Genomic DNA, 130,107 nt, shown 5'->3' with positions numbered 1-130,107 from the left:
AGAAGTGGAAAAGAGGGGGTCTCAACCAGAAACATATACTGTCTATTTCTCTCCCTCGATACTGCCCGACTTGGAGCATTTCTCCAGCAGCTTGAAGAGAAAGCAATTCAGTTTCATATTATAGGAAAGACGCTGAAAAGATTTTAAAAAAAACTTCTCTGGCAGAATGAGGCCAGGGTGATCACAATTCTTTTACCATAGCATTGGAGAGGGATAGGTACAGACAAGTTAGGAAAACATTTAATTGGAGTAAGGGGAAATACGAGCCATCAGGCAGGAACTTGGAAGCATAAATTGGGAGTAGATGTTCTCAGGGAAATGTACAACAGAAATGTTGCAAATGTTCAGGGGATATTTGCATGGCACTCTGCATAGGTACATTCCAATGAGACAGTAGGGTACAGGGAACATGGTGTACAAAGGTTGTTGAAAATCTAGACAAGAAGAAAAGCTTACAAAAGGTTCAAAAAACTAGGTATTGATAGAGATCTAGAAAATTATAAGGCTAGCAGGAAGGAGCTTAGAAATGAAATTAGGAGAGCCAGAAGGGGCCATGAGAAGGGCTTGGTGGGCAGGATTACGGGAAACCCCAAGGCATTCTACAAGTATGTGAAGAGCAAGATAAAACGTGATAGAATAGGACCAATCAAGTGTGACAGGAAAAGTGTGTATGGTACCAGAGGAGATAGCGGAGGTACTTAATGAATACTTTGCCTCAGTATTCATTACGGAAAAGGATCTTGGCAATTGTGGGAATGACTTAAAGTGGATTGAAAAGCTTGAGCATATAGATATTAAAAAAGAGGGTGTGCTGGAGCTTTTGGAAAGCATCAAGTTGGAAAGTCACCAGTACCAGATGAGATATACCCCAGGCTACTGTGGAAGGCGAGGGAGGAGATTGCTGAGCCTCTGGCAATGATCTTTGCATCATCAATGGGGAAGGGAGAGATTCTGGAGGATTGGAGGGTTGCAGATGTTGTTCCCTTATTCAAGGAAGGGAGTAGAGATAGCCCAGGAAATTATAGACCAGTGAGTCTTACTTCAGTGGTTGGTAAATTCAAGTGAAGTCAAGCCAACTTTTATTGTCATTTCGACCACAACTGTTGGTACAGTGCATAGTAAAAATGAGACGACGTTTTTCAGGAACATGGTGTTACATAACACAGTACAAAAAACTAGACTGAACTACGTAATATATTAAAAAAAACACAGAGAAAGCTACACTAGACTACAGACCTACACTGGACTGCATAAAGTGCACAAAAACAGGGCAGGCATTACAATAAATAATAAACAGGACAATAGGGCAAGGTGTCAGTCCAGGCTTCGCGTATTGAGGATGAAGAATTGATGGAGAAGATCCTGAGAGGCAGGATTTATGAACATTTGGAGAGGCATAATATGATTAGGAATAGTCAGCATGGCTTTGTCAGAGGCAGGTCGTTCCTTACGAGCCTGAATTTTTTGAGGATGTGACTAAACACATTGATGAAGGTAGAGTAGTAGATGTAGTGTATATGGATTTCAGCAAGGCATTTGATAAGGTACCCCATGCAAAGCTTATTGAGAAATAAGGAGGCATGGGATCCAAGGGGACCTTGCTTTGTGGATCCAGAATTGGCTTGGCCACAGAAGGCCAAGAGTGATTGTAGACGGGTCATATTCTTCATGGAGGTTGGTGACCAGTGATGTGCCTCAGGGATCTGTTCTGTGACCCCTTCTCTTCATTATTTTTATAAATGATCTGGATGAGGAAGTGGAGGGATGGGTTAGTAAATTTGCTGATGACACAAATTGTGGAGGGCTGTCAGAGGTTACAGCAGGACATTGACAGGATGCTAAATTGGTCTGAGAAGTGGCAGATGGAGCATAACCCAGATAAGTGTGAGGTGGTTCATTTTGGTAGATCAAATATGATGGCGGAATATAGTATTAATGGCGGTGTGTAGGATCAGAGGGATCTTGGGGTCCGAGTCCATAGGACACTCAAAGCAGCTGTGCAGGTTGTCTGTGTAGTTAAGAAGGCATACGGTGCATTGGCCTTCATCAATCGTGGGATTGAGTTTAGGAGCCGAGAGGTAATGTTGTAGCTATATAGGACCCTGATCAGACCCCACTTGGAGTACTGTGCTCACTTCTGGTCACCTCACTACAGGTACGGTGTGAAAACTATAGAAAGGGTGCAGAGGAGATTTACAAGGATGTTGCCTGGATTGGGGAGCATGCCTTATGAGAACAGGTTGAGTGAACTTAGCCTTTTCTCCTTGAAGTGATGGAGAATGAGAAATGACCTGATAGAGGTGTATAAGATGATGAGAGGCATTGATCGTATGAATAGTGAGAGGCTTTTTTTCCCCAGCACTGAAATGGCTAATATGGGAGGGCACAATTTTAAGGTGCTTGGCAGTAGATACAGAGGAGATGTCAGGGGTAAGTTTTTTTTTACGCAGAGAGTGGTGAGTGCATGAAAGGGGCTGCTGGCAATGGTGGTGGAGGCAGATACAAAAGGTTCTTTTAAGAGACTGCTGGACAGGTACATGGAGCGTAGAATAGTAGAGGCTATGGCTTACCCAATGTAAGGACATGTTAGACACGACATTGTGGGCCAAAGGGCCTGTATTGTGCTATCGGTCTTCCATGTTTCTGCATTTTATGAGGGGTAAGTTGTGAAGGTCATCTGTTAATGGGTTAATGAGGGCTGCTGGAGAAAGAGCAAATGAACAAAGATAAGAAATAAGGACAGCCAGCATGATAAAGCAAACATAATGGAAACAGACATGTTGCAAAATGGCGTACTGTAGGAAATTCCCAGGAATTCCATCTATGATAATGGAATGTTAAAAATACAGCCACCAGATGGATAGTTTACAACAGAAATTACCAGTTTTGACATGAAGTTAATGAATTTGATTTTGCATTTGGAAGGCTGCCATCTGCCTATGCAGAAAATGTGGTGTTGTACCTTAAACTTATGCTGGGACTCATTGTAATAGTTCAGGAGGTCACAGGCTGGGACTTTTTGTAATAGTTCAGGAGGTCACAGACAGAGATAATTGTAATTGGATGGAGAAGGAAAGAGGCAAACAAGAATCTCTGATTTATACTGAGGACTGAACACAGGTGATCTGAAAGCAAACACTAATTTCCATTTTGTTGTTCCTCTACATTTGCAACAGAGACTGTAATTATGTGTATAATATGATGTCCTTCAAAACCTTAATGACACAGGAAAGTACAGGTGATTATGATCTCATGTTGCTGAATAATATGACAGACACATTTGAAGGAGTGTCAAAGATATAAATGTTCTGGCTATTACCTTTGATCATCCCTGCACCATGTAGCCAAAGCCACATGAATTAATTTCCTAATGGTTTCACCTATGCAGATATGAGTGAGAGATTTACTAGATCTTTTCCCAATTATGGAAACTTCGGTTAGAGGTCATAAAGCAGTAAGGCACAGAACTATATCCTTTAGCCTACACTAATCTCATTTACCTGCATCACATCCATGGCAATTATTGCCTTGGCAACTCAAGTTCTTAAATGTTGTGAGAGTAGCTATCTCCACCACTTCTTCAGGTAGAGCAATCCAAATTCCAACCACACAGCAGAAAAAATCCCCCTTAAACCTCCCATCTCTCACTTTAAACTGATGCGGTTTTACATATCCACACCATGTTCACACTTGTCAAGTTAATCCTCAGCCTCCAGCACTCCTGGGAAAACAACCCCACCTCTCCGATTTTCCCTTATAACTGATCCAATCTCTCCAACATCCACCTGTACTTGCTTCAGCATGATCACATTTGATCAGAAATGCACGTAATATACAAGTGATCCAATGATTCTCCAGCACTTACGTTCTATACCATAGTCAATGAAGGCAAGAATCCCAACTGACTACTTTGCTACACTCCATACCAAGGATTTGGACTTGTATTCAAGGTCCCTTTGTTTTCAGCACTCCCTAGGTCCCAACCATTTACTTGTCTGTGCGAAATGCATTAACTTACTTTTGTCAGGATTAAATTCCATCGGCCACAGATCCACCCTACTTTCCAACTGATCTACTGTATTATTACGCTGCAGACTCAGATGACTCAGCCCACTAGTCAAAATACCACAGATTTTTCTATCATGTGCAGATTTCCTGAAGATAACTGCTACATTCACATCCAGATAGTTGATGTATATCACAAATGTCAAAGACCTCAGTATTGACCATTGGGGTAAACTGTTACTGTGCAAGCTTCCAATGAGAAAAGTAACCTTTTAAAGCCACCCTCTGCCTCTTACTAGCAAGGAAGTTTTAGACCTTATTTCATTATATGGATTATGTTATTCAAATTTGTCAAGTTGAATTATAGAACGTAGAACATAGAATAGTACAGCGCATTACAGGCCCTTCAGCCCACGATGTTGTGCCGACCTTCAAACCCTGCCTCCCATATAACCCCCCACCTTAAATTCCTCCACGTACCTGTCTAGTAGTCTCTTAAATTTCACTACTGTATCTGCCTCCACCACTGACTCAGGCAGTGCATTCCACGCACCAACCACTCTCTGAGTGAAAAACCTTCCTTTAATATCCCCCTTGAACTTCCCTCCCCTTACCTTAAAGCCATGTCCTCTTGTACTGAGCAGTGGTGCGCTGGGGAAGAGGTGCTGGCTGTCCACTCTGTCTATTCCTCTTAATGTCTTGTACACCTCTATCATGTCTCCTCTCATCCTCCTTCTCTCCAAAGAGTAAAGCCCTAGCTCCCTTAATCTCTGATCTTAATGCATACTCTCTAAACCAGGCAGCATCCTGGTAAATCTCCTCTGTACCCTTTCCAATGCTTCCACATCCTTCCGATAGTGAGGCGACCAGAACTGAACACAGTACTCCAAGTGTGGCCTAACCAGAGTTTTATAGAGCTGCATCATTACATCGCATCTCTTAAACTCTATCCCTTGACTTATGAAAGCTAACACTCCATAAGCTTTCTTAACTACCCTATCTACCTGTGAGGGAACTTTCAGGGATCTGTGGACATGTACCCCCAGATCCCTCTGCTCCTCCACACTACCAAGTATCCTTCCATTTACTTTGTACTCTGCCTTGGAGTTTGTCCTTCCAAAGTGTACCACCTCACACTTTTCCCGGTTGAACTCCATCTGCCACTTCTCAGCCCACTTCTGCATCCTATCAATTTCTCTCTGCAATCTTCGATAATCCTCTACACTATCTACAACACCACCAACCTTTGTGTCATCTGCAAACTTGTCAACCCACCCTTCTACCCCCACATCCAGGTCATTAATAAAAATCACAAAAAGTAGAAGTCCCAGAACAAATCCTTGTGGGACACCTCTAGTCACAACCCTCCAATCTGAATGTACCCCCTCCACTATGATCCTCTGCCTTCTGCAGGCAAGCCAATTCCGAATCCACCTTGCCAAACTTCCCTGGATCCCATGCCTTCTGACTTTCCAAATAAGCCTACTGTGTGGAACCTTGTCAAATGCCTTACTAAAATCCATGTAGATCACATCCACGGCACTACCCTCATCTATATGCCTGGTCACCTCCTCAAAGAACTTTTATCAGGCTTGTTAGGCACGATCTGCCCTTTACAAAGTCATGCTGACTGTCCCTGATCAGACCATGATTCTCTAAATGCCCATAGATCCTATCTCTAAGAATCTTTTCCAACAGCTTTCCCACCACAGATGTAAGGCTCACTGGTCTATAATTACCTGAACTATCCCTACTACCTTTTTTGAACAAAGGGACAACATTTGCCTCCCTCCAATCCTCCGATACCATTCCCGTGGACAACGATTGACTTTGACATGGACATTGATTATCATTCAATCAAACAGGAATACCCAGAATACGGGCAAACAAAATGGCGTTCCTCCAGGCCAAGCTGCAAAACACAGTACCAACAGTCATACACAGCACAAGGCACATATTGCACATGTAAGATAGTAAGTAAACATACAGTCACACTATATGGTCCAAATCCCTGAATGACATGTCCTATAAATTGATGGTGCATGGATGTTATCGGCAAGAACAAGCTTTTCTCAGTAGTGCACAGATGAACGTGCATTCACCATTCCACTGATCGAACATTGGAGGGCAGCAATGATGGAAAGGGCCAGCCGCCAACTCAGCATGGATGCTGCAGTATGCCACCTCTGGTGTCTGCTTTTCTGGACTGCTTCAACAGGCAAGCCTATGGCTTGAGGCCTGGTCCCTGCTACAATCAAGGCCGCATAACTCCCTCGCCATCCATCTCACTAATAAACAAGGGGAATGGGCTTGCAGTCTTTCACATTGCATCGATAACCATCGCTGTCCTTCAGGGTCTTGCAATCACATGAGAAAGATCCAAGACAATCATTCGCTGTTAGACTGCACATAGCCTTTGCGCAACAACCCCAATACCTTCCTGTAGTAAGCCGTAACACAGTCCATGTTATCCACCTCCTCCACCGTCACCTTCAGAACCTGAAGTTCTTAATGTCCAGCATTGTCCTGCAATTGTAAAGAAGAAAGTTTAAAAAGTTTAAAAACCTTTGGTTGGCCCCCAAGAGGCCGCTGCATCTGAACACACCTCTTGGCCATTGTAGAGCCTCTTGGCCATTGTCAGAGTTGCTCCCTTCTCGAGAGGGGTTGTATTTTCCATAATAATTTTGATTTCTGGTGAAAAGGCTCTGTAGATAGAATATATTGGTTGTTCCTACTAGGCTGATCCAGATGTACTTCTTGTCAATGGTGAATCAAAGATGTTGATGGAAAGCAATTCAGTGATAGTAACGCCATTCAATATCCAGGATAGATAGTCAGAGTTTGTTGTTAATGATGTTTATTGTGCAGCATTTTCATGGTGCATGTCAATTTCTGCATGAAGATGTGGACTGCTTAATTTCTCAGTAGTTACAAATGGATTGAGCATTTTGATCATCGGTCAATATTCTCAAGTCTGAGCAAATGCTGGAAGGAAGATTATTGATGAAGTACCTGAAGACGGTTAAATCAAGAGCACGGCCTTGAAGAACTGTAATGACATCCCAGGATGATTGACATCCATTGACCATCACCATTTCCCTTTGTGCATGGTATAACTCCAGCCAAAGTTTTTGCCTTGTTTCATTTCTGTTTCAACTTTACCAGGACACACTTATGCTTCAATGTAGTTAATTGGTGCCAGTGTAGCAAGGGCAGTCATTTTCACCATGTTTGGAAATCAGTTGTTTAATAGCATTGTCACTTCTGTCACTTAGTTGATGATAGAGAATAGATAGATTGGGCTATAATTAGCTAGGCTGGGTTTTTGTTAACAGGGCATAGCCAGTACAATTTTCGATATTGTCAGATAAACATCTTTCATATATCTGGAACAGCTTGTACTGAACACAGTTACATCTGGTCTACATGTCTCCAGGATTGCGTCAGGTCCCATAGCCTTTGCAGCATCTAAACCTTAACTGTTTTGTGACATATTGTAGAATGAACTGAATTAGCTAAAGACCAGCCTGTGAGTTGGTATGATGTTCAATGGAGGCGGAGATGGATTGTGTGCTCGGCCCTTCGAGGTGAACATAACTGTGAATTTATTAAAAGTCATCTGTTGGGCCCACCATTGAAAAAGATGAGGATTTGTAGGAGTTTGGCCTGCTGTCACTGTGGGGGCTACTGAGATAGTGCAGTAGAAAGCTGTGGGCTGAGAGGAAAATGCAGCAGCCCTGATTGAATAGTGGAGAACGCATACTCGATGAGCCAAATGGCCTAATTTTGCTCCTATGTTTTAAGGTCTTACAATTTTCCAGACTAGTAATCCAGAGGATGGACCAAATATCCATCAATCTGAGTTCAAATCAATTAATAAGTTCAGTCAATGATCTGAAACATAAAATCATTTGAAACATAAAACCCTAAAGAATTATGTTGTAAAAACCCATCTGGTTCACTAATATATCTCAGGGGATAAAAACTTACTTGCTGCAGCCTGAACATGGCTCCTGACCTACCTCTGTGGTTGAATCTTAAGTGAACTAGGAGCCTTTCATTTATACCATGCCACTAAGTTCGGGCACCAGTGGTACACAAGAAGGAGAATTGTGTATAGACTATAATGGCCATCTTTGCTGACAATGCCTAGATCTCACTCAATCAATTGATCAATAAGTAACTTATTTAATCATTTAACACAATATTTCATGAGACATGGCAAGATGCTGAGCTATGATCTATTCCCTTTGAGATTGTTTAGCTTTGTCCACTGCAAGCTTTTGGATGTTTACAGTGCATGTAGTCCCGCACTGAAGCTGTATCGGTTTGGAACATGTTAAGTGTGCCTGTTGCTGCTCCGGGTATGCCTCTCTGACCTACTCTGTTAATCAAAGTTGATTCACTGGATTAAGAGTGAGGGATAGACCAGGTCATAAGGCTGCTGACTGTGATGGGGTTCTGATGCTACTAATGGTCCAGAATATCTGCTGAATGCCCAGTTCTGAGTTGCAAGATCTGTCCTGAATCCATCCAATTTAGCATGGGTGATTGTGCCATACAATACAATGGAAGGTAGTCTGGTGTAAAGTTAGAGCTTTGTCTCCACAGAAACTGCACAGTGGTCACTGTGACTAATGGAAAGGTACTGTACATCTGCAAGAAACAGTTTGGAAAGGTTGAGTTCAAGTTTATTGATTGTGTTCTTTCACTCACTACTTGCTGCAACCCCACTGCATTGGTGTGCCCTTCACAACACAGCCACTCAGTTGCCGGTGGTGTTTACAAGCCACTACTGAAAGAGTCTTGTTTCATTGTGTACAGATCACTCACAACAAATGCTGTTCTAGTCAGACTAATAATTGTACAGGTGATGGATTTCAAGTGTAATTATAGTTTGGGTTGCAACAATTCAGTTCTAAATTATAGTCTCTGTCTCAGAGTATTCAGTTCCTAAATGCTTTCATTTGAGTGCTCATAGGATTAGTTACTAAATTGGAAAATTGGTTTATTATAGTCACATGTATCAAGGAACAGTGAAAATTGTTGTTCTACATGTCATTGATCAGGATATCAAGCAACAATATGAGAATCATGTTGTTTGATTTCTCCAGTGCTTTTAACACCATACGATCTGCTTTACTGGGGAGTGAGCTCACTCAGATGCTCCACTGGTGTCCTAGATTGCAGACTACCTGCAGAAGGCCACTGTTGTAAGACTGCAGAGCTGTGTATGAGATACCATGGTTAGCAGCAAAGGGGCACCTCAGGGGAACTGTCCTGTCCCCCCTCTTGTTCACCATCTATATCTCGGACTTCAGATACTACTTGGAGTCCTGCCTCCTGCAGAAGTTTTCAGATGATTCGGCAATTGTGAGCTGTAGCAGCCGGGGTCAGGAGGCTGAGTACAGAAGGGTGGCGAACAAGCTTGTTGAGTGGTGTGGGGGCCGCAGCTCATCATCACTATGACAATGGAGCTGGTGGTGGAGGACTTCAGAAAACACCCTGCATTCCCATCTCCAACAAGGGAACGGATATAGAAGTCACCTGGGACTACAAATACCTGGCAACTCATCTGGACAGTAAGCTGGACTGAACTGAAAATGCAGAGGCTCTGTACAAGAAGGGACAGAGATGTCTGTACTTCCTGAGGAGCTTTGGCCATTCAACCAAAGCCAAGAAGACCGATAAGCTTGCCAGGATGGCTGTTTCTCTTCCAGGAGTGGAACTGGATTCTCTGGGAGTTGTGTCTGAGGGGAGGAGGATGCAGAAACTACAGAGCATTATAGACAATCCCTCTCTCCCCTTCCATGACATACCGGACAGAGGAGCACCTTTCGTAACAGATTGATTCCACCAAGGTGCACCACCGACTGCCAAAAGAGATCCTTTCTTCCTGTGGCTACAAGACTCTACAATTCCTCCTCCTTAAGTATATAAGCATATAGTTTCATTGCACATTGGTATTTTGCACTATTTCTTTTTAATGCACATTTTCCATTTTTTTGTACGTCAATGTTTACATTTTATATTTTAAAGTTTGCAGTTCTGACTGAGCACCCTTACAACAATAATTAAAAGTGTGACAGTTACAGAGAGAGTGCAGTGCAAGCGAAACCAAAATGAATAAGGTGGAGGTCAAGAGTGTATCTTATTGTACTAGGGGGCCACTCAATAGTCTTATAAAAACAAATTAAAAGCTGTCCTTGTTCCTGATAGTACAGTGTATTATTTCAGGCTTTTGTATCTTCTGCCTGGGGTGGGGGCAGAAAAGAGAATTTCCAGGGTGGGGAGAGTCTTTGCCAGGGCAGTGAGAAGTGTAGAATTGGAGATAGAGTGGTCTGAATTCCCTGGTGTGTGAGATGTGTCCAGAACTCCCCACAGTTTCTTGCAGTCTCAAGTCGAGCAGCCAGAGAGGTTTTCAATGGGGTGTTATTAAAGATTGGTGAGGGTTAAAGAGGTCACGCTGAATTTCAGCCTCTTGAGGAAGCATATATGCTGGTGCATTTTCTTGGCATCCAGTTATTGTCAGATAATAAACAGTGTTTTCTCTAAATAAGAATATGCTACTTCACTATATTTACTGAGTCAAAGAGAATTCCCTTGTATTAGAATATAATTGTTACATTGTCAACTTGAACAGCTTGTCAACAGTGTGACATCGTAGAGCAGTGGTTAGCATAATGCCTGACAGTACAGGTGACCCGGGCTCAATTCCCAGCACTGCCTGTCAAAGGTTTGTACATTCTCCCTGAGACTATGTGGGTCTCCTCTGGTTTCCTCCCACAGTCCACAGACGTACCATTCGGTACGGTCATTGTAAATTGTCCAGTGATTAGATGAGGATTAAATCAGGGATTGCAGGGAGGCATGCCTCCAAAGGGCCTATTCTGCACTGTATCTTAATAAATAAATAAACAAATAAATTGTTATGGATTCAGCAACAATAAATATATAAGTGAGGCAGGGTTTTTTATAACAAATAAAACATTTATTAAACACTGAAAAACAAACCCCCAAAAGTAAACAAACAACTAACATAACTGGAAATCAGCAGCTGTGCGGCAGAGTAAACAGTTCTTAAAGGAATAAAGCGAAAACAGTTCTTAAAGCGATGTTGCAAAAACAGTTCTTCAACGTAGTACTGCAAAAGTTCAAAATGCTTACAGTCCATTAAAGGAGAGACTTTTTAGACAATTTAAATTCTCTTTCACGTCATGTTGTTGCGGTTCACAGTTGAACTATACTTTTCCCGGAGAATTTACAAAGATGAAAATGAAACGGCTTAAAGGCACTGACCTTTCCTTTACAAAACTGTACCCAACCCTTTCTGCTATTATTTGCAGGGGTTAACGCGGGCACAGCCACTGAATTCCTTCCGAATGAGGATCAAACAAGGTCGAACCCGTTTCACTGTCGAAATCGATTTTCCTCGATCTTTTAGCTCCTGAACTCCGATCTTCACTCTCCACTGATTTTTAACTGGCAGTATTATAAAGAAACTGCCGGCAATGACCTTTTAAACTTTAGGCATTAAATAAAACTCCACCTTTCAACCAAACTGCGTCATAATATTGGCATGGCAGCCACGAACTGCCCCTCCTCACAGGGAGGGGTCCTCCTTTTATACCCTGTTTAAAAAACTGTCACACGACCTCTACTGGTGGGAAAATTATGTCACTCCATCATCACAAGACCACTCCAGCATATCTTCAACACCACTGTCACGTAACAAGTAAAAGATACCTACGGGTACGTAACAAAATAAGTAAATCTTACATAATGTAAGATCTATTTCTTTTGGTACAATGAGCACCCACTCCTTAGCACTATATATTCATCTGTTGTCTTCACAGGTGCTTTGTGTTCTCTCTCTCTCTCCTCTCTCTCTCTCTCTCTCTCTCTCCCTCTCCCTCTCCCTCTCCCTCTCCCTCTCCCTCTCTCTCTCCCTCTCTCCCTCTCTCTCTCTCTCTCTCTCTCTCTCTCTCTCTCTCTCTCTCTCTCTCTCACTCTCTCTCTCTCTCCCCCTCTCCCTCTCTCTCTCTCTCTCTCTCTCTCTCTCTCTCACTCTCTCTCTCTCTCTCTCCCTCTCTCCCTCTCTCTCTCTCTCTCTCTCCCTCTCTCCCCCTCTCCCTCTCCCTCTCCCTCCCTCTCTCTCTCTCTCTCTCTCTCTCTCTCTCTCTCTCTCTCTCTCTCTCATGTGAATACACCTGTAAAAGCCATCTCCTTTTATTTAATTAATATGTAGTTGTGCACAAGACACAACAAATTAACAATGAGTATGAAACTAAATGTCAGAAGATATCATAAACTACAACAATAGTTACAGCATGATTACGGGACTAAACATTGAATATTAAACATTACAGAAAAGGCTGCCACAGGCACTAAGAAACTCATGAACAACAGTGCAGAGTAACAGTGAAAAACACGCTGAATTTAAGGTGAAAATAACATGGCAATAGCTTCATTCGGGGAAGTTGATGAATTTGATACCACTAATGAAGACTGGGAGTCATATATTGAGAAGGTTGAACACATTTGTAAGGCAAACAATGTGGTGGAGCAAAAGAAAGCCCCTATGCTTCTTAGCTTAATGGGCCTGAGAACATACAGTCTCTTATGCAACTGAAAAAGCCCCACAAAGCCAGCAAGCAAGATGAAATTGTTAGAATTTTGCAAGATCACTTGAGCCCTAAACTGCTGGTAATAGCTGAGAGGTTTACATTTTACAAAAGGAACCAGTCAGAAGATAAAAGTCTTTCTGAATACATTACAAAACTGCACTAACTTTCCCAGTATTACAACTTTTGAAATGGACTTTCTGATGCATTAAGGGACAGACTTGATCCATAGTCACTTTCAATATTTTTATTAATTTCTACATAGAATACAGAGTACAAGATATATAAGTCAAAAAAGGATAAAATATTACCAAATATATTATATTTGAATCACACTTGCATTCTCATTACCCTATGTTCATTAAATTAGATTAAATCGTAATATTGAAATGTGATAATTTTATTATACAAAACAAAGAATCTAAGCCCACTACCAAGATCGAAGCTGTTTGGTACAGAAAGAAAAAAGGAAAAAAATCCTAATCATAAAGTGAAATATGTTATTAGCCACAATCTGTACTTTAAGAGTAAATCAAAGGTTTTGAAAATAGTTCAAAAATGGTCCCCACAATGTTTGAAAGTCTTGACAAGATTCAAAAGTTGAACAATGGATCTTCTCTAAATTTTAGCATAATATGACATAACATCACGTAACCATTGAGCGTGAGTATGTGGAAGGACATCCTTCCATGTAACCAAGAGCACCCTCCTAGCTCTCAGAGAAATAAAAGCCAACATGTGCAAATCAGATATCTCCAAAATAATATATTTTCCTCCAACAATACTGAATAAGGCAGTCAAAGGGTTAGGCTTAAAATTTACTTTGAAAAGTACAGAGAAAGTTTGGAATACTCCCTTCCAGTATTTTTCAAGACTCAGACATGTCCAAAACATATGAATTAGTGAAGCTTCTGCATTGCTACATCTATCACAACAGGGAGATATATCCAAATAAAAATGAGATAGCTTATCCATGGTCATGTGAGCCCTATGGACCACTTCAAATTGTAGGAAGGAGTGGTGGGCACATAACGATGAAGTGTTAACCAATTTAAAAATTCCATTCCAAGTTTCCTCAGAAATTGAAATCTGCAAATCTTGTTCCCAAAGATTTTTAATTTTGTCTAAAGGTGCATTTCTCATTCCCAGCAACATCCCATAAATATTGGATATTGAACCATTATGAAAAGGTTTCAAATTAGAAATTGCTTCTAATAAATTCTTATTGGGACTTTTAGGTAATATATATAATTGAGATCGCAGAAAGTCTCTAATTTGTAGATATCAAAAAAAGTGGGTTTTTGGTAAGCTATATTTAGCTGACAGTTGCTCAAACAAAAACAGACTTCCTCCAACAAACAGATCCTGGAAGCATTTCATACCCAATCTATCCCATTCTTTAAAAACTGGATCAGTCATAGAAGGTTTAAAAAATAATTAGGAAAAATGGGACTTGAAAGAGAATATCTCAATAAACCAAAGTATTTTCTAAATTGTACCCAGATCCTCAAAGTATGTTTAACTACCAAATTGTCAGTTAGTTTACTTAAAGATTAAGGAAGTGAGGATCCAAGAAGAGAAATGATAGAAAATTTACCAACAGAATTAGCTCCTAAAGAAACTCATACCAACCAGATCTCATGGTAATACAGTATGACCAAAACATAAGATTTCATTTATTGACTGCCCAGTAATAAAACCTAAAATTTGGTAAAGCTAAACCTCCATTCTTTTTAGCTTTTTGAAAATGAACTTTATTTAGTCGAGAATGTTTGTTTTTCCATATATAAGAAGATAGAATAAAATCAAGAGAATCAAAAAAGGATTTAGGAATAAAAACAGGTAAGTCCTGAAAAAGATATTCATTTTAATAAAATTAATTCGGCCAATCAACAATAACGCGAGGGGCGACCAGTTTGATAGTGCTCTTTTTACATAATTCAGTAGGGTAAGAAAGTTTTCTTTAAGTAGGTGTTTATAATTCTTAGCAATTGTTACACCCAAATAGGTAAATAGATTTCTTACAATTTTAAAAGGAAGGTTAGTATTAATTGACACCAAATTATTCAAAGGAAAAACTTCACTCTTATGTAAATTCAGTTTATATCCTGAAAACTGGCTGAAACAGGAAAGTGAAGAAAGCGCAGGAGATAACGGTCTCGACATTAGAAATAAAAAGCAATAGGTCATCGACATAGAGTGAAACTTTGTGGGTAGTACCTCTCCTTAAAATACCAGTGATATCACTAGATTCTTGGAAAGCAATAGCTAAGGGTTCTAAGGCCAGATCAAATAGCAAAGGGCTCAAAGGACAACCTTGTCTGGTTCCACACTGAAGTTTAAATGGCTTGGAATTCTGAAAATTAGGAAGAACCCAAGCAGAGGGAGATAAATAAAGTAATATAATCCATTGAATGAAATTGGAGCCAAAATTTAATTTCTCTAAGGTTTTAAATAAATAATTCCATTCAACCCAATTGAAAGCCTTCTCAACATCTAAGGATATCACACATTCCGATATCTCCTCAGAAGGAGAATAGATAACATTTAATAAACGACGAGTATTGAAGTGGGAATATCGATTTTTAATACATCCAGTCTGATCAACAGAAATGATAGATGGTGAAATATTTCCAATCCTACAAGCCAGAACTTTGGATAAGGTTTTAGTATCAACATTAAGTAAGGAGGTTGGTCTATATGAAGAGCATTCAGTTGGGTTCTTATTCTTTTTTAAGAATAAGCGAAATAGAAGCTTCATAAAAAGTTTGTGGCAACCTACCCAACTTAAAGGAATCCGAAAAGACTGAACATAAATGAGGTATAAGCAGTGAGGAAAAAGCCTTATAAAATTCTCTAGAAAATCCATCAGGACCCGGAGCCTTCCCCGAGTGCAATGAACGTACAGCTTTGGCAATTTCCTCATAAGAAATAGGTTGATCCAACTGTTTTCGGTTATCAACAGAAAGTGTAAGAATGTTTAATTAGTCTAAAATTATTCATTACAGTATTATCTTTAGGAGGGTCAGAACTATAAAGTTCAGAATAAAATTCTCTAAAAGTATCATTTATTTCTAAATGGTCAGTTGTCCTATCACCATTAGCTCTACAAATTTCTTTAATTTGCCATTTAGCTATAAAGGTTTTTAATTGGTTAGCCAATAATTTACATATTTTGTCTCCATGAATATAAAATTGACTTTTATCTTTTAGGAGTTGAGCTTCAATTGGATATGTTAAAGGAAGATCATGTTTAGTTTTAATTTCAACATGCCTTTTATATAAAACAGGATCTGGAGCCAAGGCATATTTTTGATCTAATTGTTTCAACTGATTAGCTAAATCAATTCTCTCTTTATTAGCTCTTTTCTTAACACTCGCAGAATACAAAATAATTTGTCCTCTAAAATAGGCCTTGAAGGCATCCCATACAGTAAGACCTAGAAGACTCTTCCAGCATTTTTATCTTGAAGAATAATTTATCACTCCAGAAATTTTAAAAAATCCTTATCAGATAGCAATGTTATATTAAAGCACCAAAATCTGTTTATTTGAGGGAGACCAGGGAGATTTAAAGACAAAAACACAGGAGCATAATCTGAGACAGCAACTCTTTATATTCACAGGATCAAACTAATGGAATCATTTGGCTATCAATTAAAAAAATCAATCCTGTAATATGTATGATGGATATGAGAGAAAAATGAATACTCCCTGTCTACTGGATGTAAGAAATGCCAGATATCAACAATACCACATTTCATTAGGAAAGATTTAATAAACACAGCTGATTTATTTGATTACATTGGTTTAGAAGATGACTGATCTAAAACTGGATCTAACCAGCAATTAAAATTTCCTCCCATCACCAATGAGTAAAGACTCAAATCTGGCAAAAACAAAAAACAAACACTCAAAGAATCCCAAATTATCTATATTCAGGGCATACAGATTAGCAAATGCCATTAATTTATTATCTAATTTTCCTGACACTATAACAAAATGCCGATTAGTATCAGACACTGCTTTATGTTGGACAAATGGAACTGTGTTATGTACAAACATCGAAACTCCCCTAGACCAAGGCTACATCCACACTAGACCGGATAATTTTGAGAACACCGGTTTCGTGTAAAAACGATAGGCGTCCACACTATGCGTTTTTGAAAATATCTCTATCCATATTGCAACGGAGATTTTGGCGAATCTCCTCCTACTGGGCATGCACAGGACACATGTACCGAAAACAAGCAACATGTTTGGTGTCGAATCTCGCCGTAAAAGTGCGCGTTTGTGTAGTTATGGAGTAGAAAAACTTAAAACGGTGGACAGCTGTTGGCTCTCGCGCAGGAGAACTTAAAAGTAAAAAAAAAACAAATACTGGAGCATACAGAGGCAACCAACAGGGAGTCCACAGACAGATTGACCCGGCTGATGATAAATGTTGAAAAACTGACTAACTCTGTTGCATTAATAAAGCACCTTGTTAAATGTGTAAAACATGTCTGCATCAGTGTTATCTTGTATTTCCATACAATGTTACATTAGGCTGTTACACATCTATTGACAGAGAAGTACTTGCATAAATAGGTAAACCACCTTCATAAGAGCAAGGACAGAAAATGGCAAAGTGAGTATACTTATTTATTCAGTAAGTTATGGGTCAAAGTATTTGGTGAGTATATTTCTAACTCTTCTGGCTTCAGTCTCGTTGCCGTCTGTTCTGAAATTGTTAGGTTGCATTCAAGAAAACAATGAAACAGCGCGCTGCCATCTGACAGCATTTTCAGAAGTGTCCGGTTACCCCGTCCACACTGATCTGCCTGACCAGCCATTTCAAAAATACCCACCCTGGAAAGCATTTCTGAAAAGCTCTGGTTTCGGGGGATGAAAATGTCATTTTAGTGTGGACGGAGGGTAAAAATGAAGAGAAAAAGCTTCAGTTATGGATTTATCTGGTGTAGTGTGGACGTAGCCTTAATCTGAAAAGTGGAATGAAAATGCAGTTTCCTCCATCGGCTAAATAGGCGTGAATTGTCACAGTTATGTACGTGAGTTTCTTGTAAAAAAATAATTGGGACTTTAAGTTTTTTTAATATAAGCAAAACTCTTATTCTGTTTCACAGGGTGGTTTAACCCTTGCACATTAAGACTAAGTTAATACAGTCAGCCCTCCTTATCCACGAATTCCGCATACGCGAATTCAACCAACCGCGAATCGTGAAAACCCGGAAGTGCTCTTCCAGCACTTGTTGTTTGAGCATATACAGACTTTTTTCTTGTCATCATTCCCTAAACAATGCAATATAACAACTATTTTACTTAGCATTTGCATTGTATTAGGTATTATAAGTAATCTAGCGATGATTTAAAGTATACTGGAGGATGTGCGTGGGTTATCGTGGATCGGGATCGAAAAAAATCAGGAGTTCTCTTACTCAGTAAGTCAGAACAGGTACATCCAGTATTATTTAGCAGCAGTTAGTCAAATGTTTGTCTTCGTATATAGTATATATTTTACCTTTCTATGCATATAAAACACTTAAGAACGTATATTTCAGCATCGGGCTCGGGAATGGAAGTTTCCGAGATCGATCTAGTGACAGATTGCTCCCGAGTGTCCTCTCCACCATGCTGGGTTGATGTGGAGGATCAAAAACCCAAAACCCCAAAACCCAATAATTAAATCATTGCGTTGCTTAGTAATAATTGTAGCTTTCATTGGGGCAGGGCCTTTCTCATTTTATCCTTTAAAATTGTTCTGATCGTTGACCAACGTAGCCTAACGCTTTTCCAATGACCGATGGTGTTTCACCACTTCCCCATCGCTTTATTATTTCCACTTTATTTTCAATCGTTACCGTGATTATTTTCATGAACAGAAACACTGCGGATTCAGATCTCTACTGCTGGGTCCTAATGTCCACCGCACTAAGACAGGTTAAATAAGGTTTGGGGTTTCGCTGGGTCCTAAGGTCCACCACATTGAGACAGGTTGAATAAGGGACTTGAGCATCCGTGAATTTTGGTATCTGTGAGGGATCCCGGAACCAATCCCTCGCAGATAAAGAGGGCCTACTGTAATTTGATCCATTTTAATACTATTTAAAAGAAAGGTTAAAGTAATAACTATTGGAATGTATATTTAACCAAACAATGGACCTTGATATAAGGTAACCAAGCAACAGATTTGGTTGAGAGTCCAAAACAGCCTCCAGAAAAAAAACTCATTCCTCCTCCCTCCTCCCAAAGTTAGAAGGTCAACCAATAGACAGCTGACAGGTACACCTAATGACAACATCCCACCAAAAATGACAAAATGAAAAATACCCATACTAAGCCTTATTGATAGAAAAACCTCAAGAATAATAATATAAAATAATGAAAAACCTATCAAAATTGAAAATGTACAAACATACAAGGTGTTAAATTGTTAAAATCTTATTCTCTAAGTAAAGCATTAAATGGTTCAAAAAGAGAGTTAGCTACAGAGGTTTACCTAAAGTAAAAGAAGCAATTATTCATGTAAAAAGATATTAAACAGCTAATCTCCTGATTCTAAGAATTCCTGGGCTTCTTTGGTCGAATGGAACCATTTCTTAGAGCCATCCCTCAGTATAATTCTGAACCGAGCAGGATAACGAAGAGAAGGCTTGAAATCTTTGTTAAAAAGTTCTGACATAACCTTTTTGAACTTAGCACACTCATTTGTGACCGTGAGTGAAAAATCTTCGACGATTCTAATCTTCTGGCCATTATAATCAATCATTCCTCTTTGATGGGATTCACAAATTAAAAGTTCCTTTGTTTGAAACTCATGAAATCAGATTATTACTGATTTGGGTCTTGCTCCTGAAGCTGGTCTGGGCACAGGTGATCTATGAGATGGCTTAAGGACAAATGTGAGTTAATAGAACAATCACAGAAGACAAACAACAGCAAAAGTATGCATGACGAGATCAAAGGGGGTCACAAATTGGAAGAAAAGCGGGGCAGCAACAGGATGTATAAAAGCAAAAGACGGATCTGCAATTATGGAAAAAGGAAAAATAATGCAAAGGTGGTTAGAATACATCAAAGGCTATACGATGACAAAGACCGAGAGGACAACTTTGATATTGGCAACCACAACGAGGGCCCAGCAATACTGAAAGAGGAAGCGGAACATGCTATGAAGAAAATGCAAAAGGGGAAATCATCAGGACCAAAATAACATTCCAGTTGAACTGTATGAAGCACTAGAAGGTTTTGGTGTAGAGAAATTAACAATCTTATTGAATAGAATATACAACAGTGGCAAAGTACTAGAAGATCTTTTAAAGGCAGTATTCACTGCACTGCCAAAGAAACCAGGTGCAAAAAGGTGTAGACAACACATAACAATTAGTTTAATGAGTCACCTCACAAAAATTCTACTTAGGATCATCATGCTCAGAATAAGAAACAAAATTAAACCGGAGATCAGAGAAGAACAGTGCGGCTTTGTTGAAGACAAGGGAACATCAAATGCAACTTATATTCTCGGGAATATTATCGAAAGGTCAATAGAAGCACAACAAGACCTATATTCTGTTTCATTGACAACACAAAGGCCTTTAACACAGCAAAACACCAAGTCATCATGAAAATGCTTAAAGATATTAATATTGATGGAAAAGATCTAAGAATAATCAGGAATCTCTACTGGCAACAAGGTGCAGCCATACGGATAGACAACGAGGTTGGTGAATATCAGCCAATAAAGTGAGGAGTCAGACAGGGTTGTGTTCCATCACCAGACCTGTTCTCTCTGTACAGTGAAAGCATCATGAGCCATACAAGACCTACCTGGAATAAGTATAGGAGGATATGATATCAACAACCTCTGCTATGCGGATGATACAGTACTGACAGCAAACAGTGAAGTAAATTTACAGAAACTAGAATCTACCATCAACACAGAGAACGAAAGACTTGGCCTAACCTTAAACAAAAAGAAAACTGAAGTAATGGTAATATCAAAGAAACCTGATATCCCAAACTGTAGGATTGTATTGGGAAATGAAATCCTGAAGCAAGTTCACAACTTCAAGTACCTTGGATCATGGGTAACATCTGATGGTAAATGTGAAACAGACATAAAAGCAAGAATAGCAATGGCAAGAACTGCATTTACAGAAATGAGAAACATCCTAACGAACAAGAAAATAGCAATTGATATCCGCCTTAGAACTCTCAGCTGTTACGTTCTTCCTATATTGATGTATGGCTGCGAATCATGGACCATCACAAATGCAGTGGAAAAAAGAATCAATGCAGCAGAGATGTGGTTCCTCAGAAGAGTGCTATGCATATCATATACTATACAAACAGGATAGCCAAAGAAGAAGTTATACAGAGAACAAAAACAAAACGTACATTACTTCAAAAAATCAGAAAACAGCAATCAAAATTCTTTGGACACATCATGCGAAGAGAGACATTAGAACATTTAGTTACAACTGGAAGGAAAAAGAAGCAGAGGCTGACCGAGAATGAAAGTGATAGATGGATTAACATCATGGTTAGAAACAGGGGAGGCAACAACTGCAATTCGGAGGGTCAGGGACCATGATGGATGGAGAGACATGATCGCCCACGCCAAACGCCAAGGCACCTGCATAGTTGTTACATTGTTAGTGGAGTTTTAGAGGCTTTTGTGGGGAATGGAGGGATATGGATGATACACAGGACAACATTTAGTCAATTAGTTACTTACTAATTTATCAATAGAACAGTATAGCATTGGACAGGTCATTTGGCCCACAGTGTTGCTCTGAACATGATGCCAGTTTACGCAATGATGAACACAATCTCCAAATCCTTCCTATAATGGGGTGAACAGAGCTGCAAGCACAGTTTGATTAAAGTTTTATATAGCTGCAGCATGACATCCTGACTTTTGTATTCAACATCCCCACAAATGAAGGCAAGCATGTCATACACCTCCTTGGCCACCATATCTACTTGCATAGCCGTTTTCAGTGAGTTTATCCTCTGTACCTCAGTGCTGTTGAGAGATCTACCATTAGCTGTATACTTCCTCTTTTCAAATGACTTATCTTAGTGGAGTATCTAACACTTGCCTGGATTAAACTTCATCTGCCACTTCTCTGCCCATGTCAGTAACTGATCTATAGTACATCCCAATATATACTTTGATAGTGTTTTGTACTGTCCGCAACCCTACCTATCTTGCTGCCATCCACATATTTGCTAATCTACAAACGATTGTATATTTTCATCAAAATCATTGATACTTTATCTCAAACAACAGAGACTCTGACATCAATCCTTGTGGAACACCACTGGTCATGGACCCCAGCCAGAATGATATCCTTCCACCCCAACTCCTGTCTTCTATAGGCAAGCCATTTCTGAATCCAAACTTGCAATTCACCCTGTTTCCCATGCATCAGATCTCATGAATGCTATGAGGGCCCTTATATACCTTAGTGATGTCCAAGTTTTCAGACATCCACTGCCTTATCAAACTCATCTGTCACCTTCTCAAAAAACACTATCAAGTTTGGAAGGCATGACCTGCCCAGCACAGATCCATGATGAGTGCCCCTAAAGAAGCCGCACCTTTCCAAATGTGCATAAATCCAATCCCTCAGCATCATCTTCAGTCGCTTTCCAACCACTGATGTCAGGCTCACTGGCATGAAATTACTAGAATTATCCATATATCCTTTCTTAAACAAAGTCACAACACTTGCCAGTCTCTCAGATCTTGCCTGTTGAGAACAGCACAACTATTGTTGGCAGAATTTCAGATGGTGATGAGAAGATGGATAGGAGTGAGTTAAACCAGCTAGTTCAGTGGTATTGCAACAACATTGCATTCAACATTCATAAGACTAAGGAATTGATTGTGGAGTTCAGGAAGTGGAAGCTGAGGGAACACACACCAGTTCTCATTGAGGGATCCGCAGTGGAGAAGGTGAACAGTTTCCAATTCCTGGCTGTCAGTATCTTTGAGGATCTATCCTGGGCCTAATATTTGATGGCATTACAAAGAAGGCACAACAGCAGCTATATTTTAATGGGAGATTGAAGAGACTTATTACATCACCGAAGACACTCGCAATTTACTATGGGTGTGCCATGGAGAGCATTCTATCTGGTTGCATCACTACCTGGTATGGAAGGATGTACCCAGAGGGCCTTGCCTGTTATGTGACTGCACTGCCCTCTACCTGGTCGGAAGGCACACCACATGCCAGTCAACATTTCACCCCTCCCAACTAATCAATGCACATTTAACCATTGGCCACCTTAATTAACCTGTCTAGCACTAAGCTGTTGCCCCCCCTGCCCCCAGTGAATCACCTGGGCTGGACCCTCCAGCCCCCTGACATGTGCTTGGCTCACTCTTTTCTTTTGCCATCCTCGAGGAACCACCCTGCTTCACTCCAGGCTGAAGACTGCAGAACAGCGCTGGAGTCACGTGGTGAGCTGTGCATTGAATAGGGTTTGGGAACGTTTATTGGTGTCCCTGTAGCAGAGAGCCGTGCCTGCCCATGGTCAAGGGGTGGCGGGTATCGTTGTTACTTTTCCCTTGCTTGTATGTGTACCTGTACTCTGTCCCCACACCATTTTCCCGTGTATTGTACTGCCAACCTGACTTTTCCCACGTTTGTCTATTCTAAGCGCCTTTGTGTGAATATTGCAGCCGCTTGTGTTGTTTCCAAGCTCTTCTCCCTTTGTAAATAAACTCATTATTAAAACTGTGTGTCCCGAGTCCATGCCTTTGATACCCGAAGAATCTGTCTCATTTCCATCACAACAAAGGGCCACTGCACAAGATCAGTAAAATCTGCAGGAAGTTCTAAGTTCATCCAGCTCTATCCTGGGCTTGAGCCTCCCCAGCATCCTGGACTCCTTCAAAGGGCAATGCGTCGAAAAGGCGGCATCCGTCATTAAGAACCCCTCATCACCCAGGACATGCCCTCTTTTCCTTGCTACCATCAAGGAGAAGGGACAGAAGCCTAAAGACACACATTCAATGTTTCAGGAACAGCATTTTCCCTTCTGCCATCAGATTTCTGAATGGACAATGAATTCATGAATACTACCTCACTATATTTCCACAGTTTCTGGAAGGATCACCAGGATCCTGACAAGATATTGGATTAATAGTCATCCACAAACCCCAAGGAAATTCAAATCTCAGCTTATGCAGGTCAAGATGACCTGGGTTTCAGGACAGCTGGCGTTTACAGGACTCCCATGATGTCAGCTGACATCAGATGGAATACAGTGTCGGGAAGTGTATGGTCATGCACTTTGGTCCCAGCAGTTGACATCATTCAGAGCAGAGCAGATACCTTTATCTGTCCCCCTGCTATTGGAATCTATAGGTTACTTTCCATTACTGTCCTACCATGCCTGCAATGTGTGCAGTCTTCAGAATTCATTTCACCAGCTCTGAAAACTTACTTCAGAATACCCCTGTAAACTCCTGTAATTTAGACAATATAGGGTCAGAGTTAAGCTATTAGGCCCACCATTTCTTTTGTAATTTATTATTTTATTGAAGTTCATCATCAAACAAACATTTCCATAAGATGTGTTTCAGACATTGTACATATATATCATATATATCACAAATCTCCACAAAGTATTTATCTGAGGTATACACTTATAGAAAAGAGTGGAAAGAAAAAAACAAGCAAAAGGAAAAAACTATGTACAAGTAGTTAGTGATTTTTTTTTACAACATATTCATTGATTTGTGAGAATAAAATCAGGCCTATGAGGCATTATGTAGTTAAACCATTTTTCCCAGTATGAATCAAATTGTTCCAGCTTATGGTTAACAGATGCTGTTATCTTCTCCATTTTGTAAATGTCCATTGTAATTTCCACGTATTTAAAGTTGGGCTTTCCTGTGATAACCATTTCCTAGTAAGAGTCTTTTTACCAGCCACCAACAGTATATTCATTAAATATTTATCACTTTTCAACCATTCTTGAGGTATATATCCAAAATGTATGGTCTTACTCTCTAAAGGTATTTCACATTTAAAATGTCTTGTAGGGCATTGTGTATCCCCCTCCAATAGTTTTTGATAACAGGGCAGTCCCAAAAATATGATAATGATTTGCATTTTGATTTCCACAATTTTTCCAGCAAATAGGGAGGATACTATCATAATGGGATTTCTGAGAGGGTGTAATAAAATATCTTATCAAGTTTTCCCTCCATCTTATCATATCTTATCAACCTCCCTCCATTTCTGTGAACTGGTATACTTCCATTGATGCCTCCATATTATTGTCCATTCTTCCTCAGGTATAATTATCCCTCCTTCCTTCTCTCATTTTGTTTTAATGTATGAAGTCGAATGTGTTGATCTTGTATCCTGATAATTGACCATATTGTTCAAAGGATTGCATCAATTTAGGTAAAGAGTATGCTGGTTGCCCTAGATAGATCAAAATGTCATCTGCATAACAAGCCTACTTATGCTCTGTCCCTTTAATAGTAATTCCCTGATGTCTTCATTTTGTCTGGTGTATTGAGCTAATGGTTCCAGATATAACAAAAAGAGTAGTGGTGACCATGCACAACCCTGTCTCGTGCCCCTTTCTAGGGTAAAACAATTTGATAAATATCCACTGATTTTAATCCTAGCAATAGGGTTGTCATATAGTGTCTGTATAGTTTTAATAATTGTGTCTTGGAAACCAAATCTATGTAAAGCTCTGTAAAAAAAATTCCAATTAACCGAATCAAATGCCTTTTCAGCGTCCACGCTTCAATTTTATTTTTTTGTATATGGTCCATAATGTGAAATGTCCTTTGTATATTGTCGTGTCTGGCATTGTCATACAAAACCTGTCTGATCGTTACGTATCAGTATGGGTAGGAACTCCTCTAATCATTTGGCCACGATGGAGGTAAGTAATCTATAATCTACATTAAGAACAGATATTGGTCTAAATGACCTGCATTCCATTTTATCCTTGCCTTCTTTGGGTACAGCTGAGATTCCATCCAACTGGGTGGCATTTGTGCCTTTTTTAGAGCCCAGTTCAGTGTGGGGAGTAAAACAGGAATTAACTCATTTTTAAATTCTTTGTACCACTCTGCCATGTACCCATCTGATCCTGGTGACTTGCTTAATTTAAGCCAACGAATTGTAGCTTTTAATTCAACTTCAGTTATGTCAGCAGTCATTGTTCTATTTTGTTCTTCGCTTAAAATGGGTAACTCTAGAGAACTCAAGAAGGTGTCAATTTGGGTTATGCTTCCCCCTGGAACTTTGAAATATAGAGTTTTATAAAACACTTCAAAATCTTCTTGAATTTCACTTAGCTTATTTTTTATCATTTTCGTTCTTGGGTCCCTAATTCTATGAATTATATTTTCTGCTATCTCTTTTTTTCAGTTTCCACACTAGTATTTTCAGAGATTTTGATGCACCTTCATAATGTCTCTGTTTCAGAAACATTAAATTTTTCCTGATTTCTTGTTTAGCCAAACAATTAATTTCATTCCTAATTCTTTTAATTTCCCCTAATGTATCCTGTACCAGATTCAATTTGTGTTTTTTCTCTAGTTCCTTCGGACTATTTTGTAATTCCTCTAATGTTTTATTCCTTATTTTTTTCTTATATGAAGATATCACTATAATTTTCCCTCTTAAGACAGCCTTCAGAGTATCCCATAAAATAGGAGGTGAAACCTCTCCATTATCATTAAATTCTAAGTAAAGACCAATTTCTTTTTTAATTTGTTTCTTAAAGCATGGATCATTGAATAGACTTGAATTTAGTTTCCAAATAGTATTCTTTGGTTGTAGGTCAAAATCAACAGATAAATATATAGGTGCATGGTCACTTACATCTATTGTCCCAATTCCATATAACCATATAACAATCACAGCACGGAAACAGGGCATCTCGGCCCTCCTAGTCTGTGCCGAACTCTTAATCTCACCTAGTCCCACCTACCCGCACTCAGCCCATAACCCTCCACTCCTTTCCTGTCCATATACCTATCCAATTTTACCTTAAATGACACAACTGAATTGGCCTCTACTACTTCTACAGGAAGCTCATTCCACACAGCTATCACTCTCTGAGTAAAGAAATACCCCCTTGTGTTTCCCTTAAACTTCTGCCCCCTAGCTCTCAAATCATGTCCTCTCATTTGAATCTCCCCTACTCTCAATGGAAACAGCCTATTCACGTCAACTCTATCTATCCCTCTCAAAATTTTAAATACCTCGATCAAATCCCCCCTCAACCTTCTACGCTCCAATGAATAGAGACCTAACTTGTTCAACCTTTCTCTGTAACTTAAGTGCTGAAACCCAGGTAACATCCTAGTGAATCATCTCTGCACTCTCTCTAATTTATTGATATCTTTCCTATAATTTGGTGACCAGAACTGTACACAATATTCTAAATTTGGCCTTACTAATGCCTTGTACAATTTTAACATTACATCCCAACTTCTGTACTCAATGCTTTGATTTATAAAGGCCAGCGTTCCAAAAGCCTTCTTCACCACCCTATCTACATGAGACTCCACCTTCAGGGAACTATGCACTGTTATTCCTAGATCTCTCGGTTCCACTGCATTCCTCAATGCCCTACCATTTACCCTGTATGTTCTATTTGGATTATTCCTGCCAAAATGTAGAACCTCACACTTCTCAGCATTAAACTCCATCTGCCAACGTTCAGCCCATTCTTCTAACCGGCATAAATCTCCCTGCAAGCTTTGAAAACCCACCTCATTATCCACAACACCTCCTACCTTAGTATCATCGGCATACTTACTAATCCAATTTACCACCCCATCATCCAGATCATTTATGTATCTGAATTCCACAGGTGTTTATTTTGTCTTTGTCTTTTCCAAATGTTTTGAAATAGTCTATTCTTGTATATACAGAATGGGGAGCAGAATAATGAGTGTAATCCCTTCTGTCAGGGAAAAGGTCCCTCCATATATCAATTAAACCAACATCCTCAAAAAGTGTATTAACTTTCTTATGTAAAGAGTTTGTTTCATAGGTTTTTCTATTGGAAGAGTCTAAGTTTGGTTGTAATTGTAAATTTAAGTCTCCCCCACATATCAGGAGACCTTCTGTTTCCATTACCATAATACCAGTAATTTTCTGAAAGAAACCAATATCACTTCCCGGGGGTGCGTATATATTCAGTAGAGTAACTGAATTTCTGTCTATATTCCCCCTTACCAGAATATATCCGCCCTCTTTATCTCCCATTTCGAATACTTTTTCAAAATTTAGCTTACTTGAGATAAGAATAGCGACTCCTCTGCTATGTCCTGATTTATATGAGGAGAAAAACAAATTAGTGAAGCCCATTCTCTTTAGTTTTCTATGCTCCTTATCACTTAAATGAGTTTCCTGTAAATATACTACATGGGCTTGTTCTTTTTTCATTTTGGTTAAAATTCTATTATGTTTGATTGGATTTAATAGCCCATTGACATTAAAAGAAATGAATTTTACTGTCCTTAGCCATCTGTATTTATCTGTCAATGTATCATTGCAATTAGCAGAATAAAACTTAATCGATCAACTCCCTGAACAAATAAGAACCAAGAAATGCAAATAATAACAAAAATGGCAACGAACATGTGATTCCAAGGCTGAGGTCTCTAGTAGATGACCCTGCGTTGAGCTAGAGGAAATGTCTAGTTGTGGGGGATAACCCCTCCTATTTGTGAGTTGAATACATTGCAGTATTTATAAAAGTCAGTGAATAAATCCATTACACAGAAAAGATTTCCCTGTGTACTCCTCCTCCTCCTCTCTCTCTCTCTCTCTATGTACATATATATATACACACACATACATACATGCACACACACACCCACACACATATATATACATATATGCACACACACACACACACACACACACACATATATATATATATATATATATATTCTCATTTTGGTGGGGAAAAAGGAGTAAGTAAGTGAATAAAGAATAACAACTAAGTAATAGAAAATCCACATTATAATAAGTATTTCTTGAGATAGGTATATCACCGTCTACTTTTGCTTCCATTTAGCTTCTCAACATTTTTAAAGTTAGCCAAACCTTAAGGCTCTTCTGCAGGGGGTGAGGACTGTCTTTGGGAAACTCCCGGTCTCTTTCTGATATATTTCTCTCGGCCTTCTCCTGTCTCCTGCCTTCTCGGTTCTCGCACTATTTCCCAAGCAGAGTGGGATAATTCCTCTGCCAGGCTTTCCGTCGGTTTGATCATGCTGATGGGCAACCCTCTGGCCTTCATGTCTGTAGTCGCCTTTTCCACTGTGTGGTACAACCATGCCCCGTTTTCATAAAACACTCGAAGTTTAGCAGGGTACAGAGTTTGAGATCTAATCCTTTTTTGCTTTAGTACTCGCTTTACTTCAGAGTATTCTTTACATTTCTGCAGGACCGCGGGGGGGGGGGGTAATCTTGGTTGAAATATATTAATTTATCACCTAAAAACACCCTCTTCTTACCCCAGGCTCTTCGTAGAATCTCCACCTTGGTACTGTACCGAAGGAATTCAATTATTATTGAGCATGGCTTATCTTGAGTAGACTTCGGGATTAGCGCATGACGCATTCTCTCGATTTCCACCTCCATGGTCGAGGGAAGCTCCAGCGCGTCCCGCAGCAACTTCCGGACAAACTCCGTCATAGACAAGCCTTCCACTCCTTCGGGAACATTGTATATTCTGATATTTTTCCGCTGTGATCTTCCCTCCAGGTCAAGCAGTTTACCTTCTTGGTGATACAATATTTTTATAGTCTTACTCAGTATTCGTTCCACGTTTTGAACGCGATCTTCCACCTTCTCAATTCGAATCTCTGCCGCCGCTATTTTTTGATTGACGTTGGTGAGCTCTGAGTTAATATCATGCAGCTGCTGCTTTATATCTTTCCGGAACTCCCTTATCTCTTTCAGAATTTCGATCATATTCGCTGCTTCGCCTGAACGAGGCCCAGCGGCCGCCTCGCTGGCATGCGGTCGGGTAGGAGAGCCGCTCGCTGCACTCCTCCCGACTGCAGGCTCCGCAGTGTCGCTTTTTTTATTTCCATTTTTTGCCCCATTCTTGCCCCTCTTTTCTGTTCAAATATTTTTCGAAAAATTATATATTTGATGGGTTAATGGGGCTTAATATGCGTTTTTCCAGAGGAGCTAGTGACTTAAGCTGCAATTCTCGACGATGACGTCACCAGAAACCCTGGCCCACCATTTCATCATGGCTGATCCATTTTTCCTCTCAGCCCAAATCCCCTGGCTCCTCCCCGCCCATATACCTTCTTGCCCAGACCAATCAAGAATCTATCAACCTCTGCCTTAAATCTGCATAAAGACTTGGCCTCCACAGCTGGCAGTGACAAAGAATTCCACAGATACACCACTTCCTGGCTACAGAAATTCCTCCTCAACTCCATTCTAAAAGGATTCCCCTCTATTCTGAGACTCTGTCCTCTCATCCTAGACTCTCCCACCATAGGAAATATTCTCTCCACATCTGCTCCATCAAGACCTTTCATTATTCCATAGGTTTCAATCAGGTCACTCCTCATTCTTCTGAATTCTAGTGAATACAGGCTCAGAGTCATCAAGTGCTCTTCATATGACATGCTGTTCAATCCTGGAGTCATTTTTGTGAACTTCCTTTGAACCCTCTCCAATTTCACGATGTCCTTCCCAAGACAAGGGGCCCAAACCTGCTCACAATACCTCAAATGAGGCCTCACCTGTGCTTTATAAAGCCTCAATACTACATCCTTGCTTTTATATTCTAGTGCTCTTGAAATGAATACTAACATTGCATTTGCCTTCTTTACCACAGACTCAACCTATAAATTAATCAATAGGGAATCCTACACAAGGATCCCCAAATCCCTCAGTCCCTTAGTTTTTTGAATTTTCTCTCCATTTAGAAAATAGTCTTCCCTTTCATTTCTTCTACCAATGTGCATGACCATACACTTTCCGACACTGTATTCCATCTGCCACTTATTAGCATATTCTCCTAATCTGTTTAGGTTTTTCTGTAGCCTCTCTACTTCTCAAAAATTACCTGCCCCTCCACCTATCTTCATATTGTCCACAAATAAAACCATCAATTCTATCATCCAAGTCATTCACATGTAACTTAAAAAGAAGAGGTTCCAACACAGACCCTTGTGGAACATCACTAGTCACCAACAACCAACCAGAAAATGCTCCATTTATTTCCACTCTTTGCTTCCTGCCAATCAGCCACAGCTATATCCATGCTGGTATCTTTCCTGTTATACCATGGGCTCTTAACTTGCTAAGCAGCCTCATGTGTAGCACTTTCTCAAAGGCCTTCTGAAAATCCAAGTACACCACATCAACCAATTCTCCTTTATCTATCCTACTTGTTATTTCCTCAAAGAATTGCAACAGATTTGTCAGGAAAGATTCTCCCTTAACAAAACTATGTTTACTACAGTCTTTTTTTCATCATGTGCTTCCAAGTACCCTGAAATCACATGCTTAACAATTGATTCCAACATCCTCCCAACCACTGAGGTCAGACTAACTGGCATATAACTTCCTTTCTTCTGTCTCTCTCCTTTCTTGAAGAGTGGAGCAACATTTTCAATTTTCCAGTCTTCCGGAAAGATCAATACTATTGCCACCACAATCTCTTCAGCCATCTCTTTAAAAACTCTGGGGTATACACAATCCGGTCCAGGTGACTTATCTACCTTCAGAACTTCCAGTTTCCCAAGAACCGTCTCTGAAGTAATGGAAACTTCACACACTTCTGCCCCCTGACACTCTGGAACTTCCATCATACTGCTAGTGTCTTCCACAGTGATGCAAAATACTTACTCAGTTCATCCACCATTACTACCTCTCCAGTATTGTTTCAAGACAGTTTTAAAAAGATCAGAAGATATGGGCTCAGAGTACAATGCAGCAAGTGTGAATTCTTTAAACCAAGTATCACTTACTGCAGTCACACCATTGATGCAGAAGAGTTATACAAATGTGCCGAGAAAATTCAAACAGTAGTGGATACACCAAAGAATTGTAACAGTTGCAGTCCTATTTAGGGTTTTTCAATTACTATAACAAGTTCCTGCCAAACCAGGTTACTGTGCTCCACCTCTTGAACACATTACTATAGATAATAATAAGAAACTGCAATGGACAAAGCAGTGTGAGGTGGCTTTTCAAAAGTTAAGTGAAATGGTGGCATCAGACAACGTACAGTATTCACACTTATGACCCATACCATGCAGTGAAGCCTCGTCTTTTGGTATACGTGCAGTCATGTCACATGTTATGAGTGATGGAAGTCAACTCCCCATATCCTTTGCAACACAATCCCTTACTGCTGCAAAGGAAAAAAAATGCACAGATTGATAGAGGGGCCTTGAGTCTGGATTGGGGTGCAAAAGATTTCAACCAGTACTTTTTATGGGAGAGATTTTACCCTCATTACTGATCATCAACCACTAATGTCCATTTTCAATCTACCAGCAGCAGCATGAATGCAAAGATGGCCTTTGTTTCTTGGGGGACACAGTTAAAAGATCAAATTCAAGAGGATGACTAATTATGGAAATGCTGATGGATTGTCCTGTTTACCCTTGGAAAAGGAAATACCTAACATATTTGCAAAATAGGACACTATTCTCCCTAAGGCAAATCGAAAGTCTTCCTGTTATGACAGAGATGATCCAAAGGGAAACCAGAAAAGACACACACTGACTCAGGTTTTCATAGAAACCCAGAAGAGTTGCAATGTGCAAAAGAAATTCCAGTTCTTCTATTTTCACCAGTGCCGTGATGAAATTGCCCTTGATGGGTGTTGCCTTATGTAGGGATTGAGAGTAATCTTACCATCAAAGCTGAGAATTAAAATGTTGGAGGAGTTACTTGTCAGTCATCGAGGTATAGTCAAAATGAAAGCATTGGCTCAAAGCTTGTTTGATGGCCTGGGACAGATCAGCACGTCAGGAAGCTTGCCTTGCTCTGTCCAGTATACCAACATGTCCAGAACATGTTACGCGATGTGCCTCTCCATCCCTGGGGATGGCTTGCATCACCCTAGCAGAGGATTCATGTGGATTTTGCCAGACCATTCATGCGCACAAATTTCTTCATAGTACTGGCTGCAGCTACAAAGTGGCCAGAAGTATTACAAATAGCCTCCACTACAGCCTCACACACTGTTGATGTGTTGAGAAGTCTTTTCCCCAAGGACTGGTCTTCCAGAACACTTAGTCAGTGACAATGGACCACAGATTGTTAAGAATGGTTTCAGTCATTCCTGAAAATGAATGGAATAAGACATATTACACTTGTACTGTGCACCCAGCTGCAGATGACTTGGCAGAAAATGTTTGTCCAGAGTCTAAAGAACACACTGAGAGCAACGTCAGCAGAACATACTACTCAGGCACCGAATCAGAAGCTTGACAATTTCCTCCTTGCACATCATAATGCAGCACTCTACTCAGTCAATGACTCACCAGCTATGCTCTTCCTGGGTCAACTCTTGCACTCATGCTTGGATCTCCTCAAACCCAATCTGAAAAGGAGTATGCAGGATAAAGAACTGAGACATATTGAGGGCTATTCAAACAAGGAGGTTCCATGTTTCACTCCTGGACAAGCAGTCTCAGCGAGGGACTACACAAGTAATGAAAAGTGTGTACTTAGAAAGATTAAGGACAGAACTAGACCTCTCTCCTACACGGTGGTGATTGCATCTGATGTCATCTTGAGAGGACACATTGATCAGTTGAGCAGAGCAGAGTTAAGAAAAAAAGTGTCCAGAGCTGTTAGAATGAACTCCTACAACCTCAGTGGAAGAGGCCCCAGACCTGAAATTGGTTCATAGTTACATCTCACCTGCTCAGCAGATTGACCATCCCTCCCCCCACCACTCCCCGTCAGGAAAGACACAAGAGTAAGAAACACTGTACATTACCCCAAGAGGGCAGAGATCATAATATGATTGAATTCACCCTGCAGTTTGAACAGGAGAAACTAAAGTAGGATGTATCAGTATTACAGTGAAGTGAACGAAATTACAGATGCATGACAGAGAACCTGGCCAGAGCTGATTGGAAGGGGACACCAGCAGGGATGGCTGCAGAGCAATAATGGCCAGAGTTTCTGGGACCAATTCACAAAATACAGGATAGATACATCCCAAAGAAGAAGAAATATTTTTCAGGATGATGCAACTGTGTCTGTTAAGGGAAGTCAAAGCCAGCATAAAAACAAAAGAGTGGGCATATAATAGAGCAAAAATAAGTGGAAGTTAGGGGTTTGGAAAACTTTTATAAACCAATAGAAGGCAATTCAAAAAGCATAAGGGGAGAAAGATAAATTATGAAGGTAAGCGCACCGACTATATCGAAGAGGATATAGGTGTTTGAGTGCAAGAAAGCCAAATACCAGGAGCTGGTAGCATGGTGTCAGAGGCAGGGTTGGTGGACACAATGCAAGCCTATAGAGGCAGGGTGTAGACGATTTGCTGGCTGCTCTCTGTATGGAGCTTACTCTCTCCTTGGCGTTACAGGGGCTGCAAAGAAAAGAACCTTCAGGACCCTCACAGAGGCTGCTGACTGCACTGTCAGTTTTACCATGACCACATGCTTAGAAGTTTCTGACAGAGTGACCATATTAAGCCTTGGGTGATAATGATGTGATGAAATCAGGGCACTATAATTGCTTGCCAAAGTTGACTTTCTGTTGCCAGTCTGATGTTGGGGTGAGCAAGCCCACTGGTGAGCTGGGCTGAAGCCATGGTTGGTCTCCAGCTTTGACAAAGGCTATGGTTCTCTGGGTTCCCCCAGCACTGGTGTGTATCAAAGTTCAAAGTACAACTTTGAGATATATTTTCTAACAGGCATACTCAACAAGTCTAATAACCATGATAGAATCAATGAAAGACCATACCAACAGAGTGGTCAGCGAGTTTGCAAAAGACAACAAACTGCAATGCAAAAAGAAAAACAAATAATAATAAATAAACAATAAATATGGAGAACATGAAAGGAAGAGTCCATTGGTTGAGGAAACAGTTCAATGATGGTGCAGGTTAAGTTGCGTTTTTTTGATTTTTAAAAGTTATTTTCACCTTCAAACAAAGTGCAGAACTCTTGCAGGTCATTAATGTTAAATAGAAAAAAATCTGTTTCTATTACCAGAGGGATTAAGGCCCAGAGGCCCAGATTTGGAGTGAGAAGAAAACTACACAGCAAGTAGTTAATTATTAAACATAGGAACAAAATTAGTCCATTTGGCCCATTGAGTCTGCTCTCCCAATCTATCATGGCTGATTTATTATCCCTCTCAACCCATTCTCCTGTCTTTTCTCTGTAACCTTTAACACCCTTACTGATCAAGAACCTATTAAACTCCGTTTTAGATATATCCAATCACTTGGACTCCACAGCCGCCTGTGGCAATGAATTCCACAGATTCTCCACCTTCTGGCTAAAGAAATTCCTCCTCATCTCTGTTCCACAAGGGATGTCCTTCTATTTGAGGCTGTGCCCTCTGGTCCTAGACTCTCCCACTCAAGGAAACTTCAAACCCAGAATGCATATAAAGAAAGGGGAAATAGAGAGTTGAGCCCGGGGGAAATGGGGAACAAAACAGCGGTGAGAAAGCAAACATTAAGGAAAAGCTGAGGTAAAGGAAGCTGAAGCTATTGGGCAAAAACAAAACAGGGCAAAGTTTTCTTCCCTGAGGGTCTTCTGTTAGTTTGGCAGATGTCTGCAGCACTAGTTTTTATTTCCTAATATACTTAATTGAATTTTGCAGCTGCTTGATAAGGATTTAAATTCTTTTGAACAAAATAAAAACAAGGCAAAACAAGTACCATTAGATGCAAGCTTGAGAAAACAGAACGAGAAGCAAATCAATTATGTTCCAATAATGAAGCAAAAGATGCGTACATAGCTCAGTTCAGAGATCCAAGATAAAACAACTTTTCTTGGCTTGTACTTCAAGTTCCTAATGATCTGAAGAAATGGGGAAAAAATGCTGTGGGCGAATCACGATGGGAAGCTGGCATATGAAGTCATTGGTTTCAGACATTTAGATTGCATACTTATCGATAATAATTGGGATATAGCAGCAAGGGAAAGTGGAATTTCTAAAATAATTGTCTTAATGACTTTTTTTATTCACTTGCACAGATACTGAATACACAGATCTTTGTAGAACTGTTTTAAATATGTATTAGGACTGCACAAACTATAAACCATTAGCATACAGAAATAACACACAAAATGCTGGAGAAACTCAGCAGGCCAGGCAGCAGCTATGGAAAAGAGTACAGTTGACATTTCAGGTGGAGACCCGTCATCAGGACTGGAGAAATCCTGATGAAATCCTCTGTAACAATTTCTTCCCCCAAGCTATCAGACTCCTCAATACCCAGAGCCTGGACTGATACCTCACTGCCCTATTGTCTTGCTTATTATTTATTGTAATGCCTGCACCGTTTTGTTCACTTTATGCAGTCCTGGGTAGTCTAGAGTCTAGTGTAGTTTTTTTCTGTGTTTTTTTTTAGTTCAGTCTAGTTTTTGTACTGTGTCATGTAACACCATGGTCCTGAAAAAACGTTGTCTCATTTTTACTATGTACTGTACCAGCAGTTATGGTCAAAATGACAATAAAAAGTGACTTGACTTGAAAAAAGACGAGAAGTCAGAGTAAGAAGGTGGGGGGAGGGGAGGAAGAAATACAAGGTGGCAGGTGAAACCGGGGTGTGGGGGGGAGAGACACGGTGAAGTAAAGAGCTGGGAAGTTGATTGGCGAAAGAGATAAATGGCTGGAGGAGGGGGAATCTGACAGGAGAGGACAGAAAGCCATGGAAGAAAGGAAAGAGGGTGGAGATGGGTAGGTGAGGGAGTAAGGAGACAGACGGAATGAGGAAGTGTGAAAGGTGCTGGGGGTCATTACCTGAAGTTTGAGAAGTCGATGTTTATGGGAAAGATCTGAGTATCCCCATTCTGAGAAGTTAATGGATGTACACCAGGTACAGGAGTGGAACTTGGTATGGTCTGCTGCTGCTGTAGCCTATCCACTTCAAGCTTCAACATGTTGTGTATTCAAAGATGCTTTTCTGCATACCACTGTTGTAACACATGGTTGTGTTACTGTCAGCTTAAAGCAGCCAGGCCATTCTTCTCTCACCTCTCTCGTTTTTGCCCACAGAACTGCTGTTCACTGGATGTTTTTTTGGTTTTTGCACCATTCTCTGTAAGTTATTGAGGCTGTTTTGTTGGAAATCGCAGAAGGCCAGCATCTTCTGAGATATGCCTAATTAGGCCACACTTGGAGTACTGTGTCCAGTTCTGGTCACCTCACTATAGGAAGGATGTGGAAGCATTGGAAAGGGTACAGAGGAGGTTTACCAGGATGCTGCCTGCTTTAGAGAGTATGTATTATGATCAGAGATTAAGGGAGCTAGGGCTTTACTCTTTGGAGAGAAGGAGGATGAGAGGAGACATGATAGAGCTGTACAAGATATTAAGAGGAATAGACAGAGTGGACAGCCAGCGCCTCTTCCCCAGGGCACCACTGCTCAGTACAAGAGGACATGGCTTTAAGGTAAGGGGAGGGAAGTTCAAGGGGTATATTAGAGGAAGGTTTTTCACTCAGAGAGTGGTTGGTGCGTGGAATGCACTGCCTGAGTCAGTGGTGGAAGCAGATACACTAGTAAAGTTTAAGAGACTACTAGACAGGTATATGGAGGAATTTAAGGTGCAGGGTTATATGGGAGGCAGGGTTTGAAGGTTGGCACAACATTGTGGGCCGAAGGACCTGTAATGTGCTGTACTATTCTATGTTCTATGTGGCACAGAAAATCATTCCATAGTCAAAGTCACTTACCTCACATTTCCTTCCTATTCTCTGATGTTTGGCCTGAACAACTGAACTGCTTGACCATGTCTGCATGCTTTTATGCATTAAATTACTGCCTCACAATTGGTTGATTATATTTTCATATTAATAAGGTGTACAGGTGTACCTAACAGAATAGCCATTCAGTGCATTTTAAAGTGGTTCACACCAGGTGCTCAGTTGACAGTATTAAAACCTAGGTCTTTAGTAATCTTTGATTATGAAAAGCAAGTTTAATGTTCACAAGAAATTAAATACTTCATACAATATGAAGCAACATCTGGCCTCCTTTTCCCTTTGTTCTATGAAAGACTGACTGTAATAATGAATTTCATAATTTGTCATCTCTTCTTATGTGGAGGAAAAGAACCTTAAAGGAAATTTACAAACACATCCATTTAAAAAAGACCCAGTAAAGGAGGAGGGACAGACAAGAAAAGGTTTTAAATAAACAGGCAAGCACGCAGTACAACAAGTTACTTAAACAAATGCATAAGACATTTGGGAAGGTGGTAAACTGAATTGGTGAAAAGTTGAGTAGATAATGGTTAAAGGTCTGGAAATGCATGCTACATTCTTGAGCAAAAAGAAAGAGCACATACAAAGAAACCACTATTCCTTAGCACTCATTTGAAAACAGCATTAGGCCTCTCTCCTTTTTTTTAAAAACAACATTAGCACATATCCTCTTAGCTTTGACCTTAGGAACTATCCTTTAAAAGAACACATCACGATAGAACCAGTACTCTTCCAGCTCATGAGCAAGTGTTGATAAGTTGAAGAGAGTTGTCACTTACACACATCTTGTATTTGGTGTGATATTTTTCAAAGTGAAAAAGAACTAATCAAGGACCACCAGCAGCCCAATTCTTATTATTTTAAAGCTTTGTTAGGACTGCACAAACGATAATAAAAACGTTTTGATGGCAATGATCAAGCTCATCAGAATTCTGAAAAATTCACAGATGGAGCTATTAGTGAAACATGGTTGCAGGAGGGGTATGATTGGCAAGTAAATGGTCCTGGATTTCGTTGTTTCAGGTGTGATAGAATCAGAGGGGCAAGAGGGGAAGGTGTTGCGTTGCTTGTCAGAGAAAATATTACAGCGGTGCTCTGGCAGGATAGATTAGTGGGCTCATCTAGGGAGACTATTCGGGTGGAATTAAGGAATGGGAAAGGTGTAGTAACACTTACTACATTGTGTATTATAGACCACCTAATGGGGAGCGAGAATTGGAGGAGCAAATTTGTAAGGAGATAGCAGGTATTTGTAGTAAGCACAAGGTTGTGATTGTGGGAGATTTAAATTTTCCACACATAGACTGGGAAAACCATTCTGTAAAAGGGCTGGATGGTTTGGAGTTTGTAAAATATGTGCAGGATAGTTTTTTGCAGCAATACAGAGGTATCATCTAGAGGAAGGGCAGTGTTGGATCTCCTGTTAGGGAATGAGATAGGACAGGTGACGGACATATGTGTTGGGGAGCACTTTGGGTCCAGTGATCACAATGCCATTAGTTTCAATATAATTATGGAGAAGGATAGGACTGGACCAAGGGTTGAGATTTTTGATTGGAGAAGGGCTAACTTTGAGGAGATGTGAAAGGACTTAAGAGTGGATTGGGACAATTTGTTTTATGGGAAGGATGTAATAGAGAAATGGAGGTCATTTAAAGGTGAAATTTTGAGAGTATGGAATCTTTATCTTCCTGTAGGTTGAAAGGAAAGGTTAAAAGTTTGAGAGAGCCATGGTTTTCAAGGGATATTGGAAATGCGGTATGGAAAAAGAGTGAAGTCTATAATAAATATAGGCAGCATGGAGTAAATGAGGTGCTCAAGGAGTATAAAGAATGTAAAAAGAATCTTAAGAAAGTAATTTAAAAAGCAAAAAGATACGAGGTTGCTTTGGCAAGTAAGGTGAAAATAAATCCGAAGGGTTTCTATAGTTATATTAATAGCAAAAGGATAGCGAGGGATAAAATTGGTCCCATCGAGAATCAGAGTGGACAGCTATGTGTGGAGCTGAAAGAGATGGGAGAGATTTTGAACAATTTCTTTTCTTTGGTATTCACTAAGGAGAAGGATATTGAATTGTGTAAGGTAAGGGAAACAAGTAGGGAAGTTATGGAAACTATGACAATTAAAGAGGAGGAAGTACTGGCACTTCTAAGGAATATAAAAGTGGATAAATCTCTGGGTCCTGACAGGATATTCCCTGGGACCTTGAGGGAAGTTGGTGTAGAAATAGCAGGGGCTCTGACAGAAATATTTCAAATGTCATTAGAAACAGGGATGGTGCCGGAGGATTGGCGTATTGCTCATGTGGTTCCATTGTTTAAAAAGGGTTCTAAGAGTAAACCTAGCAATTATAGGCCTGTCAGTTTGACGTCAGTGGTGGGTAAATTATTGGAAAGTTTTCTTAGAGATGGTATATATAATTATCTGGATAGACAGGGTCTGATTAGGAATAGTCAGCATGGATTTGCGCGTGGAAGGTCATGTTTGACAAATCTTATTGAATTTTTTGAAGAGGTTACGAGGAAAGTTGACGAAGGTAAAGCAGTGGATGTTGTCGATATGGACTTCAGTAAGGTCTTTGACAAGGTTCCACACGGAAGGTTAGGAAGGTTCAATCATTAGGTATTAATATTGAAGTGGTAAAATGGATTCAACAGTGGCTAGATGGGAGATGCCAGAGAGTAATGGTGGATAACTGTTTGTCAGGTTGGAGGCTGGTGACTAGTGGTGTGCCTCAGGGATCTGTATTGGGTCCAATGTTGTTTGGCATATACGTTAATGATCTGGATGATGGGGTGGTAAATTAGATTAGTAAGTATGCAGATGATACTAAGGTAGGTGGCGTTGTGGATAATGAAGGAGGTTTTCAAAGCTTGCAGAGAGATTTAGGCCAGTTAGAAGAGTGGGCTGAACGATGGCAGATGGGGTTTAATGCTGATAAGTGTGAGGTGCTACATTTTGGTAGGAATAATCCAAATAGGACATACATGGTAAATGGTAGGGCATTGAAGAATGCTGTAGAACAGAGTGACCTAGGAATAATGGTGCATAGTTCCCTGAAGGTGGAATCTCATGTGGATAGGGTAATGAAGAAAGCTTTTGGTATGCTGGCCTTTATAAATCAGAGTGTTTGGTAGAGGAGTTGGGATGTAATGTTAAAATTGTACAAGACATTGGTAAGGCTGAATTTGGAGTATTGTGTACAGTTCTGGTCGAATTATGGGAAAGATATCAACAAAATAGAGAGAGTACAGAGAAGATTTACTAGAATGTTACCTGGGTTTCAGCACCTAAGTTACAGGGAAAGGCTGAACAAGTTAGGTCTTTATTCTTTGGAGCATAGAAGGTTGAGGGGAGACTTGATAGAGGTATTTAGAATAATGAGGGGGATAGATAGAGTTGATGTGGATAGACTTTTTCCATTGAGAGTAGGGGAGATTCAAACAAGAGGACATGATTTGAGAGTTAGGGGGCAAAAGTTTAAGGGTAACACGAGGGGGAATTTCTTTACTCAGAGAGTAGTCGCTGTGTGGAATAAGCTTCCAGTAGAAGTGGTAGAGGCAGGTTTGGTATTGTCATTTAAAGTAAAATTGGATAGGTATATGGACAGGAAAGGAATGGAGGGTTATGGACTGAGTCCGGGCCAGTGGGACTAGGTGAGTGTAAGCGTCGGTATGACTAGAAGGGCTGAGATGGCCTGTTTCCGTGCTGTAATTGTTATATGGTTATATGATTATAAATAAACTCTTCTCAGGCTTCTATCCGGGTATAGGTATTGATTATAACTGACATTTCAATGACAAACTCAGCCATTTTCATCTGGGATGGTGCCTGGGCACAACTAGTCTGGTGGTATTTATAGCCCTGTAGTCCATCCCTCCTGATTAGTTGATCCTCATCAAATCTGGTTTCTGCTCTCCCACCTTGCTTACAATTGAATTCCCTATATTTCCATGGTTTCTGGAAAGGTCGTCAAGATTCTGAAGAAATACCAGATTAATACCATCCACAAACCCATAAGGAAGCTCAAGTGACAGCTTATGCAGGTCAAAGATGACTTGGGACTCAGGATGGTTGTTGTTTACAGAATGCAGAGCAGTGTATGTCAGCAAGACGGAACACACAGCGGAAACCTGCATCAAGGAACATAGGAGGTACATCTGCTGGGTTGCTTTGAGAAACTGATGGTAGCAGAACTCGCAATGGTCAGAGGATTGACTTCAATAGTACAAAACTAATATGCCTCACCAATGGCTTTTGAGATTGCCTGGTAAAGGAAGCCATTGAAATTAAACTAGAGGAAAAGAATTTAAACAAAGACTAAAGCCCTGCTCTAAGTAAGAATAGGAACTTGATTGTAAAAAAAAAGGTGGTTGAGCAGAATCCTTATTGGACGAGAACTATCCAATTGTGAGGGATGGGCGATGGGGGTATAAACACCACCAGAGTAGACATGCCTAGGCATTATCCTTGATGAAGATGGCAGAGTTTGTCATTGCAATGTTGGTTATAATCACTACCTGTACCCGGTGGGAAGTCTGAGAGTTTATTCATCCTATACACCAAGGAAGCACTAGATCCTTTTTCAATTCATGGATGTGTTTTAATCTAGGAACAACCTTCACATTCACTACTTTTGAAAGCTATTGAGGACAGATCGAGATTTGCTCGTGCCATTATTATTATTTTGTGTTGAGTTGCAAATCTCATTGCCAGACGCACTCGAGCTAAATTTCATCTGGTTTGTTGTCATATGAACAGCTTGTTCTTTGTTTTAGACGTTCCTCGATTCTCTACAGCATGCTGAGGTTTAGATTATGGTTAATTATTAGTCTACTCAGTTTGCCAAAAATCAAGAGATCACTTACTGGAGACTAACAATGCTTTGCAGCCAGGGGTAAACAGAAAAACACTACCTTTCCTATTCTGAAGGCACAAAAAAAAAGTCATCCACTCCTCACATCAACTGTCAATGCACAGTAAACTATCATCAACTCACTAGTCAGAAGGACTTGTTCCTGTGTTGCACATGGCATAACCATCCGGTACCTCGTAGGTCAAAAAGCAACAGGACCATGAGCTATCAATTCCAGTACATTGCATTTAATCACATCCACAGTGAAATGGACATTGTGGCCATCTATTTCACAGATGAAGAAGGGAATAAACTTGAGTGAGGTTATGGGCATGTGTTTCAGATATCCACTCAGTCTCACTTCATACTTATTTCAGGGCTCTCTTCTCTCCTTTCAGGAAATGGATAGATGGCTTGACATCCAATTTAAACTTCCCTATTGTGTAAAAATCCAACCACTGAACCACTTCTATAGCAATGTTCACATTGGTACCAGATTACAAACAGAGCTTGAGATGGATATTACTATCATTTTAGTTTTACACAGTTTTCTTAAGTTTAACTATTAATCCTGCAAAACCTTCACTGGGTTTGAGAAGTTAAAGAATCATTGACAAGTGTAGGTGTTTTGCTTTTTTGTGAAGAAAAAAACATAATTCACATCTAATGTAAGGCTAGCTTGTTGTTTTTAAATTTTAATCTATTGTTTAAATTATGACATCTTAAATATAAACCAAACAAATCTGAAAAATAAAATAATTGTTTTGAGAGCAAATGTATTTTGGCTACCATTTAGAGAAACAAGATAATTGTAGGTCATTCCAATAGGCCAAATATCAAATAAAATGTTGTATTTGTATGACTTGAAATTTGCACGTACTACAAAATTAACTCTACTATTAAAGTATCGATTAAATTTCACCCAGTTGTCCAAACAGAACTTTATTTAACCTGCAAAGTTTAAGGTACATTTATTGTCCAAGTATACTATATATGAACTTGAGATTTATCTTCTTGCAGGCAAGCACAAAACAAAGAAGCACAACAGAATTCACGAAAAACACGTCACCCAAAGACAGACATAGTCAATGTGCAAAGAAGAAAGAATATATTGTGCAAACAATACACAAGAACATGAACCACAGAGCTCACATGGTCAGGTCAGCACGGCAGCTGGTCCAGCAGGCCAAACCTTCAGAGTCAGTTCAGTGCTGAGTTGAGTAAAGCTTCCCAGAGTATTGAGCAAAAAATGTGTTAATCCTCCACCCAGAATACTCAACATTAAAGATCAAAAGATCCCCACCATCACAGCTACCGTTAGACACATGGTACGGAAGACTGAAGTCCTGTTCACAAAGTTGAAGAACAGCTATTACCCTTCATCTATGTTCTTGAACCATCCAACAGAACCCTATTCACTACAGTTCAGTAACACTGTGACCACTTAGTACTAAAATTGACTACTTTTTGTTCAAGTTCTGTTCTTTCTTGTAAAAATTGTATAATTTATATTTGTCTCTTGTGAATGCTGCTTCTATGATGTTACGTGCCGATGATGCTGTTGCATCTAAGTTTAGTGTACTTATACTTGGTCGACTGATTTAAAAAATAACTTGGGTAAGAAAACTGGCAAGCACTGGAACAAGTAAAGAAATCTGGGAAGTATCGTCATTTTCACTGCTTTGACTTTGCAAGATACCATTTAATAAACTGGTGATTTTTCAGGTCAAGTTGTAAAGTATCTTCTGAATAAGTTTTCAGTAATATGTTGAGACCGAGTTGGCAATCAAATAGGAGCACAACCAAAAGCAATGGTTAGCAGGAAAACTACTAAAGTGGTATCAATGGCACAAAATGAAAAATTAAGCAGGCTAGCATTAGCCACAAACATTTCAATATTTTGCTTCAGTCAGCAAAGAATAAGCTAAGTTGAAGGAGTCACAACAAAATTGTCAAGACATTTGTGGCCACAAATGTAGTAATTTAAACCTGATTTTGTTTTTACTTTATTATATTCCTAAAGCAACTAGTTTCACTTAAAATTGGAAATATCTAAAAAAATGATTATGCGGAAGGCCATATTTATTGCACAGGTTATCAAAACTATTAAATATATTACCAGTGTACAAATCCTTAATGCGCAGAAGACCGTTCAAACCCCGTTTTCTAAAAACTGAATCGAGTGTGGAGGGAAGAGGTAGATGGTTTCTCTGAATGGGACCCAAAACTGAAACTGATGTGAACTTATAGTGGCAGCGAAACTGATTAAAAATTTTGAAGGTGGAGAGCACGACCGGGTTAGATGTGAATTGAGAGGATTTCAATGGCAAGGAAGAATACACTAAAGCTGGGAGAGACGAGGAGTTTATATCTGGGAGAGGCACCAGTTTATATCTGGCTGGTGAAGCCAAAATAATACCTTTTGAATGTTCGATGCCCAGTAATAATGAATAAAACTAGGAAGGCCCATTCCACCTACGTCACAACCTCTTTGGAGAATATGCTTATTAACCCTTGGGACCTTATTTTCCCAAATAAAGGAGGTTGCAGCTTGGCCGACTGATTTAAAAAATAACTTGGGTAAGGAAACTGGCAAGCACTGGAACAAGTAAAGAAATCTGGGAAGTATCGTCATTTTCACTGCTTGAATTCTCCCAGCTATAGTAAGGGGTAAACTGTGCCATCTCTCAAAATCAGCCTTCACTTGGCTAACCTGAGGCTTGCAGTTAGCTTCAAAAAGAGCGAGTAACGTGTATTCCTAGGTATACAAAACCATCTCGAGATAAAGGAAAAGGCAAAGATTCCTGTCGGATCTGTAGGGCCAAGTTATTAATGGGAAAGCATTTGCTTTTTTGAAGGTTCAGTTTCTAGCCAGAGAAGGCTCCAAATTGACCTAATAATGACATTTTTAAAAAATATCTGTAGATTTGCCACTTTGTCAAGGAAGAATTTCCCTCTTTTCCTGGTCTACCACCTGCTATATTGTGGAAAAAACTCACTCTTAGCTTTAATGATAAAGGGCTGATCTCTGTTCCATACTCCCAGCTGATGTCTTTGGGAGTTCAAGATCTAAACAAAACTAAGACAAGGTGGGAGGATGACCTTGGTATGGATCTGGCTGAGGAATATTGGGCAAAAGCATTGAATAGGGTTCATTCCTCGTCATCATGTGCTAGACTGGAGCCCATACAATTTAAAGTTTTACACAGGTACATTTAAGTAGAGCCAGGCTTGCTGACATCTATCCTGGGACAGATGCTGGCTGTGACTCCGGCTGGATTAGTGCATGCATTTTGGAGTTGCTCTTGGCTTGATGGCTATTGGGCACTGGTTTTTTAAACTATCAGAGAGGTTTTGGGGGTAACACTGAGACCTTGCCTGCTTATAGCTGTATTGGTGTGGCAGATGATGCTTTGGGTTTAAACGCAAACCAGTCAGGTATCGTTGCATTTACATCGCTTTTGGCCCATTGGGGAATCTTGCTGGTCTGGAAACCTGTCACTCCCCCATTTACTGCTAATTGGTTAGAGGATGTAATGTTTTTTCTGAAATTAGAAAAGATTAAATTCACTTTGAGGGGGTCTGTGAAAAAGTTCTATTCGAAATGGGGACCTTTCTTGTCATATTTTGGGAGTCTTAAGGAATTACCTACTAGTTGAGGGCATCGGATTGTACTTGGGAAGTTGCCTCTCTTTTAACATGCATATGGTTTACCTCACAGGGTGGCTGATGAATTGTAATATGAGTATATTCTGGATCTTCTGACATATTGTGGATGTGTGTGGGCCTTCGTCTTGAAGTAGTGTGGGGGTGTGGCTGTGAAATGTCTGTACTAGTATTTGTGAATTGTTGTATTGTAAAAACATGAGCTGCCATGATATGCTCGGGGTGGGAGGGTGAGGGGAGGTTTGTTTAGGGGTAAGATACAAAAGCAAAATGGAGGAAAATGTAATCCATTATGTATTCTGTATTGTGTCACTCCAATAAAAATATATATAAAAAAATAAAATTGGAAATATCTTTCCAGAAATTAAGTATTGTCTGCTAGAAGACCCATTTCTGTGCTGAACATTTCTATGGTAGGTTTAAGGTGAGGGGTGAGAGCTCAAAGGAATCTACAAGAATTTTTTTGTGGGGGGTGGGGGTGGGGTGAGTTGGGTGGTGGTCATAGAGTTATACAGCACAAAAGCAGGACCTTCAGCCCATCTCCTCCATGCCGACCAATTTGCTTACCTGAGCTAATCCTAAATGACTGCAATCTAAACCTCTCCTTTCCTTGCACATGCCCATTTTTTTGTGGACACTTCAAAAGATTCCACCTCTACAGTTTCATTGGGCAACACACTGCATAAATCTGCCATGTTCACCGTGGGCAAAATATCTGCCCTTTTCAATGTTCCACCTCTCACCTTAAACAGCTGCTCTCTGGACTGAGAATAAGACTGTGACCATTCACCTTATTTATGCTCCTCTTGATTTTATGCACCTCTACATTCCAGACATACGAGTTAGTAGATTAATTGGTCATTGTAAATTGTCCTGTTATTTGGCATGGATTCCTGGGTGGTATAGCTCATTGAGCCAGAAGGGGTGTTCTATGCTCTATCTTTAAATAAAATAAATCTTAAAAATAATCTATGCTCCCAGAAAATCATTCCAGCCTACCTGGCCTCTCCTCATAACTCAAGCTCTCCAGTTCCAGTAACATGTTTGTAACTCTTTCTGCATTCTTTCCATCTTAATGCCATTCTTCCTATAGTTGGTAAACTAGAACTGCACAGAATACTTAAAGTGTAGTTTCACCAATGACTTGTACAATGGTAACATGATGCACTCAGTGTCCTGACCATTGTACTGCGTGAAGTTCTGGTGTCCATATTTAAGAAAGGACATACTGGCTCTCGAGGCAGCGCAGAGAAGGTTCACTAGGTTAATTCCGGGGATGGGTGGGTTGATGTATGATGAGAGGTTGAGTAGATTGGGACTCTACTCATTGGAGTTCCGAAGAATGAGAGGCGATCTTATTGAAACATTTAAGATTGTGTAGGGGCTTGATTGGGTGGATGTGGGGAGAATGTTCCCAATGATGGGTGAAACTAGGACTAGGGGGCATAATCTTAAAATAAGGGGATGCCATTCCAGGACTGAGATGAGAAGAAATTTCTTCACTCAGAGGGTAGTAGGGCTGTGGAATTTACTGCCCCAGAGAGCTGTGGAAGCTACTAAACTCAATAAATTCAAAACGGAGATAGACATTTTCCTGGATAAAAATGGCATTAGGGGATACGGTGAGCGAGCAGGTAAGTGGACATGAGGCTAGGTTTAGACCAGCCATGTGATCTCCTGGACCAGTTTTCGATAGCCTGGATGGGTCGAAGAGGAATCTTCCAGATTTTTTCTCCTCAAGTGGCAAATCGTTTTTTTCCCCCCCCCCCGGGTGATCACATGGGTTTGGGCGGGATGAATAATAAAATAAAATGGGCGGCATGGTGCCCTGTTGGTTGGTACTGTTGCCTTGTGGGATTCGGTGAAAACTAGAGTTAGGATTGGATCAGCCATGATCTTGTTGAATGGCGGAGCAGGCTTGAGGGGCCGATTGGCCTACTCCTGCTCCTATCTCTTATGTTCTTATGTTCTTATGAAGACAAATGTGGCAAACAGCTTTTTCACCACCTTGTCTACCTGTACCCATAAGTCTCTGTTCTCTAATACTCCTCCAGGGCTCCATAATTTACTATTCAAGTTCTGCCCCTTTTTAAAAACTTGCCAAAGTGCAACAACTCAGACTTGTCCAAGTTAAACTCAATCTGCCATTGTTTGGTCCACTTCCTCACCTGATGTCCACTTCACTGTCCACTATATACCATCAGCTTTGGTGTCATCCACAAAATGACTAATCATTTGAACTATATTCTCATCCAGATTGCTAATACTGATGACAAACAACAGTGCACCAAGCACCAGTCCCTATGGCACACTATTGGTCATGGGCCTCCAATCCTCCACTACCACATTCTGACTCCTTCCACTAATCCAATTTTGTCTAACTGGCTCACCTTGGATCCTATGTGATTTAATCTTGTGGATTAACCTTTTCAAAAGCCTTACAGAAGTCGACATCTACAACATCATCCACGCTGCCCTCATTATTTCGCTTTGTCACCTCATCAAAAACTCAATCAGATTTCTGATGCATGAAATCCCAAACAAAAAACCATGCTGACTATCCACAAGGATATCCAGAGACTATCTTTGCCTTTCCAAATGCTGGTAGATCCTACCACTCACAATTCCCTCCAATAATTTTCTCAAATGTTAGGTTCAGAGGCCTATTAGTCCCTGGTTTCTTGCAGTCCTTTCTAAATAAAAGTACAATATTTGGCACCCTCCAGTCTTCCAGTACATTACCTGTGACCAATATTTTACAGTTAACTCTGCCATGGCCCCTGTAATTTTTTCCATTATCCAAAGTTACCCTTGGCCAGATCCCAGGGAATTATTCATCTTTGCATGATTCTTTTTCTCTCCAATTTTTATTTTCTGACCAGAGTGGCAAAGTTCCTCCTCAACCAGTGTTCCCTATTCCTGCCAGCCTTCAATCTAACAGGAACATGCTGTCCCTAAACTCTCTCCCTCTTGCACTTTTAAAAGTCTGCCACTTGCCAAAAATATCTTGAACAGCTTCTCTTCATCGAGCTTTACAAGTTCTTGTCTAATGCCTCCAAAATTTGCTCTTCCCCAATGTAGGACTTTAATTTGTAGACCAGTTTTAGCTTTTACAATAACTAATTTAAAATTAACGCAATTAAGGTCACCATTTCCAAAGTGCTCCCTCACTGGCACCTTGATCACCTTCACTGCCCTATTTCCCATTTCCATCTTCTGAATCACTGCAATCTGGATTGCACTGTCACAAAGACGATGGTGCCACAATATTTAAAAAGCATCTGTGTGAACACCTGAGTTGCCAAGGCAAAGCAGAGCATAGACTAACTGCTGGTAAAAGGGATGAAAGGGAAGAGGAATCTGATAAGGTAGATCAGTGAAACTCAGGCAGCATCTATGGAGGGGAATAACCAGTCAACATTTCAGGCCAAAACCCCTCATCAGGACTGGAAAGGGAGTGAGCAGAAGCAAAAATAAGAAGCTAAAGAGAGAGGAAATTTTAAAGGATGGCAGGTGATTGGTGAAGGTGAGGGAGGTGATAGGTGGAAGAGATAAAGGGCAGAAGAAGGAGGAATCTGAATGAGGGTAATACTACTGGAAGAAAGGGGAGGACGACAGCCACCTGAAGGAGGTAATAAATAGGGGAAATGGGAAAGTAGTGGTGGGGGGGGGGGTAGTGAGGAGAAATTACTGCAATTTAGAAGAAACAATATTTCTACCACCAGGTCAAAAGTTATCCAAATGGACTATGAGGTAGTACTCCTCCAACCTGAGTGTGGCTTCATTGTGCAGTAGAGGCAGCCATGGACAGACATGGGAATGGAAAGTCAAACTAAAATGGGCAGTCACCAAGAAAGCCCACCTTTTGTGGTGGACAACGCGGAAGCGCTCAAAGTAGTCCTCCAATCTACATCTCACCCATATAGAGACCACCACACTGGGAGCCAACAAGATAGTTGATGACCCTGACAGGCTAGCAAGTGAAATGTCACCTGTAAGGGCTGTTTACAGCTCTGAATGGTAGTGAGGGAGGAGGTGTAGGTGAAGCTCTTGAATTGTCGAAGCATAGGTGTCTGTGGATAAAGTGTTGGTAAAAGGGAAAAGTATTGGTGGGTACAATGGCCTGCATGAAAATGGAGGATTGAAAAGGCACTTAACAGAAAACATGTAATGACTTTAGGACACCTTTTCTTAAGATCTCCATTTGAAAGGATAGATTAATGACAAATACACATTATAAGATCACCAAATCCCACAACCACACCGCCTTTCACCTTGATGTTTGTAAGACTTCCATTCTCCTCATTTTTCCATCAGTTTTACCTCTTCCAGTGACAGGACTTTCCACATCGGTGTACCCAAGATGCCCTCGTCCTTCCTTCCATCCTAATCTCTCTACTATAGATGGTAGAAATTTTGATCTGTTCTTCTGCTCTCAATAGTTCTGCTCCTTGCCAAAACAAAAATAGGGCTCTTCTTGCCCCCCAACTTCCAGTACATCATTCTAGTTCTCACCTCCTCCACCCCACTTTGCCATGTAACCATAGATGCAACAACTTTCCTTTCCCATTGTCCCACTGTCCAGGGACTTAAACAGCCTTTCCCACTTGAATCAGTGGGTCCCATAACATCTACCTATTTAGTGTGTTACAGTGTTAACAACACGGTCTTTCCTGCAGTGAAGTCAAAGGCAGATTTGGTAGTCTCTTTGCAGAACTTTTGTTCAGTTCTTTTCATAAGGGTAACTCTTAGCTTCCAGTTGCATGTCTCTTCCAGTTTCCATCCAACTCCAACACCAAACCTTCTGTTTTTGCCTCTTGTGCTGTTCTGCCTCTGAAGCAAATTCAAGAAATTAACTCTATTCTGGCAAGCTTGAGAAATGACTTAGAGGGACATACCGTACATTGTTACCTTTGGGACCTCGTAATGAATTCAATAATTTCAGGCTGCATACATGAATATCTGTATATTTGGTTTTGTTTCTGCTTTGTTTTGTTTACCTAATTGCAAGTTTTTAAAGCAAAGGTTATCTATTAATCTTTGGTCCGCACGCCAAGTCCCTCTGTTCTCTCCACCCTCTCTGAAAATTGAAACACATTTGTTTCATCATGTTTCAATCTCTATAATACTATATACTATCAATCTCAATATACTATAAGTTAGCAAAATCAATGTTCCTACCATCAGTTAAGTATTCAGATGGAATATGATGTGTTGCTCCTCCAACCCAAGTGCGGCCTCATTGAGCTGTAGAGGCGGCCATGGGCAGACATGCCGGAATGGGAATGGGAAATCAAATGAAATGGATGGACACCAAAAACCCTGCTTTTTGTGGCAAGTGGTGTGAAAATGCTCAACACAGTGGTCCTCTAATCTACAAAGCATCACACTGATGTACAAATGTACAGGCTGCCACACGTGAAGCACACAATATAGTAGATTACCCTGATTGAATGAGTGAAATGTCACCAGGAAGGCCTATTTGTGGCTCTGAATGGCAGTGAGGGAGGTGGTGTAGGGGCAGATGAAGCACTTGAATTGCCGAGGCATGGAAAGCTGTGGATGAAGTGCTGGTAAAAGGGAAAAGTATAGGTGGGTACAATGGCCAACATGACCATGGAGCATTCAACAGCCTTTTTAAAAAAATAAAATCTTTATGACTTTAGGACACTTATTTTCCTTTTCTTGAGATCTCCATTTGAAAGGACAGGTTAGCAACCAATGCACGTTATAAGATCACCAAATCCCACATCAATCAACCACACCTCCTTTCACCCTTCCACTTTTAAGAATTCCATTCTCCTAATTTTCCATCTGTATTACCTCTTTCAGTGACAGGACTTTCCACATTACTGCCTTTAAGATGCCTTCCTCCTTCCTTAACCATCCTATTCCCTCCACTAGAGATAGTATGAATTTTGATCTGTTTTGCTGCACTCAATATCTCTTCTCTCTGCCAGAAGTGTAGTGCTCCTCTTTACCCCACCTTCCAGCCCAGCAACCAGCACAGCATCATGAATAATCTCCCGCATCTCCACTCCATTTCTCAAACATTTTGCACTGCAACCATGGATGCAACAAATTTCCCATTCACCTGTTTGCTTCCCACTATCCAAGGACTTAGCCTTTCCCGGTTGAAGCAGTAATTCATGTAACATCTACCTATTTAGTGTATTACAGAGTTAACAATATGGGTTTTCCTGCAGTGGAGAAGTCACAGCAGATCAGTTGTCCCTTTGAGAAATTTTGTTCAGTTCTTTTCAGAAGGTCAACTCTCATCTTCCAGCCACATGTTATTTCCTGTTTCCATGCAACTCCAACACCAAACCTATTTTTGCCTCTTGTGCTTTTCTGACAAACTCCAAAGCAGGTTCAAGAAATGACTGAGAGGGACATACTGTCCATTACCTTTGGTACCTTGTACTGAGTTCAACAACTAAAGGTTGCATATAAGGTGCCTATATACTCAGCAGGCCAGGCAGCATCTATGGAAAAAAAAAGTAGTCGACATTTCAGGCCAGGAAGTTACAAGCTTCAGTGGCTGAGATGAGGGATTTTGCACATGAAACAACTGTTGCCCAGGTACCTCACCAGCCACTGCTTTATGGGAGAGTGACAAGCAGAAAGCCACTGTTGAAAAAAAAACTTATATGAAATCTCAGCTAGAGCTTGCCAGAAGGCATGTGGGAAACTTTGAAGTCAACGGGAAGATGATTCTATGGTCTGATGAAACCAAAATTGAGCTTTTTGACCATCAGACTAAAGGCTATGTTAGGCATAAGCCAAACACCACAAATCATCAAAAACACACCATTCCTGCCATGAAGCATGGTGGTGGCTGCATCTTCCTGTGGGGATGCTTCACTGCAACAGATCCTGTAAGTCTTGTGAAGGTAGTGTGTTCAATGAAAGCAGAAAAATACAAGGAAATCCTGATGCAGTCTGCAAGAGAACTGTGACTTGGGAGAAGATTTGTTTTCCAGCAAGACAATGACCCCAAGCATAAAGCCAAAACTACACAGCAATGGCTTAAGATCAACAAAGTTAATGTCCTGGAATAGCCAGGTCAGAGTCCAGGCCTCAATCCAACTGAGAATTTGTGGCTGGACTTGAAGAGTTATTCACTCACGACCCCTATGCAAACTGACAGAGCTTGAGCAGTATTGTAAAGAAGAATGGGGTAAAATAGCAGTGTCCAGATGTGCAAAGTTGACGGAGATCTATCCATCTAGACTCAAGGCTGTAATATCTACTAAATACTGACTAGAAGAGATTGCGTAATTATGGATTCAATTATTGTTTTATTTTTGAAATTAATTTAGACCAATTTATAGAAATTTGTATTCACTTCAACATGAACGAGACTTTTCTGTTGATCAGTGTCAGAAAGCCAAGATAAATCCACTGTGATTCAATGTTGTATAACAATAAAACATGAAAACTTCCAAGGGAGGTGTTTTTTTAAAAATATAGGTACTGTATATGAATATTGGGTTTTGTTTCTGTATCTAACTGCAAGTTTTTAAAGCAATGGCTTTCTATTCAACATTGGTCCACACCCTACTTACAGACATTCCCCACCCTCCGAAAACTTAACCACATTTGTTTCATCATTGTTTCGATTTCTGAAGAATATCCACAAATTCTGAACTTTGTTTCAATCCCTACTGATGATGCCTGACTTGCTGAGAGCTTCTAGCATTTATTTTGTTTGGTACTTCCACAAGTTGCAATTTGTTCTGCTAAAGTATTTATCAGTTATCCTCATTTCTTTTAGACCGTGCTCTTGGTGCTTAACCAATAAACTCAAAATTATATTACTTTTAAAAGTTTAAATTTAGATATACAGCTTTGAATTGAATGTTAAAAACAGACTTCGTCAGTTGTATTCAGAAATGATCAATTAATATCAGAAACAAAGATTCTGCAGATGTTGGAAATCTTGAGCAACACGAACAAAATGCTGGAGGAACAGCAATTCAGGTGGTATAGAGGGGAATAAACACAATGTTTTGGGATGGGACTCTTTATCAAGGCTGGAAAGGGGGCACAAGTCAGAATCAAGAGGTGGGGAGAGAGGAGAGAGTACACGCTGACAGGTGAGAGGTGAAACCAGGTAGCTGGGTGGTAGGGAGAGGGCAAATGATGTAAGATGAGAGATGATAGGTGGAAAAAATAAAGGAGGGATTTGATAGGAGAGGACAGTAGGCCTCACCTGGAACAAAAGGAAAAGATGGGTACTAGAGGGTGGTGATAACAGGTGAGGAGAGAAGGGGTGAGGGGGAAACGAAATGGGGAAAATGGGGGGGCATGAGGAGAAATCGCTATGTTAGAGAAATCAATGTTCCTACCAGCAGATGGAATATAAAATGTTACACTTCTATCCTGAGTGTAGCCTCAGTGTAGCAGCTGAGGATACCATTGACATACATGTCAGAATGGGAATGGGTTGAATCATAATGGGTGGCCACTGCGAAACCCTGCCTTTGTAGTGCTCAACAAAGGAAGTCTAGGGACAGATGAAGTATTTGAATTTCCAAGGGTTAGGAGGCTGTGGTCAAAGTGCTGGTTAGAGGCACTAGAATAGGTGGGTACAATGGTAGGCAAGGACATGTGGGATTGAAAAGCCTTTTTTATGCTTTATGATCTTAGGACACTTCCTTTCCTTGAGATCTCCATTTGAAAAATAGGTTAACAACCAATGCACACAAGATCACCAAATCCCACAACAATCGGCCACACCTCCTTTGACTCTACTACTTGTGTGGATTCCATTCGCCTAGTTTTCCCCCTTTTCTGTCTTACTTCTTCCAATTCCAAGGCTTTCTGCATCAGAGAATGCATCTCTGAGATGTCTTCCTCCTTCCTTAACTATTCTATTCCTTGCACTATAGATGGTAGTTTTGATCCGTACTTCTGCTCTCAGTACTAATTCTGCCTGCCTGAATAAGAATAGGGCTTCCCTTGACCTCACCTTCCAGACCATCAACCCTTCTCCATAATTTCCACCACTTGCATTCCCCTTCTCACAACACTATGCCATGCAGCCACAGGAGATGCAACACCTTACCTTCCTTCTCTTTCACCACCCCCCCCGCCCCACAAATATCCAAGGAGTCAAGCAGCCATTCCCAGTTGAAGCAGTGATTCATGTGAAGTCAAAACAATTTTGTGGGTCAGGAATATTAAGTTTACCATCCTCTCAAAAAATTAATTAGCTTAAAATTTCAACAAATTTCAAACTGGAAAACACTCCTAAATTATTTCTCATCAGAAAGTGAATTGAGAGTGTTTTTAAAAAAAAGTTAGAGCTTTTTGAATTGAAGCAAGCTACCAAACTGAACCCAAATTTGCTTACTAAGGGAGGCAAAGTGGAAAGAGAAGGCTGTTTTTCCCCGACTGGAAGTCTGTGACTGATGGTATATCACAAGGAACAGTGGTAGGACAGTTGGTGTTTGCAATATAGTGACTTAGATATGAAGATATGATTGCCATATCTACAAATGACACAAGAATCTATCTAAAAATTTGTTGATACTGAGGATGATCACTCAGTTATAGCATGAAATGGATCAGCAGTTAACTTGGATGGAGAATGGTTTAATCCTGATAAGTGAAAGTGATGTATTTTGGGATTAAGTTAAAGCATATACAGAAAAGAGCATGGATCTAGGGAACTAAGGACTTTCGAATAAAAGCCCACAATTCTGAAATTGGCAGGATGCAAAGGTGGTGATAATATGTGATGCTTGTCAACATCAGTTGTGGAAGAGACTCTTAAAAGCTGGGGCATCTTCTTACAACCTTATAAAACATTCATTTTGTCTCACTGGAGTATTATGTGCAGTTCTCTTCACATTTTATAAGAAGAATGCAATTACGCTGGAGAGGGTGCAGATGATGGTGCCTAAGTTGGAGCTTTTCACATAAAAAAGATACATTAGATAGACTGGGCAACACACATAAAATGCTGGAGGAACTCAGAATTAGGCCAGGCAGCATCTATGGAAAAAGGTAGAGTCAACATTTTGGGCTGAGACCCTTCAGCAGGACACCCTTCTGTACTGCCGAAGTGTCTTGGCCGAAAATGTTGATGTACTTTTTGGCCATAGATGTTGCCTGGTCTGCTGAGTTCCTCCAGCATTTTTTTTGTGTGTTGCTTGGATTTCCAGCATCTGCAGATTTTCTCTTATTTGTGATCAGGGTTAGTAAGTTTGTGATGACATAAAGGTTGAGGGTGTTGTGGATAGTGTGAAGGGCCATTAAGAGGTTACAACAGGACATTGATAGGATGCAAAACTGGGCTGAGAAGTGGCAGATGGAGTTCAACCCAGGTAAGTGTGAAGAGGTTTATTTTGACAGGTCAAATATGATGGCAGAATATAGTATTAATGGCAAGACTCTTGGCAGTGTGGAGGATCAATGGGATCTTGGGGTCCGAGTCCATAGGACGCTCAAAGCAGCAGCATAGGTTGACTCTGTAGTTAAGAAGACATACGGTGTATTGGACTTCATTAATCGTGGAATTGAATTTAGGAGCTGAGAGGTAATGTTGTAGCTATATAGGACCCTGGTCAGACCCCACGTATAGTAGTGCTCAGCTCTTGTCATCTCACTACAGGCAGGATGTAGAAACCATAGAAAGGGTGCAGAGGAGATTTACAAGGGATGTTGCCTGGATTGGGGAACATGCCTTATGAAAACAGGTTGAATGAACTTGACCTTTTCTCCTTGGAGTGATGGAGGATGAGAGGTGACCTGATAGAGGTATACAAGATGATGAGAGGCATTGGTCATGTGGATAGTCAGAGGCTTTGTCCCCCAGGGCTGAAATGGCTGCCACAAGAGGGCACAGGTTTAAGGTGCTTGGGAATAGGTACAGAGGAGATGTCAGGGTTAAGTTTCTTTTTGTGCAGAGAGTGGCGAGTGCTTGGAATGGGCTGCCGGCAACGGTGGTGGAAGCGGATACAATAGGGTCTTTTAAGAGACATTTGGATAGGTACATGGAGCTTAGAAAAATAGAGGGCTATCGGTAACCCTTGTAATTTTTAAGGTAGGGACAAGTTCGGCACAACTTTGCGGACCAAAGGGCCAGTATTGTGCTGTAGGTTTTCTATGTTTCTATTAGATAGGCTGGGTTTGTTTTGCCTGAAGTGGAGGTGGATGTAGGCAATCTGATAGACCTGTACAAAATTATGGGGTAAAATATATAATAAAAACCTTTGTTCCTCAACTAAAACAAAAAGATATATGTGTGAGGTAGTAAGTTTAGAAGAGATCCAAGAATTCTACCCTATCTACTTCCCCCATAGTGTTTACAATTGCCTGAAATAAGTACCTCAGAACATTTAATCAGCACCTAGACAAACACTTGAATTGATAAGATATAGAAGGCTACACACCAAATGCAGATAAACCAGCACTAATACAGATTAATACAACATTGGGCTAAATATCCCTGTATGAATCTATTCAATCACATTCAAAGTACTTCAGTACTTTTGAGATGCTCTGCTAATGTAACAAGCAACAAAATTCATTTTAGTTTTGTTACAAATTGATTTCAAGTAATGTTATCATAGAACTTGCTCAATTTTCACTATCTAAGGCAACTCGCTTTTAGAATTTCATTTAATTCTACTCCACAAAATCAATTTAAACACAGACTGCATTAATAGATAAGCAATAAAGAAAAATTATTAGTTTTAACACTGTTCAATGAGTGCATATCTTGTAATTGATGAAACTATAATAAATTGAAATGAAAATATTATTCATTGACATTTAACAGAAAGTACTTTAAAATAAACTGCCAAGTGAAGGAGTGATTACTTTTTAGTAAAAGTTTATCAGTGGGAAACATTTCTTCCATATGACATGTTACTTTAATATTCCTTCTCCAAGTCTATTACTTGTCTACACTTAGTAGACAATTGCTGCTTTCTATTTCTGTAAATAGATTCAATGTATGAGCACATCATGGACCAGTTTGATCTGGTAACTACCACAATCACCAAGGCTTGTTTTATTCAGATTTTCCTTCTTTGGAAAGTGCCAATCATTATTGGATGCAAGACCATGAGCCTTTCAATAATTTCCTTTAGTCAATCTTGATACTTACATTTTCTCAGCAGGATATTCAGAAGTTACAAGAGTGCCAATCACCTTCAATTGGTTGGTTAAAAAACCAAGAGATTTAGCATCCTCAAAAAACTAAAATATCTTATTCTAAAAATCTACATGCTAAAATGATAATTTAAAGTAACTAGCCAAAAATATTTCACTCCAATAAGAAATAAGAGTACAGCAAAAGGGTGACAGAAAACGATGTAGATTTATCTCCATTTTCATAGAAACATAGAAAATAGGTGCAGGAGTAGGCCATTTGGCCCTTTGACCCAGCACCGCCATTCAGTATGATCATGGCTGATCATCCAATGCAGAACCCTGTACCTGCTTTCTCTCCATACCCCTGATCCCTTTAACCACAAGGGCCATATCTAACTTCCTCTTAAATATAGCCAATGAACCGGCTCAACTGCTTCCTGTGGCAGAGAATTCCACAGATTCACCACTCTCTGTGTGAAGAAGTTTTTCCTCATCTCAGTCCTAAAAGGCTTCCCCTTTATCCTTAAACTGTGACCCCTCATTCTGGACTTCCCCAACATCAGAAACAATCTTCCTGCATCTAGTCTGTCCAATCCCTTTAGAACGTTATATGTTTCAATAAGATCCCCCCTCAATCTTCTAAATTCCAGTGGGTATAAGCCTAGAGCCCTAGACGATCCAGTCTTTCTTCATATGAAAGTCCTGCCATCCCAGGAATCAATCTGGTGAACCTTCTCTGTACTCCCTCTATGGCAAGAATGTCTTTCCTCAGATTAGGGGACCAAAACTGCACACAATATTCTAGGTGCAGTCTCACAAAGGCTTTGTACAACTGCAGTAGAACCTCCCTGCTCCTGTACTTAAATCCTCTTGCTATGAATGCCAACATACCATTTGCCTTTTTCACCACCTGCTGTACCTGCATGCCCACCTTCAATGACTGGTGTACAAAGACACCCAGGTCTCATTTCATCTCCCTTTTCTCTAATCGGCCACCGTTCAGATAATAATCTGTTTTCCTGTTCTTGCAACCAAAGTGGATAACCTCACATTTATCCACATTAAATTGCATCTGCCATGTACTTGCCCACTCACCTAACCTATCCAAGTCACCCTGCATCCTCTTCACAGCTAACACCACCGATCAGCTTCGTGTCATCCGCAAACTTGGAGATGCTGCATTTAATTCCCTCGTCTAAATCATTAATATATATTGTAAACAACTGGGGTCCCAGCACTGAGCCTTGCGGTACCCCACTAGTCACTGCCTGCCATTCTGAAAAGGTCCCCTTTACTCCCACTCTTTGCTTCCTGTCTGCCAACCAATTCTCTATCCACATCAGTACCATACCCCCAATACCCTGTGCTATAAGTTTGCACACTAATCTCCTGTGTGGGACCTTGTCAAAAGCCTTTTTGAAAATCTAAATATACCACATCCACTGGCTCTCCCCTATCCACTCTACTAGTTACATCTTAAAAAAATTCTTTAAGATTCGTCAGACATGATTTTCCTTTCACAAATCCATGCTTTGTCCGATGATTTCACCTCTTTCCAAATGTGCTGTAATCACATCTTTGATAACCGACTGTAGCATTTTTGCCATCACCGATGTCAGACTAACTAGTCTATAATTCCCCGGTTTTCTCTCCCTCCTTTTTTAAAAAGTGGGGTTACATTAGCCACCCTCCAATCCTCAGGAACTAATCCAGAATCTAAGGAGTTTTGAAAAATTATCACTAATGCATCCACTATTTCTTGGGCTACTTAAGCACTCTGGGATGCAGACCATCTGGCCCTGGGGATTTATCTGCCTTTAATCCCTTCAACTTACCTAACACCACTTCACTACCAACTTGTATTTCCCTCAGTTCCTCCATCTCACTAGACCCTCGGTCCCTTACTATTTCCAGAAGATTATTTATGTCCTCCTTAGTGAAGACAGAACCAAAGTAGTTATTCAATTGGTCTGCCATGTCTTTGTTCCCTATGATCAATTCACCTGTTTCTGACTGTAAAGGACCTACATTTGTCTTGACCAATCTTTTTCATGCATCTATAAAAGCTTTTACAGTCAGTTTTTATGTTCCCTGCCAGCTTTCTCTCATAATCTTTTTTCCCTTTCCTAATTAAGCCCTTTGTCCTTCTCCGCTGGTCTCTGAATTTCTCCCAGTCCTCAGGTGTGCTGCTTTTTTTTTTGCTAATTCATGTTTCTTCTTTGGACTTGATACTGTCCCTAATTTCCCTCGTCAGCCACGGGTGCACTACCTTCCCTGGTTTATTCTTTTGCCAAACTGGGATGAACAATTGTTGTAGTTCATCCATGCGATCTTTAAGTGCTTGCCATTGCATATCCACCGTCAACCCTTTAAGTATCATTTGCCAGTCTATCTTAGCTAATTCACGTCTCATACCTTCAAAGTTACCCTTCAAGTTCAGAACCTTTGTTTCTGAATTAACTATGTCACTCTCCATCTTAATGAAGAATTCCACCATATTATGGTCACTCTTACCCAAGGGGCCTTGCACAAGATAACTAACCCTTCCTCATTGCTTGATACCCAATCTAGAATGGCCTGCTCTCTAGTTGGTAACTCGACGTGTCGGTTCAGAAAACCATCCCACATACATTCCAAGAAATCCTCTTCCTCAGCACCCTTACCAATTTCATTCACCCAATCAATATGGAGATTGAAGTCACCCATTATAACTACTGTTCCTTTATTGCATGCATTTCTAATTTCCTGTTTAATGCCATCCCCAACCTCACTACTACTGTTAGGTGGTCTGTACACAATTCCCACCAGCGTTTTCTGCCCTAGTGTTATGCAGCTCTACTCATATCGATTCCACATCCTGCAGGCTAATGTCCTTCCTTTCTATTGCGTTAATCTCCTCTCTAACCAGCAATGCTACCCCACCTCCTTTTCTTTCCTGTCTATCCCTCCTGAATATTGAATATCCCTGAATGTTGAGCTCCCATCCTTGGTCACCCTGGAGCCATGTCTCTGTGATCCCAACTATATCATATTCATTAATAACTATCTGCACATTCAATTCATCCACCTTGTTACGAATGCTCCTCGCATTGACACACAAAGCCTTCAGGTTTGTTTTTACAACACTCTTAGCCCTTATACAATTATGTTGAAAAATGGCACTTTTTGCTTTTTGCCCTGGATTTGCTTGCCTGCCACTTTTACTTTTCACCTTACTACTTTTTGCTTCTACCCTCATTTTACACCCCTCTGTCTCTCTGCACTTGTTCCCATCCCCCTGCCACATTAGTTTAAAGCCTCCTGAACAGCAGTAGCAAACGCTCCCCCTACGACATTGGTTCCAGTCCAGCCCAGGTTAGTGTTCATGCCTTAGTGTTCATGCACTAGAGAGTTAACAGCAAAATATCCACATTAAAACTTAATTGGCTGCTTTCATAGATGCCACAAAATGAAAATATTTGCTTTCTAAGTCACCTATGGGTTCATGGTATATTATTTGAGAGAAATCTTCTTGAAAGGCAAAGTACAGCATATATTAGATGACAGAAAGAGAAAAACAAATTTGGAAATACTTCCATAGTTCCAACTATGGAATTATTTGGGAGGTTAGGCAGAACTTGTGGTGTTGACACAAGGTAAAAAACTGTTACTATTGTTGCTTTCCTCACAAACATTGCCCAGCCAGACTATTTCCAGAATTTTATTTTCATTTCAGATATCAAGCAATCACTGTCCAAAAATAAGCCAAATAACAGCAATGAAGATCAGGAGTATTAGAAAATGTCACTTCTATTTCATCCATTGACCACATTTCCTACCTCTCCAGAATTACTGTGTTAATTTTTCCTTAATTGATTACAGCCTTCCTCTAGTTTATTTTATTTAGTTAATCCCATCATCAATCGCATTCTCCCAGTCTATTGGATCCAATCTAAACGCACCTGGTTTAATCTCAGTGGTCAATATATAAATTCAGTCAGTTTTATAGTCCTGTCCATTTCTTATCCTTCACAGCAACTGAAGCTACCCCTACTACTCTTATCCTGCTCTCCCCCACTGTTTCCTTAAAAGGCATAATGAAGCACACAATGGTTCTTATCAAGGACAACTCCTCCTTGAAACTGTAAAGAATTTTACCATTAGTACTAGTCTAAGGTGATAGAAAAAGGAAATCTTTATTTATTATGTTATCTTGGCTGACTCTAAACACAAGGCATAAAAGGACAGAAACAATATCAGAAAAAAGAATTTGTAAGGATGGCCAAAAGAAACAAATAAAACTTCAAAGGAGTCTGTTTTAAATATGTAGAGGAGGTTAAAAAAAAGGAAAACCAAGGTACTGAAGATGCTAGAATCTGGAGCAAAAATAAATTGCTGGAGGAAATCTGGGTCAAATTACAGGGAGAAGGTCACAAAGGGAAAGAGAACACCAGAACGAGGAGTCAGAAATGAACTTAAGTTGAAGGGGTCACTTGAAATTGGAAAACTCAACGTATTCAGCACTGGGCTGTCCGCTACCCAAACAGATTATGAGGTGCTATTTGTGTCTGGCCTCACCATGTCAGTGGAGGAGGGCAAGGACAGATAGGCAGTTCAGTGTCAGTTGAAATGGTATTCATCTGGAAGCTCAAGATGGATGGCCATTGCAGACAAAGCCCAAGTATTCTACAAACCAGTCACATAGTTCATGCCTGGCCTCCCCAATGTGCATGAGGCCTCATTGAGAACACCAAGTGCAATGGATAAGTTTGAAGGAAGTGAATGTAAATCTCTACCTCACCCGGAGGAGTTTCCTGAATGGTTTTGAGGGAGATGGTGAGAGGGCAGGTGTTGCACTTCCTTTGGTTGTAGAGGAAAGTGCCAGGAGGTGGGAGGGTGGGTGGCGAGGAATGGCAGACCAGGGAGTTACAAAGAGTGGTTGCTGTGGAAAGCAAAAAAGATACACAAGATTAGTACAGAAAAATATCATCAAGTAAAATATCAATCATGTTATTGAACAGCAGTGCAGACACAGACCCCTCCACCTGCAGGTTCAAAGCTGCAAAAGATGAAGTTGTTCTAGAATGCACAAAAGTTAAAGATGTGATGGAGAAATCAGGGTTTGTGTAGGAAAATGTTTCTAGGAAAGAAAAATTGTTGGACCAGACTGATAATTTCAGCACAACAGACAGACATAATGCAGAATAAAAGACCACAGATCATAGAACAATGAGACGACAGGAACAATAAAAGAGATATCAAAGGAGTGACAAAGTAGAGGTAGGCACAAGAGGCAGAAATGAAGAGCAACAACAACAAAATGCATGAGGGATGCCTTAAAAGTGGCCACAAGGAACACAAAGGTAACTGAAAAAATGGAAGAAAATGGAGAAGAATGCAAAAGCAAAGCATGACAAACACTACCTAGACAGTACATTGAAAGCTTCACAAATATATGGAAATTCAGAACTACAAAGGGAGACAGACATAAAGAATATACATTACAATATTGGAGAAACAGTGACATAAGAACACAATAGAGGCAAAGATATGCAATAAAGAGAATCATTAAAAAAAAACTAGCCAGTCAAGGCCTTCTCTTGTTCCAAGATGAGGCCACCCTCAGGTTGGAGGAGCAACACCTTATATTCTGACTGGGTAGCCTCCAATCAGATGGAATATTAACTTCTCCTTTCAGTAAACAATTCCCCCTCCCATCCCCTACTCTGACCTTTTACCTCTTCTCACCTGCCTATTACTTCTCCCTGGGTCCTCCCCTTCCTCCTATGGTCTACCCTCCCATCAGATTCTTTCTTCAGCCCTTAATCTTTCCCACCCACCACCTTCCAGCTACCGTCTTTCCCCTTTCCTTGCAGTCCTGAAGGGTCTTGCCCCAAAATATCAACTATCAGTTCATTCCCAAATATACTGCCTGACCTGCTGAGTTCTTCTAGCATTTTGTGTGTGTTGCATTGGATTTCCAGCATCTGCATTCTTCGTGTTCACAAAAAAAAACAACTAGGTTTAGAACAGGATTACAAAATGACAACCAAAACATCAAGATAAAATTTGGGAAATAGAATGTATCTAATCAAAAATAAGGATACATATTTTGTGAGTGAACCATCTTGGCTCTATTATATGGTACGGACTTAAAAAAAACACAACATGCTTTAGGGCTTGAGAGCCTCTCAAAGATAAATTGTCCAGTTCTTAAACATCTTGAGGGCTGGCTGGTTACCAGGAAACAAATTGTGTAAATCAGTCCCTATTTATTAAAATTACTGTTTTGGAGGATTTAAAAATCAATTTACATTCATTTTGATTAGTTTTACATTGTTGTTCTTTTAGATCTCAGTGTGCTTTCACAACAAAACTCAGAACAAAAAAAAATCACACAAAATTATTTAGACAGACATCAAGTAATGCTATACATCAGATCAAGAGGCTTATAAAATAACTCACTGTTCTCCTGATGAGAATAAATGAGAAAACAGCAGCTGCTCAATGCAAGCACAAACCTTATGTACAAAGGTCATGAGTGGTATTAAAGCAACTAAGAATTATTTTCATGGAATTACTTTTCAATCTTTGGCGAAATTCAATTGCCAGAATAAGATTGAATTACTAATTCAGACATCCACCAATATGTTGAAAAGTGCCAAGAAATGCAGGTGAAGAAATACTGGATGAACATCGTTACCATTACAGAATACACATACAATTCTTGTGCATATAAAAATTCAAATTTAAATTCAAATTTTATGAGTTTAATACCAAATTGTTACAAAAAGATGTTGAATTAGTTTTAAAAAAAATTAATCACAGGATCAGTTTTCCAGGAAACCTACAAATATTGTTTTGCAACTATATTAACAGTCCAAAGTGAATACAAGGATTCTAAATAATTTACATTTATAGGTGCTATACAAAGTATATTAATACTTAAGGCTGTAAAGAACTATACCCTGCACATATTCTGTATTCCAAGGTCAGCAAATGGCTCACGCTTATTTTATTGAAACAACTCCATTTATTTAAACTTCCAACCAATAGCTGGCTACTAACAAAGGCCACAGACAGTACATCTGGGACAGCATACAGTGTAAAACTGACAAAACCTGGGGAAAACACCTAGCAAACGAGCCTAAAAGCTACAATTCCTTTGCTGGTGATGAGGACAACTAATAGAAATTTGTTGCTTGTTTGTACTTGCTGCCACTACTTTTTGCTTTCTTCACCCTTCATTCGTAAAGCACAGCAGACTCAAGTTTTTATTAAAAAAAACAGAATATCCACCATAATTGTGTTTCAAAATATTGAGGCTCAAAAGGAGAAATAAATGAGAAGAAATCTGATCTTTATGTACAACAATTCTGCTTTATACCTTAATTCTACCACAGAGTGAGTTCCTCCAAAACTCAGAATTGCACATGGTAAGGCTATTAATAGTACAATAAAAATCTGCAAAAAAAACAAATCAAATGAGTCAATATACTGTACACTTTCTACAATATTTATGTTGATAATGAATACAGAAGTGCCATCAAAATTTTACAGTAAATTCATTCAAATGTGGAATAATTGATTGGAAAGTACTGTACATTATGGTTAGTATGGAACCAAAAGTTATGCATTAAGCCTTAAAGACTGGTCTTCTCTCCTCCTTGATGAGATGTCGATATCTATGGAGTCTTTACCAACAATAAGTCTTAGTCTTTTTGCCTGAGGAAGTGGAATAAAGTCATCTTCAAACTCATCATCATAATCATCCTCCTCAGATGATGAGGAAGACGACGATGATGATGAGGACGACGACAAAGATGAGGAAGTATCATCATCATCGTCATCCTCGTCATCATCTCTGTGTTGTCTATGATCATAGAACTCCCCATTAGGCCTCAGAAAAACAGCGTTGTCACAACACATGCCACTGTCACAGAGGTCTTCCATGACGGAGTGCGATCGCTTAATTCCTTTATTCTGTTCCTCACGTTTCAGCTGTATCTTAAGTTTTGTAGAATTATTTCCTGAGGCTGTCGTGAACCCATTACTGAGCTTTGCTACATAATTATTACCTTTGTCATTTTCATAGTCTTTGCTCAGTTTGATACTAATTTTGGATTTCTTTCCATCCACTTCTTGGTCATTAGTCTTACTACTACTGCTGTCACGTCGTCTACGGAGAGTCAACTTAGGAATCCCAGTACTGTTTTCAAGTATTAATTGTGCATCATATCTCGTGATTCGTCGTTTCTTTCTGCTTCTTTCTCCTGTTCTTCTTGAATGGTCACTTCTTACTTTATGAGATTGCGAACTTTTTGATTTGTGAGAAACCATGAAGGAATCTGAAGTGTCACCTTTTGATGAACCAACACAGTCTCTGTAAACACCAGATACATTCACCAAAGCAACATTTTCACCCCCATTGAGATTGTGAATTGGAGGACTTACCAATTCTGGTATTGATTCCCCCTTCACATCATCTTTTACAGAGCAAGATAACATGCGCTCACATTTATCTAACTGTGCATCAATTTTTTCTAGTTTTCCCTGTGACCTTCTCCTGCTCAAACACACCCCATTCTTTTGGCAGTTTGTACCTACATCGGTTTCCTGGATCAATGGGCTTATATGGGTGCCATCACATGCATGTGAGATTGAGTCCACAAGTTCATTCTGTGCAGTGCAATGAATATTTTCATTGTCCACTGTATTTGGTTCAAGATCGAGTGAAGGAACCTCACAGGACTCTCTGAGGGCAAGTCTTGTTCTTTTTGCCCGTCGGGTCATGTAGGCACAAGGGATAGTTCCATTACGCAAGCGAGAAATTTTATGCAGTTCTTTTACAGAATTGATGTTTGTTTCTCCAACAGCATGTCTAGTCAGGCACCTACCCGAACCTTCAATTTTTGCTGGCCCCTCTAAGTCTTTATCCTTCTCAAGCGGCAAATTCTTATAAAGAACTACTTTAGGCTCCTTCAGCACTAAGTTGTCCATTTCAAGACCTCCAAAGTTAGTCTTTTGCTCTGATCTTCTAGATTCACTTCTTAATCCAGATTTTAGGGGCAAAGACCGTACCGGCCTTGAGGTTTTCAGTTTCTTTGGTACCTTGGAATTACCCGCAGAACACATTTTTGAAGAGGATGAGGTAGAATTAGAGGCAGCTGATGTTCTGGACAAAGTTTGCCTTGTTCTGCTTTTACTATCCTTTTTTATGTTGATTGATTTTCTAGTTGTAGCTGAAAAAGAGAAATAAATACTAATTTTAAAAGCTTATCTTCTAATAAAATCTACATAATATTTGATCAAAAGTACGCTATAGTTTAATGCAAACAATGAACCACTGATTCCTACAGGACTCTATTCAATGTCTTCACCAAACTTACATTTTATCATTCAAATACTTATTATTTACATTTGCTGCAATTGTAGCCAAACTCGCAACTGTGCAGCTATGCAGAAATTAATTTGCAAAATTAAAGGGTCCTCTTAGGCTGGGATAATTTCTCTCCTCCTCCCTCTCCAGCCCCACCCCCAAATCAAGTAGCTCAAGGAAGTTTTCTATCATGCTTATCTGCATTGTTGAATACTTTTCTGTTTGCTTTAACAGTCCGCCACATCAGGCATTTACTCAAACTTTTACTGGCTCCTTTCACAGCTCTAAATCAGAATCAAGGGATTTTGAATAAGATAAGCACACTCTCAAGATTTTGTATCACAAAGCATTTAGAAGATTTTAATAATACACATAGGTGTATTTAAAGGGTAAAAACATATGACAATTCCTTATTAGGAATGCAATTTCTTCTCAGAAGAGGGGTAAGAGATGTACTCAGTGACCACTTTACTAGATACACCTGCTTGTTAATGCAAATATCTAAAAAGTCAATCACGAGGCAGCAACTCAATGCATAAAAGCATGCAAACATGGTCAAGAAATTCAGTTGCTGTTCAGACCAAACATCGGAATGGGGAAGAAAGGTGATCTAAGTGACTTTGAGACCATGGAATCATTGTCAGTGCCAGATGGGGTGGTTTGAGTATCTCAGAAACTGCTGATCTCCTGGGATTTCCACTCACAACAGTCTCTAGAGTTTACAGAGAACCATGTGAATAAGAAATAAAAAAGGCATTTTTGCCACAGAACTGCTGCTCACTGGATATTTTTCTTTCTTATTCACAAAGAGCATAAAGAATGGCCAGACTGGTTCATGCTTATAGGAAGGCGGAAGTTACTCAAATAACCATGTGTTACAACAGTGCTATGTGGAAGAGTATCTCTGAATGCACAACACATTGAACCTTGAAATGGATATGTACTCAGTGGCCACTTTAATTAGGTACAGGAGGTACCTAATAAAGTGGCAATTGAGAGTATATTACAGCAGAGGTTTAGAATTAGTCCAAATAACATGAACAATCTTTCAGCAGTTCAGACTGTAGCAAGGTTGCTGCTAAAGCTGACAACTTGAAAGAGCTCATGGGTGTCACCTTGTGCCAACTAGGCAGATGCTTGGCTAATCTCACCGGCCCTGGCATGCCCTCTGCCACTTCCACAAATTTGAATTTACAGATTGAGAGGCAGCGGGCCTATTTTGTTGGCCAAAAATATTCTGAGCTCCAGTGGTAAAGTGGAAACAGCGACATAACCTCCAGTAGTGCACTGGGGAATACCTCCCTCCAAGGTGTCTCATTAGCTCTGGTAACCAGCAAAGCCCTACACCCAGTTTTGATGTGTCAAACTAGCAGTCAATGTTTTTTTTTAAAAAAACACACACTTCACACTAGGAACTTCTAAAAACTACTAAAATGAAGTACTTCTTTAAATATTAAAAATAGCTTAGAAACTTCATAAAAACTCCCAAGAACAAAATATTAAATTAAGTCAATTAACAAGGAGTTTAGATCATTTGTGTTTTATATCTGCATGCCCACAATCCCAATCAAAATCAACAGGATTGCGTATCCTGCTTTCATCCAAAATGGTAGGATCAGAGTGGCAATTCCACAGTATAAATGGAGGATTGAGCACTTGATTTGAAGCCCATGAAACCCAGTAACAGTGCAAACTGACACATTCCACATTTCAAAGCTATAAGATGGATCTGATGTCCCAGACTCACTCTCAGTTAAATAGGGAAATGCCACTAGTACTATTATGATCTGCTCCTTTAAGATTTAAACATTTAAGTATAATTTAATTTTCAAAACAATAAAGAGAACCTATAGGTCAGAGGCAATGGAAACTATAGAAGTCTTTGTTCTACAGCAATCCCTAGTGACCAACACATGGAATGACATATTCACTCATCACACTTAATGGGAGAAATATGGAATCAGAATAAAATGACACCAGCTGAGTACCTCAGTGCTTTATTTGGGATAAGTTTATCACAATGTAAAACAAAGACAAAAAAAGGGTCTGTTCAGTCATTCAACCAAACCAAACCACCCCCCCCCCCCCCATACCTGTTCTGTTTCTTCCCACATTCCAAGATCAGATTGAATGTCAGTAACTGGTTATTGTACACTACCCACAGTACAAGGAGTATCCAGGGATTGTTAATGGAAAAGTGAGAGAAAATAGCTTGAGAAATGAGTGATTAATAGAGTTCATGAGATTTTTTTTTGGTTTGATGGAATGAATGGCCTTCTAATTTATAAAGTCATATAAATATGAAAAGGAAAAATAATAAGTGATTACATTGTACAAAGGACAATACTACAGGACAAAAGCAGGTAAAGGGACAAGTAAAGAAACAAAAGATAATCCTGCAGAAGCTACTATTTATTTATTCATTTTTCCAGATCTGGATGAAAAATAAAAATGTACATTATGAAATGATAAAGGGAGATCTGTGAGCCCTGATGCAATATTTACAAAAGGCTAGGTTGCAGATGCAGTAGGAAACTAAGAAAGCTAATTGCAAGGGGAATTGAGTACAAAGTCTGGAGGCACAAAATACTGCATGATGGAATCTGGATTTTTAAAAAAGCTAACTACTTAAGGAATTCGGCAGGCCAAGCAACATCTCTAGAGACAAAGGGACGGTCAACAGTATGGGTTGGGACCCTGTGTCAGGACTTAAGAGTGCAGAGGAGAATAGTTAGCATTAGGAGGCTAATAAGAGTTGTAGCTGATAGGTGAAGTGGGTGATGAATGGAAACAGAGATACAATGGACAGCTGAAGCCAGATCTGGGAGAGGGGAAAGTGGATAGGAAGGTTGGGCCAAAGGCAAAGAAACTTTGGAAACACAGGTGGGTAAGTTTTTGGCTAATGGGCGGATGGAACCATTTGAGGGAGATGACACAGTTAGGTAATGGGAGGAGAGGGCAGAATGGAAATCATGAACGAAGGAAAATAGAACCTTGGTGGCCTAGTTGGAATAATGAAAGAACATTGGGGGGGGGGGGCCTTGAAACTGGAGACATTCTATGTTCATTCCATTTGAGTTGTAGGCAAAAGTTGGTTGGTTACACCAGTTTAAAAAGATCACTGAGGAGACCACATCTGAAGTGCCGTGTAAAGGATTGCTCTCTTTATTTAAGGATGAACGTTAATGCACTGGAATGCATCAGCAAGAAAAGGTTGCTTTATAGGAAAAGATTGCTTTAAGCATGGTTTGTATCTGCAAATTTGGAAGAGTAATCAGAGATGCAATTGAAACAAAGTCCTGAGGATTTTGAGAGAGTAATATAGAAAGAAGGCTTCCTCCTACAGGGGATTCAAGACTGAAATTTACTGGAGTAATGGATTACTGAAATAAAAGTTGGAAACAAATGAATTAAATATACAGCCCGTTTTTCAAACGTTGCTTTACGATAGCTTGCTGTTACGAAAGTCCTACATTAGTACCTGTTTTCACTAATCAAAGAGGATTTTTGCTTTTATGAGAAAAAGACGCCCGCTTTATATGCGTGTTTACCCCGAGAAAGACCACCGTGACCATGAAGCCTTGTGCAGGCAGTTGTGCGCGTATGCGTGTAAGTGCATAGGTGTGTACGCACCGATTTTTTTCTCCACATTGATTTTGGCTCGCTGTCTTCCCAATTTTGATAAATGAAACTACAACATACATAAAATATTTCTAATTTATATAGGCTGTATATTTATCATATCATTTCTGGTTTTACTATATATTCCTGTTATTTTAGGTTTTATGTGTTATTTGGTAGGTTATTTTTTGGGTCTGGGAACGCTCAAAAATTTTTCCAGTATAAACTAATGGTAATTGCTTCTTCGCTTTACGACATTTCAGCTTAGAAACAGTTTCTTAGGAATGCTCTACCTTCGGATAGCGGGGGGAACCTGTAATTGTCTATCTTTAGTGGATCGTCTTTAATCCATTGAAGTTCACACCTGCCAAATACTTGGTCTTCCCATAACATCTAATAATATCTTGAAAGAATCCCGGTGCTTATGGAAAACAATTATTGCCATGTAAAGAAATCCTTCCTTATTGACTATTAGTTGCTTTCTTTGTCCCCAATATTATTTCCTTCACTATGCACCCTAACTTTTGTGCTGCAAGTATAAGTTTGATGTGAAGCAGTTTTAATTTTGTACAACTGTTAACTTCGAGAATTCGGACGCAAAATTATTGATAAAGTAGATGTTATTGTGCCCCCTTTAAAGATTATTATTCTGCCTATCATTTTGGACACAGTTTCTGAATTTTTCAATAACTGCAATAGATTAAATGAGCTTGCCCCAGTGTTGGTTGTGTTGTAAATATACCAAATGCATATCTGAGAAGAGAACAAAGAAGTGATGGCCCTAAGAGCCATTTTAAGCCTTCCTAGTAAATTTAAATTAATTTTATTGCCCTCTCCTTGCCAGTACGTGGTGTTGAAACCACTAATCTGATCAGGGCCTAACAAATGTAGTTGTCAGTCATTTTACAAGTAATCTCTAATTATCCACAACGGGAAATCTTGTCTGACAGATCTGTTGGAATTCTTTGAGGAAATAACATGAAAGGTAAACAATGGATATTGTTTACTTGGATCTAGCAAGGTACCACGCAGAAGGCTGCTGAACAAGATAAGCGCCCATGGTAATACAGGAAAAATACTAGCATGGATTGAAAATTGGCTGGACTGGCAGGAGGCAGAGTGAGATAAATGGGGTCTTTGCTGGTTGGCTGCTAGTGACTAATGGTTTTCTAAAGGGATTGGTGTTGAGACCACTTGTTTTTACATTGTACGTCAATGATTTTGGTGACAGAATTAATAGCCAACTTTGCATAAGATATGAAGTTAGGTGGAGTGACAGCCAATGTTGGGGAAGCAGGATGTCTTCAGGAGGACTTTAGATTGGGAGAATGGACAAAGATGTGGCAGATGGAACACAGTGTAGGGAAGAGTATGGTCATGCACTTTGGTAGAAGAAATAAAAGGAGTACATCATTTTCCAAACAGGAAGAAAATTCAAAAATCAGATAGGTAAAGAGATTTAGGAGTCTTTGTACAGGATTCCCTAAAGGTTAATGAGTTGAGTCAGTTGTAAGGAAGGAAAATGAAATGTTACCATTCATTTCAATATGACTAGAATACAAGATGTAATGCTGAGGCTTGACAAGGCATTGGTTAAACCACACTTGGAGTATTGTAAGCAGTTTTGAGCCCCGTATCTCAGAAAAGATGTGCTGGCATTGGAGAGGGCTCAGATGAGGTTCACAATGATTCCAGGACAGCAGGGTTAACACATGAAGAGCATGTGATGGCTCTGGATCTATACTCGCTGAAGTTTAGAAGAATGAAGGGGAATAGCAGTGACATTGATCAAATAATGAAAGACCTAGATAGAGTGGATGTGTGGAAGATAGTATGTGAGTCTAGAACCAGAGGGCCCAGCCTCAAAATAAAGGGATGTCCATTTAGAACAGAGATGAGGAGGAATTTCTTTAGCCACAGGGTAGTAAATCATTGCCATGGATGGCTGTGGAGGCCAGGTCATTGGTTATATTTAGAATTGGTAGTTTCTTGATTAGTCAAGGTGTCAAAGATTACAGGGAGAAGGCAGGAGAATGGTATTGAGAAGGTTAATAAATCAGCATGATGGAATGGCAGAACAGAGCAGATAGGCCATGGCCTAATTCTGCTCCTACACCTTATTGTCTTATATTAATTGGCTATATTGAATCATAGAAGCTGTATAAGATGATGAGGGGCACTGATCATGTGAATAGCCAGAGGCTTTTTCCCAGGGCTGAAATGGCTATCACGAGGGGGCGTAGTTTTAAGGTGCTTGGAAATAGGTACCAAAGAGAGGCCAGGGTAAGTTTTCTTGCACAGAGTGGTGGGTGCATGGAATGCACTGCCAGCAGCGGAAGGGGATACAATAGGGTCTTTTAAGAGCCTCTTAGATAGGTACATGAAGCTTAGAAAAATAGAGAGCTATGCACTAAGGAAATTCTAGCCAGTCTCTAGAGTAGGTTACATGATCAGCACAACATTGTGGGCCGAAGGGCCTGTAATGTGCTATAAATTTCTATGTTCTATGTGTTCTATAGATATCTCCATCTATAAAAAAGGATCAACACTGATTAACTGAGGATGCAGCTGCTTCAAATATGTTGTAAGACAATCACTAAGTACTACAGTCAGATACCTCATGGGTTACACGGTCAGTTGACCAATTCATGATAATCAATTGCAATGAAACATGCTCACTGTGGAGCTCAATTGGCATTCTATTCAATACATATAATTTCCTTTCTTCTACAAGTCTAGTAAATTAGTAATATTTACTTTGCTTTCCTATTTTTTGCTGAACTTTTCTGCTTCTCTATTTCCACAACAGAACTGGGATGTCTCTTTTTTATATAAATGACACTATTACAAATGCTGTTTCTTTGGTGCCATTTCATAAATTCTAGATCTTTATACAAGGTTTTAGAATAAATGGTCTTTAATACTGTTGGCCAGGGTCATTTCAGACCTTCTTCTCCCCATCCCCCATTCCCTTACATTCTCTGTAAAAGCAAATAACACACTTGATTATGATTTTCAATATCTGACATATATTTCCACTTTTTCTGATCAAACCCACAATTACATTTATTAATCAAGATTCCCTAAATAGATTTTCTTCTTAACCCTTACAGAGACATATTGACTTTGTACTCTTACAATTTTAAACAAATTCCGCTTGTTAGATGTAGTTTTAGCAGCTGGTCCATTCCCATCTATGACAATGATCAACCAAAGAAACACCAGAGCATAGGTAAATAGAAATGGAGTAGGCCATGTTAATAATATCAATATTGAAAACAGAATTACATCCACACAGAAAACTATATGACATCAGTAAAGTCAACTTAAAAGAAACTGGTACGGAAGGATAATATCAAAAAAAAATCACACCTTTTTCCTGAGTAATCTCTGCATCAGTGTTTGAGCTCACAGATTGGTTATCAGAGTTTTTTCCATTATCACCCAACTTTTTTAATCTGTTCAAACGTTTATCTGTTTCTCTGAGTCCATACTTGCTGTTTATAACCGGCACAGGGTCAGGAAGTCCAGGTTTTGATCTGAAAGCACCTTGGCCACGCCTAGAATATAAAAGTCACTAAAGTTTTAATAGCAAAACCGATTGTATTTATTTTCTATATATTAACTACATATATTACTGAAGTACCCAATATCTTAAAGACAGAAATAAAACCCAACTTTTAAACTTATCCAAAATATAAACATAACAACTTAAGGTACTGTACCTTATTTTCTGTACCACAAGTCTGGATATCAAACCCAGTCTTTTTAATGAACGAAACAATACCTGCTATTTAGCTGGGGCAGTAGTCTTAACTGTTTCATCACACAGGCAGACAGGAATATGATCCCCCTAGTGGTTATAAATAGTAGTGGCATGAAGCCACAGCAAAGATCTACTCCATTTTGAAGAGAATGATTGAGGCATGAAAAGTATTATTAGTATTCAATTGTTTGCATTTAAAATTTTCAGTTTTTTAAAAAAAAATTATTTTAAATTATTTGTCCAGTGCCAGTCCTGAGCGCAGTAATCTCATTAATCATTCCCTTCTCTTTATTATCCTGCACCACTGCACTTAACGACTTACCAACTTCCTTTAGATTCTTTGCCAACTATCTACACAAAACAGTAATTCGCTGCAGCCAATTAACCTACCAGCAAATCTTTGGGATGTGGGATAATCCAGAACAGCAGGAAGAAACACATGAAGTCACAGGGAGAACATGCAAACTTCACACATGAAGCAGCCAAGATCAGGACCCAATCTGGGTTTCTGGAGCTGAAGTAGTAGCACTTATTCCATGCCATTATGCTGGCTCAAGTGGCATTTTATAATTTAAAACTTTTCATAATGTTTTTAAAGTTTCTAAGCACAAGAACATCTTTTCTCCCACTTAGTTTGTGGACAGGGTTTGTTGAGATGCCAGCCCCTTAGAAAGATGGCAGGATTTACTCTTAAGGTAAACTGTCTTGCACGGGGCTTTATTTCTCAGAATGAAGTTACCTTTGTCTGGCAAATTCTCAATGTACTATCTGAGTAAACAAGAATTTAATCCAGATGCCATTAACAAACAAACAAGTCACAGGTGGCTGTTGGATCTATTAAGTCATCCACACGAAAACAACATTGTGAAAGCAAGTTTGAAATATGGACTTTCAAGCATTGAGCTCCTATCCAAATGCAAAGAGATAATGATGCATACAAGCAAATTAAATTAGGAATCAGTAGTCTTACCTTTCACAAGTATAGCATTCACAAAATTCATTGTTTTCCCCAAAGAAGCCATCTCCATAGTAACAGGAGATTTCTTCACCCGGTTCAATGTCTCTCAACACTTTTACACAAGCTGTATCCCGACCAGTTGATACAAACTAAGATTAAAAAGAAATAAAATATAAATCTTTTGTCAATAAGTATCAGATTTTGATTTACATCAAAATAATTGATTTGTTAAGAGCAAAATGGTAGCCTACCTTACAGTTTGGCCTGCAGTCTTAAAGGAACATGAAATTAGGAGAGAAAAAAAAGAATACAATGATTAACACATTATAACTAAGATTTTAAACATTTAAAAAATGAGTTTTATTCAATTTAAATGCATGGGCATATTTAATATAGTTGCAAGAAAAAAATCAGTGAAACTTTTGCAATTACTTGGTTTATTGCATTAATTATTCATCAATGTGGTCTGATCTTCATCTAAGTGACAATAATCGACAAGCACAATCTGCCTAAACTAATAACACACAAACATTTCCTAGTGAAGTTTAAATAAATCATAGGACCTGGGCCCTGACCAGGAGTGAACTGGAAGATAATACATGAACAACACTGATCTCTGCAGCACATCACTAGTTATTAGTCTCTAATTTGAAAAGGAACTCTCCATCATCACCCTCTGCATCCTACCATCAAGCGAATTTTACATTTAATTTGCTACCTGTATCCAGAGATACCGGCCACGTGACAGATGCACTGCCACCTGGCTGGTCGGAGGACACACCACATGCCAATCAACATCTGGTCCCTCCCAACTAATCAATGCACACCTAAATTATTGGTCACCTTAATTGGATTATCTCACCCAGCCCCATGCTTTAAAAGGTGAGACTTGCCCTTAGCTAGCCCTCTCTTACAGACCACCACATTGGAGGTAGGTGCATTGATTTCTGTTTGGGAAGGTCTATCGTTTATCCAAGGTCAAGGGGGACAGCTGTTATAGTGCTTTTCCCTTGTTCTTTGTTTGTGTAACTGTACCCTGTCCCCACACCGCTTCCTGTGTATTGTAGTTGCTTGTGTTGCCGACTTCCCCTTGTAAATAAATTCCTTATTATTAAAACTGTGTGTGTCCAGGCCTCTACTGTTGAGACTCAAGGAACCAGTTATTTTCCATCACAACACTACCTCACCCTGGATCTCATGAGTTATGACATTTTGGACCAGCCTATCATGCAGGTTCCCAGCAAAAACTAGTCCATATAGACAATGTTAATACCCTGCTTTTGTTAATTCTCTTGGCCACTTCCAAAAAAGATCAAATTTGTGACAGAAGATCATATTTGAGACACGAATGAGTGTAAAAGCAATCTTTAACGTCAATAAAATTCAGAATGGAGAATGGCAGCAATAAATACAAGTCTAAAGAGTTGGTGAGGGGCCTTGCAAACAGTTCTGGGGAAGGTAGAACTTGTACTGGTTTCAAGTCAGATGATTTGCTTATCCAGTTGGGGAAGGTTTAAACTAGCATGACAAAAGGATAATACGTTGAGTAAAGATTCAGAAGAGAATAGAATTGAAAATCTAAGATGGAGATCTATTTTAAATGACAGAATAAATATAGAACAGGGCTGGCAGTATTTAATGGTACATTCAACAAAATTCTTGCATTGTAGATTCGTAGTTATCACATGTACCTCATAACAGACAGTGAAATAAGTCTTTTGCGTTACCAATACAACCAAGGAAGTGCTGGGCACAGCCCATAAATGTCACCACACCTTCCAATGCCGCCAACATAGCATGTCCACAATGTTCAGTAGAACAATGCATGCAACAACAGAACAAGTCAACAGCAGCAAATGAAGCCACCATCTTGCCCTTCCAAACACAGATGGCCCTAGGACAGGCTGCCTCTGGACCTCCAGACTGTGGCCCCACACTCAATTGAGCTTACAACCTGGCCTGGATTCACAGACAGTGGGCCTCTGAATGCCATACAAGCTGACACAGCACCGTCTACCTCCAGACTTGCTGGGCTCTGGACTTCAATCTTCAGCTTTGCCCTCCAGATTTCGTCAACCTATAGATATTGACCCAGGACTTGCTGATCACCAATTTGACTTTCAGCTCTCAATTGCAGGACTCGCTAATCATGGGCATGACCTTCTGTCCTGGATCCAGGACTTGACAATTTTGGGTTTGACCATGACTTCCAGACTCACATAGACCTCTGACCCTGTTGACCTGTGGGGTCACCAGCAGTCAATGACTCCAGTCCATATGGATCTCTGATTCAGGACCTGAGTCGCTAATCTCCTCAGCACCTGCCAACTTGACCTCTGGGATTGCTAACCCTGGACTGTAGACTCCAAACAACAGTTCCTTTCCTAACTCTCCACTTACTGTTCAACCTCTAACACTCCCACATCCCTGTTCCTAAGCCTGACTGCTAACTACCCTGCTACCAAGTGTAAGCCATGACATCAATGGGCATTGCAGCTTGACACCATGTTGACTGAGCTTGAGAGTAAGTGCAGTAAAGATAGACGAATTTAGATTGTTGTAGACACATGAATCTATGGCAATATAGCTGTAAAGGAAATGTGATTTAAAGAACAGCAGTTCTAAAAGCTTAGTTAGCGGTTCCAGGGGTTTCAGACATGATTGACTGGCATATACAAATGGTAGCAAGGTTGGTGAGGGAGCAATATTGATTAAAAAAATAGCAACCACAATTGTTAATATTAATAGTATTTTAGAAGGATTATTAAATGAAGCTATATAGATTGAAGATTGAAAGAAGGGGCAAACACACTGCTGAATATGTAATTCAGACCTAATACAAACATAGAAATCAGAAGTTAGGTAGGCCATTCAGCTTTTTGAACCTATATTCAATATGATAAAGTTTGAACATCCAATTCAACAACCCTCTATCTGTTCACAATTCCTTGATCTCTTTAGCTGCAGGTAATATTGCATACAGTTCTGGTTGCCCCATTATATGAAGGATGTTGAGATTTTGGAGAGGATGCAGAAAAGGTTTACCAGGACATTGCCTGGACTAGAGGGCATACAGACAGACATATTTTATTGATTCCGAGGGAAACTGGGTTTCATTACAGTCACACCAACCAAGAATAGTGTAGAAATACTGAGAGGTTGGACAAACTTGGGTTGTTTTCTCTGGAGCGGAGGAGGCTGGGGAAGATCTGATGAAGGTTTATAAGATTGCGAGGCATAGATAGAGCAGACAGACAATATCTTTTTTCAAGGGTTGAAATGCCTAATACTAGAGGGCATGCATTCAAAGATGAGGGGAAACATGGACAGTACGTCACCAGAGACAAGGCTGAGATTCATTTTCTTGTGGGTATACTCAATAAATCCTTAATAGAATAATGACCATAATAGAATCAATGAAAGACCACACCAACTTGGGTATTCAACCAGAGTGTAAAAGAAAATAAATTAGACAGATAAATAAAGAAAATTAGATGAGAAGTCCTTAAAAGTGAGCCCATAAGTTGTGGGAACATTTCAATGATGGGACAAGTGAAGTTGAGCAAAGTTCTCTCTTTTGGTTCAAGAGCTTGATGGCTGATGAGTAATAACTATTCCTGAACCTGGTGGTGAGAGTCCAGAGGCTCCTGTACCTTCTTCCTGATGACAGCAGTGACAGCATGTCCTATGTGGTGAGGGTCCTTAATGTTGGATGCTGCTTTCCAGCCACAATGTTTTTGTGCTCAATGGCGGGGAGAACTTACCCTTGATGGACTAGGCTTTTTCTAAGAATTTCCATTCAAGGGCATTGGCGTTTCCATACTTGGCTGTAATGCAGTTAGTCAATATACTCTCCACCACACATCAATAGAGGTTTGCCCAAGTCTTAGATGTCATGCTGAATCTTCTTAAACTCCTAAGGAAGCAGAGGCAATGCCATGTTTTCTTCATAACTGCACTTATGTGTTGGGCCCAGGACAAGTCCTCCATTATAATAACACTGAGGAATTTAAAGTTGCTGACCCTCTCCATCTCTGATCCTCCAGTGAGGACTGGCTCAGACCTCTGGTTTCTTCCTCCTGAAGTCAATAACTAGCTCCTTGGTCTTGCTGACATTGAGTAAGAGGTTGTTGTTGTGGAAGAACTCAGCCAGATTTTCAATCTCCCTGTGATATCCTGATTCATCACCATTTTTGATTTGACCAAAGAGATTGATGTCACCTGCAAACTTGAAAATGGCGTTGGAGCTGTGCTCAACCACAATCATAAATGTTAAGCAAACAGAAGAGGGGGTGAAGCACATAATCTCGTGGTGCACCTATGCTGATGGTTATGGAGGAGATGTTGCTATTCTGAACTGACTGGGATCTGAAACTGAGGGAATCGAAAATCCAATTGCACAGGAGGTACTGAGGCCAAAGTTTTGAAGCTTATTGATTAGCTTTAAGGGGATGATGATACTGAACACTGAGCTGGTCTATCAAGTTGTTTTCTCATCCTCCTTTGCTCCAAAGAGAAAAGCCCTATCTTGCTCAATCTCTAATGGATGCGCACATGAAAACATGCACTGTAAGGTTATGTACAGATAAATAGGTAGAATTGGGTAGCTCATTTTCTACAAGTACAGTCAAAGTGGGTTGGATGGTCACCTCCTACCTTGTAAATTTTCTATAATTCTTTGAATAGGTAATTGCTTTAGTATAAGACATGAGTTGGCTAAGGTTTTTAAAATAAAAGATGAAAAGATCAACAGACAGTGGCAACTATTTAAAGTATTTCACAAATCTTAAAAATACATTCACTTGAGAAATATGCTCTGGAGAAAATGCAAAAACACTAATACAACTAATTCTGGATTAAAGGAAAATGTTTAAAATTGAAAATAACACTGCCACTGATAAAGATGAGAGAAAGTAAAGGTAAATTAGCAACTAAATGTAGAAATTGAGAGAATTTATCTCTTTCTATATAGTAGAAAACACTAAAATAATGAAAATAGTAGGTAATCAAGGAGCAAAAGAAAAGGGGGCAGATTCTAACACAGATAAAATCACTAGGGAAAAAAAATGAATGGGATGAAGGGCCATCAAACCCCTGACCTGGTGGTTCTAAAAAGAACACAGAACACTACACAATAAGGCTGGCTGTTGGCGCAATGGCATCAGCGCTGGACTCTGGCGTGAAGGCTCCTGAGTTCAAATCCAAGTCAGGCTACCATGCTTTCCATCTGTGCCGGGTTGAGTGCTGAGCTAGCCACTCAGCCTTGTAAAAAAAAAAGGGTTGAGTCAGGAACATTCATATTGTGACCCGGTTAATCCGAAAAGGAGACCAATCCTGACACCACGTGCCAGACAAGAATGGTCGACTGTCTGGTGTGACATGGTAAAAAAAACAGTACAGGCCCTGGCCTACAATGTTGTGCCAACTTCTTAACCTATTCAAAGATTAATCAAACCCTTCCTTCTTACATAGCTCTCCACTTTTCTATCATTTAAGAGTTTCTGAAATGTCCCTAGTCTGTCTCTATGTATCTGTATCTGTCTCTAGCACACCTGGAAGGGTGTCTTGGGCAGTTACAACAGTGTTTAAAATAAAATAAACTTACCTCTGACATCCCCATTTTAATTTGCACCAATCGCTTTAAAATTATGCCTCCTCATATTACCCTACCTGGTTTAAAAAAAAGTCTCTAGCTATCCAGTTGATCTATGCCTCTCATCATCTTGCATACCTTTATTAAGTCACTTTTCATCTTCCTACTATCTGAAGAGAAAAGCCCCAGCTCACTCAGCCTTTCCTCATAAGACATGCTCTCTAAACCAAGAGGCAGCCTGGTAAAACTCATCTGCACCCTATCTAAAGCTTCCACATCCTCCCAATAATGAAATCATCGACCTGAACATAATATTCCAAGAGGTGTCTATATGATGGTGCATGCACTGGCTCCAAATTTCCAAGCTCTTAAGGTTCTTGAAAGGTTCAAGTAGACTGGATAAAAGTGAATATGACATCTATTTTTTTTTAAAAAAAGGGTTGGTGGAGGGGGAAGTTGAGACAAAGAACTCATTAGCCTAGCCTATTATCAGTCTTCAGTAAAGTGCTGCAATTTATCATCATGGAAGTAATAAGAGTATGTATAAAAGCATACTTCATGAAGAATCAACATGGTTTAATAAAAGAAAGGGAGACTATTTAATAAATTCAATCAATTCTTAAGATGTTGCAACTATGGCTGCTAAAATGAGTCAATGGATCTTGTGTTCTCCATTTCCAAAGAGCATTCAATAAGTTGCTAATAATGACTGATAGTTCCTGGGTTGAGGATATACATTAACAAAGTTTATAAAATATGTGCTCTATCCAGTTGCCTATGGGAATTATTTTCAAGTTAGTAAACTACTTGTCTGGGATGCATCAGTGTTTGGGCTGGGACTCCATATTTATGATTAATACCATCTTCTTTGGAGATATGTATAGTTTAATTGAGATACATAATCATGGCAGAGAAATGTAAAATCATCCATGCTGGTAGGGAGAATAGAAAAGCAGAGTATTAATTAATTTACAATTTGGGTACAGCAAATAATTATGTTAGGTGGAATTTGGTACTTATACATAGGTAGGGGAATAAATTACAAGGGGAAAGTCTTGCCATCTAAGACTTTTAAGGCCACATTGAGAATATAGGTATACCAATCTCACTTAACGATATTGTTGCCTGAGAGACAGTGCAGCAAAGGTTCATTCAATAGATTTCTTGCGTTGTCTTATAAGGATTAAGCAGACAATACCTACACACTGTAGAAATTTAGAAGGATATGACATGATATCATCTCATCATGCATTAGTCCATGGGAGCTAGAAAGGTCAGATGCTTCACCCAGAGCAAGTCTAGAAGTTGCCAGCATCAGCCTCAGGGATAATGAAAGACTTATAATCAAGAAAGGAAGAATTTTCTATTTCAGAAGATTGCAAATAATTGAAATTCTATGCTTCAGACAGCTTTGAGTGCTGGTTCTTTAAGTATACAGGTGAAGCTAAATGTTTACCAGGACATCAGAAAGATAGAGCTTTAGCCAAAGAACTTATGAGCATGACCTTACTGAATGGCAGGTATGAGGAATCTTCTGGTATACTTCTATTCCCAAAATTGGCTATTTTCCCCACATTATAGCAGATCCCAGGCTATAAATGTAATCAGGAATGTAGTCAGTCATGGGAACAGGAAAATATGGTTGGGTAGGTAGCCTGACTTGGAGTGGGAGTATAAATATGATCAGATGTACAGCCCAACTTGGAGAATGGGGATGCAGTTGGTTACGTGGTCAGAAAAGGAGACTGCAATGTGATTTGTTCAACTGAAATGGAGGAAATCTGGAAGCTGGGGGCTGGATACAGGGCAGGGCTGAGAAGCTCGAGATTGAAGCAAGAATGATTAGCCAGTGTGTAGGGTGAGAAATAAGATGCAAACAGGGGAACTGCTCTACACATGACCATATAAACTGCAGAGTTATGGATACAGCTTAGCACATCATGGATGAAGCTTTCTATTTGTAACATCTGAAATGTCCCCCTTCTTCAAGTCCTCTCTTTCACCACCTGCGTAGCCCTCATCTGCATCTCCTGCATTTTCTGAACATCTGCCCCTACTCCATCCTCCCACCATAACAGGGATAAGATTCCTCTTATTCTTACCTACCACATGAGCCTCTGTATCCAGCACATTATTCTCCATAACTTCAGCCATCTACAACAAGATTCTAACATTAAGCACATGCTTCCCACCCCCACCTCACTAATTTCATCGGCATTGCAATCTATGTGACTCCCTCATCCCTCCCCACTGAAGCTCCCTTTTGGTTCTTTTCCCTGCAAGACTAACAAATGCTACAACTGCATCAACACCTCCTCCCACACCACCATTCAGGGCCCCAAAAAGTCCTTTCACATGAGGCAGCGCTTCACCTGCAAATCTGACAGGGTCATCTATTATTAGGCAGTGTGGTCTTCTCTACATCAGTCCTGATGGGATGAACATTGACGTCTCCAACTTCCAGCAATTTCCACCTTCCTCTCTTTTTCTATTCCCCATTCTGATTACCCTCTCACCCCTTCTCTTCTCTTCACCTGCACCCTCTGGTTCCACCCCCTCCTTCCCTTTTCCCCATGGCTCACTCTTTATCAGATTCCATCTTCATCTCCTAACATTTACCACCTATCCTCTCCCAGCTTCTTACTTCAACTCCTCTCCCACATCACCTTCACTCTCCATCACTTGGTCAAATCCATCATTTGCCATCTGGTACTCCTTACCCATCTCCCACACTTCTTATCCTGGCTTCTTCCCACTTCCTTTCCAGTTCTGATGAAGGGTTGCTGCCTTAAATGTCCACTGTTTACTCCTCTTCATAAATGCTGCCTGACTTGCAAACTTAAAACATCCTTGAGCGAAATGCTGGTATCTGCTAAAAATATATCATGCGGGCAAGGGACAAAAGAATGTTTCCAACTCCTGCAACTTGACAGGCAAAGTTCAAAGTAAATTTATTGCCAAAGAACATAGTTGTCACCATACACAACCCGAAGATTTGTTTTCCTGCAGGCATACTCAGTAAATTTAAGAACCAGGAATCAATGGAAGACCACACCCAATAGGACGGACAAACAACCAATGTGCAAAAGGCTACAAACTGGAAGTACAAGAAAGATAAAAGAAATAATAATAAAGGAAATAAATATTGAGAACACGAGATGACGAATCCTTGAAAGTGAATCCATTGGTTGTGGGAACTGTTCAGTGATGGGGCAAATGAAGTTGATTGAAGTTATGCCCACTGGTTCAACAGCCTGATGGTTGACAGGTAATACATGTTTGTGAACCTGGTGGTGAGAGTCCTGAGGCTCCTGTACCTTCCTAATTGCAGCAGTGAGAATAGAGCATTAGCCTGGGTGGTGGTGGTCCTTGATGTATGCTGCTTTTCTGCATAGATGTGCTCAGTGGTGGGAGGGCTTTACTCTTGATGGACTGGGCCATTCCACTACTTTTTCTAGGCTTTTCAGTTCAAGGGCATTGGTATTTCCATATCAGGCCATGATGCAACCAGTCAATATACTCTCCACCACACATCTATAGAATCGTGTCAAAGCTTTAGATGCCACACTGAATCTTCGCAGACTTCTAGGTAGATGCACTGCTATAGTTTCTTTGTGATTGCACTTACATGCTTGCGCCCAGGACGGATCCTCTAAAATGATAACACCAAGGAACTAAAAGCTGCTAACAATCTCCACCCCAATCCACTGATGAAGACTAGCTCATGGATCTCCATTTCACTCCTCCTGAAGTCAATGATCAGCTCCTTGGTCTTGCTAACATTGTGAGAGGTTGCTGTTGTGGCAACACTCCGCCAAATCTCCTGTATTCTGACTTGTCGCTACCTTTGGGTAGATGGAGCTCATCAGCCTGGCAAGGCAGTCCATCTAAGAGAGGAAAAACTCTGATTTCAAACCTCCGCTGCCTTGCGGCCATACCCACACGTGGGAAAGGCTTCGGGAGTAAACAGAGGACAAATCTGAAGCTGGAGTCCCTAAGTCCCAACCTGATTCTGGCAACTTCAGCAACGTCACTGGTGCCAAGCTGTATCTGCCCTTGTCCTTCCCTTGGACATTGGTGTCGTGGAGAGGGGAGACTAGCTGCATGGGCAACAGCCGGTCTTCCATATAACCTTGCCCAGGCCTGCGCCCTAGAAACCATTCTAGGCGCAGATCTATGGTCTCATGAGACTAACAGATGCCACCACTACCTTTGATTCAGCCAATGACAGTGGTGTTGTCAGCAATCTTAAACATGGCACTGGAGCTGTGCTTAGCCTCACAGTCGTAACTATAGGCCTGCTGGCATATCTGTGCTGATGGAGATTTCAGAGGATAATTGAAGCCAGCTTGAAACAGGTGGGTACCTCAGACTGCCAAAGTAATACGTTAAAGATATTGGTGAACACTCCATCCAGTTGATCAGCACAGACCTCTAGTACTCAGCCAAGTTCCCTTCTCTGGGCTGGATGCTTTCTGTGGGTTCACCCTCTTGAAGGATACTCTCACATCTGCCTCAACAGACTGAAACCACAGGGCCACTGGGGGCTGTGGGAGCCCACCAGCTAATCCTCCAATCTGTCACCAAAGCATGAGCATCAACAGCAAATTTGTTACCATAAGATCAACATCCAAGGTCCCAACAACTCCATCATAGTGGCTCTTCTTAAACAGCATTGCACAGAAAACCTGAAAATTTCTGCATGATCTTCAAAGTATACACTACTTACGCACTGCACTTAAGTCTGCCACAAAAGGTACCTGTGAAAAGTCCCTTGGCTTCACTGTTGGAAGCAGGGCTGGTTTGATGAACATAGTGAGGATATTAAGCAACTAATTAGCTGCAAACTTAAGATATTCCAAGATTGGCAGCTACACCATTTCTCCAGGGAAGATAAAGATACACAGGCACCCGCTTGCATTATTCCAGCAGAAAGATCTTGACCAACAGACTAACTGGTGATGGACAGGGTATGCAGGACCCAGCAACTCACAAACATCTATTACATGTACAGGATCATTTACTTGTGTACAAAGCATTTATTTAGACATACTTCATGATAACAGACCCTTCTAGCCCAACAACCTCATGCTGCCAATTACACCCATGTGATGAATTAACCCATATATCTTTGGAATGTCGTTGTGAACTGAAGCACCCAGAGAAAAACCATGTGACCATGAGGAAAATGTATGAACTCCTTCCAGACAGTGGTGGAAATGAACCCGAGTCACTAGTGCTGTAATAGTGTTTATGCTAACTGCTATACTACCATTGTTACCTAAATACCCAGTGTGCTTCCACTGACAGCAAACACAGGGGTGAACTCATCAGGTACAAAGGGGCATAAGAGCCTCTGGAAAGAATACTTCAAAGAACTCAAGCACAATTCTGTCTTTGATGTGAGCCCAATATAACATGTTCAGACTAACTTTGCTGCTGCTCCTGATCAACAAGTCATTGAAAAGACTCTTTCAACTTTTAAATAAGGCCGCTTATGAAATAAAAAGAATAACTATCTCATTATGCAAGTAATGTTTAGTAACTCATGCAGAGGGATCCATACCATGGTTGATAAATGCAGCAGGTCCAAGCCAAAGCTGTGCACAGTTTTTTCTTGTTGAAAACATAACACTAAAATCATTTTCTCCATGACGAAGTAGCATGTTTTCTTCCATTTCTGACAGTTCTGCAATGCAGCCAACCAACAATTCAATCTTGTCATTCTTCTTCCTATTTAAAAGTCAAATATTACCTCTAATTAATATCTTTAGTCTCTGAAATACATAACATCTACTGGCATAAAGCTTTCTGGATTGAGTGGAAATGAAAACAGCAATAATAAGTTGCAGAGATACCATTCACTGCAAAAGACTAACCCATGCAATTTAGTTATACCAATAATAGGAGACAAATATGAACAAAGGCTTCTATAATTATTGCAGTCAACTTTAAAATTGAACATAAGTTATATGGGGAATACATGCAATAATGAAAATGTTAAAACAGCGCATTTAAGTACACTAGTAACTCAAGGCTCTACACCAGGGGTTCCCAACCTGGGGTTCACGGACCCCTTGGTTAATGGCCAGAGTCCATGGCATAAAAAGGCTGAGAATCTTTGCTTTAAGCCTTCCTAATACACTATTTAACATGAAAGATTTGTAAAATATTTGCAATTCATTTTACGATGAAAACCAAGTTCCTGAATATCTAAAATGTTACTTCAAGTTTCTAACCAACAATCAGATCATTTATTCATGGCTCCCACATCTTCTATGCCCAAACTACACCAAATACAGAGTTCAAACACTTGTCTCACGTTCTGACCATCTCTTTAGCTTTTCTATCCTTTACTTTGTTCATCAAATTCCCCACTAGCCTGCCATCTGTTCTGTAACCAAGGTTCTCTTTTCCATCAACCTTGCTTCCAGATCCAATGATTCATTTCCAATTAAATTATATGTTCTCTAACCCCCTTTGATCTTCATATCTGATCAAAATTTGAGGGAAAATATAGATCCAACTTACCCTGTAACAATAGGGAAAGGAGCAAGGCATGCAGCCCCAAGCCTGCTCTGTCATTCAATATGACTAAAAATATGAAATAATGTCTAAATGTAGTGAGCCTTTTGATCTCCTTGCCACAGATTTCTGCAACGGTGAAGACCTTAGATTTATTTAGGGCTGAAATTCATAGATTTCTAATCAAAAATGCAATCGTGGATTTTAGTAAGATGACAAGAATGGAGAGGTTGGATGCACTTGAGATTGTTATCTCTGAAGCATCAGAGCTGAGTTGCTACCTTTTACAGGAAATGGTTAGAATGACCTTGGAGTAGGTTAAAAGGTCAGCAGACATCATGGGCTTCAGGGCCCGAACTGTACTATGTTCAAACGTGCCCTATCTTACTTCCCAAGTTGATTTTCAAAGAACACAAAGCAGTACAGCACAGCAGCAGGCACTTTGCTCCCAACATCCATGCCAAACATAATGCCAATTTAAATTGTTCTTTATTTCTACATCCCTTGCCTTTTCATGTGCTTGCCCACATCCCTCCTAAATGTTACTAATGTATCTGCTTCTACCACCTACCTGCCTTGAAAGCATGTTCAGTGTAAAAATACTTGCCTTCTAACCACCTTTAAACTTCACCTTCCCCTCACCTTAGTTCTATTCCTCCCTGCATTCACCATTTCCTTCCTGGGGAAAAAGCATTAACTGTCTATCCCAGGCATGGGCAAACTACAGCCTGGGGGCCATATGCGGCCCGTTAAGCTTTTTAATCCGGCCCGCAGAACTTGATGAAATTATATTAATAAACCTTGTTAACGTTTTTTCCCTGCAATTCTGGCGTTTTCCCAATAGATGACGCACTCTATATACATTGACCTTTGTCGAGGTGCAGCGTATTACTCCACATTTGTGCTTTACGCTTTGTTTGGCTCGACCTATTTGTGTGAACAGGCGTTCAGCGTCATGAACATCACCAAAGCCAGCCACAGATCCAAGTTAACTGACCAACACCTCAGATCCATCCTGAGAATCGCCACAACAAAACTAAATCCAGACTTTGATGCGCTGGCTAAAAAGGGAGACCAACAACACTGTTCCCACTGAAATTAAAAATCAGTTTCTTCGTTGTGTTATGTAAAAAATGCATTTGAAAATATTTTTTTCAATAAGCCTTACATGTTACATGTCATTTCTGTTAAGTGATGGACATGAGTAGTGCGGAGGTGCACGTACGTTCTCAAAATAAAAAATGCGCTCCAGATCAAATAACGCACTCCGCATACTGGCACGCTGTCACTGTTCTGTCCTTGTGCTGGTCGTTGTTGAGTTTTGGCACAGGGGACAATTGAATAAGAAGGAGCAGGACAAGTAGACCTGCATCTCCTACAGTTTTTGAAATAAAGACAGTCAGGAGAGTGATGATGATAATATCTTGAAGGATAACAGAATTTTCAGTGCTTTAAAATAATAACTTACTATTAAAAAAGCTGTATTTTATTCATTTAATTTTCAGTGTTTTAAAAGTCATTTCAATAAATAGCTAAATACCATGGGACTTCAAAGACAGATATTTTGTTGTAATGCATTTGTTCATTTTCAATTGAAATTAAAGCACATGTTTTCTACATATCCCATGATATTTTATTTTCTCTTATGAGGTGTATTACCAAAACACTCCGTCCATCTGCTCCTGGTCCAGCCCCCGTCAAATTTTAGAACCCTTTGTGGCCCACAAGTCAAAAAGTTTGCCCACCCCTGGTCTATCCTATCTACAATTCTCCTAATTTTAATGTCGCAGAAGACTACAGCATTGAAACAGGTCCTTTGGCCCATCAAGCCCATGCCAAACTATTACATTGTCTAGTCCATTAACCTGCAACCATCGTCCTCCATACCCCCAACCCATTTATCTATCCCAATTTTACGTACACCCTATCCTCGTCATATGCATCTTCAGACAATGCGGATTCACAGTTATGCGAGGAACCTATTTCTACAAGCTTCTAATTAAATGTGTCCAAAACTCAGTTATGCGAGGAGCACTGCTTTCCCACTAAGTCAGATGCGCACACCCCACAATCTCACTGTTGGGATGAGAAGCACCACTTTCCCGCCAATACAAGTCACGTGCGCACGCCTCAGTCTCACTCCCGCCAGTCTCGCATTGGTTTTGGCAATGTATGGATGTACGATCTTGCGCTCTTAAACTTTTGTTGTTTTTACCTACGCTGCAGTGATTTTGTGCTTGAAATATTTAACCATGCCTCCTAAGTGTCCGATGTCAAGTCCTGGGTCATCAGCCAAACCGCAGAGAACCACTTTAACACTTGAAAAAAAGTTGGAAATTATAAACAGGGTGGCGTCAGACGAGACCGGGCATTTTTGGAAGCATATGCCAAAACACACTTACATAAGTAAGAATGACAAAACTGCGTCAGGTTTCAAGGCAGCAAAGGATAGATTGACTTTGCTTATGTGTTCCAATGCCTAAGGAGACCGCAAGATGAAGCCTCTCTTAGTTTACCATTCACTAAATCCCCATGCTCTTAAGGATTTGGGTAAGAATATGCTTCCTGTCCACTGGGCAGCTAACAAGAAAGCATAGGTCACTGGTCAAATCTTTGAAGATTGGTTTACTAATCATTTTGTTGTTGAGGCTGAACGCTACTGCCGGGAACAGAATCTTGTATTTAAAGTTCTTCTGTTGTTTGACAATGTACCAGCCCATCCTAAACATTTGGACAGCATTCATCCTAACATAACAGTGTGTTTCCTGCCCCCTAACACAACATTGCTGATTCAACCACTCGACCAAGGTGTGATATCCACATTGAATGCGTATTTTTTATGGCAAACTATTTCTCAGATGCTGCAAGCAACAGACGATTTTGAAAATCCTGGGAGTTTATCAACGGTGAGGGAATGGTGCAAGTCCTTCAACATCAGACATGCTGTCAACAACATTGATGAATCCTGGAAAGAGGTCAGGTCTTCCACTCTCAATGGAGCATGGAAATCAATTTGGGTAGAGTGTGTGCACACCCTCAAGGGGTTTCCTGCCTTCACTGCAGCTGTCCAGGATTGTGTGGCCTTGAGCTATAAAATTGGTGGGGAAGGATTCTCAGATCTCGAGACTGCTGACGTGGTAGAACTGGATTCTCATGATGAAGAATTATGTGTGGATGACCTGCGTTTAACTCAGACTGAAGGTGATAATGATGATGAAGAAAGTGAGTTGCAGGTGATGCATTTTACAGTGAAGCAACTGGCAGAATTTTTTAAGGCTGTGGAACACTTGGCATAAATGGCAATGGACATGGACCCAAGTTTAGAACGGAGTCAACATTTCAGTCGTTCCCTGCAAGCCTTCTTCCCTACAAGCAAACTTATGTTGAAAAACAAAATGCTGCCAAGCAATCAACCCTCGCCACTTTCTTCAAACCGGTGTCATCTCCTGCTGCCAACAGTACTAAGAGTTCTGTGAGTCTTCCTTCACCCTTTGCTGTCCTTGATGATCCTGACGACCCACAACCATCCACCTCATTCATGTAAAGCTGCCAGACACTATAACAACCACTCATCTCCCAGAGCGAACACACCAGCCACTGTTGGTGAGTACTATACACCCTAGTATGTTAACTTTCTATGATTTATTATGTTGCATATTACCTTAAATTGATGAAATATAATATGAATGTTGCCTTGTAGTACTACTTGTGTTGTATTGATATGAAAATATGAACAAATTACAGATAAAACATATTTAGAAAGCCCTCCAGAACGCATTCCTGTTTTCTCCATTTAAATAATTATTCACATTATGCGTCAACTGCGAGGAACATATCCCTTGCATATATCGAGGATAGGGTGTACTTCTATCAAGGAGTACCCTTTCAGGGAGCCGTTCAACCTCCGATACTTCAATGGAAACAATTCAAGTGTATTCAATCTCTTTCACTGTCATTTTCCCTTAATCCATAATTGCCTTACTGATTTGACCATAAGACAAGGGAGCAGAATTAGCATATTCAGCCCATCAATTTGATTTAGGGCTGATTTATTTTCCTCTCAATTTATCCTCCTGCCACCTCCCTGTAACTTAGGATACCCTTACCAATCAAGAACCTATCAATCTTCTTTTTAATTATACTCAATGACTTGGCCTTCATAGCCATCTGTGGTTATGAATTCTAGATTCATCACCTTTCAGCTAAAGAAATTCCTTCTCATCAGTTCTAAAAATGTATCTCAGTCCTAAATAAATTCAAGTTCTCCATTACTGCAGATCTCAAGGTAGAGATCCAAAAACTCACTGCACTTTGAAATTCTCATCAATTTTAATCATAAATGGACTGACTTTATCCTGAGATCCTATTCTGAAGCTTATGTTTCAAAAACTGAGCAACACCATTGCGCCGGAAGTTTATGAATACACGTTACAGCTCAGGTCTGCAAGCTACATCCTCCAATCACTCACCCTTTGAAACTAGTGCGTGACCAAGCTTCAAACTTAAATGACATTTTTCTGCTTTACTCTGTTAAATGCCTTAAAGATATTTCTAACTTTAAAAGCACTATCAACTCTTGCTGGCTTTCTGTTACTCTTGCATTTCAAATTCTAATATCTCGGGTGCATTAATGTTCTATAATTTTAAAGACTTTCTAACCAATCGTGATAGGAATATTAGAAATCTGTTTATAAACAGGCTAGAATCTATCTACTTTAATTCCAATATATAATTTGTTCAATCGGCCATCTTCCTTTGCAGCATTCAACTTGATTAAATGTTGTTCATCTATGACAGTTCTGATGAAAGGTCATTGACTTCAATTTTCTACCTGAGTGATCAGTTTCTAATTTGAAGCAATATCCTGCTTCTCCTTGTAACAAAGTTGAATCAGTATTTAAAACATTAAAAAGCAAATATTTTTAAATATCTTCAGTGCAGTAAAACGTTCCAAAGTGCTTTGCAAGTGTTATTAAACAAAATACAACTATAACAGCTAAAATAATATAATCAGCAATGAAAATTAATTAACTACATGCATAAGTGAATCTATAATTTAACATTAGTTCAGGTCTTACCATTCCCTGGTTGCAACTATCTTGGCTCCATTTTTCTCTGAGGAATACCGATTACATGGCAAGAGTTCAAATCCACTCTCAGCTGCAAACATTCTCAGATAAATAAAAACCTGCCCAAAATATATTAAACATTTTGTGGGTATAACTTTTTGTATGTTCATTTTGTACAGCTACACCAACTACTCTGAATCACAATATCCTATAAACTACAAAACTCAAATATTCATTTGACAGATCTTGTGTGCTATGGCCCACCAGTACAATTTACTTGGTGAATCCTGAGTAAGTCAAAAATTTATATTCCTCACCCCAACAGGGAGGAGTCTATTTTTTACAATCTCTCAAAATAATCAGTCTCTACACAATGACTTAAAGCTGGTGGTGTCGATAGCGAAGTGAGTAATGAAATTGATAAATTAGCCATGGCAAATGAAATTGAATCCTAATGTGAGGTGACGAATTTGAAGGGTTGATTAGAGTAGATGAACACTAGGGTCCTAGACAGTATGGAGGAACAGAGGGAAGTTGGCAAAGATTTCCAAAAGTGGCAATATGGGTAAAAGGGTGAAGGCTGCTCACAGCATTATTGCCTTCATTTGCTAGGGCACACAATACAAGTGCTGGGAGTTCTTGGTACAAAACTTTGGTTAGGCCACAGCTGGAATCATGCATGTAGTCTTAACTGCTATAATATAGGAGTGACGGTGATTGCACGGGTGAGCGTGCAGGATTTTCACCAATGTTGCCTGGGATGGAAGGCATCAATGAGTTTTGCTTGTTTTCCTTATTGTGGAGGAGGACAAGGGAGGATCTGTCAGAGGTACACAAAATTATGAGAGAAATTTATTGGCATGGGAAAACATATCTGAAGTAGTCCAATGCTAAAGGGTATATGTTAAAGACGAGTAGGAAGGCATAAAAGCGATCCATGGGCAATTGCAGTCAGGAACACACTGCCTGAGAAGATGGCAGAGACAAGTATTCTGACATTTAAGCAGCATCTAGACATGCTCTTGAATGACCAAGGCATATTAGGTTATGAACCAAGTGCTGGTAAAAGAAATTAGTATCGTTACTGGATATGCATGGTGGGACAGAGGATCTGTGCCATGTGACTTAGGCCGAAGTTGTAGCAAAATACTTAACATGCAAAACACAGGCTACCTCTCCCATCCGATTGTTCCATTTCTACTTGTGATCAAGGAGTGCAGGGAGAACAGAAGAGGATACTACTGCTTGAACAATTACTATTAAAGAGTGCTAGGAACTTTCAAAATGCATAAATGTAGTAACAGTAAGAAATGCAACAATTTCTACTATTACTTATTTTGAAGTACTACCCAAGGATTTACATTACACAATTTTGAAAGAGGTGGCTTAGAGAGAATTAATGTTCTAGTTATTATCTTTCAAGATTTGATGGATTTCAAATTGATTCAGTGGGTTGGAGGATAGAAAACATGATGTCACTGTTTAAGACAGGAATGGGGATAGTTGATGGGGTCGGGGTGAGAAAGAGATGAAACTCTGACCTACTGGCCTAATGTCAATAGTAAGAAAATGCAGGAATCACCATAAAGAGGTAGTAAAATAACATTTTGAAAATAATAGGATTGGCCAGAGACTCACTGAATTCATAAAGAGAAAAATCCAATTTATCTAACCTGCTGAAGTTCTTTGAGCACCAGTAGATTAGAATGAAAATCTAATGGATGTGCAGCATTTGAAATTCTGGAAGCATTTAATAAGGTTCCACACAGGTAGTTATTCAACAAAACAAGGACACAGAACTGGAGGAAATATACTACCATGGAATAAGTATGTTTTTACAAAAAAAACATGACAAATGGGGCACCCCAGGGACTAATGCTTAGGCCCCAACTTTTGATCACCAAGGAAACCAAATCTCATACTTCCAAGTGCACTGACTATATTAAACTACAAGGGATTGAAAGTGCAGAGGAAGATTTCAAGGGATGTGGACAACCTAGTAGGTGAGAACATAGCAGAATGGAATCATGAAGTTACCCATATTGGTTTACAAATAAAACTTGCATATTTTGTTAACTGGTGTAAGACTGGTCAGCAATGATATTCAAAAGGACAAAGGTGCACTTAAACAACTTGCTGAAAGCTAACATGCAAGTTCAGCAAGCAATTTAGAGGGCAATTCATATTTTAACTTTTGAGAGGATTTGCATACAGGATTGAGGGAGTCATACTGCAAAATTATTCAATCTTAGCAAGAATATACCTAGACCACCATGTGCAATTTTGGTTTCCTTACTCTAGAAAAATATATACTTGCAATAAAAAGGAGTGCAATTACTAAAATGGCTCCAAGGATAGCAGATTTGGTGTATGAGCAGAGATGGATTAGGCTGGAGCTGTATTCTCTTGAATTTAGGAAAGTGAGAGATTTCATTTAAACATAGAAAATTCTTAGAGGATTTGACAGGCTTGAAAGCAAGGAAGGTATTTCCCTGGCTGAAGACTGAGACTATGTTTCAAAATCTGACACTTAGGACAACGGACAAGAAATTTTGTCAGAGAGCAATGTACTTTTGGCATTCTCTATCCCAGAAGCCTTCAGCAACTCATTCAAAAATGATCAAAAGATCTCTGGGCATCAAGGAAGCCAAGAAATACAAAAACAGTACTAGATGATGGTTACAGGTAGAAGTTTGGTTACTTTTTGAATTTGAGAATGGTGGAGCAGGCTCATAGTGCCAGATAGCCATCAGCTGTTATGTGCTTTGTTTGGCCAACATTGTTAAGGGCCAAGATTCCTTTCAATTTAAGATTATAAATTCCAGATTTTGTAAGAAAATATAAATCTAAACTTAAATATTGGCCATTTAGATAGGCACATCTTAAAGAATAGTAGGGAAGAGCATGTAGAGCTGAAATCCAGAAGTTGAAGAGACCTACAAAATGGAATCTCTTGCATTACTGAATCTATTATGGCAAAAGATATAACCTATGTTTGCCACCCATTCCACATGTAATACCTTCAGAGTGCCTGTCATCCAAAACAACGCCTTCAAGGCAATAAACGTCCCTGACTGTGACATGCTTGCTCTAAAAAGTAATCTTTTTCAGATAATTTAACTTCCTCAAAAAAAAATTATTCATTAGTGAAAAAATTTCTGCTCTAAAATTTAGAGGAACCTGAATATGTAGGGTCAAATGGAAAATGCAAAACAGCATGCTTTACAATTTAGTTCTATTCAATAACAGATGAAAGCACATCAAAATGTTTTGCACAGAAGTAATTAGATTTACATAAGTGCCCTTTGAGAAGTTTTAACAATTAAATACATTTAAAGATATGAAACAGAAGCCTTACATCTAAATTGTTTATTTTCTAATAAATTTTTAAAAAATGTATTAAATCGCTTCGGATCATTAATTCTTTTAAGCAAATAGCATATTCCTGAAAAAGCTGTTAGAAAGAAAAATCGATTTTAAAGAAAATACCACCTACATGTTCCTTAAATAACTTCTCTTGGCTTTTGTTTTTGTTGAGGAAATAATGTCTTGCCCATTCGCCTGTGGTTAATGCTTTGAAAGCCTTTTCTAAATTTTCTCCCTTCTTGAAATCCTCTATTACTTCTTTCAGGTCTTCCTGTCTTCCTTTTATGGGTCGAAATCTGAAGAGACAAAAGAAAATCGACAGGTAAGCTTTACAATTCATAGCATAAAAATTGTACAATATAGCACCAAGAAATGCTGTTGGGAGATCAAAAAAAAATCTGCTTTGACATCCTTTCATTAACAGTTCCAATGTACGCTCCTTTCAACAACTTTTATTTACAGAGAGCCTTCACAAGTGTATTAATAAAACTGGACACCAAGCCATAAAGAGGTATTTAGTTTGATAACTAAAAGACTGGGCAAGAAATTTGAGAATGTCATAAGAGGTTTAAAGAAAGGATTTACAGAGTTTAGGACCTTGGCAGCTAAAGGTTTGCCCACTAATAAAGGAATAAAATAGGAGGACAAAAACATAAAATTCAGAAAACAAGCTATATGTCAGGGAGGCTGTAGTGCTGGTAGAGATCAATAAAATCACGGGTAAACATGCTGAACTCAAGAATGACAGAGCTCAAGTGAAACAACAATAATTCATTGTAAAATTAACTTCTCCACTGATTGGGCATCTGCACTGTATAGCATAAGATGGCTGCCATTAGTTGTTAGTTCCATTGTATCAGTTCTTACTATAGGAGCAGCCCAGGTCAGAACCCAAGGGTCAACCATCTTCAACATGTTCATCAATGATCCTGCCTGCCATCATTGAATTTCAGAAGTATCAAAAAATTGCCAATAACTGCACAAGTTTCAAATTTCTGACCAACTCCTTAGAAATTGAAGTAGACCATACAGCCAAAAGTTGGGCAGCCTCAGCCATGGGTTAATAAGCCACAAATAATAAATGCCAAGCAATGATCATTGCAACAGAAGAGTCCAACTACCTTTCCCTAACATTCAACAGCATTACAATCTCCTGGATCTTCCATCAACATCAAACAGAAACTGAGCTGGACCAACCACAGTTTGGTTACAAGAACAGGGCAGTGGATAGGCATTCAAGTTTTCATCCCTCAAAACTTTCCCAGAATCTACAAGCCAGAAGATCACTGTACAATGGATACCCTCCAGTTGTCAAGACCAGCTGTGTTCCAACAACAAGTTCAAACTCATTGAGACTGAATAAGCTTGTCCAATTGGCACCCATTTCTCTAAATATTCTCTTCCTTCATTAACACTGTGGCTACAGTTTACATTCTATATGAAATGTGCTGTCAATGGCTCCTTCCACAGTATTTCGAAGCAATCATTCCTACCTTCTGGAAGAAAACAGACACCAGCACGTGTCAACAAAATATATCAAAACAAATAGTCTTCTATAATTAGGACACTTACAGGTACACACTGCCCACATCCCATAAACAAATGAACAGTAGAAAAATACACACGTGGTATATGCAACTTGATATACTTTAGTCCAAATATTGCTTGAAACCTGATGCAAACCCAATGCATCTTCTTGAAGTGCAGTGCCCAGAAATGAACTTAAATGGACCCTGACCAAAGCTTTCTCAGTGTAGAGTAACTAACATCCTTTGTACTCCGCCCCCAGATTTCAAAATCAATATTCCATTAGCCTTTTATTTTTTTAATATATTAATCCACAAGCATTGAGCCACCCATGAACTTAAACCTCTTTTTCATAATCCCCAGTTCAAAAATATCATTTCAAAAGTACACTGATCTCAGTTCTAAAATAGATGACCTAATAATTAAATGAAACCAATTTCGGTTTTCTGGAAGCAGTAAAAATTGTACCTTTGACGTACAATTACACAACAAAAATTTATACAAGCAGACCTACGTCTAAAAATGAAAATGAAGCCTGGAGAGAAGTAGAATATTTAGCTAGACGCACAAACTGGTGCCAATTATCAGAAACCTTAAGCTTTGTAAGTTCATTTCAATAGATATCTACTAGTTTTAATTACTCACCCGTAGTTGTTTATCTTCATAAAGAATACAAATTTCACATTTTAAAATAATACTCACCATATAGAAAACATCACATCTTGTTATCAAGATGGTGTACAGTCCAGCAACATCTTTGACTTACCATTTCATTTTATCCGATCACCACCACGTTGTGGGATACTTCCTTCTAAAGCATCCCATTTTAGCAAATGGTCAAGCACATTTGACTTCAACATTTTCTTCAGCTTTTCATTTAAATCACTTTTTTTGTATTTCAGAAAATGTTAACTACATATTTGAAGTTGCCAGATTGTTCCTGTGCATTTCACCAAATTTTTATTCCCATAATTTTGATGCCAATTGCTAATTTTCTAATAGTACCAATTTCATGACATATTTAGTGTAAAATTTGTTAAGCACAAGTAAGAAAACAGTCAAAAATGCCTGACCATGACAGTTTATTTTTCTGCAATTTTGAACAAATTACACTTAGATTAAGAAAACCATTATAAGAATAAAAAAAAATAAAATTTTGGGACTGGACTTTTGATACCGATAGGTACCATTAACCGCCGTTATCCAAACAGCTTTTCTTTAAAATTAAGCAAAAAATGTTTAAAATAACAAAAAGGTGGGGTGGTTGGGGGAATTACTTGAATTTTGGAGTAGTGTGGACTGAACCTCATTTTAGCAATTCTATATAGTGAACATTTTCAGTCACATAGCCCCATACAGCACTTGCCTCCAAACTAGGAGGTCGCGGGTTCGAGTCCCAGGACTGCCTGCTACTTGAATCCCCCTACCTCAATCGGGTCAGTTTGGTCAGTTCTTGGCTAGGCTGCATGAGCGTCGCGCAGAAGCGAGGCGTTCCATCTCGGGGGAGGTAGGAGGAACTGACAGCGTCAGGCTCACCCCATTTCAGTCACACCTGCCTGCCAAACACGGGTCGTTACTGTTGGCGGTCATCGAGAAGTCCGCGGCCCAGACCATCTCACCCTCCTGGTTGGAGGAGGTTGTGAGGTGGTGAGCAACCTACAACAGGAGAAAAATGGGAGAAAAAAAAATAATTTTTGTATCGCATCCACAAATAGATCATAGTTTACCTCTAATGCTTCAGCAATCTATTTAGATTTGAAAATTGGAGTGGTCGATACTTGCCTGACATACCTGGTGTTCATTTTGTGTGTCTGGAACCCCAGATAAGGATCAAGGACTAAACTTGTTGCAAGATCATCATTTTCACACAGTTCTTTTGCTGTCATTCCAGTGGAAGGTACATAACGAGAGCAGTGACCCTCAAAACCCATCATGCCTAAAACAAAAATATAATAATCGGGTATGGCCTTAAATGGCATTAAGAAAAAGAACCTGCATTTATTTAAATACTATTTGACCTACAGCCAATGAGAAAGTGGTTAAGGATGCCAGGCCCGAACTCTTTCCAAATTTATTATAAAATATTTACATTGCAAAAATAATCTTTATCCATCAAATACAGTGGATTCCATTTAATTGGGCCATCTGTTAAACAGGGAAGACACTTATTTGGGACATCTCTTAAAGAACAACAACAAAAAAAAATATCGGGAAAATAGCCGGGATTCCCTTTGCTTATTTGGGGCACAATGCTACATAATTAGGACAGGAGACTGCTGCCAAACAGTTTTTAAACCAGCATTAGTCACTTGCACTTGTGTGGCTATTAGAAACTACAATGTGCTTAGAATAAACAGTTTTTAAAATAGCGTCAGTTGTTTGAGTTTGTGTTCAAAGGGCAGTGATTTTTATCACTGATAGTTGGTGAGAAATAAGCAGTAAACAATTCAGAACTGTTTTGTTTACTGTGGTTTCAAGCATTCAGACTTAAAAAATGCCAGAACGGCCAGCAGTAAAAATCAAACTATTTCACTACTTCAAGTTCAAAACTACAAAGAATTTGAAGGTAACCACAATCATCTTGAATATTACAATGAAAATGAACAACTGGAGAATGCAATCGTCAATAGCATTGTATGAGACAAGTCCATTATTCGTACTATGTGCCTGCATTGATTTTGTTCACTTACAGTCAAAAGACCACAGCAGCATGTTCCTCTTTTAGGAAATATTAGGAACTAATACAGTGTTATAGCACTATTGATTGTGTTTTAATTTGTCTGCATTTCATTAAAATACACAGTTTGTTACTCAGTTTGACTTCTTTAAAAAATATTTTTTAAACTACTTCCATGAAAGTTCATCTAATAGGGACAGTCACTTTACTGGACCAAAATGTATCAGAATCCATTATTACCAAACATGAAGTTATTTGCGATATTTACACTTGCTATCAAGGCTTTCACACAAGACATAAAATACTACATAAATGTGATTTCTAACTATCCATTCTACACTGAGTCAATTTTTAGGTAGTTGGCATCTACAATCTGGTGCAAAAATGTACCAAATGAGGTATTAGCACATCAAGTAATACCATTGCAAAATTAAGAACCAATTATACAAGGACACTAATTGCTACTTATCTTAGCCTCAGCTTCTTTCAGTATCAACTGACTGAAATCTATACTCAGAGTTCTCTTTTTAAGATACATGATTGCTAGTGTGGACATAGAGAGAATGAAGTACTGCAAATTTTATACATTTAAGTCTTAAGTGTTAGATAGACTGAATGGGAATTAATTTACATCAAGATAAATTACAAAATTTCAAAATGGAATTGAAGTCATTCCTATAAAATTCCATGTGTATTTGAAAGAAAATTTCTATTTTCCATGAGGATCTTGTTATCAAGATACTCAATTGATAACATCTCAGCAACATGTCCAAAGTGTTTCACCTTCAAGTTATACTTCTCTAAAGTAGTAAATAAGCTGTAAATAAGCTGTAAATACATATTAAAGTGGCTGATTAAATTCCAAAAATCAACAAAATCACAGAAGTTACTTACGAGTGCTGCGTTTTCCAAGTGTGAGTCTTGCATTGGTCCTTGTGCTTCCCCTTCCTGAGTGATGCAGCTTGGATTGACTCTGATGATGTTCACCGGATAACCTTCCCCCATTTTTCCTGCTGCCATTTACAAACATATTCTTTGTTTCTCCCAACCACTTCATATCCACAAACAACCTGAAGAAGTTGCATTTAGTCTATGTCTGAATAAGGTAGCTTTCTTTAAAAAATCCAATCTTCTTTCTGTTGAAGAAAATAAATGATAACTACATCAATCAGACTAGTATGTCAAGCAATTTAAAGCTGATCAGAAATCTCCAAAGATATGAATGAAGAATTTGTCTATGAATATTCAGTAATTATGTTTAAAAGGCTATGTCTAGATTTAATGCTCATTCAGCTCCCTTACTCTATCAAACCAGCACATTGAAATGCTTCAAAAACAATGGCACAGAACTACATGCTATAGAGTTGCAAGTTCCAGTTCCAAGAAGAAATACACAAATTAAGACTTTGTTCCATTAACTTCATAAGTAAATCATGACAGTAATTTCAAAATGGCTCCCCTTTATTGGAAGTAGTACAGTTGACGTTTCAGGCCGAGACCCTTCGTCAGGACTAACTGAAAGATAGTAAGAGATTTGAAAGTGGGAGGGGGAGAAGAGATCTGAAATGATAGAAGACAGGAGGGAGAGGGATGAAGAGCTGGGAAGGTGATTGGCAAAAGGGATACACAGCTGGAGAAGGGAAAGGATCATGGGACGGGAGGCCTAGGGAGAAAAGAAGGGGGAGGGGAGATGGAGAACAGGCAAGGCGTGATTGTGAGAGGGGGAAAAAAAAGAGGGGGGATAATAAATAAAGGATGGGATAGGAAGGGGAGGAGGGGCATTAACGGAAGTTAGAGAAATCAATGTTCATGCCATCAGGTTGGAGGCTACCCAGACAGAATATAAGGTGTTGTTCCTCCAATCTGAGTGTAGCTCCATCTTGACAGTAGAGGAGGCCATGGATAGACATTTCAGAATGGGACATGAAATTAAAATGCGTGGCCACTGGGAAATCCTGCTTTCTCTGGAGGACAGAGCATAGGTGTTCAGTGAAATGGTCTCCCAGTCTGCGTCGGTTCTCACCAATACATAGAAGGCCGCACCAGGAGCACCGGACACAGTATATCACACCAGCCGACTCACAGGTGAAGTGTTGCCTCAGCTGGAAGGACTGTCTGGGGCCCTGAATGGTGGTGAGGGAGGAATTGTCCTGACACAGACTGGGAGACCATTTCACTGAACACCTACGCTCTGTCCGCCAGAGAAAGCAATATCTCCCAGTGACCACACATTTTAATTCCACTTCCCATTCCCATTCTGATATGGCTATCCATGGCCTCCTCTACTGTCAAGATGAAACCACACTCAGGTTGGAGGAACACCACCATATATTCCGTCTGGGTAGCTTCCAACCCGATAGCACGAACATTGATTTCTCTAACTTCCGTTAATGCCCCTCCTTATCCCATCCCTTATTTATTATCCCCCCCTTTTTCTCTCTTTTGTTCTCTCTCTGCCCCTCTCACAATCATTCCTTGCCTGCTCTCCATCTCCCTCTGGTGCTCCCTCCCCCTTTCTTTCTCCTGAGACCTCCCATCCCATGATCCTTTCCCTTCTCCAGCTGTGCATCCCTTTTGCCAATCACCTTCCCAGCTCTCAGCTTCATCCCTCCCCCTCCTGTCTTCTCCTATCATTTTGGATCTCCTCCTCCCCCTTGCACTCTCAAATCTCTTACTATCTTTTCTTTCGGTTGGTCCTGACGAAGGGTCTTGGCCCGAAATGTTGACTGTACTTCTTCCTTTAGATGCTGCCTGGCCTGCTGTGTTCCACAGCATTTTGTGTGTGCTGCTTGAATTTCCTGCATCTGCAGATTTCCTCGTGTCTCCCTTTATTGTAGTGCCTGGTATATAGCAAACTTTCTACGGCAAAATTATTGAAAACGATCAGCATGGAAAATAGTAGATATGGTAGAATAGAATTCATAATCTATGAAGGAGGGGTAAAAAAGTAAAGAAACACAACACTAGTATTTCTATTGTTAGATCCAACTTACTTTCAGTTCTATTCCCAGAATCAGCTAAATGGCACTTTGGGAAATGCTGGACAGCATTTGTGCCCAAGTCAAAGTATTTTAATTAGGAGAATTTCCTCATGTGATCATGCCAATTTAGCTGTCAACAGCTGAATGATTTTCTTCCTTGAGGTACTGAAGGACAGTGTCCCCCGTTTTTTTGAAAGTTCGCTTTACGACACCTCACTGTTACGAAAGACCCACATAAGTTACCTGTTTTCGCTAACAGAAGGTGTTTTCACTATTACGAAAAAAGGCAATGCGCCCCGAGCAGTCGAGTTCCTCCCCCAGAACTACATTCTAACCGGTATTGCTTAAACATGTGCCTGTGAGTATCTGTGCTTTATGTCGATTTATTTTGTGCATCCATTAGCAAGATGAGTTCTAAGGTGTCGGAGAAGCCTAAAAGAGTGCATAAGGGTGGTACACTTAGTGCAAAACTAGACATAATAAAGCATTTTGATCTTGGTGAACGAAGTAAAGATATAGTGAGTTTGGCTAAGGGCTTGTGGAAGTTGGCGAAGATGATGCTGAAGAGGTTTTGGCATCCCATGACCAAGAACTGACAGATGAAGAGGAAAGGATAACAATTGAAACCGAATGCAGTAGCACACAACCCAAAAGTGAAGTCGTCCAGGAACTGAACGGGAAGCAATTGCTTGAGATTTTCGCTGCGATTGACAACGCTGCAATGATTGCAGAAAAGTATGACTTTAATTTTGAAAGGGTACGTAGGTTTAGGGCATATTTGCAGGATGGTTTGAGTGCTTACAAAGAACTGTATGATAGAAAAATGCACGAAGCTAAGCTGTCAAGCATATAGTTGTTTTTCAAGCCTTCCACATCAGCCACAGCAAACGACGAAACTCGACCTTCGACATCGAGGCAGGCAGACATAGAAGAAGGTGACCTGCCCGCCCTGATGGAAACAGACGATGATGAGATGACACCCCAGTGTCCCACCACCCCAACCTCTGACGACTCAGCCTAACACACCATCATCAGTGTGCTCGCTGTTTTCCCGATTCCGGTAAGTGAAACTACACTGGACATACATTATTTCTACTTTATACAAGCTGTGTATTTTTATGTATTATTTGGTATGATTCATAGCTTAAAGGTTTCTTTAAAAAGTGCTTCTGCCAAGAGCGCTTGCGCCAAGTCTTCCTGCTGAGAGCACTTGCAACATTATATAGGCTGTGTATTTATCAGATCATTCCTGCTTTTACTATACGCTATTGTTATTTTAGGTATTATGTGTTATTTGGCATGATTTGGTAGGTTATTTTTTTGGGTCTGCGAACGCTCACCAATTTTTCCCCATATAAATAAATGGTAATTGCTTCTTCACTTTACGACATTCCGGCTTATGAACCATTTCATAGGAACGCTCTAACTTCAAATAGCGGGGGAGTCCTGTACCTTTAATGTTAAGACTTTTTTTTAATTCATGAATGGAATAAACCACTGCTATATTATCAGAGGAAAAGATAATGTTTTGTTCACTGATCCATTCTGCTTCAACAAGGCAAAGGATAAGAGCAAGATCCACAGGAAGGGCCTTGAAACATTGCAAGGGAGAACGTGTTTCTGGTCTTGAAAAAAATACACACACACACCCCACCCAAGTTTGTTTTCCAAACAGATGTCCAATATAGTTCCAGAGTCCCCTTTTGCCATAAAACTAACCCCCTTATAAATACATATCCTACAGAACTTGATTCCAGCATTTTTATACAATGGATAATATAACTCTAGCACTCTCTAGCACTTTCGTAAATTATTTTAAATCAACTATTTTTCACCATCATTCATTTGCCAAGAACAGTTCCTCCCTACTTGGTCTACTAAACCTTCAATTTTGATTAGCCATACAAAATCAAAATACCAAACATGTTGGAAAACAGACAAGACAAACCAAAGAATGTTGAATATAATTAGCAGATTAAGAAATATGGAGAGAGGAACTGAGATGATGTTTCAGATCAATTTCATTGATCAGATGTAAAGCCACAGAACCAAATCATTACAAGTCGTCAACTTTTATTGTCATTTTAACTATAACTGCTGGTACAGTGCATAGTAAAAATAGGACAATGTTTTTAAGGACCATGGTTTACATGACACAATACAAAAAACTAGACTGAACTACGTAATTAAAAAAAAAGAGAAAGCTATACTAGACTACACACCTGCACTGGACTGCATAAAGTGCACAAAAACAGTGCAGGCATTACAATAAATAATAAACAGGACAGTAGGGCAAGGTGTCAGTCCAGGCTTCGGGTATTGAGGAGTCTGATAGTTTGGGAGAAGAAACTGTTATATAGTCTGGTCGTAAGAGCACGAATGCTTCGGAGCCTTTTCCCAGACGACAGGAGGGAGAAGAGATTGTATGAGGGGTGCATGGGGTCCTTCATAATGCTGTTTTCTTTGCGGATGCAGCGTCTAGTGTAAATGTCCATAATGGCGGGAAGAGAGACCACGATGATCTTCTCAGCTGACCTCACTATCCGCTGCAGGGTCTTGCAATCTGAGATGGTGCAATTTCCGAACCAGGCAGTGATGCAGTTGCTCAGGATGCTCTCAATACAACCCCTGTAGAATGTGATGACGATGGGTGATGGGAGATGGACTTCCCTCAGCCTTCGCAAAAAGTAGAGATGCTGCTGGGCTTTCTTTGCTATGGAGCTGGTGCTGAGGGACCAGGTGAGATTCTCCGTCAGGTGAACACCAAGAAATTTAGTGCTCTTTATGATCTCTACCGAGGAGCCGTCGATGTTCAGTGGGGAGCGGTCGCTCCGTGCCCTCCTTAAGTCAACAACCATCTCTTTTGTTTTTTTCACATTAAGAGATGGGTTGTTGGCTCTGCACCTCCTCTCTGTAAGCTGACTTGTCGTTCTTGCTGATGAGACCCACCACGGTGGTATGATCGACGAACTTGATGATATGGTTCGAGCTGTGTGTTGCAGCACAGTCATGGGTCAGCAGAGTGAACAGCAGTGGACTGAGCACGCAACCCTGGGGAGCCCCAGTGCGATGGTGTTGGAGATGCTACTCCCGATCCTGACTGACTGAGATCTCCCAGTCAGGAAGTCTAGGATCCAGTTGCAGAGGGAGGTGTTCAGGCCCAATAGGCTCAGCTTTCCAATCAGTTTCTGAGGGATGATTGTGTTGAATGCTGAACTAAAGTCAATGAACAGCATCCGAACGTATGTGTCTTTTTTGTCCAGGTGGGTGAGGGCCAGGTGGAGGGTGGTGGCAATGGCGTCATCTGTTGAGCGGTTGGGACGGTACGCAAACTGCAGGGGGACAAGTGAGGGGGGCAGCAGGGTCTTGATATGCCTCATGACGAGCCTCTTGAAACACTTCATGATGATGGACATAAGTGCAACGGGACGGTAGTCATTTAGGCAGGACACTGAAGACTTCTGCGGCATGGGGACTATGGTGGCGGCCTTGAAGCACATTGGAATGGTGGCGCTGCTCAGGGAGATGTTGAAGATGTCAGTGAGAACATCTGCTAGCTGGTCTGCACATCCTCTGAGCACTCTACCAGGGATGTTGTCTGGTCCAGCAGCCTTCCGTGGGTTGACCCTGCACAGGGTTCTTCTCACATCTAACATCTAATACCTAAATTAAACATAATCTTATGCTTCGCCACAAGTTTTTCCAACCTCTGCATAACTCTTTCATCCTTAGTAAGCTTGATTTGCATCTTTTTCCAGAGCTGAGATGTTTTCCTAAAGTGTAGTGCTTAGAACACAATACCAACTGGAGCAATGTAAAATTGGGTGCAATAACATCTCAAAGTACAAAGTTACAAGTTAGAGCAACAAAAAAAAACTGATCAAAGAGAACTTTGGGAATAGTCAAAAAGTCAATAAATTTGGCTTCTGAAATACCTAAAGGCAGTATGGAAAAAATAATGACGCTATTGATCAATTAGAGCATTTTGTTTTCAGGAGCTACTTCATAACATATTCAAATGTAAAAAGAATCATAAAAAACACTAAGTGGAGGTGACTTTTGTGCACCATCACTTCAATCACCTGTCCTGTTAAACATGCCACATGTAATACATCTCAACTAACACCAAAATAATTCTGAATGAATCAACATAAATTCCTTGCATTATTTCCGTGGAGAATCCCAGTTATCACTTGAAGGGAACAAAATACTGTTCTGATGTTCCCCCCACCCCCCACCTTTTCCTGGTACTATCTGGGCAAGGTGAAATAGCATGCTGGAGAAACTGAGCATGCCAGGTAGCATCTATGGAGGGGAATAGTCAACATTTTGGGGTGAGACCGCTCATCAAGACACTGTTTATTCCCCTCCATAGATGCTGCCTGGCTTGCTAAATTCCTCGAGTATTTTAGGTGCTGTCCAGGTTGCCAAAATCTGAGAATCAATTTCAGCTTAAACATGCAATCGTACAAAGAAGAACCAGTAAGAAATTAACAGTTGAATATCAGAAATGAAAAGTGCTTAATATCTGCTTTCAAATCTGCTTATTAACCACTGCTGCCTTGAAAATACAGACTGAGAACAATTAATGCACCATGAGCTTGTAAAAAATAACTCAAAAAGTAGCATTTTAAACAGGTTAAGTCTTAAAATCTTTTCCCCACAGGTGTACCTAAGTTGCCATGAAATGTGATCACAGCAGGAAACTTTCAGTTATAGTAGACACTGTGTTAACATAAAGGGAGATGTAGATATTGGAAATCACAGTATTTAACTACTTCACAATAATGTGATACAAACTTAATGGGCTGCTAGTCTATACCCCTATTTTAAAATTTCCCTGAAGCTTAATGCTCTATTGGCTTTATATTTCTTCTATTCAGCAATATCCAATCTGCTATAACATACAAAACAATTTTACTGATCCTGTAGAATAAACTACACTGACAATATCCTGTTTCACTTCAACCTAGGATTCCACTGAATACACTCCTGTAGCTTGCATCAAATTATTCACAAACAAGTGCCCCAAGTCAAGAGGCAAAGGTCAACAAATGGCATAAACTAAGGAGAACGGATGAAAAAAAACTGGAAAGGGACAGGGAGTATGCTGGCAGAGGGGTTGTTTAAAAAGGGAAGATTTATGTGAAGACTAAAAATGACGTGGGAAAGAACGTGCATGTCAGAGTACATCTATGACAGCAGTCATTGCATGCATGTCAAGCCCATACTACAGAAGCGGTTCTCCAATGGTCTTGGGCACACTTGCCTTTGGACTTTTACCTCACTCCATCAAATTGCAGTAATTAGTGTACATCTACGACATTTTCCATTCTGTATAATCCCAACAGTGGAATGAACTGAATGTTGTACCACCATTATAACCGTGGACAACTGATATGTCAACACTGACATCACCGTACAAGGCATGACAAGCAGCAGGCAACCAGATTAAGAAAGGACTGCACCACCTTCTAGTACACCATGAGTATGAACTACTCTGGCACCCTTAGCAAATTACCCTGTGAACTAGCACACTCGTCACTGGAAATAGATAAAGCCAAAGAGGCACAACCCAAGGACCAAAGAGAAATGAGTTGATACTCCTTTTTCAATTTCAACTCCAGAACAGGATAGGGACATAAGCCTCTGGGGGAAAAAAAAACAAATGGCAGGGAATGAACAAGAAAAGCTGGCACCTTGTGGAGAAAACTCTACCTTGTCCAAACTCTGAGAGACAAGTACAAAGGCACAAGACTTTTGATCTAGGTATTGGCAATATGTCCAAGCTAGAAAAGCAAGGACAACAGCACTATCTGCTGTATGGCAGGATCTGGTAACCGGTCGCCAATTTATCATTTGCTTTGTTTCCATTGATTTTGGTCAAAATAAGGAGGCAACAACAGCAATGCCACAAGAAAATCATTGAAGAACTCGGTGAACAATTTGACAACTCCCAATAAACATAAGCTGTAGCGTTTATAATGTCCGACCTTCCCTGAAGTCCAACATTATTAGCATCTATAAAAAGGTATCCTGCGGGGTTGCCTTGACAACAATTGAATCAAAAGCAAAAATAAATAAATCACAAACATAAGGCATTCTTGCCATCAAGACTCAAGGGGATCAAGAAAATAGATCCACAACTATATAAAGGTCATTAACTTAACAGGGAAGAGTACAGCAAATCCAGAAGTCTACTGACAAATACAACATGCTCAGACTCTCCAATCCTATCAATGAAACCACAAGACATAGGAGCAGAATTAGGCCATTCAGTGCATCACACACATCTGCTCCATCATTCCAGATCCTGGATCCCACACAACTCCATGTACCTGTCTTCTCACTATATCCATTATTCCCTGATGAGTCAGGGCATCAATCAATTTCCATCTCAAATACAGTCGGCCCTCCTTATTCATGAATTCAACCAACTGCGAATCGAGAAAACCCGGAAGTGCTCTTTCAGCACTTATTGTTCGAACATGTACAGACATTTTTTCTTGTCATTATTCCCTAAACAATGCAGTATAACAACTATTTTACATAGCATTTACATTGTATTAGGTATTATAAGTAATCTAGAGATGATTTAAAGTACACGGGAGGATGTGCGTGAGTTATCATGGATCGGGATCGAAAAAAATCGGAAGTTCTCTTACTAAGTAAATCGGAACAGGTACATCCGGTATTATTTAGCGTCAGTTAGTCAAACATTTGTCTTAGTATATAGTATACATTTTACCTTTCTATATATATATATAAAACGCTTAGGAACGTATGTTTCAACACTGGCTCAGGAACGGAAGCTCTTGAGTAGATCTGGTAACAGATCACTCCCGAGTGCGCTCTCCACTGTGCCGGGTTGACGTGGAGGATCAAAAACCTAAAATCCAATAATTAAACTACTACCTTGCTTAGTAATAATTGTAGCTTTCATCGGAGCAGGGTCTTTCTCACTTTATCCTTTAATATTGTTCCAATCATTGACTGACTGTAGTCTAACGTTTTTCCAATGACCGATGGCGTTTCACCTCTTTCTGATCGCTTTATTATTTCCACTTTATTTTCAATTGTGATCCTGATTATTTTCGTGAACAGAAACACTGTGGATTCAGAGCCCACCGCCGGGTCCTAATGTCCACCGCACTGAGACAAGTTAAATAAGGTGTGGGGTTCCTCTGGGTCCTAAAGACTACCGCATTAACACAGGTTGAATAAGGGACTTGAGCATCCGCGATTTTTGGTATCCACGAGAGGTCCCGGAACAAATCCCTCGCGGATAAGGAGGGCCGAGTGTATACTCATGGATTTGGCCTCCACCACAGTCTGTGGCAGGGCATTCTACAGATTTACTACTCTCTTGCTAAAAAAATTCTGTTACCTGTTCTAAAGCCCACCCCACCCCCTCAATTTTGAGGCTGTGCCCTCTCTGGATATCCCCAGCATAGGAAGCATCCTCTCCGCATTCACCCCATTTACCTTCTTTCAACATCTGTAGGTTTCAATGAGATTCCACGCCCCCTCAAATTCTTCTAAATTCCAGTGAATAGTACAGGCCCAAAGCTGCCAAACGGTCCTCACAATGTTAACCCCTTCATTCCCAAGGTCATCCTTGTGAACCCCCTTTGGATGCTCTCCATTGAGAACATATCCTTTCTGAGATATGGGTCCCAAAACTGTTGACCGTACTGCAAGTGCAGATTGACCAGTGTCTTATAAAGACTCAGTATTATCTCCTTGTTTTTATATTCTATTCCCCTTGAAATAAATGCCAACATTGCATTTATACTATCTACAGATACAATACTATCTATCCCAAATGTGAAGGGAGTCACTCCGAGAGTCAAACATGAAGCGAAAGTAATCACAGTCAGCAAGACGATTTGTGTCTGCTGGAAAGAACACTTTGAAGATCTTCTCAACTCAATCAAATCTTATATTTGATGTAGCTTTTAACCATTTCAGCTACCACAGTTTGACAAGAGTTGGGAAATCTATCCAATAAGGTATCTGGAGCAGACAAAATGATGGAGAAGTATTTTTAGAAACATAGAAAACCTACAGCACAATACAGGCCCTTTGACCCACAAAGTTGTGCTGAACATCCCTACCTTAGAAATTACTAGGCTTACCAATAGCCCTCTATTTTACTTCAGTTCCTACTGCAAAAGATGCCAGGTTGTACAGGCAGTTCAAAAGTTCAACTCCGACAGTGAAGTTACAGTCTACTGTTTGCAGGGATCACTTAGCAGAAAAAGTGCAATTAATGAAGCATTTTGTTACTTCCCTTGTTTTATTTGCCACAGCAAGCAGTCACAGAATTTCACCAGTGCCATCTTAAACCAGAAGATTCTTCATATCTTCCCCATTTTAGTGGAGAACTTCTTGGAATTAGTTTGGATTCAACCTATAAGATGGGCAAGAAATTGTATAACCTTCACTGCCTCCATCCCAGAATCAAGATGACTTCAACCTCAGTCAACGAGTTACAGTACTACAAAGGTGCTTGCAAGCAAGTACATTCAGAAGTAAAGTTCCAAACCTAGCATGCAAGGGAGAATAGGATTTGTAGGACGCCAGTGCAGTAAAGTGGTTAACATGACACTATCAGCTCAGGGTGTTCTGAAGTTCAGATTTCAATTCCCACATCATTCTGTAAGGAGTCCGCATATCTTCCACGTGGAATGCTTGCATTTTCCCCCAGGTGTTCCAGTTTCCTCACACACTCCAACGGTGTACCCAGCTGGTCATTGAAAAATTGTCCTGTGATTGGGTTAGGGTTAATTGGGTTTCTTGGGGGTTGCTGAGGCAGCATAGCTCAAAGGGCTGAAAATAAAAATTCAAAAGACAAAAGTCCTTCTCCTACCAGTCCACACCACACAAGGTCAATTATGGTAAAAAAACACTGGCCTATACAAATTATTCCATCTACAGTATCATCTCTCTACAAAGACGGGCAATGAAATCCATTACAATCTCCAGTTTATAAACATATTCTTCAGCTACTCAAGGAAGTGATCCAAGCCCTACAGCTCAACCACAAACCCAGCAGCAGTAACCCTTTTCACCATGTTAGCTCAAAGAAATGAAATTTCAATCAGCTCTAAAGGGTAGGTAGGCCACATCATCAGCATACCAGATGTCAGGCGCTCAAAAAAAAACACTCCTCAAATGCTTCCAAGGATTCCACAAAAACTGACTTATGAGCAAAGCCTCAAAAAACGTAAGATCTCTGAAGACAAAAAAAAACAATCCCTGATCAAAGACTGCACAAATTGGTGAGGTGGCACTTAAGGAAAGGATTAAGCACTTAGAATCTGTCCCTTCAGGTTTCACCTAGAGCAGACTCTGAATTCCACCAAGAACTCACTGGTCACCTCAAAATACACAGCACAATAGTGAAAGTGAGTCATTGTCAAAGGGACTAAAGAGATTAATATAATACATTAGTACAAGTACCCCTCAAAGTACTGTAAACACCAAATTAGAAGCAATTTGCCTAATCTTTAACATTATGTTTTGTTAGTTCAACTTCAAGGAAGCATAGTTTGAAACATTTCCAGTCGGACTAAATTAGTACAATAAAGTAACTCCTAAGAGTGGTCAATACAAATTTTAATCCCAATGCAAGGTTATTACAGGAAAGGCTAGCTCTTTCACAAAACTGATATTGGGCTTGTTAGCTGACAAATTCCTCCTCATCCAACCTCAATTTTCATTATTGATGATGCACTGGATACCAGTTAACTGGGACAGTCACTTATTTGGACAACACTTAAAGAACAAAAACGAATGAAGAAAAAAGCCTAGATTCCCTCCATTTACTTGGGATACTGCTGCTTAATTGGGACAGGAGACAAAACAGCTGTCAAGCAGTATCTAAAGAGCACTGTTAAAACAATGTAGCAAGCTTTGAGCGAATGGTATTTTAAATAGTGCCAGTTGCATGTGTTTGTGTTCAAAAAGTAGTGATTTTTTTGTCACTGACAGTTGGAAGAAATAAGCAGTGAGACAACTTGGAACTGTTTTGTGCACTGTGGTTTCAAGCATTCAGGTTTGAAGATGCGAGAAACAGCTGGGAGTGAAAACGAAACTATTTCACTACTTCAGCAAGTTAAGAACCAAGAAGAATTAAGGTACTGACAATATTGAATGTTACAATGCCAATGAGAATTTGGAGGATGCAGTCGTCAAAAGCATTTGAGAGGGTGGAGCTTAGGAGGAATGATGGCGCCTGACGGTGACTCCTTAGCTTGCATCTTTGGGAATAGCTCTATTTCTAACTTAAATATCTTTATTTTTCCTTTTCAGGGTTTGTTTTTTTTTGAAGACTCTGACCTGGGGTTACACGCAGGCTTTGGTTCTTTGCGGGAATGGGACCCATTCTCAGGGTTCCATGACTGGCCGCTATTCGTCATGCCAAGGGTTTGGCCTGGGAATCTCAATCGTGTTCGGAAGCCTAGGATCTTGGGGCTCTGGAGATGGGAGGATGAAGGGTTAGTGTCATGGCTGGACACTCGTGTGTTGTCAGGGAGACAGAAAATATTTCATAGTGGGCCCAAAGACCCAAGGTCTTTACGATCTTCAGACACAGAGCTCGAAAAAAGCGACAAAATGGATTTTTAAGATCGTAAACCAGCAGTTTGTTGTTATGTCTCCCACCCACTGTGAAAATAGAGGACACTTCCCTCTCTTTTACCAGAGAGAGAGAGAGGGAGAACCTGTGGGTTGTCAAATTTGGATGAAATGCGAAGCTTTTGGGTAACTTTGGTCAGTGTCTTTGCTATTGCTTAGCACTCGCTTGGGCTTGGTGTTTGTACCAATGCATGTTTATTTTTGCTGGTGGGGAGCAGGGGGGGATCATTGCTCGCTGTCGCATACTCACAGGTGGGGGGAGCTTGGGGTCTTTAAGGTTCTCACATTTAACGGTCATTCATTCTTTGGGGTAGTTCTCTGTTTTCGTGGATGTTTTGTGAAAAAAAAGCATTTCAGGATGTATATTGCATACATTTCTCTAACATTACCTATGAACCTTTGAAGGCAGTCCCTTATCTGCACTAGGTGTCTACACTGATTTGCTTGATTTACAGTCAAAAGAACACAGCAACATTCCTCTGACTATGAGGAATTAAGAGTTTATAGTACAAAAACTGTATTGTTAGTGTTCTAATTTGTTCTGCATTTCATTTAAATACACAATTTGCTACTCAGTTACATGGTAGTTTGTTTTTTCAATGCCTTTAGCTATTCTCATGAAACATTGGCTAATTGGGCCAAAACGTACTGGTCCCCATGCGTCCCAATTATCAGAATCCACTGTATAATCCATATTAAGCACATTGCTCTAACTCATAACTCATAAGTTTTATTAGAAAAATAAAACTCCACTGGGAGATCCTGCTTTTACAGTAGAGGAGGCCATGGATTGACAGGATCTCCCAGCAGCCACACATTTTAATTCCACGTCCCATTCCCATTCTGATATGGCTTTCCATGGCCTCCTCTACTGTCAAGATGAAGCCACTCTCAGGTTGGAGGAACAACACCTTATATTCCGTCTGGGTAGCCTCCAACCTGATGGCATGAACATTGGTTTCTCTAACTTCCATTAATGCCCCTCCTCCCCTTCTTACCCCATCCCTTATTTATTTATTATTTCCCCCTTTTTTTAAAATCTCTCTGTCCCTCTCACAATCACTCCTTGCCTGTTCTCCATCTTCCCCTGGTGCTCCCCTCCCCTTTCTTTCTCCCTAGACTTCCTGTCCCATGATACTCTCCCTTCTCCAGCCTTGTATCCCTTTTGCCAATCAACTTTCTAGCTTTCAGCTTCATCCCTCCTCCTCCTGTCTTCTCCTATCATTTCAAATCTCCCCTCCCACTTCCAAATTTCTTACTATCTCTTCTTTCAATTAGTCCTGACGAAGGGTCTCGGGCCAAAACGTCGACTGTACTTCTTCCTATAGATGCTTCCTGGCCTGCTGTGTTCCACTAGCATTGTGTGTGTTGCCTGATTTCTGGTCTTTACATACACATACATTTTGAAATCCTACCAACAGAAAGCATATTTGATTATGCTCAACTACTCAGATTTCCTGCATTTGCAGTTTTTGTAAACTTGCATTAAAAGACTGGTCATCACATAAGGTTATACCGAACCAAGTATCTCTAAAACCAGTCCTTGGCCTCAATTATTTCCTATCTATTAGCTACTTAGCAGAGTGTTAGAGTGAAGGTGATGACATGAAAATAGATGGAAAGGCACACTACAATAAGAGGAAAAAATCACAAGGCAGAGGCTAATCTCAAATGGAAAGAAACTGCAAATAAGTGACCTATAGCCATGGAGTTCTTGTGCATTAAACTCAAATAGTTAGCTATATAGGTGCAAGATTCAGACAGACATGTTATCCTTTATTGCTAAGGGAATAGAGTTTAAAAATATTGTGATGAATAAACAGGGTCTGAATAAGGCTGCAACCGGAGTACTGTGTGCACCAATGGGACCCTCACATTTAAGAAAGGATCTACTAGTATTAGAAGCAGTTTAAAAGAGATTCATTAAATTAATTCTTCGGATGAGTGGGTTGATTTAGCTTGAATAACTAAATCATTAGACACATAATCAATGAGCATTGATCATATCAAAAGACAGCATAACAAGCTAGATTTTGAAAAATTTCCACGCGTGGAGGGGGTCACGAAGAAGCAGTCAGTCTTTTAAAATAGAGATTCATAGTAATTTATTCTTAGAGAGAGTGTAAGAAATTACTGAAATTCTTTACTCTGGAGGATTATGGTGACTAAATCCCTGAAGGTATACAAACAGAAGATGGACAAATTTTTGAAAGATCTGGGAATTGAATGCTATATCAAACTGGCACAATTGCCACTCCAGGGAAAACAACCCAGTTTGCCCAGTCTGCTCTTATGCATATACCATCAAATCCAGGACAAATCCTGGTAAACTTCATCTGCACCCTCCCTATAATGGGGCAAACAATTGAATGCAATACTTCAAATGCAGTCAAACCAGAGTCCAATAAATGGTGCAATACAACTTGACTTTTGAAGTCAGTGCTTCAACTAATCAAGGCAAGCATGCTAAATGCCTTATTTACTACCTTATCAACCTGTGTAGCCACTTTCAGGGTGCTATGTTTTACTCAAAATGTCTGTACATTTACATTTGGCATCCCAAAATTCAACACTTCACACCTGGACAGATTAAGTCCATTTAATCTGATGGGAACTAGAGCAGCAGGTCAGGTAGTAGAGTGGAATGGTGTGGAGAAAGATGTTGTTAAACCTACATACAAAAATCAGGCATCAGAAGGTTGAGCACTGTGGGGCTAGTGTTCTGAGCTACACACATTTGACCACAAGTAGTAATGCAGGAAAGGCAGATGAGCTTAAAGCATGGATCAGCATGTGGAATTATTACATGGTAGTCATTAGTGAGACTTGGAGCAACAGGACTGGCAGCTCAGTGTTCAGTGCTCAGTGTTCCGGGGTTCCATTGTTTTATTAGTGATAAGAGTGAAAGGGATTAAAAAAGGAAGGGTGGCATTACTAATCAAGGAAAATACCATAGCAGTTCTCAGTCAGGACAGACTGGAGAGCTCATCTACTGAGGCTTTACGGGTAGAACTGAGGAATGAGAAAGGCATGACCATGTTAATGTTATTATATTATAAACCACCGAACAGTCCGCAGGATTTAGAGGGGCAAATTTGGAGAGAAATCGTAGACTGTCGCAAGAAACACGTTGTGATAGTGGGTGATTTTAACTTACCACATATTGACTGGGACTCGCATATGTAAAAAGGCTGGGAGGGAAAGAGTTTGTCAAATGTGTTCAGGAAAGTTTCCTTAATCAGTACACAGAAGTCCCAACTTGATACAGTGTGATACTGGATCTCCAATTAGGTAACGAGACAGGACAGATGACAGAAGTTTATGTTAAGGAACACTTTGCATCTAGTGATCATAATGCTGTTAGAGTTTCATGGTAATTATGGAAAAGGATAGGTCTGGTTCTCAGATTGAAATTCTAAATTGGAGAAAAAACAATTTTGATGGCATCAGAAAGGATCTGGCAAGTCCGGCTTGGGAATATTGCGTACAGTTTTGGTCACCTACCTACAGGAAAGATACAAGATTGAAAGAGTGCAGAGAAAATTTATAATGATGTTGCTGTGAGTTATAGGGAAAAATTGAATACGTTAGGACTTCAATCCATAAAACTCAGATAACTGAGCGGCAATTTGATCAAGGTATACAAAATTATCAAGGGTATAAATAGTTTAAATGCACACAGGATATCCCCCAGAGGTAAGGTGAGACGCCAACTACAAGATCATAAGTTAAGGGTGAAAGGTGAAATGTTTAAGGGGAGCTTCATCACAGAGAGTGGTGAGAGTGTGGAATGAGCTGCCAGTGCAAGTAGCGGATGTTGGGTTGATTTTGGAGAAACTTGGATGGGAAAAGTATGGAGAGCTATGGTCCAGCTGCAGGTAGATGGGACTAAGCAGATCAATGTTTCAGCACAGACCAGATGAGTGGAAGGGTCTGTTTTTGTGCCATAGTGTTCTATGACTCCATATGCCAATTTTTCACCCAAATCTATAACTGAGATTCCTAGCGCAGGATTTCATAAAGGTTAACTTGCAGGTCCCCAGTAACATGAGTCTAAGGTTAAGGAAGGCAAATGTAATGTTAGCATTCATTTCGAGAGGACTAGAATATAAAAGCGAAGACGTAATACTGAGGCTATAAGATTATAAGAAATTGGTTAGACCACATTTGGAGTATTGCGAGCAGTTTTGGACCCCTTATCTAAGAAAGGATGTGCTGGCTATGGAGATGGTCCAAAGGAGGTTCAAAAGCAAGATCTCAGGAATGAAAAAGTTAAAAGTATGAGGAGCATTTGATAGCTTTGGTACTGCACTCGTTAGAATTCTGAATAATGAGGAGGGATCTCATTGAAACCTATCAAATATTGAAAGGCCTAGATAGAGTAGATGTGGACAGGACGTTTCCTACCGTGGAGGAGTCTCAGACCAGAGGGTACAAACTCTACAGAAAATATCCCTTTAGAACTAAGATGAAGAGTAATTTCTTTAGTCATTGGTGGTATATCTGTAGAATTCATTGCCACAGACAGATGTGGAGGCCAAATTATTTGGTACATTTAAAGTGGAGGTTGATAGCTTCTTGATCAGTAAGGGTGTCAAAGGTTATAGGGAGAAGGCAAGAGAATGGGGTTGAGAGGGATAATAAACTACTGGTGTTTAAAAAACAAGGTCACAAGTTTATTTTAAGTTTCCCATTCACACCTTAATCTATTCCTCTCATAATGTTATATACTTTTATCAAGTTAACCCTTATTCCCTGACACTCCAGAAGAAATAATCAACTTTGTCCAATCTCTCCTAATAGGTAATACTCTCCAATCCAGGGAACATCTTAGTGTACCTCTTCTGTACCTTCCCCTAAAGCCCACATAGCCTTCCTGTAGTGTGGCAACCAGAACCGCACATAATATTCCAAATACAGTCAGAAACTTTATACAGCAACATGACTTCCCAACTTTTATACTCAAAGCCCCAACTAATATTGCCACATGTACCAGACACTGTCATAATCACTTTATTGTGTAGCCACTTTGAGAGAACAATAGGTTTGCACTTCAAAATTCCTAAGCACTTACTGTCATTTACTGTATACTTTCTTTTTGCATTTCACTTCTCAAAATGCAACACCTCTGAATTAAACTCCATCCTAGATTTAGACCATCTAGTATTACCAAACATCTTGACAGGGAGTAGTCTTATAGTGCCATGATATGTTTCTGCCGCCGGTCACTGCCGACCAAAGAATGAAAAAAATCTAAGGGAGCATTTTTTTAAAACTGCAAACAATTAGTCCAGGAAAGTTTATTTTCTATAGCCAGCCATATTTTATCATACAAACACTTGCTATAATTCTTTCCATCCAATGAATAATCACTCTAACAGTATCCGTAATTGAACTTCTGGAACAGATACAGTATAGTGATTCATAAATACAATGAAAAAATTAGCTTAAAAATGCTCTAAAATATACAGGAGAATTTGCTTACAGTCAGATCTCATTCTAACCTGGGGAGCAGCTGCAACTGTTTTGGGTGCTGGTACCAGTCAGGGCATTAGTGATGATTCCCCTGCTCCTCTGTGAACTGGCACCTCTGGATCTTTTATTGCTTCCTGGGAGAGCAAGCAGATCTTTGCTTGAAATCTTATCCAAAAGACTCCTACAATACTGCATTGAAGTATAAATTGAGATTATAGTTTGCACGTTTCTGAAGCAACATACGGAAGGGTAGATGGTGGTAATAAAGTGAAGACCAGCAATGGTCAATAAGACAATACATGTCATACATGTGCTGCAAGAACGTATTACACACAAATTTGGTGCCTTTTTAATTTTGTTGCTACATGCAAATACATATTTTGTTGGGAGTTTCAAGAGCATATAAAGGAGTAGGTTTTAAGTGAAAAATGTAACTGGTATGTTTAAGATTATTAACTGACATTGTCTTTGAAACAAGTATATATTGAAGTTGAATGTGCATAATTTCTGTCATTAATGTTTGGCAAGTTTAATGTATTTTCAACATGTTACTGTGATGTTCTAAAATAGTTTCTAAAAACAAATCAAGATTTCTTCAGTTAATGGCCCTAATCTTGATAATAAGTACAATTTCCTGTTCTCAAATTTATGAAATATTATTCTATACCATCCATGAGAACATTTATCCTAAAACAGTACAAATGATCAGTTATCAAATGTACTGTTTAAACACACACCTGTTGCTGTTTCTACAGTTAAATATATTGTAGAGCAAAATTAAATGGCAAGATTTTATGGAAATTAAAATGAGTAAAGATAATTTCTGGCAAAAATAAATAACTGATTTAGCAAATTAAAGACATAAACAATAAAATGATAGATCATTCAACACCTTAGGATTGTTCAGCCATTTACCAAGATCATTTTTAATCTATTTGCCTTAATTCTACATCCCTGTATTTTCTTTACTTGTCTAAAATCTAATTGATCTGCACATTTTGTACTATACACATGCACTGTGGGCAAACAGCATTGAATTTGCATTGTTCCAACAAGATACTATCTCTGTAGCACTGTATGAGGGAGAAAAGTTTACTAAGGATTTGGGAAAACCACTGGTTTTTTTATTTTGAATGTCATTCATCTCTGCAGATGAAGAAATCTTAACTACCAACCTTAACATTTGATCTGAAAGTCAGCAACACAGATAATACAATAATACACACTTACAATACTTCCATCAAATGCATCTTTTGTTACATTACCAAGTTTAATTTACTGGCAGATGCTGGCAATTTATTTGATTAATACATTAGTTTGCTGGGACAACTATTATTTTAAATATCAATTGAAATGCCAGACAGATTTAAATCACTATCCAACTCTTGTATAAAGTATTTTCAGTGCAGAATCATTAACCATTTCACTGCCGGGTCAGCCAGGGTGCTATTAACTGTGCAAATATTCAAAATATTTTGCAGCCAACAAAAAAATGTCAGAGGGAAACAAGTTGCTGAAACATATTCAAAAAAATTCCACAGAAAGATAGAGAAGGACCCAATAAACTATTCTAGCCAGGACACCCCTGTTCCTGTTGTTCAAGCAGAGACATAGGTCATTTACCTGCAACTGTGCAGGGAACACCAGAAAACAATCCCTCGGGACTGTACTACAGTTTTAGCACAGATTAAGAATTCAAACATCTAAAGTGAGTGAACAACTTCTGTAATCTAAATTGTGCTACTGTTATAAACAAACTTCATTCCCCAGGTCTAAGAGGACATAGGTAAAAGGAGAGTCGGTCATTTCATCCATAACATTACTATCAAGAAAGATAATTGCTTCCCTACATCACGAGTATTCTTTAAAAAGTTACTTAACCCTCCCAAAAACAGTGTCACATATTATTTCCTGCAGAATTCCAATTTTTTTTTATCACTGTCAACTTGTGCCTTTTAACCTGTAGTATTAGTTTTGTATGGACCTTTCAACTACAAGGATGAAAATATTATAAATGAAAACAAAACTTGCCCTAGAGGCAAATTCCAAATTATAAATTAACCAATTACTGAAATTAAGTATAGGTCTCAGGCTTCAAATATACACTTTTTTTGAAAATGATGCTTTCCAATTACATAAATAGTTAAATAGTGAAGCAATACACACATGCTACATTTCATTGTCAAAAATATTTTCTTTTAACCATATGAAGCCATCATAATATTTACACCTCTTAAGCACTTAACCCAGGCATTGCAAAATAAAATGTAGACATTAAGCAAGTTTTCCTTCAAAGTTAGGCAAATCCTCCGAATATTAACTCTGCATACCCAGTCACCAGGACCACCTCCATACTTGGCTCTTACAAAGTCATCAACCTCCTTCAAAATTGACGCAGAAATGGCTCGAGGCAGATAGAATACTGTTAAGATTTTTAAGACAGGGGAGGAAAGTTAAAAGGCATCGTGAGGGGCACTTTATTTTATACGTAGTATGGGGTAGGTACCTGGAATGCGTTACCAGGGATAGCAGCTTAGTGAAATGAAAGAGGCTTTTAGATAGACACAGGAATGTGAGGTGAATGGGAGGGACATGAACGATACACAGAAAGAGAACGTTTAAAACAAAATGGAATCAAGAACGACACAACATCGTGAGCTGAATGCCCTGTCGAGTGCTGTAGCGCTCGATGTTCGAATAATTGGGATAGGAAAGTAAGTCCTACTTCTCAAACATAATCCAGTTATTGCCATAGTTCTTAAAAAAATGTGAAGGAAATAGCCTTCTTACATTCACATGTGCCCAACCACTGCAAAGAAAAATTCTTTGCAAAACATCGCAAATCAGACTAGCGACATGTTTAATAGAATAATTTCTTACCCTTGACCTCAAGCACGAAAGTCAAACGTCAGGACTGCCTGAGTTTACAGCCTTTTAATCTATCACCTACTATCTTTCACTGCCCCCTTCCGACCGAATGGAAAAGGAAACCTAAACAACAAAACCTGAAGGCTAGATTATGTACAGCTAGTCGAAAGAAACACTGGGACGAAGAGGGCGATTAAACCCGCATCACCACAGTCCACACAGTCGCAACGACAAAAAAAGGGGATACATTTAAATACGAAAAAGCTTACACCACTAGATTGTCAGCATTTAATCCTATTCTCCCCAAAGACACGGTTCCTTTCTCCTCCAGCTGGCGGCGTGTGCGATTATTTTAGGACCGACTCGTCTCTTTAAATCACCAATATTAAAAAGATACCAGAAATACAAACATACAGCTGTCAACAATACCAAATCCTACATCCATCCAGGGACCAAAACAGAGAATGGATTTTAAAAAGCTCCCGAATACAATTACAGTGAAAGCAGGCGATAAAAGTGAAGATAAAGCCGGTTCCATTTTGTGCGCTTGGAAAGGAAAAAGAGAAATGTTCAGGCCGAAAGTAAAGCCTCGACACAAACCCATCCCCATGACACTGGATGCCAGCTCTCTGTTCTTCCCCAGCCACCACCTGAAAATCATTCTCACTCGTTCGCGAAGAAGCGAAAACAATTACAAGGAAGAAATGGCTTATCTATAAAGAGAGACGAGCCCAGCAACCATTTCTCACACCTTACCCAACTTCTCTGCTTTTCGCGGCCGCAGGGGTGGAACCATAAATACAGAAACGCAGAGTCGTCCTTTATTCTCTTTGTTTTAATTTAAACTCGCTTGTTTTTTTTAGTTTATTAGTTTGCCTGACTTCTCAGGGCGAGCCGGGGATCCCAGTCCCAATTTCTGGGACAATTTCTAGAAAATTAACATTAAAATTCAACATGGCGGCGGGCGGGCGGGCGAACAGCGGCTCCCGCGGCACGCAGCAAATAGTCCGCCGCCGCCGCCGCCGCCGCCGCCGCCTGCCCCGACCATCGCCCGAGCCACGCCGAGCCTCCCCAGCCCAACCTCTCCCGCTTCCCGGAAAAAATAAAATAACGTACGGAAAACCTGGACCTCCGCTTGATATTTTCAACCAGGGCGCGTCTTCCCCCCCCCCAAAAAAAAGATAATCGTAAATTTAAATCCCCTATTTCCCAACTGCGGATGTACACAGAAATTAGTTCCTCCATCTCCCCACCTCTGCAAACAATTCATTTCCCTTTAACATCGCCCGATCGTGACAAGATAGCCGGGTTCACGCTCCAGCTCCCCTCGCTGCAAATTAATGCCACTTGTGAAAAAAACAATAAGACTCTAATTCAAAGACCTTTGCGGCGTCCTCTCTCAGTTGCATCATGTTGCCGGGAAGCCAATAAGGTGTCGATATTATCTCCTTTAAGGGTTGTTCGTGGGTTTATTCCCCACCCTGCCCCTCCTTCTTCACCCCTCCCCAGAAGCAACTGTTGTTTTGTACTGTTGAAAAGTAGATTTAAACCCCCAAGCAGCAGTTGGAACATGGATGTGTTTAGAGTAACAATACAGTATTATTGTCTATTAGAAACGTCAAGCTGCCTTTATCATTAAAATATGAAATAAAACATTTCACAATCACTTTTAAATCTACTTTTGTAGGTTATACACCTAGTCACCGGAATTACTTGACACTTAACAAAAAAGGAACTTGGAGGGTTGTAGGGTGGCTTTACTGTATTTACTCAAAATATTTCATCTCACAAGGCTGGATGAGTTATTTGATATTAAAATATATATTCCGATTACATTTGGTTTCTAAAGTTTCTAACAGTTAATAATTAATTTCAATTATATTTTCCATGTGATCTGGCTGTGTCCTGAACTCACTCAATATTGATGATGAAGTCGATCAAGAGCAACAACTAAAAATATTTTTGGAAAATTGAACCTAATATATATCTGGCTCAGACATTCATATAGTGGTTTAGGTGACTTGTGTTCATTACAAGCTGATATGATAAACAGTGTTTTAAAAATTCTTTTGGGGGATTAGAGACACAGAAAATAGGAACAGGAAAAGACCATTTTCTCCTTGAGTGTGTTTTTCAATATGATCATGGTTGATCTACTATCTCAATATTTTCTTGTGCTCTTCCCATAATTCTTCATGTTTAGAAAGGATTAAATTTACAACTGAAATAAGACCAAATATTGAGTGTCTTTTACTTTCAGTTGCTGACTTAAGCATACAGAAATTATTAATGATAGTAAGTTATTATTTAAGGCACAAAAATAATTACTTGAACATGTTTTCCTTTTGCTCTTAGGTATATAACACACAGAAGTTGAAAAGACTTAGACTTCCAAGTATATTCCATTGCTACTTATAAGCTAAGTACATGCAAAAACAAGCTAAGATGTTCTTGAGCACCCTGGAAGAATATGAAATAGATCTGGAATTATTACTTTTAATCACTTCTCAAGAATGTGGGGTTTTTTTTGGTGGCAGATTTTGATGCTGTATTCCAAGGGTTGCAATAAAGAATACATTTCTTCTGACATTTTTTTCACTGATGTTCAACATTCCACAAGTTTTGCTAATTTATGCACCAATTAGATACATTTCGTGTCAGACTTAAGGAATTCAGTGTTTCCAGTCTGTAACATAAATGAAAAAGATTTATGAATAACTAATTACACTTTCCAGGATTTTCAAAAATGCTTTGCTAGAGTATCATACCATATATTTAAGAGAACAGAACAAGTGGAATGGTGGGGGGGGGGGGGGGGGAGAGATGAAGGGTAGAAACAAGGTTATCTACAAAACAAGAAGCAAGAGCTTTGGAAAGCAATAATTCATGTTAGCAGATGATGACAAGTCCACAAGGATTGCTGCCATCACTTCTGTTATTCAGCATTTATACTCATGATTTAAACCTGAGATCAGAAGTACATTAAGTTTGCAATTGGCACCTAGTGGGATAAATACAGACAAACTGCAAGATTGATATGAAAAAATTGTAGTAATAAACACATAATTGGAAAATGAACTTTAATAGTGATAGATGCAAGATACAACTATTTTTTGTCAATTAATAAGGAGATCATAATCTCCCTGGAAAATTATTGTTTAAGTGGGAAGTTAAAGCAGAGACATTGGAGTACAGAGAAAAACAGATCCCTAAAAATGCAGGTTAAAATAGCAAGGAAAAAAAAAAGCACTGGCGATATTGAGTAATGGAATTGAAAAGAATGAAGTTATTTTACATTTGTATAGAATTGGGCTACATTTGGAAACTTATGTATGGTTCTGTTCTCTGTTATTAAAGAAAAGACATAACACTTTGAAAATGATACCAAAGTGGTTTACTCAAATAACACCAGAAATTATACCTCTCAAGAATAATCAACAAGCTAAGATTTCTTTGTCTTAAAAAAGACCAAGGGTTGAGCCAACAGTGGTCAATTCATCATCAAAGGGTTTAAGTGGTAAAGACATACCTGTTGCTGACAGGACAAGAGCCAGGAGCCAATAAAACAACATCGTCCGGAATAATCAAATGGGGGAGTCAGAAAATACATCTTTACTCAGCAAGTTACAATAGGAACTAGAAAAACATATGAAGGAGAAAAGTAGAAGGAAAGTATATTGATCAAGTTGCATGAATGTGCTTAAACACAGCAATTTCCATACTACAAATATGCAGTGGTTGTGAAAGCCGATTTACAGATTTTTATTTTACTTTTGCATTTATGGAATGTGGGCATTGTTGGCAAGTTCACCATTTATTGACCATTCCTTCTGGCACTGAGAAGGTGCAGGTGGCAAACTACCTTCTTAAACTGCGGCACTACTTTTTTGATTGGGAGTTCCAGGATTTAGACTCACCCAATTTGAATGAAGGAGTGGTGATATATTTCAATATTTGGCTGGTTGTAACTTGGAGAATATGCAAGAGATAATGTTTCTACTTTCTGCTGTTCGTAGAGGCAGAGATAACAGTTTTGATGAAGGTTATCTAAGTAGAAGCAAGCAACTGCAAGGCATTTATCCAAGGGAGTAGAAAGTGCTGAAATAGATGGTGGTAATCCTTCACAAAGTCATGAGGTGAGATGTTCCCAATAAGATGTGCAATCTCTCACCTGATCTTTACCCATAGTACTTACTCAGCTGAGCTTTTTATTTATACACTTGTTTTTCTAACAATATTGAAGGTCATTCAATCTATGCCTCAGAACAATGCTGTCACTCCCATTCCCCACATACTATAGAATAGCTTATGTTGATTGTTGCTCATAAATTCCTCCCAATTTTTCTTCTACTCTCATACAATTTACAGAAATTAAACCATCAGTGTTTGAACATGAGAGGAACTGGAGCACCCAGGGGCACTTATATGATCACAGGGAGCATATGCATATTTCACACAGACAGCACCAGGGCTTTGAGATAGTAGCAATAGACGATGTACCATCATACTCTCTTAGATTTAAAGGTGTAAGCATCTTCCAGGGACATTCCCATTCCTTCCAAACCTTCTCTCCTTCATTCCTTATTTTCCTGCAAATTATTTTCTCTTTAAAGTACACATTATCTCCACTTTGTTTCAAATTTCCATTCAACTGCATTTAGAAGTAAATTATAGTAATCAATTAATCTAACAATTCGTCTGATACCTGACAATCCTCAGAATGTCAACGGTGGCTGACTTGAGAATAGTAATTGCCATTGCCAAGGATATAGGTGGCCAGATTGTCCCTTGTTGGAAATGGTCACTGCCTGGCATTTGTATAACACATACTCTATGTTACCTACAACCATCAGCTCTTACCTGAATTATTTCTAGACTTGCTAAGTAAAGACATGGACTATTTCTTTCCCTAAAGAGTTTCAAATCAACTTCAGCATTGTGTACTAAGTAGTAAACTTCCCACTTCTAATCTGATATTAGAGGAAATACCATTGATAATGGTATGGAGGCAGGGGTGGAGCTACAGAACAGGATTGAAGCAAGCTTAGAATCGGAATCAGGTTTATTATCACTGGCATGTGACGTGAAATTTCTTAACTTAGCAGCAGCAGTTCAATGCAATACATAATCTAACAAAGAAAAAAATAAAATAAAAATAATAATAAATCAACAAAGCAATTATGTATATTGAATAGATTTTTTTAAATGTGCAAAAGCAGAAATGCTGTATATTTTTTTAAAAAGTGAGGTGGTGTCCAAAGATTCAATGTCCATTTAGGAATCAGATGACAGAGGGGAAGAAGCTGTTCCTGAATTGCTCAGCGTGTGCCTTCGGGCTTCTGTACCTCCTACCTGATGGTAACAGTGAGAAAAGGGCATGCCCTGTGTGGTTAAGGTCCATAATAATGGATGCTGCCTTTCTGAGACACCACTCCCTGAAGATGCCCTGAGTACTTTGTAGGCTGGTACCCAAGATGGAGGTAATTAGATTTTCAACCTTATGCAGCTTCTTTCGGTCCTGTGCAGTAGCCCCCACCTCCCCCCCCCCCATACCAGACAGTGATGCAGCCTGTCAGAATGCTCTTCACAGTACAACTATAGAAGTTTTTGAGTGTATTTGTTGACATGCCAAATCACTTCAAACTCCTAATAAAGTATAGCCACTTTCTTACCTTCTTTATAACTACGTCAATATGTTGGGACCAGATTAGATCCTCAGAGATCTTGACACCCAGGAACTTGAAGCTGCTCACTCTCTCCACTTCTGATCCCTCTGTGAGGACTGGTATGTGTTTCCTTGCCTTACCCTTCCTTAAGTCTCCAATCAGCGTAATTGTCTTACTGTTGTTGAGCGCCAGGTTGTTGCTGTGGCACCACTCCACCAGCATATCTCACTCCTGTACACCCTCTTGTCACCACCCGAGATTCTACCAATAATGGTTGTATCATCAATAAATTTATCGATGGTATTTGAGCTATGCCTATATACACAGTCACGTGTATATAGAGGGTAGAGCAGTGGGCTAAGCACACACCCCTGAGGTGCGCCAGTGTTGATCATCAGTGAGGAGGATATGTTATCACCAATCCGCACAGACTGTGGTCTTCCAGTTAGGAAGACGAGGATCCAATTGCAGAGGGAGGTACGGAGGCCCAGGTTCTGCAACTTCTCAATCAGGATTGTGGGAATGATGGCATTAAATTATGAGCTATAGTCGATGAACAGCATCTTGACATAGGTGTTTGTGTTATCCAGGTGGCTTAAAGCCCTGTGGAGAACCATTGAGATTGTGTCTGCTGTTGACCTATTGTGGAAATAGGCAAATTGCAATGGGTTCAGGTCCTTGCTGAGGCAGGAGTTCAGTCTAGTCATGACCAACCTCTTAAAGCATTTCATCACTGTCAATGTGAATGCTACCAGGTGATATTCATTAAGGCAGCCCACATTTGTAAAATTAGTCAGCTCCATCATGGGCACTAGCCGTCATAGTATCCAGGAGCAGTGCTTCAAAAAGGCAGCATCCATCATTAAGGACCCCCACCACCCAGGACATGCCCTCTTCTCATTGCTACCATCAGGAAGGAGGTACAGAAGCCTACAGGAACATACTCAATGATTCAGGAACAGCTTCTTCCCCTCTGACATACAATTTCAGAATGGACGTTTAACCTATGAACACTACCTCACTATTTTTTAAAATTTCCTCATTTCCTTTTTTTGCACTGCTACTTTATTTCAAATATATATATATATAGTTACTACAATTCAGTTTTCTTTTTTCTTCTCTATTGTCACGTATTGCATTGTACTGCTGCCATAAGCTAACAAATTTCAAGGCATGTGCCAGTGATATTAAACCTGATTCTGATTTTCTGATATAAAGCAGCTAGATAATTGCCTTAGACAGAGAACTTGGACCTCCAACAACCAGAACCATCTTCCTTTGTGTCAGTTACAACTCCAACCAGTGGAGAGCTTTCCCCTTAATTCCACTTTTACTAAAGCTATTTGATTCTACTCTCAGACGACTCTCGCTTGATGTCGAGGGTGGTCACTACTCCACAATCCAGCTCTTCTGTCTATATTTTATTAGAGTTCTGGTGAAACCCAACAGGATGCAGTAAGCAGGTTATCAGAGGTTAAGTCCTTCTTGATATCACAGTCAACTGCACCTTCTATTGCTTAACTGGAATATCTTAGTCCTGTTTCCTCTGAACAGGAACAATTTTCCAGTCAGATAGATGCCAGTGTCGTAACTCTGACCAAACAGCTTGGATAGTGGTACAACTGGTTCTGCAGAAACAGTTCTCAGTACAGCAGCTAGGACATTGTCAGGTGCCATGATCTTTGCTGTTTCAAGTGTTCTAAGCTATTTCAAAGTTCAGATAAAATTAATTATCAGAGTACATACATGTTATCACATACAACCCTGAGATTCTTCTTTCTCTGTGAGAATAATTAGCAAATCCA

The 130,107-nt window shown here is 39.8% G+C and overlaps 1 protein-coding gene across 10 annotated transcripts; it reads right to left on the bottom strand.

Annotated features, from left to right (window-relative positions):
- Nucleotides 1–65,550: 65,550 nt before the first annotated feature.
- On the bottom strand, nt 65,551–124,098 carry kmt5b (lysine methyltransferase 5B). 10 transcript variants are annotated; one of them, XM_059975901.1, is made up of 10 exons: nt 124,019–124,098; nt 101,566–101,807; nt 99,777–99,930; nt 96,598–96,763; nt 93,111–93,220; nt 87,074–87,240; nt 76,166–76,185; nt 75,927–76,063; nt 74,563–74,750; nt 65,551–67,432 (listed from the first exon to the last, which is right to left on the bottom strand). In XM_059975901.1, the coding sequence occupies exons 2-10, from the start codon at nt 101,726–101,728 to the stop codon at nt 65,820–65,822; spliced, it is 2,718 nt and encodes a 905-aa protein (XP_059831884.1). In that variant the 5' UTR covers nt 101,729–101,807; nt 124,019–124,098; the 3' UTR covers nt 65,551–65,819. The 10 variants fall into 10 exon arrangements, with proteins under 10 accessions (XP_059831884.1, XP_059831880.1, XP_059831882.1 ...); XM_059975897.1 differs by lacking the exon at nt 124,019–124,098 and adding an exon at nt 123,890–124,010; XM_059975899.1 differs by lacking the exon at nt 124,019–124,098 and adding an exon at nt 123,753–123,879.
- Between the last annotated feature and the right edge of the window lie 6,009 nt (nt 124,099–130,107).

This window comes from Hypanus sabinus, chromosome 7 (assembly GCF_030144855.1).
Source record: "Hypanus sabinus isolate sHypSab1 chromosome 7, sHypSab1.hap1, whole genome shotgun sequence".
NCBI lineage: Eukaryota > Metazoa > Chordata > Chondrichthyes > Myliobatiformes > Dasyatidae > Hypanus > Hypanus sabinus.
The sequence above is the reverse complement of the archived record's forward strand: the minus strand, read 5'-3'. Positions and strand labels throughout refer to the sequence as shown.

Bases quoted from the DNA above. Each gene is read 5' to 3' on its own strand.
- kmt5b (XM_059975901.1), bottom strand. From the start codon at position 101,728: ATGAAGTGGTTGGGAGAAACAAAGAATATGTTTGTAAATGGCAGCAGG. The intron at 99,931-101,565 runs GTAAGTAACTTC...TTTTTGTTTTAG, and splicing joins ACTTGGAAAACGCAGCACTC to GCATGATGGGTTTTGAGGGT. The intron at 87,241-93,110 runs GTAAGACCTGAA...ACTTTTAAATAG, and splicing joins ATAGTTGCAACCAGGGAATG to GAAGAAGAATGACAAGATTG.